This window comes from Cinclus cinclus, chromosome Z, assembly GCF_963662255.1.
Source record: "Cinclus cinclus chromosome Z, bCinCin1.1, whole genome shotgun sequence".
Lineage (NCBI taxonomy): Eukaryota > Metazoa > Chordata > Aves > Passeriformes > Cinclidae > Cinclus > Cinclus cinclus.
The window spans coordinates 64,258,129-64,402,307 of record NC_085084.1 but is presented as its reverse complement, the minus strand read 5'-3'; the positions used below and the strand labels follow the sequence as shown (position 1 = coordinate 64,402,307).

At 37.0% G+C, this 144,179-nt stretch overlaps 1 protein-coding gene across 2 annotated transcripts; it reads left to right on the top strand.

The window, feature by feature from the left end:
- The first annotated feature begins 28,624 nt into the window (after nt 1–28,624).
- ERBIN (erbb2 interacting protein) lies at nt 28,625–142,923 on the top strand. 2 transcript variants are annotated; one of them, XM_062513994.1, is made up of 27 exons: nt 28,625–28,699; nt 68,811–68,873; nt 80,972–81,169; nt 84,056–84,173; nt 97,353–97,431; nt 98,172–98,261; nt 102,817–102,873; nt 106,921–106,984; nt 108,547–108,621; nt 109,904–110,048; nt 110,530–110,602; nt 111,690–111,819; nt 112,161–112,276; nt 113,232–113,301; nt 114,481–114,580; nt 116,552–116,698; nt 117,263–117,429; nt 118,319–118,501; nt 120,692–120,806; nt 122,491–122,674; nt 123,449–124,970; nt 132,389–132,532; nt 133,349–133,471; nt 135,104–135,313; nt 136,389–136,481; nt 137,072–137,146; nt 139,787–142,923. In XM_062513994.1, the coding sequence occupies exons 3-27, from the start codon at nt 80,981–80,983 to the stop codon at nt 139,892–139,894; spliced, it is 4,377 nt and encodes a 1,458-aa protein (XP_062369978.1). In that variant the 5' UTR covers nt 28,625–28,699; nt 68,811–68,873; nt 80,972–80,980; the 3' UTR covers nt 139,895–142,923. The 2 variants fall into 2 exon arrangements, with proteins under 2 accessions (XP_062369978.1, XP_062369977.1); XM_062513993.1 differs by lacking the exons at nt 28,625–28,699; nt 68,811–68,873 and having other exon boundaries at nt 116,552–116,673; nt 117,259–117,429; nt 132,389–132,531; nt 133,339–133,471.
- The last annotated feature ends 1,256 nt before the right edge of the window (nt 142,924–144,179 follow it).

Genomic DNA, 144,179 nt, shown 5'->3' with positions numbered 1-144,179 from the left:
TTTAGTTATCAACAAAGATCCTAAAATACTAAAAATTATTATTGAAACATTTTTTTAGTGTTGCTAGCCCACACCTGTTACAAAAATTATGCTTCTCTAGATTACTTACTCATAATAACAAAGATGTTTCAGTTGCTGATACAGTTTTTCTGTACAACTTTAGTTAAAATAGAAAGTGGCATCAGAAGTATAAAAATACTGCTGACTTCATTAAAAAGAACTTTCCATTTGTGCAGAAGCGCTATATTAAGAGCACAGAATTTAACATAAAAATAAAAGATGAATTCAGGCATCAGCAGAATTAGAAGTCTCAGAAGCAAAACTTTAGATGCAAGAGAATAAATCTCTCAGTCATTTCCACTGCTGAATCTCACTGAGGATTTACCCCAGAGCTTAGCAGCTAACTTGTATATTTTACCTAATTTTGAGGCATTACTTACTTTATATTGGCTTTTTGTCTTTTGATATGTGCTAGGTATCTTCCGAGGAGAGATTTTAGCTAAGGAAGGTTATTCCCTTTGTTCTATAAAACAAAAAACTATTTATGAAATATTGCTGTATGTTATAAAATTTAAAAACAGCAAGATATCTTAGAAAAGAAATAATTTTCTTTCACAGACTTAATGAAGAATTACCTTCATTATAAAGGAAGTACAAGAGAATATAATTTTGTTCTTGGTATTTAATTAGATTTGGCTGTTACATGTTTTTATCAATAACTGGATGATACAATGAGGTTCAGACTAGTGATTTCTGAAACAGATCTGAAACTGTTTGAAAACTTTCTATATGTCACTTGAAAACTGATACCTCAGTGTAAGCAACAGCACACCTTGGAATAATACGTGATTTTTGGATGTATCTTTAATGCATAATAATATTTCTGTGCTGACTTTTAATCAGACTGTCATTAGAGAAACTTGGCTGTCCTACTTAGCAAATACAGGTTGAGTATAAAGGTTACAAGTCCCCTTTCCTCTTTTCCAAAGTCCTGGTTATGCCTTCTGCAGTTTCACCTCTGTGAACCCTCTGTGCTTGGTTGTGGCTACTTTCACCTTGAAATGTTTTATGCTTGTAAGTGCTTCTTTTATTCTAATGACAGAAAAGGAAGAAATTAATCTAAACAACTTGATTTTTCCCTAAGCACTAAGTATAACACCTATATGTGTAATCTGTGTTTATTAAAAGTATTTTATAGCTATAATTTTACATGTTAAAATATAGAGCTCAGTGTTTGTTATTTTAAATTATTTAGTTATTTAAGTTAACTTTTCAGAGAATGAGGAGCTACTGAGCTCAATGAGAGCCATTGTTGAAGGAGCTGAAAAATCTATGGTACTATGGTAACCTACCTAACAGCTAAAAATTTTTGTCCTCCCCTCACTGACCATTTTTTGTCTAAAGCATTTTACAGAACAAAAGATACAGAACTTCAGGATAACAAGGACTAGAATATCTGCTTCTACATGAAAAAATGTGAGACCTAGAGAATGCGAGGATTTTGGCAATTATTAAACATTTTTAGAGGTTTGAAAATGTAAACATGGATTCCTATCTCCCTATACTATTTATTTCGAGAAACAATATTTAAGTGTCATAAATAATTTCTTTCTGGGGTAAAAAATGAATAATGTTCAGCCAGAAAAGCAGAAGATTCTTGGAATTATTACAAGAGATTTGAATATGAATAGGGAGAGATCAGTAAAGTGACGATAAAATTTCTGTTTACTGGAAGAACTTTATAGGTGTAACTCTTCACCAGAAAACACAAATATGAATGCATTTTTTATTATATGCACAATAATGTAAAATTAAGGGTCAGTACCTCATATCTATCATATAAAGAGGCATATAAAGTACTAGAGCAATTTTCATATGTCAAAAGCAACAATATTCAAGGCTTTTTTGCTGATGTCACCCTAAGACAAACACACCAACATACGTTCAGGTCCATCCCTGCTTGAGCAGATGTTCTTATGATTAAAGATTAAAAATAAAATAAATTCTAACTCTTTTTAATTAATTACTTTTGGCACTGAATTTTCCTATAACAAAGAAGGTGAGCTTAGGTGAAGATAGTTGTGCCCCCCACCCCCCACCTTTCCTGAGCATTTCAGTCAGTAATGCCATTAGTTTCACTGATCTTAGGTGCTGGTGCTGTTGGGGCTGCCAGTGTGGGACTAGATTGTCAGTCTTGGGAGAAAAAGGAAATAAGTCGCTGACATGGAGAGAAGTGTTATTTGTTTTAGATATATTTCGTAAGGACATAATTATTTACCTACACCAGGAAACAAAGGGTACAAAATACACATTGGTTTTTATTATACATGCACAGTCCACTGAGACTTTATTTCTGCTAAAGGATATAAGGGATACTATCTTTTCTACAGAACAGATTAATGTGCATCAACTTACTGTAGCTCATAATCTACAGTTTGTGTCTTAGGTTTAAGATCTAGAAAAATTGTTCAGTTTGTTCCCTTGCAGATTGTTCCTTCTGCGATAATAACAGAGAGCTCCCTCATTTGCTGCCAGAAAACTCACCACTGAGGGCACAAGAAGGATAAGCTGCACTTCCGCAGTTCTGGTTTGTCTTGCTGTAGCCTGAGTAGGTTAGGCACTGTTTCTATAGGCTGCCCGACTTCAATTATGTGGTTGTGGCCTGAAGGGATAAAATGGCTCGTTTGCAATAGATCGTACCCTAAGCTGTGTGAAGTTAAAGCATTCCAGGGAGATTTCAGAGATTTTCAGCTATATACCTGCAGCAAGTTTTTACCAAACTGCATGTTCTCAGAGGTGTTTTTTCGGGGTAAATAAAAGTGTATGTTCATGAGGACAGCTGAAAGGACATTTCAAAACAAATTTTTTCTCTTCTATGTTTCAATCTTACTCTAATACATGGCTATCAGAATTCTTTGATTATTGAAATAATACGTATAATACCTTGCTTTGTTTTCAGAGCCAGTCAAAATAATTCAGCTGAAATTTTCCTCACCAAAATCAGCCTGGGGAATACATACAGCATAGAGAGCTTCAGCTCAAACTGTTACAGTTTGGCAAATTTAAAAGAAATTGCAACACATTATTATAATAGGAACTGTTGGGCAACCTAAATTGCAGGCAGGTCTACAAGTCCAAACTATAGTTTACCACATATAGAAAGTAACTTCTAATATAAGATGACAGTTCATAAACGTAGATAAGAGTTTCTTGGAATGGTTTATCAACATTTCTTTTCTTTAACATTTATTTCATCAGCTGTCTTTGTGTAATTTAGATTGTGGTCTGGTCTGTCCTTAAGGCTTGGCTGAAATATTAATGGAGTTTCTTTTTTTTTTTTAATTGAGATTCTTACAGACATATTCCTTTACATAAAGATAACATATTTTCTTACAGAATTGTCAGATTTAGAGTTTAGTTTTACTCTAATATGCACAAGATGTGTTTTCAGATGGCTTATGGATGGAAATGAATTTTTAGCAGGGGCTCAACAATACAGGTCTACTAAAAGCCAGTGGAGCTCTGTTAAATGAGCTTGTATTAATAGAATAATTGAACTATGACAGCCACCAAATATTTGAATGTCTCCTACAGTAACTTTTTTTATAGCTTTAAAAAGAGAAAATGTCCATGTGTAAGGGATAGATTTATTTCAGCCATCCTATTATTTACTCAATATGTATTGTACCACCTCTGTGTTCTCATTTAGACCTGAAATGTCGTATGTGGGAACAATTGCAAGGGAAAAGCAAGGCAGTTATTTCAAATAATGGTATATTCAAAGATTGGTACCAAAGCTAGAATTGTCAGTTACTGGTGAGAACTACTGACAAGGCTGCTGATGCAAGTGGAATGGGCTAGATATCCAGGTGGCTGCTTCTCTGTGCCTAACACTTGGAGATGTGGATAAAAGAAAGTCAGGCTGGCATGCAAATGTAAATGTCACAGACTAAGAAAGGAGCAAAGGGCAAGAGAGTAACTTGCCAAATGACAACGTGTATATGCTTCATTGGAAGATGTGTTGAAACTAAAAGCAAGATGACACTTGTGTGGGTAGTAATTGTAGGTGTAAATAAGAAGGTTACTGTAATCTTCAGCTTCAGCATTAGTTCTTCTTTGACAATGAAATCTGACATATTCTAACTTTTGAAAGTGGAAACATGAAAAGATATCACCAAGAGAATGAGCTAGAGTAAATGAAGTATTGGTAAGAAAACTGTTTATAAATAGGATGTAACTAACAGATTGAAGTTAAAATACTTATTGCTGTGGGACAATGGAGGAAGGGAATACAGCTTGATTGAAACACTTGTTTTGTTTCCAGATATATAATAAGATCTTTAATCTTATTTATCCTAGTGTAATGTAATACATCTAAAAACCTTCTCCAGTTGTCCCAGGGACACTGAACCATAACAGCGCTGGGTTGTCCAGTGTGATTAAAGAAAGGTAAAAATAGTTCTGTTCCTGCTGCCAAAAATCTTGCTGAGATTTATTGATGGAATTTGTGGTGCCAAGAATGCCATGCCAAGTGCTCTGCTGGAGGAAAGCAAGTAGCCTCACTTGAGTTGTTTTGTAGAATGGTTTCCCAAGTTGGTCACAGCACATAAGAAATAATTCTGAAATATGGTGGGTTTTTTTCTTTTTGGACTCCCTTGGTAATGTCCCTCTTCTACATATTTGTCTGATGGATGCATATTTTTAATTTCTTCTGCAGTTCTTCCTATTTAATAGGATAGATAGTTACACTGTTAATTAAAGCAAAGTTGTATGCTTTACTTGGTGCATGTAATCATGAATTTTCAATCACACATTTATTCTAGAGAAAGCTCTTTGACTTAGTTGTCTAGTTGTACATTATAAGGAGATCTATAGTTTAATGGTGTCTTTTCAAAAATCAGATTTTGGTTAGTCTTATCAGATTTGGGACTGTGTTTTAGTACCACCAATATAGTTGCTATATAGATTATTTACTTCAGACAAAAATGCTAAAAATATGAATAGTTACGCTTCTGTATTGCCATTGCATTACAAAGTATCACTGAAACTATGACTCTACCATGCTTCCATATGGAAGTTTTTAATAAGCAATTATGAAAGATTTCTATTCGCTGCTCACAGTATAAATATTTCTTCATGATACTGACATGTGAGTGCCTGTAAAAGATGAGTGCTCCACTCTGCTTTTCAAATGCACACACAAAGATTTCCCAGATACCTTTGAAGAGCCAGCTCACTTTTTCAGTGTAAGCAATAGTAATAGCCTTCCAGTCTCTCATACTATGTGCATGTATTTGTGCTATGACTTGAGAAATTACCCTTGTGGTTTTTCCTGTTGGTTTGGCTGAACTGAACAATGCTTTGGAGTGAGGCAGGATAGCAGGTGCCAGACGCATGATCCCACTCCCATTTTAGTAAGTAAGAATTTTACTACAGAAACTGAGGCTGGATAAGGCCTTTTGTGTGAAAAAAAAATCAGTCCTGGTAAGTAGCTTCTTATCCTATGGTTAAGAAAACAGCTTATAAAGATGCTGCATATCAGAAGTTATTTATAAATACAGGCTTTAATAATATGCAAGCCAGACATGCAAATCTGGATTTTTTTCAAATCTATATGAGAACATTTTAATCTGTGAGTTCACATGTCCTATACTTTAAACATCTCTATCACAAAAGAAGGTAGTGTGTCCTGAACAGAATGCTATGCAAATACTACTGCACTTTCCAGTGTGCTAAATGGAATGTTTAATGGCAGTTTGGGCAATCCTGAAGAGCTGTAGACTGTAGACAGTCCTGACACAGGCACAGATCCCATAGGGAAAAGAAAGGAGGTGGTCATGTAATTGAAGGCTATATCTTAAAGCACAGTCACCAATGGGTGTAATTATGGTTGAACATAATTATGCACCTCCTAACCTTATGTACCTTAATTATAGCACCTCCTAACTCTGCATGCTTGCCTTGAAACTCAGTCTGGTGTAACTGTGCTGGCCCACGAAACACACCTTGGTTGTATCAGCTGTGACCCTCTAACAGCTAAAGACAGTTACTTGACTAATGCAAGCAACAGTGGGTTTTCTCTGTCTATGTAACTTTTTAAAGTTAGTGAAGAAATTTGGCAGTAGACTGTGAAGAAAGTAAAGCTGTTACTGAGGGCTTTGGCTGCTTTGTTTTTCTGGGGAATGAGAGCTATTTGGGAGGGCTCTGGGTAGCAGCTGGGGAGCCTAGGAATCTTGGAAGCATCTTGAAGCATCTAGAGCAGACAGCGTGATTTTGGAAACTGTCCAGACTGTGTGTTGGAACAAAACATAGTGTCTAGCAGCTACAGTACCTCCTGACAGACTCACATGGCATGACAGTTCCCTCCACACGGGTGATCTTCCCCACTCTTGCCCCTATCTATTTCTCTTTCTGGGAAAAAACCTGAGTCTTGTCTGAAATGAACTATGGTAAAATGTGTCACATGCACAAATGTCTCAAGGGTGCTCTACTGTAAAGAAGCTGTCCAGCCTGTTAGGTCTATGTAGTCATGGGGAGAGAAGAGAAGGGTTCCACCCACAGCAATGTTTTGCCCTTAATGGAAGAACTTGGCCTAACTTCACACTTCACACTCATTTGAAAGTGTTTAACAGTAGTAGGCAGCGAGATGGACTATGACAAATCCATCTGGATGATAGAACCTTTTGTCTCAGTGGTATTTTGTTGAAGAATAACAGCAACTTTGGATCTCGGTGTCTTTACAAAAAACTCCTTCACTGAAGAAGTAGGAAAAATTACTTGACATCTTAAAAGGTCCCAAAAATCCAGATATATTAGAAACAGCTGTACAACAACAGCTTACAGCAATGCACTTCCCCCCACCCTGTACCCCCCTGTATTTAGCCAACAAAGTGAAAGTTCACTGTGCTACCTTACATCACTGTTGATGGGGATAGGAGGGACAAAGACACTTTATTTGCTCTGCTGTGTAGTGACCAGACTGTGCAATAACACTTAAGTAACCAGACACTCCAAAAGGGACAGACTGGGGGGTATGAACTCACTAACAAGAAGGACTTACACAAAAGACATCCCCAGGGACACAGCTTCATTTCACAGGTTCTGTCTGGAGCTTGGCTCTGCTGCCCAGCCCCACCCGAAGGTAGCCTGAAAGATCAGTATAGGATTAACAGAGGTAATTTTTTTTTAATAACAAATATATGTTTAGAGATTGCCAATATCCACTAGTATGCCAATAAATCTACAAAATTTTGCTTATCTTGCTCTAACTTTCTTCAGGGTGTTCATCAGTTCCTTCTGGAAGTGTCTTTTTCTACTAAATAGCCACAGCCAAAAACTTTCAGGCTGTATCCAGCCAAATGTTAATGTTGTTAGAAGCAGTGATAATTATGCAAGGAGTCACTTCACTGGTCACTGAAGGTGAGTTGTGTATTCAACCTGAATACAAGCAGGCTATTGTGGAAGAAGTGAGGAAGCATGAAATTGTACCAAACTCCAAAATTCACTTCTGATCCTCCGTAGTTTAAAATGTTGCTGGAAAAACGGAGACCTTTGAAGGCTTTTGCCATGTTGTAGAAACTGGTGCACACCACAGTGTACTAACTAATGCACTTACTGCCTGGATGAAAGATTCTTGCATAAGGACTGGGTAGCACTGCCCTGATGAGCATTTCTTTGTCAGTGTATTTTGTCCCGACAGTTGCAGTGTAATAAGAAATACTGTACTTAGGTTTCTCCACAAGTTTTCTTCCTCTCTGTGATCTCAGATTTTGTTCCTGTGACTTCTTTCCCTCCCCCTCTTCTGCAAATTTCATTGAGCCATCCTGGGAGCTTCTCTTCACGTTAGTGCCCTTTCTTTTGACGCTGAATTAATTAAGGATTAAACTGGAACAGTGACTCATAGCAAAGAAGCAGAGTTCCTTATTAGTAATAAGCAAAGAAGGCCACAGGAACCCACTGCTTCCCAGCTCCAACAGTGCCTTCCTTTTGTGTGTCATTCCCACATTGATCATGTTAATTGATGCCTCTTTAGACACTAATAGTTATATTGATGAGTCTGAATTGGTTGGTTTCACTATTTGGGAGCTTTTGGGGATGCAATCTCCAAAAAGGTGAAAGTGCTAATTATATTGGTAAGTACTTTAAAGCTTTAATTCTACTTTTGCCTGTGTCCATTCCCATGGTAACAGTAGCAGGTACAGCAGCATTCAGCAGAGCAGTACTTGGAGCTCTTGGCTATGTCAGCAGTGTCTGAGGTTGGAAGGACACTATACAAATTGTGCATACAGATGTTCCAAGATTCCATAGATTTCTTTTCCACAGACCTAACCTTAAAAAAAAAAAAGCCAAATTTTAGTTTATTTTTTTTATGAGTTATGTTTGCTTTTTAAAATCTTTGCTTTTACCCTTAGGTGAGCTGGCAGGTCTTCCAGAGGTTGGTCTGCAGCCAGAGTTCTCAGGGGAAATTCTGTCTGACTCAGCAACTGTCTTTTTTCCTGCAGCCTTCTGGGCTAAGAACAACAGCTTTGCCACTTCCTGACTCTTGGGCCTTGTCTACTAGGCAAATTTTGAGAAGGAAATTCCCACCAGAGCTTTGAGTGTGTCTGAAATTGTAAATGGACTGTATTTAGAATGGTTTATGTCACTGACTAACTAACTGACTAACAGTCAGTATTAAACTTAGGCTGCCATCAGCTACAGGAACCTCCTGGGTACTTCAGCTTTTAGTGTGTAATTGTGATGTTTCCTTGAATATTTTAAATGCAAATTATGAACATTTTCTTATGAGGTAGCACAGATTCCAGGCTGTGGTAGTTGACAATTCACTGTGCTCAGCAAAGCCAAGCATGACATTTCTGTGCCCTGGAGTGAAAGTTCTGAAGTGATCTGAGTGGAGTTGTGAGCAAGAGAAAATAGTAAGGTATCTTGCTTTTTGCGTCAGTGAGCTTCAGAGCTCAAAATCAGCTCCAACAAAAGAACTTCAACAATGCTCTTCAACAACTCAGTTCAAGAGAGAGTGTTTGGCTTTACAGACAGGTTCCTCCACAGGGTTTTTGAGATTACATCATAATTCAGTAAGGATTGTAAAGATTCTGTAATACAAATTCCAGCGATTCTGGAAGTATTAACAGCCAGAAATATTTTTTTCCTGGTACTAGCACTGGTACATTTTAAAAGAAAATTCTTTTTTAGCTAATAAATTTCTTTTTATTTTAGCTAAATAAAGTTTATTGAATTCTGAAATTCATACTAAATTTCACTTTTGAGCAAACCCACTGTTTACAGTGAAATTATGCCTATTCTGTTGACTTAAGAACAACAGGGAAATCAGAGATAATAATATATGGTGCCTTAAGATTTAAGGAAGAACTGCATGATCATAAACTTTGAAGATCAGTGCACTTTATTTACTTCTATCCAAATATAGTACCTTAAATATTTGCATTTGTTTTAGTTACTTCCTTTTATTCTTGGCATAGTTTTTATGATACAGACTCAGTTTTCTAATTTTATGTACCTTAAGTAAGTGAAAGTTAATATTTGGGCATGTTTTATCTTCCCTAATTTCAAGCAAGGAAAGACTAATTTAAGTTCATAAGACTTTTTCATGCTAAGAGATAACTTACACTGTTCTCTAGTTGGCAATGCACTTAATGTGCTAGCAAAGGAAGAAATTCCAAGTGGTGGATCTCCCTGAAGAAAGGAAAGGGAATGGAAAAAGAGAAGGAAAGGAAAAGTTGCTTTTGAGAAAAAAGGGTTTTTCATGGCTAACAAACTTGAGAGCGGGGGTACAAAAAAGGATTGTTGGCAATGACATTCATATAGTGCTGCTGTTAGTTTACTGACAAGTGTCATGGTTACTAATCACAACTACTCCCTATATTGGGGTGGTGGGCATGGTGGTGCTGGGTTCACAGTTGGACTCTGAACCTTAGTGATTCTGTTTTCCTTGAGTCCTACTTACACAAACAAACCATGTTATTGAGTATCAGAATTTGATAGTGTTTACACAAAAGCAATAGTGTGAGACATCTTGTGCCATCCTTTTGTCCTCATTTGGCTTATGATTATTTTAGATGTCCTCGTACCTGGGGTTAAAGGCCCATCATGCTTCTCATGTGTTTTCTGTGTGGTTGCACATTAGCTACAATTTGCTTTGTCATATGCAACATGTCTGTCTGACAAATATTCCAGCTCCATTGGAGTTGGAATAAAGCAGAGGAGGTATCTCATTCGCTTGTCTATGTCATAGTGCTTTAAAGACCACTTCTAGGAATAGAAACCTGGGAACACCAATAATCTCCTCTGCCTCTGAGCAGACAGCTATAGAGGCAGAGGAGTCTCCCAAAAAACTCGAGTCTTTTGCAGCTGTAAAACAAGCAGGCTAAATGAGATCATATGTTGTTTTGCATCCTGGCAGAGAGATGGCTATCATCCTAATTGTCCTCATGGAGGAATTTAGTAGGTGAACTGGGGATAGAATACTAATACATGTGTACAAATGAAATAGCAGAATTAAGGATGTTTACTCTAATTGGTTTACACAGAAGTAACAATGATCTGAAACTGCAAAACTGAAAGAAAAACAGTTCTGAATATCCAATAGCATACTCTGCTCATCTTCAATTGTATTCTGCAGAGCAGGCAAACAACTGGCATCTGGAAGTGGAGAATCTAACACAGCAAGCCTGCAGATGGCTGGGTCAGAGAAAAGGATGGTTGATCTGGTTTGTTGGACACTTATAATTTGCATGTTGGATATCTAATAATTTGACTACTTCATTCCAAGTACCATTTATATTTGATAGTAAAACCCTTATAAAGCAGAACTAGAGGAGACAGAAGGGGAAGAGCAGGAAGGAGAGCAGAGTGTGAATAGCAAATATGGATGCGCTTTAGAAGAGAGGAAAACCTGGAGAGGGTGGGAGAAAGTAAACCTGTACCATTTGCATGTGATGCAAAAGGATCAGACTGGTACTTTGGAGGACCATTTCTTTATGGTGGCATTCATGTTTAAGTCCACTTTTCAGAAACAAAATGAAAAATTCTCTCTGTTAGAATCCCATTCCAGCCAGGCTGCAGGTTGTTTCCCACTGAAATGTGCTTCCCATGTTTGGATTTGTTTTCATTTGCACCTTCAGTAATGAAGCCTTGGGCTGTGCTGTGCTGACAACAAAGCCATTCACCTGGGCTGCTCCTGACCTTGAGTTTGTCCCTATATACTTTTGTTTATTCCCTTAATGTGTCCTTGGCTATGTGGCTTTTTGCATTTTTTAGAGGAAGCTGTGCAACCACCTGTTCTTATTGGCAGGCTGAATTGGCAAAATGTTTCTCAAAGGCCTGAGGCTGACTTACAGGGAAGAAAACAACAAAACACAAGCATATTGTGCCCTTCACTACTCCTGAGCAATGAAGTGCAGCATCAGAAGCTTTTGTAAGGCAGGTGGCATGCCAAAGTCCATGCAGGGGCTGTGCTGACCCTGGGAGTTTTGAATGGCTAAAGAAAACATCTATGATGACTTTTGCTGTTCTTCTGGTAAGCTATTACCATAGTGTTTAGATGTCACGAGCCTGCAAGAGTAGAAACTTATCCGGTTTATCAAGCTGAACTGCCTTTTAAATTGATTTATCTCTTCTTGTTCCCCTGCCAGGTCTAAGCAGTTTGTGGTTTGCCTGGGGCCTTCAGCAGCAAGGAGAGGAGCAGCATGGCAGCTCCGCTGCTGGCCAGCAGTTGTGGGGGACTCACTCCTTAGATCCCAGAAGCAGAAGGTCCAGGTGTTTCAGTCCCTGTGCTGGTGACACGCTCCACTGGTCACTGCCACCAGAGAGCCCTGAGGACTGAGCACCGCTGCAGCCCTGCACTAGGTGACCCAGCTGCATCTGTCAGCCACATTTCCTACAGCGGCTTAGCAGATATTGCCACACAACCAACAACAGTTCAGTGACTTTGACAGGTTCCTCCCACTCTGCAGCACCTATGATTTGTATTAAAATGGTGTACCAAGTGCTGCAAATGCTAAACAAGGGAGGTTCCCTCTCACACATTGTATACCATCCAAAACTGGAGGGATTGCTGCACTCCTGCTACCCATGGTCTGGCAGACCAGGATAGAATTCAGAGCTTCCAAATCCCAGACTAGCAAATTAACAAGATTGAGAGAGATGTTTTGATAAAAACCCAAAACCAGTTACATTAAATTGCCTGGAACTGTAAGACATTTAGATTTTATGCTTAAGGAAGAAAACAACCTACCCACAACTCTGGTGGTAAAGTATAAAAGTGCCACTTTGATCGCACAGATATAAGCACATATCAGTTGCAGGGCTGTTTGAAAATTATACTGCTGACATGTCTTTTATTTTTAATAGCTCCTGTGACATTATGAATATTTTCATAATGAAAATAACTTGTTCCATGAAAGAACAGATGTCCTAGTACTTAAATATATGCTGCTGCCATGCCAAAGTCTTCTGTTTAATGGCATTAGAAACAGCAGTTTGTCCAACAGCTCTGCTAACATTCTAGATGCCACAGAGAGCCAGAACAGGTGGATCTCCCATAAAAAAGAGGTTTTATGGGCCAGGTTTTGTACAAAGTGCTGGGTGTATGCAGTTCCACAAAGCAACTTCCGGCATTGGGTACTGAGGCTGCTCTCCACATTTCTATTATAAACTGACATTTATGATATGTCTATATGAAGAGCTGTGTTACACCCAAGCAATATAGATGTAGCCAGACCAATGAAATGTCTAAGGGAAAGAAAAAGTCACAGACAAATGTTAAATACAAAATATATCTTTGTCACAGAAATCTGTAAATGCAAAGGTGACTTGAGCTGATCTCTCATGAAAATCCAACCACACATTTTCCCTAACTTCTCTTGCAGCAGAGGTGGACCTCTTCTATTCCTTCCTCCTCATGCCTTTTCCAACAAACCAATTCCCTTCTTCTTTACAATATTGCCACCTGAAGCATCTCTGTTTTTTGGGGTCTGCTGAGAATGAAGGAACAGAATGCCCCCTCTGTGACCAGATTCTTGCAGGTGTAACAACATAGCGGCAAATATAACCTGTGCATGTCTGTGAGTAGTGTGAGGATGCCCATGCCAGGCTGGATGGGGCCTTGAGCAACCTCATCTGGTGGGTGGCACCTCTACCCACAGCAGGGGAGTTGGAACTAGATAATCTTTAAGACCCCTTCCATTTGATCATGCCCGTCCTCCATTGGGCTCCTTCCCACACACTTTGATCCAACCATGGCAGCACTTCAGTGCAATGACTGAGTTGTCAGGAGATCCAGACTGTGCCTCTCCTCATGGCAGAACGTGGTGGATAGTCACTGTTAGCATTACACAGCAGTGTGCCTTCCTGGTTGCCTGGTGTGCATGTTGGGGACTCACATACCCATCAAGAGACTGCTTATGTACCCTATATGAAGGCAAAAACTATGTCCAGCCATGTCCCGTCTCATGGCTGGATGTGCACTCAGCACTTGGTGGGAGTTATGAAGGGTTTTATCATGTCAGCTTTAAATTCAGTACATACCATGGAAGGAGCTTTATCCATGTTTCCCTTCACTGTTCCCCTTAAAAGGCTCCACAGTCCTGAGCTGGTGTCAGAGTGCTTTATTTCAGCTCCAAACACCCGTTTTTTAGTACAATGATGGCTGTGCCCAGGAGCTGGTGGGGCTGCGTAGCCTGGCCTCGAGGAGAGAGAGGAGAAAACATCACATAATCAGAGATGTGTTTGCTTGAAACTTGTGTGTTAGGAATATGAGCAGTGGAAAAGCTGCCATTAACATGCTTGCAGAACTGAATCTGTCCTCCCATCAGTATTTATCACAAAGAGAATATCTGTGCTATCCACTAAAATAATAGTAACAACAACAACAAAATCAGCAAAAATAACAATAATATATCTTAGCCCAGTTCCATGAGACTTTATTGCTTTATCATTTAGTTTGTTAGTATGATCTGCATTTCCAGCAAAACTCAGGCAGTTTCCCTCATATTGAGGGAAAGCAGAGTTGTAACAATGGCAAATGGCCAACTCCCATATTACCATTTTCCTAATGCAAGGGACTTCCACTTTCCCACTGAAATCAATTTTTAATTGTTTAAAAATACCTTTTTATTGTATTATTCCATTATTTTTTCTTGATGTTTATAATTTGTAGGAAAATAATTCATAGGTGAATTGGAGATATGCGGTATCTAGACTGTCTTAGGAATGTTCATGCTCCAGGAACAGATTTTATATGTTTAGAAGTCAGCAGATTGCTGTACGTGTTGCGCAGCTGCAGAACATCAGCCTTCCCCTTGGGCTGTTTCACTCCTCTGCCACTGCCTGTTGGCCAGCAACAAGAGTAAATGTAACTTGTGTGCCGTGCTGCAGCCCACGCCTTCATCAGGGCCAAAGTGCAAACCTCACAGCCTGGGTCAGGAGCAGGCAGTGTATGTCTGTTCTTTCCTCACCTTGTGAGGCTGGAGGCCCTGCCTGCAGCAGCACTGGGTCTGTCCTGCCAGGACCCTGCTCCCACTCCATTACAGCAATACTGTCTAACCAGGGTACCAACAGCTGTCTTCTCTGGCTCTGGGGTCAAGAGGCCCCTCTTGCCACCACAGTGCCCTGTGTCTGAAGTGTGTCTGTACTGGAGGATTGGAAAAGTTTGTCTTTTTTTTCCATACGAGGTGTTTTAGTTTTGAAAACTAAATCAGCAGAGAACAGAGTATGCAGATTCTGCTACTGGAGCCAAGTCTTCGTGCTAAATTTTGTGATATAGCATATATACCTTCAAAGTCTTACCTTATTTTCCTCATTAAAGAATTATTTGCATGGGGAGGCTTTGATTCTACATGACTGAATAAACTTGGCATGAAATTTCTTTCCTTCTTTTCCAAACTAGTGTTATATATGGAATTGACACTGAGTTTTGAATTAGCCTGCACACTCATCTGACAATTCTGTATTATGTTTTGGCCTAAACATGCCTTAATGTCACTCTTTTTTTTTTTTCTTTCATTTCACTTGTTAAATACTTTTGCCTGGAAAATGCCACATGAACACTGGGGAGAAACACCTCAGTTATTTGAAAGATAAAAGTGGTTTGAAGTGGAAGATTTTTAGACCGGAACATGTATGCCAGGACCAAATTTCAGCAGGAATTTAATAAGATAGTATTTTAACTCTCAAATTGAAATTAGTTCATATACATTTCTGAAACTACTAACACATGGGTATACCAGCAGTTTTTCCAATAAAGATTGTTTAGCAACTGAGGTTAACAAGCAACAGGATTATTACCAATAAGAAGAACCCTAAAAATATATATTTACCATCTTAACTTTGAAAGATTGGCATCCTCCTGAGTATTTTAGAGCAACAAAACATCAGTGGACCTAAGAGTTACATGAACTTAACAGAATCTTACAGCCACTTCAGTTCAGACCATTTTAGTTGAATATTTAGTTGAATATCTGTTTATTTGATTTGCTGTTTGCTTATTGAGTGCTCATTTTTAGTGCACCCCTTCCATAAGATGTTTTTCTCCTCAAAAGCAAAAAGTACACTAGTGACATGTGTAAAATGGTTAGAACAGGGTTAGTGATCCTGTTTATCATTGTCTTTTGCTGGGTCTCTGTGGCCTCTGCTGAAGTCTGCAATCTTTTTCTATGTGGCTAAGTGAAGTATCATTGATGGAGGTAGTGGTGGAAACAATACAATCCCACTTAGCAATGCTATTCCTTAAAGCATTTCTAAAATGATGCATGAATGAATAAGGTATCAGATTTGGAACGGAACTGGGCTTGTTTATTGTAATAATAAAACTTGCTTTCCTGTGTTCTAAAGTTTTAGGACACAGGAAACTTTTGAAAGTTTTAGATATCAGATTACTTATAATTACAAAAAAACCCCAACCAAACAAAAAACCCTAAACCCCACCTAAACAAGAACAAAAAACCCTCCTTACTTGCTCTGCTTCCTTTCTTCAGCTGTCCAAAAAATGAATTTTTGTTCTTATATTACCTAAGTTGTATTAACGTTGATGCTGTAGAACTGTATTTTAGCCAGTGTGAAAAAAAATCTTTTAATTTCTTCAAGTAAAATATTGCTTAAATGGTAGATGCATTCAGAAAAATATTTTACTGGACAAAATAGTACTGGATCATGGGTAAAAAAATAAAAACAGATTGAAGGGAATTAAGTAATGTCATGGTGTGACACTGGCCAAACACCAGGCATCCAGGAAAGTAGTTAGTTTACTTTCTCTGGCTACAGTTGGGCAGAGGAAAGGGAAAAAATATGAACAAAGCACTCACGAGTTGAGATAAGGGTTGGGAGAAAAACACTCTTAAGGGCAAAACAGGTTCAAATTTAAAGGTATCAAGCAAATTTATTATTAACCAAGAGGGGGATAATGAGAAGTAAAATAAGTCTTTAAAACACCTTTTTCTCCCCAGCCCCTCCCTCTTTCCCACCAACAGTGCAGGCAGACAGGGCGTGGGGGTCTTGGTCAGTTCAGCACCTGAGATCATCTTCTGTTTGCTCAGGAAGATGAGTCTTTTCTCTGCTGTGCCGTGGGGTCCCTCCCACAGGCAAACATTCTTCCCAAAACTGTTGTGGTTTGGGTCACAAGTCCATAGCGTGCAGTCCTCTAAGCTTCTCTGCTTTGGAAACAAGGGCCCTCTCTGTCTATCTCTGGAAGCAGGGGCCCTTTCTTTCTATTTGGGTCTCCCACTAGATCACAGCTTACTCTGGCATCCATCCACTCCAGTGTGAGCACTTTTCCCACTACAGGGATCTCTGCTTCCCCTGTGGACTTGGTGCTTTACAGGGGGACAGTCTGTTTCACCATGGGCTGCAGAGGAATACTGGCTCTGATGCCTGAAGCACCTTCTCCCCTTCTTTTTCCACTGACCTTGGTATCACCATGTTCTTTTCCCTCACATATCTTCACTTCATCCTCCGATTAGAAGAAAAATTGCTGCTCATAGGTACCATTGCTAAGAAGTTCTACCAGTGCAAAGATTCCTGCAGGATCTCTTGGGGCTGAGAAGTTGATCTCTAGGATCTGCACTGTGGAGTCGCTCACCACGTTTTCACTGTTGGCCATGGCGCTGGCGCTGTTTGAGGCCTCTCCTCATGTGGGGTGCTGGGATGGAGAAGCCGCTGCCACCGCCCCTGCCCTTGTGCCTGCCTGCAGCACAGCTGGCTTGGAGCAGCCAGGCGGGCAGGGCTCGCCACAGGCCGCACCAAGATGGTGCTGTCCACGGCGCCTCACCTCCCCAGGAAAAAACTGCACGTGTGCTGTTTTGATTTTCTTTTTAAATATGTCATCACAAAGGTTTACCAGCCTCTCTAATTGGGCCAGCAGCATGTCCATCTTCAGAGATATCGGTGATTAGCTCTGTTGGACATGGTGGGAACTTGTGACAGCTTCTCACAGAGGCCACCTCTGTGGTCCCTCTTCGCTGCTACCAAAAAATCAAGGCCATGACAAATCGACACTACTTCTTTTAGTATATCAGTTAGCACCCCTAACACCTGAATGATTAGCCTGTATTTTACAGTCAAAATGCATGGCACAAGAGATCTCTAAGCAAATGTAACTATACTTTCATTGTATTACACTAAAAAAACCACATTCCTTCTCTGTTCCAGCCAAAAGAAAATCAGTGCCTTTTGATCTAAACATCCATTTTCAATAAGAGATCTAAACAAGACTCTCTTTTTTCAGCTGGTAATAGGATTTATAGTCTTACTCATTATTGCATAGACACCTACTACAGTAATTCTTAACTTAGTTTGAGGTCTAAGTCACCAGGAAATTCCCAGTACTAACAGATGCTGCTCAGAGTTGTCAGGGTTCTCAGAAGCACTGTTTAAATGAGAGAACCCAACATACCTTATCTGGAAAAATTCTTAATACTATAAAATATAAAATAATTGAAATTTCATGCTGCGTATATAAAACTTAGGTTAATGTTAGCTTAAAGCATGTTGATTTTGAGTTTTCTGGTGATATTTATAACAGGACATTTCTTTTGCAACTGAAAACATTTTTAACTGAGATTCTGGAAAATGTGAGCATCTTCTAATGATTTTACATTGGTCAGAGAGGGGCTACTGTATAACTTTTCCCATATGAAGCTATCTGCATTGAAGAGTTAGTTGCTTCTTAATGAATCTGCCATTTTTAGAACTTTTTTCAAGAACATTTTTAAGAGATAGAAGTGTAGCCTTGAAAGTATGTCTTCAATCTGTTGTATTTGCTGCCCTGGTAGCTTTGAAACTTCTGCCTTGGCCTCTCTTCCCCGTGCTGTCAAACTGCTGCAGGGCACTACCTGTTTTCTGTGATCACTTGATGTGTGTAAAACTATCTTTCACTTTTTGTAAAGTAAAAGCCTGTGCTGTAGATAAACAGAACATTGACCTCACATACCAGTATCATTAGAAATGCTGTATTTGTACTCAAACTAATTTTCATTCTATATATAGATAGGAGGTCTGTCTTGTATTTCTTTACTATGGGATATGCCATCTGGAAATAATGGTATGTATTGTAGAAAATAAAGAAAAGGGCTATAGGTTATAGGGACAGCTTATATTTAAGTGAGGTCAAATCAAGCTTATTTTATCAATGCTGTGTATATGTTATGTTATGCTAATGTTATGTTATGTTATGTTATGTTATGTTATGTTATGTTATGTTAACTGAAATCTGAAATCTACACAAAAATACCTTGGTGTGGGAGAGAGACTATTACTCCCCAAACAGCACAAATAATTAATTTTAACCTATGTTTCTGTTATGTAAATTGCCATCAATGGAAAGGGAAAAGTTAATAGATGACTGTAGACTGTTCCATGTAATTTTTAATTGCAGTGTGACTTGTCCACTCTCTTAGTATTTCTATCAGCAAAGTTTAATAAGTAGTGGTAAATGTCAAAGCAGAGAATTAATTAAAAATGGGTTTTACAATGATGTTGGCTATATAGCAGCCTTCTTCAAAAAGATACTGTGTAGGCTGCTGGGGGGTCTGTGGAGGTTGGATGCTTCGACCCGGGAAGCTGCCAACCTTCTGAGAGAGAGGGTCCCACAAGGGACAGCCTTCTAAAGGGGTCTTCTGGCAGGTCTGCCTGCTGGATAAACCTGACCTAGCTGTGACCATGGCCACAAGTGATCAGCTCTCAGTGAGACCAGCTCAGTGATTTCAGCTCTGCTTGCAAGGCTATCCCAGGCTGGCACAGGGACAGAGAGACAGGAGCATTGTGTGGTGATTCCACAGAGATTCCTTTATTATCCAGCAGCTGTGTGCAGAGGACCGGTGATGACAACTCTGTTGAAGAACTGGGGGAAAGCTGGGGTTTTTATGGGGGAAAGCAAGGGTGCTACCAAGGGGGAAAGACCATTGGGTTACAAAGGATTAACACGGGTACTAAGGCATGGTGGGCTCACTGAAGCCTTTGGGGATAGCTCACCATGATAAGGGAAGATGTGCCAACCTAAGGAGAATCTTTCCAGGAAGGCTGAGCTAAGCTAATCACAGCCCCTTCAAGGGACATCCCATTCAAGGGACATCTCCAGGGCAGGGCTCTGGGCAGAGCTGTGGTGGGCCCATTGGCCTCCATAATATTGTTCTTTGAAAATGGAAAGCTGCAATATAGATGAAAATGTTTCTTAAACAACAAATCAGACAAAAGAAACCAGAAACAAACAAAAACCAACAAAAACCAACGAAAGAGTATTTGCACAGTATTTTTTGTTTAAAACACCTACTGAATAGATGCCTCTCTCTATTTATATATGCAAAATATTTTCTCTGTTTAAAATTTATGTGATTTAGACAGTAAAGATCACATGAACTGAAACTAAATCTTTTATGATTCAGTAGTCAGTAAAGGAAAATGAAAAATGTACAAAACACTCAAAATTACAAACATATACTTACAAAATGTTTAATACTTCAGTTATTTAAAAGGTTGAGAGTTACATTAAAAAAATTGCGTGAAATATGATTCATTTGGATGCCTCAACATATTTAACACCTGACTAAATTATTTTAAGCATTAGGGAACAACTAAAATAATATCCCAATTAGGTTTTTTAACCTGGGCACTGGGTGAATGGTATATCTGAGTATATCTCATTAAGTATAAGCAAAATACCCTTAATTTAGATGGGCCATGTTTGCTGCCCTGTTGTACTGCCATAGTGGATTTTTCCTGCATCTGTGATGAGAATTGTCAAGTGGGATAAATTAGCAGAGTCCTAGGCAGGAAGGCAGTAGCTCATTATGCGTGCCTCATTTAATCAGTATCGGATGGGTATGTAGGCTTTGCCTTAGCAGTGAGTACATACTAAAACTGCATCACATGGAGATAATATGTTTCAATGTACACAGAAGTTAGTGTACTTTTCTGATTCAGTGTAAATAAGCCCTTAGGTAATGGATCTAGAGACAGGTGTAGCATCTTATTTCTGTTAGAAATATCAGTGAAGGCAATAAGCTTGCTCCTATGAAAAATATCTCTGCATTTGAAAAAGCAGATCCTTATATTTTAAATCTCTGTGACAGTGGCATGCCTGTTAAATTACCTGACTTTCTGGCACATTACTTACTTTTCCTAGGCATATGTGTGATTCACATAACCTTTGTGTCTCTATATTTTTATTGACATATATCATCTTAAAATGAAAGAGGAATTAAATCTATGCCATAAGTATTTCACACTGTAAGGGTGAATGCTTTCACTTCAATATTTGTGCATGTATGTATACTTACACATATGTACATACATATCTATCTGTCTATCTACATGACACATTGATTTATATACACATACATCTCATATTTTAGATTTAGGCTTTTGTGGATCAATTATGTGTGTGTCTTTATATATATACACAAAACTATTTGTTTTGTGATTGCATTAACACATAAAGACGTGGCTGAAGTAGAGGCAAAATAGCTTATATAGTGAAAGTAGGTATGTGATGGAAAAGAACACAACCATACCCTGGCAATTTCCCATTTTTTCATGCATCTTAAGAAAATGTCTGCATAGTTTTAAAATGCTGAACAGCCTGAACAAGAACATGGCCATTTACATTTGAGTGTCTTAAAAAGCAGTTAATGAATATTCACATCTTAGAGGATTTCTCTCCCAAAGGTCTCTTGGTTGTGCAGGGGCTTAATTCAAGATGGTTTCTGTCAAAGATAAAGAAAGAACTTGAAACCAGACCAATTGTTTCTCTCATTTAATACAATATTGATACACTTAAATTGGTGGTTTTCAGGTGAAGGTGCCTACTACTCATAACGAACTGTGGAAATCAGTAGGTGAGAGCAGCCAAAGCTTTAAAATGTTTTAAAACATATCCCACATGCTGGTAATGGCATCATGTTCATGAACTACTCATGGGAAAGTATTTTAAAGAACTGTGCCACTAAAGTGCCTTGCAAGGAGCAGGCCTTGCATTTGAATTAACCTCCCAAATACCACCTAGCAATCTAATAATGCAAAATGGAAGCCTGCATTGATAGAATATTCCTGTCTATTGTGTAATACTCAATGCTGGCATACATAAAAAAAATTGTTAGATAATTACAGCATTTACACTTCCTTGAAGACTTCTTCTTTCCCACATCTCTTTTTAAACAAGTATTAAACTCACAGTCCAAAGCAGATACCCCCCATATGTTTGTTATACTAACAAACACTCATTAGAATGAAGCCTTGCTGGCAGAGCCGAAGTAAACTTCATGAAAACTGACATTTTAAACATAATTGATATCAGTGACCAAAAGAATTAATTTCCATGGGTTTTCTTCATGCTCTTTAAAAAAAATGGGCTGTATTACACTGAGTATCGCACGTCCTCATGAGAATTGCTTCCACGGAACTCATCAACTGTTACTCACTACAATGAACTGACACAGATAACAGGTCACAGACAAAACAAAGCAAAGGTTAGGTGAATTATTTCATTAAAAAGTAGTCCATCCCTTGCACAGGGCAGGGACTAACAAGGGCCCACCAGGTCAAGTTTAAAAAATAATCCTGGGAACTAAATTCTTAATGAGGACAGTAGCAACATTTTTAAAGCTGACAGTTTTCTTGCTGATTCATCCTCTGTACATTCATGTTAGTAACTCTTTTCTCACCAGTGGTTTAATTGTTTAAAATAGTTATATTATACTAAAACCAATACATCCCACTTGTATTTAGTTTGGTTTTCCTCCTTCTCAGTTTTCATTAATGATGTCAGTCAAGTCAAAAACTGTTTTCTCCGTTTCTATCAGTTGATCTAACTAAAGGTATCACCTTTTCTACAAACCTTGTCTAATTTATATCCCACAGTGTCAAAATTCATTGAAGGTCTCTCTTGCTTGAGCTGTGTGTCTATTTAATCTGAATGTATGCTGTTTAATCACAACAGCTAGAAATATGTTCATGGAAATAGGTTGAGTTGATGCTGTCATGATGCTCAGATATAAACTCTGCTACATGGTTAAAGGCATGGTTAATAAGAAGCTATACATTTTCACTTTAGTTTAAGAAAGTAAAATATTTTAAATAATTTTTTCTAGAAAGACAAAATATTACACCACTAGACTAAAGAGCAATTTTCAAAGCACTTGGTAAAGCCAAGCTCTCTGTTGAGCACTTTTGCTCAATGCTTATTTGCCGGAATAGAAATGAGTTAATAGACAACTTTTTCACTTTTGTGGCCTGGAAAGTCACTATTTCCTCATTGATGTGGAATAATGCTGTAGAATATACCTGCCATGCAAGGATGTATAAAAATATCATTTGATGGAGGAAAACAGTAGATGAAATCTGTGAATTAAAACATTAAAAATGTGTTGTTTATATCTACCATGCCTTAGAATGTAGGACAGATATAACTGAAAAAATACCTATTTTAGATTTTAAAAAATACAACCATTCTTGTCAAAGGAAAATTTAAAATATGGATAATGTTTCTACAATGTTTTCAGTGATACTACTGATAAAGTGCAATTTTTAGTATTTTTTTTGTTCAAAATATTGAAGGGAAGGGATAAAACCCTTGAAAGAGGAGAACATTTTAGCACTTAGAACTATGTAATTGGCATTTACTGTGTGAGAAGAAAAAAGACAAAAAATAGGTAAAGGAGAACTGATGACTTCATAAAGAAGAGAAATGGGGAAGACAAAATTATTCTTTTTAAAATGAGCTTAAAATTGAATTTCCTATGTAATGAAAGAGATCTGCAATTGCTCTAAGAGATTCTGAAAAAAGTAATTATTTTCCCCAAAATGAAATAATATTTTACCACGAACTGTATTTTGCAGATGAAGAGCAATCAAAAGGATTTTTAAACTCTCCTAAAAATGTTCCATGGTGGCTTTTCTAGAAATCAAAAACTCTTTTCTTAAGGTACAATCTGTCAGTTTAGCTGGCCTAGAGACAGGATAGTTCATCTCACTGGACTGTTTGCATCTCTTTGCTTCAAAAGGATTTACCTTGTGATTTCAAATATGGTAGTCCGTAAGAAATTAAATTTGAAATATCATTGAACCAACACTGAAGCCAAGAATTCACACATTGTTAGCATTTATTTTTACATGACTGATATTATTCACAGGAAAAGACAAGGGAAAGGTAAAAAATTTATGTGTGCATACACACAACATTGCTGCTAAAGACTACTAAGAGATTTGTATTATCAGCTTCATTAGCACCTGGTATTAGTATTAGCACCTCAAAGAAAAATTTATTGTCAAAATAGAGGTAAGCCATAAAATGTAAAATAAATGCAATTCATCCTGCAATTAGAGAAGTCTGGTTTTATTTAATGATTGTGCCATGATTGGTCCTATAGAGCTACCATAACAGGTTTTCTGTAGAAAGGTATTCCAGGTCTGACTAGAAGTTGGTACAGCATTCCTTTAGGATTTCTATTTGGACACAAACATCCTCAACAGCATTAATTGTTACCTTTCAAGGATCCAAGAACTTAGCAAAGGCAGTCCTAAACTACCATTGGTGCATAGGCAACATACTGAGCACATGGCTTATTTTAGGCAATGTCGCAGTTGGCTCTTTCTGCCAGCTTCATGTTTTAACTCTTTGTCTTAACCTAGTCAGCAAAAGATTTTTGGTTATCATGTCAGTATCCTCACACAGTATGGCTTAATTGTCATGCCTTTGTCTTTGTTCTTGCCTGCACAAGATTTATGTGGTGGCATCAGCTGTTAAAACAGACCCTTAGGCTAAGAGTCTGCAGCATAGCTTAAAATCAGTGTTAAGGAGACTGTCCAGGAGCAAAGCAGTCCAAATCAGGCAAGAGTAAAAGTACCTTAACACACCTTTTTGTCTTTTCTCCTCCATATGAAATGCTCCTCTATGTCCCAAGTATTCCTCAGAATTCACCAGCTCTCCCATGCTAACCAAGGAACATAAATACAAACAAAAAGTCACAATAAAATGGTTAAAAATAACTCCAAAACATTCCTAACCATTTCTAGAACACAGCATATAAGAAACAGGTTGTGGTGCTACCAAGGTTTTCTCTTGGTACTTGCATAATATTACAAAACTTAGTCACACAATACATTTACATTCATCACTTTGATTTTACTATTTGAGAAACAATGCAACCAAATACAGAGAAAACTTATTTGTATGGTGAATTTACCCAGTGTATATTTGGGATTGTATTGAAGTTAGACTGAACAGAGGTTGTTTACTTATCTTCTCTTTAAATATTGAAGATACAGATTATACATTTAGAAGTTAAAGCAACACACTTCTAAGACTTAACTGACACTGAATTATAGCAATTTTGTGTTAATTTCACCAGCATAAATGTGATGTAATCCAGTTGTGAACCGCATAAATTCAGAAAATGTTACAGTAAGATATTTTGGCAAATTTAAATGATGGGATACTTAAAATAAACTTCAATATATACTTGTTAAAGAAAAAATTACTTATTGCCTCTTTGTGTCTTTCAGGTGGCTATTACTTCCACTAATTATTATTTAATATTTATATTGCAATCATGCCCAGAAGTCCTACTTCAAATCAAGTTGAAATCCACCGTTCAAGTCACTACCTGAGCATTTAATAAGCAGAAGTGCTTATACGAGAGGCCTTTCAATCTGTTTCTTGGAAAAGTGGATACAAGCAATCATAATGAACAACAGTATTAAGAATAGGGAAAAACAGCAATTAAACCCTATTACTCAGAAGAAACCATGTAGTAATTGTCCAGACCACTTAACTCCTGAAAGAGACAAACATTCAGGTGACTGTTTCACCAAATGTTCTTTCAATTTTATCTGCATGTTGCCACAGTATTTATTAATGCTTCTGTTGAAATATAAAAATAGAAATTAAAATGAGGGCAGTTTGGGCTTTATGTCCAGCATGAAACTGTGTATAAAGGATTAATTTAAACATTCAGATTCATAGTCTCACTTAGAAGACGCATTACGTAACTCTATATTTTGTACTTTGTGCACTTAATCTGTAATTATTTGGTAACTGGGATACCATCTCTGGGAATTAATATTGCTGGGGACTCTGCTGGAGCTGTAATCTAAATACTGTCTTGATATTTATAGCACTTTTACATCCCTAGGATAGCTCCTGGTATTTTCTTAATTTGTATAGATAGTTACATCTTGTCTGTCCAAAACGTCTTCAGTAGTTGTGCTCCAGCTAGCTGTAGTTCCAGCAGACTTTGGCTAGGGTTTTATTTTTGATAAAATATAAAATACAGTCTTGGCTAAAGCTGTAAACGAAACAGCATCTTACATTGCAACTAATGTTAACAACTATGTAAGATTCACCATCTGGATAACAGCTACTATAAATTCCCACACCCATCTCTTACTCTGCTGCATTTATAAATGCATTGGGGAATTTGCAGTAAAGATTTCCAAAGAATATTTTCACTCTCATTAAAAACGTTATGATACTCCACGTTAAAAAGTGCCTTGAAGAGTTCATGGTGGAGAGCATCAGTTGCAGAGAGCTGTTCACATTAATTATGATAAGGATACATTATTTGGTATTTGACAGGAATGATCAAGAGATTAAAAAAATTAGTAATTTTATTATAGCCCCACTGCAGGGCACCAGTGCACTGTAGTGAGAAATTCTAAATCTTTGTTGTCAGTGGGGGTAAAGGTCTCTTGCTTGGCCTTAGTCCAGATCTGACTCATTTGAAGAAAATGGCATTTCTGAACAAGAAGAAATAGAAATGATTTAATGTTTTGGGAAGTATCTGTATATGCACATTCACTTCTCTTTTTTATAAACTCTGATGACTATGTTTGATTTAGTTTAATTATTTAAATATAGGCATAGATGTAGTCCCCAAAGTGGGGCTGTATGCTCTGCAAAGATGGAGAAAATGAAAAAAAAAACAGTAAGTGAATATTATTATGCTAGAAGAAATGGATGCTTATTTTCTAATAAGCTGGATGGGAACTAGCTGGATGCTTGAACATACAATTCCCACATACAGGCAAGAAGTTTAAAATAACAGTATTGTTAAACACAGTGGACTTCCATAAAAATGGGATCATCTCTGTGCTTTGTTGCTAAAGATTAATCCCTTCCTGCAAAGCCCTCTAAGAAACTAGATGAAGCAAACAATGATCCTGAACAGGAAATACCAATTTGAGTTACTTTCAAGGGCTGGTAGGGGTGTAAAGTCCAATGCTCATATAACACAGCATTTCTTAGCATTTTGCCAATTTCTCAGTAAACAGATTATCATTATAAAACACTATTCCATCTTATTTGGTGGCAGTCCCAGTAGAGTAGCCAGGGATTAAATTAGTGTGAAAACAAAACTATCTCTGTCCTTAGGTTTGGTCTCTGCTGAGCACAATTAAGGAGCATAAGGTGAGCAGCATGTATAAATCTACCCTGCTGTCAGCTTCATGCGCTGTGCTGTGGCTGAGCAGAACTCCAGGCTCCAGGACTGTTAAAATGGCATATTGCATACACGATAGGTTGTCAAGTACCCATTTCAAACAATCCAGGAAATTAAACAGAAGCTTACTGCTACTGTTTGGGTCACAACTGTAGTACTGCCGTCCAAACCCAACCGGTACCAAAGCCGTGTGACCTACGCACTGCCTGCTTTTCAAACATGTATTTCTACATGACTCCGTCAGTCAACACGAATTTTCAGTACCATTGTATTGCACTGACAGCGTTGAAATACTTGGAAGAAGAGAAAGTACAGCAGTGTTCCAGGGTTTACGTGAAACATTGTGACACTATGTGCGGCATTAATTGTTGTTGTTTGCATCCAAGTTTAATGCAGCATACCCGAACACTAAAGCGTGGGTGGTGGCTGTCAGTTTTTCCCTTGGGTGTGTTCGTTCCTTCAGACCCTTGGTAACTCCGAGTCAGGCAGCACGAGGTGCGGGAGCAGGGCTGGGACGGCCACGAAGGCGCGGCGGCCAGCGCCTGATGGCGTCAGCCGGCGCCTCAGCGCTTTCTGCCGAGGGTGTGCAACCATTAAACTAGGAAGCAGAGATGCTAACGAGGAAACTTCTATCATTCAGGAGTGAATTTGCCTGTGCGCCTGACGCTCCGCGGCAGAAAACAAACCAGGATAAGCCTTCGGCGGGCAGCAGAGGGAGGAGCCATTTCGCGGCGGCGAGACACGGCCCCCGCCCTGCGCCGCTCCCCCCTGCCCCTGGCCCGCGCCCGCCCCAACTCCGCGCCAGCGCCCCAACCCCGCCCGCCTCGCCTCGCCCCGCTCCTGCACAGCCCGCCCCCGCCGCGCCGCATTGGCCGCAGCGCCCGTCCCTCACGGCCTTCCCTCTGCTCGGCCCCCCACCCGCCGCTGTCCGCCCGTCCCTCCTCCCGCCCGGCACAGCCAGTGCGGGCGCGCCCGCCGCGCCTGCCTGCTCCTGCTCCCGCCTGATCTCGCTCCCGCCTGCCCGCCTCCGCCAGGTCTCGGCCCGGGCCCAGCTCCCGCTCCGCCCCCCGTGCCGCTGCAGTGCCTCCCCCGCCTGGCCAGCGGTGCGCGGCGCCGGCAGCAGCAGGGGCGCGGCGGCTTCGCCCCGCGGCCACCTCCCCTTCCCCCCGCCGCGTGTCTGCCCGGCGCGTTCGTTCCCCCTCCCCACAGCTCCGTCGCCTCCCCGAGCGCCCCGCTGCCGAGGCCGGGGAGGGAGACGGGAGGCTGAAGCCGCGGGAGAAGGGGGAAGTGTGCGAGAGGAGGCGGGGAGCGAGGGCGGCGGCGGCGGGCAGGTGAGGCAGACGGCCATCCCGCTTCCCTTCAGCCCTAGGCGGTGGTGGCTTCGCTCGGGCAGCGCGACCCCGGGTGCAGAGCCGGGAGGGAGCGGCGGTGCCCGGGGGGCGGGCGGGCCGGCCCAGGCCGGGCCGCGCTGGGTGGTGGGGGGCGCTGCGGTGTCGCCGCCGGGTGGGGCCAGCGCGACGCGGGGCCGCCCGCGGGGCAGACCCCGGCGGGGGCCGGGAGGAGCCCGGCTGCTCTGGTGCCCTCTCCCTGTGCATACGAGCTCCCCCGTCCTCTGCGAAGGCTGCTAACATTCCTTATCCTTCTTGCCCCGTTCTCTGCTCTCCTCCTCCCTGAAGAAGAAAAGTCGATTGGATTTAACTTGGGGTCGGAAGAAACTCCTGCTTGCTGGATCTGGTTTAGACGCCCCGACAGCTAAGGTAAATAGGGAAGGCTTGGGATCAGCGGCAACAAAAACAACAGAAAAATCCTTCGTCTGGGAAGGGGGTGGAGAAAAAAGAAAGGAGTTCGTTTTATATCCTGTTTTTGGCCTTTATATTTTGTCTCTGTTTTCCGCCTTGGCCTGCACAGTTCAGCTGCTTATTGTGTTTCTCCCTGTCTCGCCTGAGCGTGTGAACCGAGGCGCTGGTTTCATGGAGGCAGGGAGAGAGTCTGTGAGACCGAAAGTTTTTAATCTCATCGGACACAGAAGTTTCTTTGTTCGGTCCGAGAAGGCATTGAGCTGAAGCTGCTCGACTGCGTAACCGCTGCTTCAGCTCCCTCCCTTGCAAAACGTTTGGTAACCCTGCGAGTACAATTAACTTACCGGGAAATGAGAAAGTTATGAAGGCGGTAATATCTTTCATATAATCGAAAGATCTTGAGGTTTCGTGATTATATCTACCTTGTTTTCTGGAATATCGATTAGTGGCTGGCCGGACTTCTTCGGGGTTGCTGTTAAGTTTCTCCATAAAAATATGCCCTCCTGTTCATCTGTAAATGTTCATCCGTAAACATCTTCGATTGTTGCAGTCACCCATATTCTTCCCCTTTACCCTTTCTGTTCTCAAAGTGATGAATTGGACTGCTTGTTTTCAGCTTGTATAGCGGAGTTCTGTCCTGCATTTTGATCCTTGCAAGGTTCATCTTAAGAACCTACATTTAAAACAAAATACAGAACAAAACCAAAGCAGATAGCTAGTTGCCTGACTTCTTTGAAGCGCATGCTATTGAAGCTGTTCATTTAGCCTTGTTTGGTTTTGATGATCACTTTCCCCTTTCTAACTTTTGAAGGAACTTCTTTCTGAAGCTGTTGAAGGGGAAACTAAATGTGAAGTTTTGGTGTAAAATTTTGTATCTCAGGTGCTTGTTATGCCAGCTAACTAGGTACATGTTTATTTCACTTGTGTCAAAGGCACAATTATAGGTTAGTCCTTTCGTGAAGGCAAGGAGTTTCTCATATTGTGAATGTTCAGAGTGAGGCAGAAGCCATAGCTCTGGAATGTTTGTTCCTATTTGTCAAGCTCAGAAGCAACATGTTGGTCAGGTAGTACGTGTATGCTTTGGTCTTGCCTGTGTCTGACATGTATTGGTATTTGGGAGTCTTGGATGAAGTAATTTCTGTGCAAAATTTTTAACACTCCTGCACAGGTGGTTCTTTAACATCATGGAGTAATTTAGTGCTTTAAGAAAAACTAATCAAACCCCATCCGTTTGATATATTTTAAGGAAAAAATGTTAACATATAAATGCCTGAAGTGGGTGCAGTGGCTGATAACAAATAAATGATTTGACTTGCAGTTTACAGACTTACCTTTCCAGGGAGCAGTAAGGGTTATTCTTAGGCATCAGAAAGATCTGGACAAAATAAATGGCAGTGAATTTTGCTTTCCTTATGTGGCTGATGCTTGGCAGAAAGTCTGAATAGAGTAATCCTTTTACAAAGAACCATCCCTTTCCAGAGCAGTGTTTCAGTCCCAATAATGACTTGAGATTCTTGAGGAGAGGGTAAGGAGTTGTAGCTGTGCATGACAGATTTAGTTGTAAACCAGCATGTTCATAATCAAGGCAGTTTTGTTTCTTTTCAGGCCTTCTGTATTTCTCATGATGCACTTGATATTTTTCAATGCCATGTAGAAGAATAGTTCCTTGTAGTGGAGGCACAACTTTTTACACTAGTGTTTTGTCACCATGGTAGCTATGGATAAGGCTCTTTTTAATGATGAAAGTGTAATTCAATACAGCTTACAGCTCATGATTATATCATTGAATGCCATTCATGCCATTAACATAGTTTGGGAGTAACATGAAGGGTTGTATTCTTTCTTGAGATCAATGATTGCAACTAAAAATCAGTCTGACATTGATATTCTAATTATGAACAAAATTATTTAACCTTACACATGGTATCTCATGTACTTGAAACAGCACTTTCATAACTATGTGTTGATGGCTTGGGGAAATGTTCTTTTGACCTGTCTGGTTCATACTCATGAATTAAGTTATGCTTGAGTAAACATCACTAATTTTATGAAGGTAGCTTGCAATCAAGGAGCTAGAAGTTGCAGTGTATGGCATACTGTGGAATGTGATTATCATTAAGATAATTATTATATTAGTAAAATATGAGTAGATGTGACTTATGCATAAGCTGCACAGTAGATAATGCTTAGTGTAAATGTAAAGCTCTGTAGGGTATCAATTTGCACATCATGTTCATATAGAGTGGATGAGGGGCTTTGTGGAGAAAATATTCATGATTGATAGTTTCTTAGTGTATTAAGATGGTGGTCCCAGAAAACAGTGTTACGATTTGTTCTTGGTGGAATTTGTTGAGAGTCTGTAGTCCCAGGCATTAAGAGCCATACTTTGAAGATCAAAGCTAAGGAAAGGCATGCACATGTCTAACATACATTATACCTCACATGTTAGCAGTAGGTTCTAGAAATAGAAGGGGATGGCAGAAAATTCCTCAACTTGGCTTTCCTGTAGGGCTGTAATGAATCACTGTCTGTCTGCTCTGCGTTCTTGTTTTGTTTTTGTCCTTCCTGCTCCTAAGCAGAAAGGAAAATCTTTTTGGGAGAATGTTATGTAAAGATCAAATAGTTGATACGTCATATCCTTCAGCAGATTCTCTCTATAGAGTAACCTGATCTGCTGAAGAAGTCCCTGACATTTAATCCACATAGAGGAATTAGAAATCTAACCTTTTCCAAATGAGTTACTAGTTGAGCTGGCAGAAGAGTTACTCATATGGATATGAAAATAGTAGACAGTATTCCTGTGTGAGCATGCAAGGATTCATAGTGACATTTGAAATAGATAGTTAAATGAAGATTATCTGAAAAATGAAGATTTATAAACATTGCTATTTTATCTGTCAGCTTTTGAGTAAGAACAACAATGTGTCAAAGGATACTTTTCATATCAGAATGAAAACATTAAAGATAGTTTGAGTAGTAAATAGTCTGTATTTATCCATGGATATAGGATTTTTTTGGGGATTTTTTTGGTTGCAAAAAGGTTACTTCACTAAAATACAGCTTTCACCTTCCACTAAATACAAAATTTGGGTGTTGAGTCAAATCTTAAAAATGTAAGATTTCAAAGTAATGATGCTGATTTAGGAGAGATTTATGTATATCCTGTCTAATTAAAATGGAAAAAATTGTTATGCTGGAATCAATAGCATTTTTCTTACACGGTAATCTCAGGATAATTGAGCTTTTTCTGCTGCCTTGTCTTCATTGTTGCCAGATGAAAAATCGTTTGCACCTGGTGGGCTAATACAATGCTTATTCTTCAAAAACCACTGGCCTATGGAACTGCACAATGCTTATTCGTTAGGAAGAACTGGAAAGCAACCAGCTCAATTGTGCCAACTTTTACCAGTTCCCAAGCAGTCAGCTATGACTTTGGGGGTGCTGACCACCAGGGACCACCAGAGAGACCCCCAGGACAGAAGAATGCATGTGGAAAGGGGAGGGAAAATATGTTAATGATTTTGGGAAAATGGTTATCATATGTATCTTTATTCCAGGAAATCAATGAATATGTATGTAAAATATGGTATATAAACAGGAACTTTCTCTGTACTCAGCATGCATGGTATTTTGGAGGAGATACTCTCCTGTGCATCCAGCCTCATAAAGAATGCCTGCTTCTTAATGCCACATTGGTGGTAAGAAATTTTTTATTTTTACTGATTTTTGGTAACAGTTTTGGTGAACCAGATGGGACCTAGTCCTGAATTCCAGTGGATCCAAAGGAACATCATTAGTCACCAGTTCTTTTTAAGATAATTGTTTCTCTGATGCTTAAATTTCAGTACAGGTGTTTGAATTATTATTCTTTGTACTTTCCATACAGGGGATATACAAAAGCCTGGTATTTCAACACTAGGTTGCAATTCCACTGTCAAAAATACACTGTAACTTCATATAATTGAGGACCTCTTCCTTTGGTCTAAATGAAGCCAAACAGAAGTGTACTTATGTTGGAGAACATCAGCATTGCAGCAGTCCTGCCTAGGGTAAAAAGTTAGAAGTTTAAAACTAGAAGTTTAAGTTAAAAAGTAGATTAGTTTATTTCTGTTCTTGGGAGGAATTTGTACATCCTTGACACTAAGCGATCGCTATGCATAGGAACAAACAGTGATGATTAAGCAGAGTCTGAAGACAAGCTGAACAGTCTTGGCTGCTGTGGAGGTCCTGGTAGTTGTAGTAATGTCAGAAAGTAACTGAGCCTTATGAGACTCAATCTTATTCGATGAGATGGTTTGTATAGGTTGGGGTATAGTTGTCTTACTGTGAGCTCATAGTCCTCAAGGGGCTATTTCTTGTGTCAGTTCTGGGGCTGGCTTTAGTAATGAAAGAAACTCAGAGGTGGTTTGAAGTATTAGTTGAAGTGAAACATTCATAATTTAAGTATTAATTTGGAGTGGGTGGTATTTTCTTGTAAAGTGGCCAGGGCTCTGTTCTCCTTGCTGGGGAAAACTCCAATCCTAATAAATAAATCAATTTAAAATATTTGAAGTTCTGGTATTGTGTTAAAGGTAGATGCAGAAGGTTGTAGTGTTTTTGTTTTTAAATCATGTGCTTTGAGTTTTACTGCTGTCCTTGGAGTCTTCTCACTAATTTTCAACTCTAAGTTGGCATGAGAAGTTCCTGCAACAACTGTATTAAGAGATTCCATCTTCTCAGACAGTTACGGAAGAAAAGTTTCATATTCTTCCTTTGTCCTCTGTCCTCTGATGTGGGGTATGTGATTCAGAAATTATTCTTCTGCATTCTTTGCCCTCCTTATCCTTGGAGTTTTTCAGTACATATCTTCCAAAATCTCCAAGTTTTAAGAAGCAGAAGTGAGGGCATAGGTGCTTTGAGCTACATCAGTGCATCTACAGAAACATCTGAAATGTGGTGCTGGATGATTGAATGTCATCCTCAGGTTTGGTCAGCCAGAATGACTGTAGACATAACTGTAAGTCTTCCATGGTAGAAAGTGTTTCCAGGCTTGTCTAGAAGACTTCTGATAGACTGCTAAGTTTTGACAGCTGCTTTTTCCTCATGTGGCTGTTGTCTTCCTGGCATTACTCTACTGGGAGGGGAGAAATAATAATTTAGAAAATCAAACCATTTGTCAGCAGTTTGATCCAAGTTACTGCAGGTCTTTTGTCTTACCAGTAACCCTGAAGATAGCATGGATTTTTATATTTGAAACCGGGTATCTGAGAACATTTACTATTGGGAATTACAGGGGATTTTTTTATCTGTGGAAAGATGTTGCTTAAAAATCTGCATGTGCTCATGCACGCTCATTAAAACAGCAAAAAGGTTGGCTGCAGTAGTATTTATGAGACTGAGACCTATATTTTCAGTAAAATTAAATTGAGAAGTATGTCGGCATAGCAGTCTAAATCTTTTGTGACTTAAATGCTTTGTAAACGCATGCTTTCCATATGCTACTTTTTTTTTTTATACTCAGTCGCTTTTTTATGCTACTGGGTGTGATATTTAGATGTTTAATTTACTTAGGTTCCACTTTGGCCTTTGAGGTGGGTCTACTTGAAGGAGGATCAGTGAATGTGCAGACAGCAGATAATGTTCACTGATCTCCTGCTGCTGGTATGTTAGCTTGCTGTGGCATGTTTGTCTGTGGTGGCCTGGAATGTGAGGTTGGTAGTTAGCTCCTTTTCAGAGAACATACTCATTTTGGGTTACTTCTGGTCACAAAATCATATGTGGTGCTAACCCTGCAGCTCTGTTGGTTATTTAATTTCTGAGCTTCTCTATATTTGTGGGGGATTGGCTGTAAAATTCATCACTGAGGGAGAAAATTCAAAGGTTCACTTCTTCCTGGTTTGTACCTATTCAGTCTTTATACCATTTATGTCCACTATGCTGTAGTAAACTTACACAGGGTGATTTATTCCAAGTAATTAATGAGTTCTTTAAACCTCTTAGAGGAGTTATAGGCAAAGGGAATTGAGTGTTTAGTGCTAGAAAACAGTATTTGGAAGAAACCTACAATTTTACTTGTGACTTCAGTCAGGTCACTCTTGTTGGTTCACAAATGGGTGTCAGGAAACTGTTAAAAACAAGGTAACATATTAAGGACTCTAAGTAAGAAGAGCTAAGACCGATGGAAATAGACATGTTTAGCTATCTTCTCAGAGTGTGACAAGGGGTTGGAACTCAGAATTTGTCAATCTGTCTCGCTCTGATCCTGAGGATAAGATCAGAACCACTGATATGGGGGAAGAAAAAAACCTTCAGAGCTTTACTATTTTGCTATAATATTGTTTATTTATAGTGCATCTCATTTGTGGTTTTTTTAGAAGAATTTTGTTTTCCTGAACAATGTTTTGTGAGGGTGTGGGCTTTCTGTGGGTGTTAGACAATCCTGTTGTTCCAGTATAGTATTTTTGATTTAGATGTTAAGGCTTTGGGTCTGGTAACAAATATTTGATCTAACTAAATGAAAATGTAAGTAATGCAAGTATTAGAAAAGCAAAATATACTTAATATAGATTTTAACAGACTTGGGGTTAATTTACTCTTTGATTTGTATTTATCTGAGTGAGTTCATAAATTTTTCAGGGAGCATTTATTTTGTTTTGCTTTACTGAAACAAAGCAGAAGAAATGCTGAGGATCCTGTCATTATTCTGTGGTTTTGCAATGCTGTTCTTACCAGAAAAAGACAGTAAAGCAGGCAGATATTTCTGTGTGATTTTTCTGTGGGAAGTTGTGGCATCTGTTGGAGATGCATTGTCAACATTTCAGATGGCCTGTAGTCTTTCATGACATCATTTATTGAATTGGTTTTGCAGCAGTGGGAGGTGATCTGTCAAGGGAAAGATCATGGCCTTGTCAATGGAGCAGGTTAGAAGCAAGTGTTACAGAGTAAGAGTGAAGCATGTCATTAATCAATATTTTTCTCTTACCCTCTTTCTTGCTTTGCTTCTCCCTTTACATAAACTTACCAGTGAGGAATCAATAAATTGTTCCTTAACCTTTACAAAACAGTACTTCCTCTCATTTGTTGTGTGAGTCCCTCCTTATTTCCACAAAATTTACATATATATTTGCTCATCTGTGTCTCACACATCTGTAGCTAATGCATCCTTCCACTGGTATTAAATCTTGACCAAATTTAAATTTCAGCTTCAGATCATAAAATATCTGCAGAGGGATAACTTCTCCTCAAAATCAGAATGTCACTAATTTTCCCCAGTCTTATATTAACTTAGTTTTAATCTTTGAGAAGTCTGAAGTATGCATTGGACAGTTCAAATTAATTGAAATCACAGTAATGAAATTCCTGCATTGTCTTCTTCAGTCACTTTTTCCTATTCTGAGAAAAGAGGGTGACATGTTAACAGCAAATCAGCATGGCACTGTCCCATTTTTACTTCAGTAGTGTCAAAGTAGTATTGAACCTCTATTTTTTTTCCTCATACTGGAAAGCACAGGGTGTCAGAAGTTAAATAATACTTTAAGTTGGGTTATTATTAAATCAACTTTGAATTCAGTTTTGAGGCTATAATTAGCATTTTGATGAGAAAGAAGACACTTTAGTTCATCTTAAATCTCCTGTGAGGTGAAAAACTTGTTTTTGGCTTCTAATAGTGAATTATTATCCCTGTTGAAAACAACACCTTTAAGAGAAAGTGTACTTAAACATAATTGTCGAAATTCTAACTTATTTGTGAAAGTTGTATTGTAGGCAGTACATTCTTATTCTTCCTTATCTAAAGAGGCAAAAATACTTTAGCTGCCATTCAAGAATAGCCTTCTGCTATTTTTTTTGTATCAGTTGCTTATGATATGCAAAATGCCTGGTAGAGGAAAATAAAAATAACAGAACAGTTCTCTTTTCCTTAATCATCATCCATTCACTTAGAGGAACACAATTCTAAGTAAAGGAAAAAATAATTCAGTACAAAAATACCAACTTAAATGTTTCATGACTGTTGGGAGTGAAAAGTGATTATAAGTTGGCAAAAATCAAACAGGCATTGTGAGAGAAAAGCAGAGTAAATAGAGGGCAAGAATAACAGTGCTTACCCACATGGAAGATGTGTAGAGTGCTGTAGCTAGAAAGAGTCCCAGCCAACACTGAGAGTACCAATCCTTCTGCATCACCATTGCAAACAACTAATTGGAAAGTATTGGGATCTATGTACAATTTGTAAAATTAATGTAAAGAAAAACAGTAGACAGTTGAATAGCTTTAGGGTTTCCTTTATATGTCCAGGACAGTAACTCTCAAAACTGCTGAGAATAATGTTGGGATAATGTCTAGCATAATTGTGGTATAAACTAGAGGGACTAGATCCTTAGAGCCTGGAAAATACAGCCTTTTTCTGTTTTGGTTTTTGAACTTTTGCTTTTTTTAAAAATAGTGACTACTCTGTACTGTAGCCATTCCTTATTGTAGTGAAAAAGGTGTATTAAAGTACACTATTTTTAAAGCTGCATTATGAATAAAGGCTTCTGCTTTTAGTACTGCATTTTATACTAAACATGTAAGAACAAAAACCAAACTGGCTTGTTGAAGTGGATAACACTTAGAAGACAGACCAGAAGTGTTCTTTGAAGGAGGAGGAATTATAAAGTAAAATTTAAGTCCACTTCTGTATACTATTTCTCTTCAAGTAGCAACTTGCATTAGGGCACTGCATAGTCTTTTTAGTGTTGGGGGTGCATGTTTATTTGTGGGGTTTGGTAGGATATATTTTTTTGAAATCTGCCAAATTCAAAATGGGCAGTGAATATACATACCCACATGTACTTCCTTTGAACTCTGATCTGTGAATGTGTTTCCATTTATTTTCCTGTTACCATAGATTTAATTATGTAACCTGTCTGGATTTGGTTTTTCTAGCAGTTACTAGGCCAGCAGGGTTTGAGTGTGGTTCTTCCTTTCCCTCCTGTATACCCAACATCTTACTTTGTATCTCAAGTGTTCTGCGTCTGCTGTGTTACTCCGACCTCTGTTTGATCCATCATTGCTTTAGGTAGAAATTCTGGAAATTGCATTCTTGAGGGAGAATGCATGTAAGGCAGGGCATCAGGGACTGTAGACCATAAAATTTAGTAAGCATTATAATAACGAGTCATCTTCTGGTAGGAAATAGTTTGTTTTTTTAAATTATTTTTCCCCCTTTCTGGGGTTTGGTGTTGCAGATCACCTGAATTTATCTGAAGACAAGTATGTGCAGAGTCTGATTAATAGATGAGGACTTTTCTTTTGTAGTGAACTACTGCATATTTACGGCAGTGCAGCTTGCCTGTCAAAAACCCGTGGTGTCTGCTGCAGATGGCTGCATAGTCTTAAGGAGTGGCTTCCTGGCTGCATTGTACATGAAGTGCCAAACACTGAGAGCAGTTTTGTTCTGGAATGCCAAAATACATTAAATCCATTCAGGAAGCAACATATGTCAAATGAATAAAAATACCATATTCATGTGAAACAGAATGTGGTAATTATGTTTTTCAAACCTATGTTATTTCCTGAGTTCAGGGCTTAAAAAGGGCTTTTTGTATTGAAGGTGGTATTAAATGCCAATTGCTAACTTACCCTATTAGCATTTTCACTACTGTTTGTTTCTCCATCCCCTATCTTTGTTTTACATATGCCATGGATGGAAGTTGAAACTGGGAGTCTATTAGGAAAACGATAATTATGTTTTCCTCCTTGGATATCTATTTTTTTTTTGGTTCACTGGAAGTTTCAGGTCGTGGGGTGTTTTGTTTTTTTTTTTTTTTTGTTTTTGGTTTTTTTTTTTTAAAGGCTTTTACTGAATGTGCTTCTTTATAGCACTGAGAGAAGTACGTTAATGCTTGATACTGCAGGTGGAAAACCATGGTTGATAAAAATAAACAGTGAAAGATTTTGCTTCTGCTCAGTGTCTTAATTCCAAAAAGTTCTCAAGACAAGGACTAAGAGCATTTACAGTCAATAGCTCCAAATATTGCAGGATTTTAGTTTATAAAGACATAGGCCCAAGGCCAAGCATTTTGTTGCTTATTATTCCATGTTGGCAAAGTAAGTGTTATTCAGTTTAATTTCTCCTGGTTAGAAGGCAAGGTATTAAAAAGTGCATAGACAGAAAAATACATGTATCTCTAAAAGCTGTAATTTAATGTGATTAGTTTCTAGCTAATATATTGCATAATTTTTACTGAGCTGAAATGATTTCAAAGCCTCTTTAAGCCAGGGGAATGAAGTATATATCTTTTTAAAACAATTTTGCTTGTTCTTTCTGAATGTAATTTTTCTCATTTTTTTTCTTTCTGTTCAATCCCTGTGATTAGAAATGGAGTTAAAAATTAACTGCAGTAAATTAACTCGCATAACATCCTAATTGCTGTTCAGTCTTTTGTAAGAAATGAGAGGTCCTTGAAAGAGAAGAGAGGCAAATATTTTACTTCCATAGCTGTGGAAGGCACGGATTTATTTAAAACAAGCATTTAATAATAAAGTAGCTTCATGTGAAGCAGAGTCTGTAGCAGAGGCCATAACTACTACATTTTTTTGGGGTGATTATAAGAGATCAGTTGTAGAGCAGGGTTGGAAACATGGTATGTTCCTGTCTCTTGAATTGGAAAAGGAGGTGCTGCTGTGTTGGTTTTCTGGTTTAAATTCCACTCCCTGAGATTTTTAGCTGTCCCATGGTAATGGTACCACCATTTAAAGGTTTGCTGGTCTGATGAGAGATGAAATCCTGGAGTTCCCTGTTTGTATCTTGGTCCAAGTCAGCTGGGTTATTGTCTGCTTTTGTATTTTTTCTGGCAGTCCAGCTGCATTCTCTGATTGTGATGTGTGTTAGTTTGATTGGTCTCAGCCTTCCTTGGGATAGTTATGAGAAAATCTAGAGACATATGTTCAGGTATACATGAGCTTTCCTCCTCCTCAGCTTTTTTTCTTCTTTGAAATGTGGTGTTTATCTTCATTCTAGTCACCAAATTTTGTGTTTCATGAAGGAGTAGCAGTCCTGCTAGTCACAGAGAGGTCTGACCTGTTCAGGCACAATTAATTCCAGTGTTTCAGCTTGTCTCCCAGCTATCAGTGGCTACAGGAGTGGTCTGTAGCTATTGAATTGTAGGAAGTACCAGTAGTACAAACAAAGAAATGGTTTCCCAGGTCTGTGTTTTCCTTTTGTTCATTAGTGTATCTGAAATGTACTTCAGGTGTACGGGCAAGTGTCTATGGGTGTCCCTCTCCCCCCTGCACCTTAGACCCGTCTTAATTCTATTGAGTCTGGCCTAGTTTGGTGATATTTTCAGTATGAAATGCCAAGTTAAATCTTACTTGCACTTTGGGCCTTGTCATCCTGAGTAGCATGAATTGATTTTCAAGCAGATTTGGAAATTGGTTCACACACCTGTGTTCACTACTATCATAGTGTTAATTGTCCAGAAAGCTTAAGCTTGATGAAAAATCTGGGTTTCACCTTTTGGAACATGTAAATGTTGCAGATTGCAGTGCACTTGCAAGAGTTATAACATGTTGTCTTTGCTCACTCTTCAGCCAATTGCAACTGTCATCAAAGCACTTGTTCCTGGTTTTAATAGATAAATAATGCTGTGGAATCTGCAGGAGTTCTTTTTCCTTCCTTGGCATTTATTCCAAAAGTTTTTCCAACGTTTTTCTATGATGTTGGTTGTAAATATGTATTTTATGTCTCTCCATTAAACAGTTGAGTTGTTTTATCTTTGGTTGTTTTGTTTCTTTTTAAGGTACTTTGTAACTTAATCTTACTCTGTGATTTAATTAGCCACTATGTATAACTGTTGTGACTTTTGAAAGAATATTGACTGTTAGGCTTTGTTTCATTCTTTCTTGTGTTTTTTTTCCTTAATATGTCCATTCTCCTTCATGTCTCAAAGACCTTGGTAATGTTGATTTGAGACCAGACCAGCAGACGGCATAATGAAGAATTCTCTTTAATGATTAAAAAAGCTTTTTCTATTTCTTCTTATCAAGATTTACTGTTAAGTCTGTTTTTGAGGTGCATCATGTGGGTTTCTCTAAGTTAATCAGTTAGTAGGAGGGGCTGTGGAAGAGGAATTTAGATGAGAAACTTGGGTGCAGTGTAGAGACTGGTTTCGTCCACACCAAGCATCTGAAGGTTAATAGAAAATGTCTTATTTCATGATTTAGCACAAATCATCTTTACTATCAAGACTGGAAATATGTTGCATTCTGCTCTAAGGCATGGGCATCACGGACTATAAAGTGGCAGCTTTCTGATCTCTAGGAAGCTTGAACTGCATTTTGTATATCTTCACTACATTTTAAGAACAGTGGGACATGTGAAAGATACATGAGATCAGTGGCACTGTTGTGTATATAAATACAAATTTTTATCAATCTAATCAGTGTATCTATTTATGGTTTGAATGATGGGTTGATAGTAATTGAATATTTTTATAATTTTTTTTACCTTAATATTAGGCAAAAGTGAACAACTGATACTTTCTGTCAGTAGTGCTTCTTTACTAAGCAGATGCTTGTATTGGTCACTTTGGAATTTATAAAGGGATTTTGCTTTGGTTAAAAGGAAGTAAGTGTATGTAAATTTTGAACTTACTGTGTTGGGGATGATGGTCTGTATACTTTTGTATGCTTTATTCTTATTCCCTCAAGTCTCTTGTAAATCTAAAGCGTTGCTTTGTAGGCAAGTAATTGACTTTTTGTTGCAAAAACATGCACAGTGCTTGCTGAGCAACACTGTCTTGAAGTTCAGACCACATCCTGTGAATATTTCTTTCAGTTTTGTAGAGTAAAACCTGCTGGTACAGTCAGTATCTGGACCAAGCTGTTCACTGCATTCACTGATCATCCTTGCTTCTCCTTGGCTGCCTGTAGATATTTATCATGATTAATTTTTTTTAAGATCCTCTCTCCTGCCCCCTCCACCAAAACTGTGAATGAAGGCGGACTAAATTATACATGTGACACACATGAATGAATTTTGCCATCTACATGTGCTACTGTGAGCATAAAATATGCTTGCATATGTTTTTTGATACATCTTTTTTGTACTAAAAGAAAAATACCAGTAATAATGAAGTTATCACCTTTACTTTAAAGGAGTTTTAATTTATAAAGCCTGTGGCTAAACGTATAGTCTTGCATTCTTCTGCATCTGCTCTGCATACTTCCTCTTTGCTTCCGGTGTGGTTCTCTGCATCAGAAAGAAGACAAGGTATTGAAGGTGGAGATGTGGTACTGAAGGTCAGTAAGTTGTTGAGCAAGCTGATCTAAATGAAAAAAATTTTCCCCAATGTCATGCAGTTTATGCTTTTTGAATCAGTTACTGATTGGATTTGCAGTGTGGTTATATAAACCCTAGCTGTAATAAAAGGCAGGTGTGAGGGAAAAGCAGGGATTACTCTTGTTTCAGCAGGGTCTAGTTTGGGTTTTGCATGATGGAGATGGACTTGCCTTTTGAGTTCCAGTTGAGGGTTTGAAATAGTCTTCCACTTACCCACAATAAATGTAAATGTTACTATTCATCATCAGTGATTTGATCCTTGATAATACATGAAAGTCAGAAAAGTCAGTTAAAAACTACTTACCCAGTTACATCTCCTTTTTGCCAGATTTATAGTCTAGCACCTCCCATCTCCTACTTTTTTTTGCCATAGGAAGATTGACTTTTAGACTTGAGACAGTAGGCTGGGATTTAATGTTTCCCTGTAAAATGGTATTGAATCACTGCAGGAGTGGGAAACAATAACCATAGAAAAGGAGAAGAAACAATGAAGAGCTTTTTTCCTGAAAGCTATGTTTCAGACTACTTGCTTTTGGGATTTACATATCCAGCCTCTTTAGTTTGTTGGGATTTCTGGTGGCATTGCATTTTTCATTATCTAGAGGAATCTCGTGGTTGAAATGTGTAGGTCAACAGTATTTGAATGTGGCATACTATTCCTTCAGATTAGACCTCCAGGCTAGTGTGAGTGGAGAACTGACAGGTGATGGGCAGGTGGTATGATTAGTAAGGAAGTTCGTATGTTACGTATTATGACAAAATAATACTAGATGAGAAACTAGGACTTAGAAATGTCTGTCACTTAGAGTGTGCAACACCTTTACAGTATTTTTCAATTTCAGATGAGCAGGGTAGAATCACCTTTATTCATGGAGGGATTGAAAGTGCAAGGTAATTTAGGGGGCAGAGGATGGAAGAATAGAGGACATTAAGCTTCATCATTCTTAAATCTTTTAGGAAGATTGCTGGCTGGTGAGAAGGTGCTGTGGGGCTGTAATGGAAAGCCATGTGTAGGGGCCTTGCTTGACTGTACTGCACTCAGGAAATGCAGGTGACTTCTGATCTTTCCCTCCTATTTCCAGAAGGGCCAAACTCCTGTATTAGAGAGGAGCTGGCACTCATGTGCATGACATGAACAGAAACAGCTGGTATTTGTGCTGTTGCCTACTTCTTAAGACTCTGATACTGTGTTTATATCTGCTTCTCTGGAGAGACTAGGGTGCAGTGATTTACTAAAGCACTAGTGATTTTAAAATGTATTTCTTGTTATCTGAGTTTAAGTTGCTCCCTGGAATGCACTTCTTAGAGTCATTGCGTGACAAAGGTTTAAATTGAGTTGTGAGGACTTCTTCCTTCTCCATGCACACCAGTGTTAGTAGCAATTACTTCTGAGATCTTAACTGTACATTGCCTGCTTACTGGAATACTGAGATGTCAAATGGATAGTTCTCAACACATCCTTAAGCAATTAAGCTATTTCTCATGACAGCAGTTGTCTATTTGTATGTCCTGCTCTTTGATCTGTAAAATAACTCCTTATCTTGTGGTTGATTGATAAGTATTTGATATGGCATTTCAGGGGAAATGGTATTTGCTCTAAGATAATTAGTTTTCCTGGGGTTCAAAGATGGAAAAAAGCTCAGAATATATTAAGTCCCAGATTTTCTTGAACATTGTAATGGGGAAGACAACTTATGTATTAGGCTTTTTCTTTCAAATTATGTAGTACAAGGATTAAGCTATGCAGGATTTAGAGATACTGAATTCTTCCTGAAGGTAGTTTCTAATTTATGATCTTCTGCATACTTGAGAGTAACTAGTATAATAATACTAATTTCCCTGGAAATTCACTGGAATTTTGAAAATGTGATGCAAAGGTGGTTTTTTAATTTTCCTTCCCTCATCCCCAGATTGAAAATATACTAGGATTTTCTCCTTAAATGCATTCCTAGTCTAGTTAGTTATTAAGATACCAAAGTGTCTGTTGACATTGCAAATGAGCACAGAAAAAGTTGCACTTTTTTTTTTGTTTCCTTCATTTGTTATTTCATTTTTGAGAGATGAAATCTATCTGTAATAAGAATCTAGAGTGTGGTAAATTGAAATTCACTCTGAACCTGAGGGTAAGTGTATTTTTTTTTATTGTACAGTTTCATGTTTACATTAATGCATCCCCCTCTAAGTGAATGTGTGACTGAAATATTATCAATTGCATTCACTTTTATAGTTTTTGTAGTTACCTTTCTCCTGCATTTTTTCCACTTAAAACACATCTTTTTTTTGATACTGCAGTTTTGGGATTTTGGGGAAGTGTTAGATTTTGAGGAACTGCTGGGTAGTTTCAGTGCATCTGGCATGTGTTAAAATGCTGTGCAGAAAAGGTCTGTGAAAAGTAACTATGTACTTTTACATTGGTTTTGCTGTGTGGTTCAAATACAAAGCTGAATGCTGCTTTTTAGGTTTATGTGCCTGTATTTATTTCCCTGTATCTTGAAATAAGTGGGGGGAAGGGGAGAGTGGGGAGAATATTTACAGATCCATAAAAATAATTACTTGTTCTCCCTCTGCTAAGATCATGTGTTTTCTGGTATCAGTCCTGACACTCTAATATGAACTCTGAGTATTGCATGCTGGAATAATAGCCAATAGTGAAGCTGAGCTCAGTGAGGTTGTTACGTACTGCTGGAGTGGGTTTCTTTCTACCTTCCTCCTTGAGTCATTAATCTAGAGAAGAACTTAGATCCAACATAGAATTTAGGTGTTGAAGTTGTGTACAAATCAGTCAGCTACTCGACATCAAGTACTTGAGCTCAGAAAGTATCTACAAGTTGATTCCCTCTCCTGCCCATCACCTGGCTTCCAATAACCAGATTGTCTTTTAACACACTTAATGATAGTAGTCAAGTGTGTTTAAGCACTTACTACTGTTTTTTTTTTAAGTGGAGTAGATACATATAAAAACAACATTTTGTAATATGGTTAACTAATTTTTATATATTACTGGTAATTATATGCATCCTCTGTTTGTCCAACTTAAAAGAAAAAAATATACAAAGTATTTCAGAAAGCAGTTGAGGAGAGATTTTTTTTCATGTCCAACTGTATTAATGTAGTTGTTAAAGGATTGATTTTGTATGTGCATTGCTAGAAATTATGCTAATATATTGATAAGTTCCTATTTTTCTTACTTGGCACTTTGGATTCAGCTAAACAATGCTAAAAAAATTAAATAGCATTTTAAAATTTGTTATTGTAGATGAAGAAAATGGAGGGGAAGAATCCTGTGGTACTAAATGATTTATTTTTCTTGTTCATTGTGAAAGAAAAATGTTAGATTTTATGCACAGATCTACTGGTGCAGTAAAACTGACTTAATACCTCAACTAATCTTTTTTACAGTATTAAAACTCAATTAGTAAAATATTTCTAAATTAATTTTGCTGCTTTAAGGGATCTTTTCCATTACTCCCTGGTATCATTATTTGCTCTTGTATTGCTAAGATAGTGGTGTGATGATGCTTCTTGGCTCTGGGTGGAAATTAAAGTAACATCTGGCACCTTTCTCCAGTAAGCTTAGCCAAAGCGATTGATATCCTTGGTTTATAATGTAACATTACCAGTCATTTTAGCATAGGCTCCAGGATACATTCTTGCAAACTCTGAACTACTTGATAGCAGTATTAACCACATCTAATTTTGTACAATACTTTAACAAAATTTCATACAGATAAGCAGACCCTGATCATTCATGTCATATATTGAAAAAATGGAGTAACAGTAGCAGGGGACTAGATACAGTAAAATGGAAAAAATATTCCATTTAAGTAATAATTTTTTCCAATGAAGCATGATTTTCACAAGTGTGATAGTGGAGTAAAATCCTAGTTGATTCTTCTCCTGATTGTCTTTGCAGCCACAAAAACTCCAACGTATTGTCTGCAAGCACAACAACACAAATCTGTCTAGTTCTGAAAAGTCCTGGTTGTTCATAGCTGTTCTGAAATAGGTTTATAACTCAATGTAGTATGGGTCCTTTTTTGTACAGTGACCTGCTTGTCAGGGGTTTGAGATGGATTGGCTTGTTGGTACTAATTAGGTAGTGTGTTTTAATTAAAAATTACAGGTCTCTGGTAATGAAAATGTCAGAAGTTGACCATAGCCTTAGTTCTACTCTCTAGATTGCCCTGTTGGGGGGAAAACTGGCATTAGGAGAAGCGTCAAAGGTCTTTTCTTCTAATGATGTGCAAAATTCTTATTTTCTTACTCCTCCTCAACTGTTTGGAGTCTACTTCACCACTGAGCACTTGTATCATGGATGCCAGGTAGTCAGAAACTTGAATAGGTAATCTGGAAGAGACAGCATATTCAACAGTCCATTCTTTATCTGTTAAGATGCCACGTATATCTCAATTTAAACTGAATCTTCTCTGGAAGATCACAAGATGAGAGAGAGGGAAGTTAGTCAGCTCTCTTTACTTAAGAGCTAAGAAAGCTCTTCCAGGCTTTATATCATAGACCATCAGTTCCTAAACAGCGTGTGTTATGAAGGGAGTTGCTGCCTAGATGCAAACTCAATTTGATGTGATACTTGCATTAGGATTTTCAGCCATGCAAGAATTTTGGCTGTAGGTGGGAAAGCAGTAGGAAAGTTTTAGAAGGAAAATTCCAGAGCCACCACTTTAATGGATAGCAGCCAAGGTTTTTTTATTCCTGAGAAAGCCAGGAAAGAAGTGCAGTCATCAGCCATGGCATCCTTCAGAGTTTCTAACTGGGGTGGCCATGACACTCTGGAGTGGTAGTAACAGCAATATTTTGGAAAAGGTAGCCAAGACCTGTTAAACAGATGTGTATTACTATGGATGCTTTAGGGTTTGTTACATCTCACACTGTTCTGGCAGTGGCAGAAACACTTATTTTCTTGACAGTTCTGTTGCTGCTGTTTGTCTTAGAAACTTTAGGAATCATGAAACTCCAGGAATCATGAAACTTGGTTTTTGTGACTGTATATTAAGAACTAATTAGGATCTGATCTCCTGAAGAATAGATTCTTTCAGGAAAGATTCCATTTATCAACACAGAAACTTAGATTTATTAGACCTTTTTTACTTTTGGGTGGGATGTATTAGCTCTTTAAAAAAAAAAAACAGATGAGAAACCATTCTTCTGTATTTTGGCAGTGTGTTTGAACTAGCTGCAACAAATGTCACCAAGATGAGGCCGTGGGTGTGTTCCACATGCATCTTAGATTTACTGCAGTATTCTGGCCTACTAGCCAGGACCATATATTAAAACTTTGTATTCTCAACATACAGAGTGTATGGCAGTACTGCACAAAAGCTCACCAGGCAGAGTAAGCTTCTGAGAAATAGATCCAATTTCTTGTTAGCAGCTATCTCCACTCTTGGTTGTGGCTGCAGACCTTCAGTAAAAGGTCGTGTTTAGCTAAATGAAAGGCAGCTGGCAGGTCCAGTTAAAATAATTGAAGCTTTTTTTAAAGACTCATCTGTTGCAGTGAGTTTTATTTCCCCATGAGGGCTGTGAGAGGTTTTGTGTCTGTATGTGGGTGGTATTGATTCTCTTTCAGTCTACATGCTTGAGATTCATCAGAACATTAAGGAGTGCTTTAAAGAGGAAGTCATTCAGCCAGGTCCTGCACATAACTTCTTGTTGGTTTTGGTTACATTTTGTGAATCTGATCATTGACTCCATTCATACAAATTACAGGGAGCTGTTCTGAACTCTAGCTTGCTAGTAGTGTACATGCTTTAGTTCTGGCTGCCGTGAAAGGAGGAGGCCATTACCAGGTCTACCTTTCCTGTGTTTTGACACACTGCTTTTTCTGCTTGCATGTTCAGATTTGACAAAGAGCAAAAATGAATGTTGGTAGAATGGTGGTTGTTGTGGTAAGCTACATATTACTGCTTCTGTGTTACCTGTGTTTGATTCTGGTGTAGAACAAAGTAAATGTGTGGTTTTGAAACTGTCTTAGTTTTGTGCAAGGCTGCTTACACCCATCATTTTGAAAATACTTCTTGATTCTCTTTCACAGATCCATGTGGATGGTTTAATAAACTGTTCAACGTCCTGGTGAATCTTTGGTCGCAGTTGAGAAACTGATTGAGGCTCCTATGGTGTAAATTGGCAGTGGTGGAGTGATTTGGGTAGGTGATTGTCCACATATGTTAAAGGAGATAAGGGGAAATAAATGTTTTGGCACACTTCTTTTTTCACTTACACTCTTAAGTGTGCTATTAATATGTTCTCCCACTCACACATGTAAGAATGACAAATTTTTAACTGCTGAATTTGTATTACGGTAGCTTGTAGGGATGATGCATAAGAAATGTGAATTGTGTTTGCTTTCTCTCAAGGGGTGCTAGGGGTATTCACTGTATTGTCACAGTGCATGATCTGTTTGTGTTTTAAAGGTGGTACAGCTCTGTGTGAGTACTTGTGTAGAGCCAGCCTGACTTCCATTGCTTCAGCTCTGTTTTTTTGCATTATTTGAATACTTTGAATTAACAACCCATTTTATTGTAATGTATTCAGGTAGCTTTATCCAGAAAGTAAAATTAATTTCAAACAAATTTCTGCCCTGAATAACTTATATGCTATTGTTCTACGTAGAGAAAGGATAGAGTGCTTTGGGTTGGTTTTATTTTTGTTTCGGGGGAGCCAGCTTTTTTTTTTTCCAGTTGCATGCATATGTTGTGATTCTTTATTCTTGTTATATTATTAGTGGCATGTTTAGGGTGGGCTAAGACTGAAGGGGTTTTTTTAAAACTTACTTTTAAGGTCATTATTTAGTAGCAGATTCACATAGATCCTCAGAAAGGAGTCATAGCGGAATACAGAAAAAATAACTAGAATTATGTGGCCTTTTTAACATCGTTCTTGTCTCTAATTGAAGTGCCATAAAAATCTTTGGTAGTTTATAGTATATAATGAAGTAGGATAATATAGTGTCTTAATCCAAATAAGGACAGTTGAGCAAACATTTTTTTATTATGCTCTCACCATTTTTTGCTCTGATTTAACTAGCCACAGAAGATGTTTGACTTTTGAGGTGGGAGATATTTTAATGGCAAAAATAGTGTTTTAAATGCTTAATAATTGCAGAAATCATGTGCTTGGAAATAAAGAAGTAATGATACTTAAATCAGGAAAGACTGTGAAAAGACAGTACCAAGTGTAGGAACTTTTTATTGAGAATGAGTTCATGGGCAAAGAGTGGGTTCTAATGACAAAAGTTAGATTTTGAGGAGCACATTCTTTTTTTGAGAGGAAAACCCTAAAAATATATATAAATACTAAAATATTAGAAGTACTTGATATTCTGTCTGAGGGCTTCACAATTATTGTTTCTGTAGATCCTTGTTTACAGAATTTTACAAAGTATCATGTTGCTCTGTTAAAATTCAGAAGTTTCTTTCATAGCTCTGACTAGAGTGGTATTGTGGAAAAAAATGAAACAGAAGAGGAACAATTTTATCATTTGGATGGGCTGGGACTTCTGAGGTGCTGCTCTTCTGCTTACTGCCAAACTAACCACAAAGTGGAGCGTTCAGGCAGCAGTGCACAGCTTGGATTTAGAGGAGGTTGTTTCTTTTTTATGCTACTAATACTGTTCAATAACATTGAATAACTGTAAGACAGTAGGCAAACACATATATTTGTATGTTGCTAATAATTTTGTTAAATTAGAACATTGTTTTATAGTCCTAGTTTCATTGTGAATATGCTTGTTTTTACTTGGAAACGCTTCAGTATTACTGGGGGTAATTCAAATTGTATGCTTAAATCTAGTTTATTTCTTGCTTTACAAGTTTGCTCTTAAGTCTAGTCCTCTTTTCACTCATGTTATATTAGCAACCTTGATTAATGAGTCTTTATTGGGAAAGAAAATTTCTACCCCATAAAAAGAGCAGGATTATGAAGCAAATGGTTTTTGATAAGCTTGTGACTGCACACATATTTTTAATAGCTGAATGGTAAAGAATGTTGTGATGAAATACTTACTAAAAACATTACTTTTGTAATGCCTATAGTAAGTGTTTTGCATGTTTTGTGATCATCTTGGGTAGATGCTTTTTAATGCCAATTTAGTGCATGTTCTCCAGCTTCTCAAAAGTTTTGTAACAAGTCAGTTTCTAGAAAAGTTGCTGTAATTTATCAAGCCCTAAATTCACAATGAGCACAATGTTAAATGCTTAGGTCCAATGTGAAGGTAATGTATCAACATGTATTTACAGGTAACGAAATACAACATGGAAATAGAGATGATAAACAAATTTTTATTTGAGACTAGTCAAAGAATATGAAAAAACCATGAGACTAAAAATTGGCAGAGTTTTTTTATTTTTAGTTTTTGTTAAACTTTTTGTCATCCTTACACTGCCTGATAGGTTAATTTGACAAGACTCTGTAAGAGTGAAAATTTCAGAGTATAGCAGCTTATTTTGCAGTATATTTGGAGTGTATTTGAGCTTCTGACAGTGCTTTAAGGATTTGGTTTTTCAAGCAGTTAAGAAAATTCTGATTTCATTGTCTTGCTATCAGGACTTCCACCTGAATAAAGAAAACTACATTGACTAAAAAGGGTCCCCTGTATCCCATCCCCTCAGTATTCTTGTGACTTCTTTATTTTGGACATGTTCCAAGAGTCTTACATAAGCTCTGGTTTGCATATTTAATCTGTGAGCCCTCTTCACTTGCTGATTCATTTCTCCTGTAGCAATAAATGCTGCCCCAAATCTCCCTATTCCTAGTTGTATTTGACAAGTTCTGGCGTGAAGTGCCTGCTCAAACATATCTCGGATGTTTCAGCTGTGAGGGTTAAACTAGTTACCATGAGATGTATTTTATCATGGCAATGCACTTGGGTAACTCATTGTTCTGTGAGCCCGATTGTTCCCTGTAGTTCTCCCTGCAGGAGAGGTTATGGACAAGCTGTCTCAATAACTGAAATGATTTTCAGACCCATAGGCACTCCTATTAACATATTCTAGACTGCTTTGTTGAATGTTGTTTTTGTTTAAGGACATATGAGGAATGGTAGTTAGTTTGTCCCTTCAAATATGTGCACTGCTAAGAGAGTCTAAATGAGATTAATTTATCATAGGGTTAACTTTTGTGATAAGCTTGATGGCTGTCCCATGGCCAGAATTGGGGTTTGTAAGGAAAACATCCTGTCTCCATAGAGGCAAATTTGTTTAATTCTAGGCAAAGGCTAGATGTTGGGGTACTCATGCTTGCTTTACATAAGCAGCATAAGTTCTTGAGTCTTGTTTTTCAATTTAGTAACTAGCAAATAAAATGCTTCTTAAACCGTGTCATAAATGTGTGGTGTTGTCAGAGGGGAACTGTTCAGAGAGTTCTTCTAAAGTATTCAAATAGCATGGCACATTCTGGTTTCCTCTTCCCTCTCTCCTTTTCCATCTGCATTGTTCCATGGAGATAGAATCAAGTGCAAGCTAATGTAGTCAAGTGAACTTTGTTTTCAACAGCTTTCTTGGAATGCCAACGCCTATTTCTTCAGTTAAGATATTGCTTCTGTGTCATTCACAGACTTCTCTGGCAATTTCCTCCTTTCCTTTTGTTTCTTCCCTCCCTAACCCCAGGATATTTTTTTCTTAATGATACAGTTGTATACATCATAATATGAAAGTATATTTTACTTCTAGTGGGAATAAATGATGGTGAGACAAACATGCCTGGTAGAATGGTTTACTTAGTGATGTCATAAGCAGCTGTGGGTAATTGTAATGGATGTACCATAGTTAGTTTTTATGCCAAAATACTTTACTTTATATGAAGATTGCACAAGTTTACAAATTTAGTTTCACAAGCTTACATAAAAAGTACAATTTTCTTCCAGTATCATTGCCTTCTCAGGAGGATCATACATACAGCAGTGGTGTGGATAGCTCTACAGATTGTTGTCTTAGAGAAGTCCACATCAGGGTGAGAAATGCTGGATTTCACTACATAAGACCAGGTAAATTTGAAGCTAGACCATCTGCATCAAGTTCAGTTCAAAGAAGCCTTGTACACAGAAAGCAAAAAGAATTAGTTGCTTTGATTAATAGGGAAGAATTATCATTGGAAGTGCTGTGTGCTTTGGAAATGCTATATTGTCATGATGATGTTATACTACAGATTAAATATCTGTGAAGATTTTTAGCCATCCAAGACAGACTGTCATTTTTGTATAAATGGACAAAAGGCACAGTGTTTGTGGAGGTCCAAGTGGTCTTTTGATACTTCTCTTGATAAGCAAATGTGGAAAAGATGATAAGAGTGAGTTAGCTGACTAGCTAAGTGGTGTAAAAGGAGTGGGTTTTCCTGTTACGGAGTGACAGCTTGATTTTAGGGTGAAAAGAGATTACAGATTTTCCTCAAGAAAAGATTTTAGGTAAACATCAGTTACAGAGAAGGGGCAAGTAGAGAAACTGTCAAAACATGTGCAGAAGGAAAACTACCCAACTTCTTTCTAATACCAATGCAAGATACTGGAAATACTGCTCATGAAGGACTTATGACTAATTCTAAGAATGTTTATTAAAGAAAAGGTGTTGGGTACTCGGTTTGAAGGAGAAAAGAAAATGCTTATCTGCATAATGTTACTGACCCTTAATAGAAAAATCATGTGTTTGATGGTTAAAATAGCTGCTTGCAATTTAGGAAGGGCAAAGTGAAGGAAAAGGACAATTCTGTTTTGATGAGAAGTGGAAAAGAATAATAACACTTATCAATTGGTTTTCTCCATGTCCACTGCAGAGATAGCTTGCTATGGACTATCCAAGTGCAGTCACATGCAGGATGACTAACTCCCTAAGTACAGGAAACTTAATTTTTATGTGCAGGTGGTCTTGTACTACTAATACTAAAGTGTTCATTAAAAAAGATGACGGATGCAGTATTTTTAGAAGTAATTATAAAAGGATTTGGAGTCACACCTATTATTGAAAGGAGCCAAATAACCAGTAGTGTATTTAAAACCTCTTTTTTTTTGATAAAGTATAAATGTCTGTGAATTGACTTTGATTATACGTAATAAATACAAAGTTTAATCAGCAGCATTCATTTGTTCCTTTTTATAAAGATCACTTGGAAGCCATTCAGTGAAATCATCTGTATAGAAATTCCTTTTCTACTCAGTTTTAAAGGGAAATCAGTTAAAGGATGTTTTACTAGATGCTTAGAAAACATTGAATCTAAAACAGGCTAATATAGTAGTGCATCTGTTAATTAAATCAAAGGGAAAAAGTTATAGCAATGATTTGTGAAGCTGAAGACTTTAGAAAGTAAAGGGTGGAGGGGGTCTACCTAAGATATCTAGGATGCTAATGTTAGGACCACTAAAGTGAGTGAGAATTAGATAAAATATACAAAAATATTCTTATTTTTAATAAATTTAACATATATGTTGGATTTACTTGGCAGAATAGGGACTTTTGTAATTGAGAAAGTTGAGAAGAACTTGATCAGATTCCTTGGTATTTATTTATTTAGCTTATTTAACAGACAAATGGTTCGAATTTTAAACTTTTTGAACAGTCAGAAAATTGTTTGATTGTAATCCTGTAATTAATAAGTTTTATTCTGGCTTTATGGTGGAGGATTAATATTTTCCCTAGAATATTGTGTAAAATGATGTTTTACTCTTGTGCTCCCTTTCTCTACCTCCCTTGAACTAGGTGTGTAAGTGAGAAAGGAGCACTGCTTATCTTCTGCTTACCTTTAACTGCTCTGTTTGAGGATAACAATCTGCTTGATTTGACTCTTGGCTAGATGGAGAAGCCTCTCTGGTCTTTTTTGTTAATACCAAGTTATGTAAAATTCAACCAAGAGGATGTTCTTGCTCAGTTTAGCTGTTTATATGATTTCTGTTTCAATCCTTCCTTTTTTGCTGAAACGCAGACTCAAGTAAAAAGTGTTCCAGAGTGATTCTAAATCTCTATTCACTGTTACAAATGTTGTAATTTATTTTGGAGCTGAATTACCTCCCCTCAAATCCAGAGGTTAAACTTTCTGAAAGTCTGGACCTTTTGTAGTAGGTCTCTTACGTGAAGGGACAGGAAAATTGTTGGAGGGCTCAAGTGCCTCTTCTATGATGACAGGTTCAGAGAGTTGGAATTCTTCAGCCTGGAAAAGAGAAGGCTCCAGAGAGACCTTACAGCACCTTTCAGTACCTGGAGGGAGCCTACAAGAAAGATGGAGAGTGCAAGAGTGCACACTATTTTTGCAAGAGTGCGTAGTGATAGGACAAGGGGGAGTGGCTTTAAACTGAAAGAGAGTAGGTTTAAATTGGATATTAGAAAGAAATTCTTCACTGTGAGGATTGTGAGGCACTGAACAGGTTGCCCAGAGGAGTGGTAATGCCCCATCCCAGACTAGGTCAGGCTTTGAGCAACCTGATCTACTGGAAAGTACCTTTGCCTGAGGCAAAATGATTGGAACTAATGATCTTTAAGGTCCATTTGGACACCAGCCATTCTATGATTCTGTGAGAGAGGGAAGGTAGTTTCTATAACTAGCTGAGATAATTGGAGCACAAGGGGAAAAAACTCACCTGTTTTCAGATATTGGTGAATATATTCAGATATGGAGTTGTGGGCTTGTTCTTCTCCCTGAATAAAAAAGTCAGGACTCAAAGTATTTCTTCTCTTGGATTTTGTGGGTTTTATTAAACTTAATTTGTGTTTTTGCTTACTATGATTTCGAACAATAAGGAAACAAACCAGTAGATATGTCTGCTTTAAATTTTCTTCTCAGAAAGTCTAAATGTTTATACCAGAATATCTGTACTATTTGGTTTTTATGCATATATTTGTAGAGGTGTAATATATGTAGTGCATTTTCATTCAGGATGGGTAAAATCAATTATTTTCCAAAGCATTATGATTACCCTTTGTGTAACCTAAAGGAGTTTCAGTAAACAAACTGGAATTGCCTCTCATGATTCAACACAAGTGTAGTATAGACAATAGATTGATTGTCCTTCAGAACAGGTTAGGGTGACTTAGTTCAGTAGAGGAGCACATCATGTGGGAGATGGTGATGGTAAACAACAGTTTGACGAGCAGTAGTATTTACACAACAGCAGCCTGATAGCTGTTGGGATTTTATTTTTAAGAATTGTTGTGAAGGCAAGAGACAAGAAAAATACGAAGGACTACACCGTGAATTAATTTTATATATCTACCTATGTGGGAATGCTGTCGAGAGTTGCTGTAAGAGTTAATGAAGCTAGATAGATGGTGGTGGAAGCCAACTTTATTGACTGAGGAGTCTCCCTTTTGATTATGAATAAGAAAATAGTTTGAAAAATTAATGAAAATGTGCTGTTTGCATCTTCAAAGGAAAAGGAGCAAAATAGGAGTGTTAAACCAGCAATACAGTTAAACAGTGTCCTAGAAATTATTTCTGTAGTTAGTATAAATTTGTGAGGCTGAGGTTTTGTTTTGGGTGTTTGGTTCTGGGGACAGGTGTGACTACAGGGATACAAAGGATGAAGAAGCAAGGAGAGTTGTAGGTCAGAGTAATGGACAGAGTACTGGTGATTTCTAGAAGTAAGCAAAGCATGTGGTAAAAACATTGTTGCTGATGGTTGAGTTCATGTTCTAGTTTTATATGCATTGAATTTAAGTAGACAATCCCTAGCTGTGCTTATCAGCATGAAAATTCATGTGAGATGGAAACATGTCAGGAATACTGGTATTAGAAAGGCAGGGGAAGCAACTTGGAGTATGAAAAAAACATGTTGAAACAGAAGAAACAGCAGAAGAGTGGAGAGGAATGGGCTGATCAACAGCAGAAGAAATCACAATGGAAAGATAAGGAAGCAAGAGAGGTGACTCTTTAGAGGCCCTCACCATTACTGAGGACTTTCTCACTGTAAAGATCACCTGTAGACCTGTACTTGGGTCTCTGAGAAGTCTTGAACTGATAAGAGATTAGCAACCCAACCCAGTTTTTCTTTTCCCCTTTTTATATATTGATCCTTTTCCTTGTTTTCGTTTTTATTCCCATACCTCTGAAAGACTCAAATTTAGACTTGGGATCAAGGCTCCTCATTTTCAAGCATGTGAACTGTAGTTTTCTTTACATGCATTTAAAACAAACAGCAACCATAGGAGATAAAGATTTGGTAAAGGTACATTTGGTATCTGTAGGGTGCGATTATCCAGGCATTTTTACTTCTAGCAAGATCTGAGTTTGAGGCTTATGGGTCTTAAACTAGTGAGTGGGTGTTATATAAATTGGTTAAGCTCTGTCTCTTAGTATTTGATATTTCATATTTAGATGCTGGCCTGCCAGTCTAATTAAAGCTGTTGAAAATGTTTGTTTCTTTTTAAATGAGGTGCTAATAACACCACTGCTGTCTAATTGCTAATGCTCATTCTGGTCACTGTTTTTATGTGCTATACTGTTAGCATTTATTCTCAGCCCAGTCTCTTATTATTGTGAGCACCAGAAAAGATGACCTTATGTTTAAAATAAAAAATGTGCATTATTTTTTGGATTTCAGTAATTTTTGGGAAAACTGTACTGTGTGCATTGTTATAGAGTACATTAAAACTGTTGAGTGATTTTGTCCGTAATTTTGTCTGCCTAGGTTCTAATCCCTTAATGGTATTAAAATGAAAGCTGGTATGTAGAATGAAATAAATCCATTAATCTCACTACTGATCTTTAGTACTGAGGCTTTTTCCATACTGGAAAATGTTCTATTGCTTTTTCAACAGAGCTGACTGGCATGTTAGGTATCAACCTGTTGGAAAAGGTTGATTTTTCTTATCTTTTTTAGTTACTGTGTCTTACTGCTAGACAGAATATTGCATAGAGGTGTCTAATGCAGTTTTTCTCCTAAAAAATAGAATCCAGTAATCTGCAGATAAACAAGTGACCTGCTTTATTTCTAGGAGAGCTTTAAATACAGACTTAATTGAGTTGTCCAGACCTTATACTAGCTTGTTGGAGATCTGGAAGATGCAGAAAAAAAGTAATTTTAAATTAAACAGATGTTAGGTTGATTTTAAAGCTCATATCTTATTGTTTTTGTCTTTACTTAGACCTGAGAATGGACCAGTATCTAGAAGCCAGAAACCCCTAAGAACGTCCATTGTTTGGCTATCAGATCTAATAATGCATTTCACTTATTACTGGAAGACCTTTTGAACTGTAATGGGCAGCTCCAGTAAAAAGGAATTTATAAGATGTATGGATATAATCTTCAAATGCATTTTAGGGCATGCATTTTGGTAGTGCTCCTATCAGTAAATGAAGGGCATATTCCTTCAGGCAGTATATTTTTACGTGACAACCGTGTGAAGAATGAGAAATTGGGAATGAGGAGAAACCTACTGATTTGCAGACTACACACAAACAGCCATTTCTGTATGTGATGCTGTGTTGGTTTAAATTAAATATAATAATAAAAGGGCAAGAAGTGAGACAAACCAACCCTCGCTGCAATCTCATTATTGGAGGGAATATAACAAATTCATATCCTGCTCCTTTCCAGAGACTGCCATACACACATGATTTTTAAGTCTTTTTTCTTCAGATAGAGAAGCTATGTCCTCACTGATTACTTCAAGTTCAATCATCAGGGGGAATTTTTTTTAGACAGGAGCAACTAGGACTATTTTCAGTCAGTTAAATTCAGCATATTAATTTCCTTAAATTGTCTTGTGAGCTGGGGATTAATTACCTTGTAGCTCTACAGTTTCAAATAACAGAATTTTTTATTACCTTTTGTATTTTAGTTTTATTTTAGTTCAGGTAGCTTACAGGGCTGGATTGTTTTGGGTGTTAGAGGGGAATTGTTACCCTGTTACATAGCAAAAATCCAGGGGGGGATTCCATAGCTTCTTTTCATCTGGGAAACTAATCACCTCTAACAGTATTTGCAGAATATAAGTTAGCTTCAACAAACGAGTTGGGTAGCTTTAAATTATATGATAAAAAGTGACAGTTGTGTTCCATCATAGATTCTCAGGCAGGCAGTGAGATCTGACAGTAAGCCAAGGCTTAGTGTTTAGAAATTGGCTGAAACCATGAGATTAGGCAGTAGCATTAGTCGTTTCGAGAGTAATGTGATAATGTCATGGAGTTACAGATCGTACCTCAGCGACAGATGGTGCATGCCCGTGTGAAGTGTAGTAGGGTAAAAATACTTCTTGGTTTGATATTTTATGTGTTTAGTCACAATCAGTAGCTGTTGTAGCTAGTTAAAAATTTAATATCGATTCAAAGAGGAAACACCAGCTTCCAGGAAAACACCTGTTCAGTTGTCTAAAGCTTACAAAAAGAAGTTTAGATACTGGATGTTTGCCTTCAGGGTATATCCCTACTTCAGATCAGTGTGTTTTTTAAAAATCATATCTGTGATTCTACATTGTTGCTGCTTGACTATATAATTTCTGTTTTCATTTTAGAAATGTATTATTCCTCATGGTGTTTTTGTTACTTTTTATAGACAACACTGACTTTCGAGTTAATGTGTGCAGTAATTGACAGCTGAAGCTATAACAAGTATCTGTCAGACAAGCAATAGCACACAAATATTTTTGTTTCATTTTGCATGTTAAGACCACAGCTGAAGTAATTTCCTTTGTGTCTATGAGTATTTAGCAATTTTACAAGCATGTTTTCAGATTACTGATTGTATTTGTAATCAAACTGGTCAGTGATGTCTCCTAATTCAGTTTTGTAAAGCAGTGAGGAGCAAAGTAAATGCAGAAGGAAGTAAAAGGTTCATAATAGCAATTATTAATTGGAAAGTTATGAGTCTACATATGTGGGGGGGGAAATGACATCTAAAAATAGCTTTAAGTGTTGCTTGACTAGCACTGCTCACCTCTGCCCTGAAAGGAAAGAGGACTCAGGAATTTACATACCCTAACAATAACTTGGCTGGTAGTGTGAGATCTATAATTAAGTATACAGTTATATACAACAGCAACTGTTTGCTGTTAGTTTCTTCTCTTTTTGAGACAATTTAAATATGAAATCTCCATTATGCTATAAAATTATGTTTCTGAACTACGTGAAATGTAGAAGATTCCAATTCCTAATATCAATTTCATACATAACATATTAAGACAACTTAGATCTTACTAGTTGTAAGAATTCAGAATTTTATGCATAATTTGATAATTTCAAATATAAAGCCTCAGCTGTTTAACAGTTCAAACTGTGTTGCGTATCTCAAGTAGCCGTAAAAGGCCAAGGGCACAAAATGAATTCAAACATTTGATGCTACAAACATTCTCAGAATTGGTAAAATTTGTAGTCTGAATTCTGTCATGAATATCTATGTTTTGATAGTTTGAAACAGCTCGAGGGTTGGTTGTGTGTGTAAGCTGTGTCGTAACTGGCAGATACAGGAGGTGTATCTGACTGTCTAGGTTTTAAATTGAGAGAAATATACCATCTGTATTGATCTTACTGTTGAGGTGTAAACAGTAGGTGGTTCATCTGGAGTGCAGAAAATGTATACTCAAATGTTGTCCAAGAGGACTTGAACATTAAGTCATTATCTTTCAGGACAAGAATACACAGTCTGTGACAGTCTTGGGTTCATTCAGATGGAGGACTTATCCTAGGATTTATCTGATGAAGTTTCACATGTTATTGGATAATTGAGTATACAGGTTTTTATTACCTGTGCTTTCTCTTTCTCTTATGCTTGGACACACTTGCTTTAGTATCTAGATCACTCTTTTTTCCCTCATATTAAGTAGTTAACATGTTATCTGTTAGTGAGTCAGCATCTACCTAAGGCAGAATTTAGAGAAGTGGTGTTTGCACACAAAATTGTGGGTGGTGACTGCCACCAGCATTTTATACGTGCCCATGGTTTGTATAAGACTTGGTGCCATATTTCTGAAGTATTGCACAAATAAAATTAGACATGACCCTCCCTAAAGTATTTCGGTATTTAATAAAAATGTGGATGTGAAGAAGTGGGGGAGGAAAAAGAGTTTATCTGATGAATGGCAGTAGGGAAAAAGAAATAAAGACCATGATAATAGCACAATACAAGTTAACCACCTACTTAGTTTTGATCAAGTATCTTTTCTTGAAGCAGCGTTTTAGATTCTGGTGTTGTTTAGTGTGCATGTATGACTGACTTCTGTGGTTTTAGTTATAAATATTAATAACCAATTCAATTGGTATATTCTGTCTTATGTATTCTTGTTCTCTTAGTCACTTGTTTTCCAAATTTTCCACATTCCTTATTTTTCCCATCATCAGTCTCTCTTGTTCTGCAGTGAAAAAAGGCTCAAGTTCTGACCACATTTGCTGTGGCTAGCAACAATAGGACTGAAAAACTTCGACCTTTTGGAGTGGTCATTGTCTAGGATCCATGTGCTTGTGGGAAACTGAAGAATGAAGGGTTGAGAAGGAACAGGGCAACACAGGAGCAAAGGATGACCAGATCTAAATAGCTTTCTCTTGGATGTGTAATCTTTCTTGTAATACTGAGTGCTTCTATCACATTGTTTGTGGTGCTAATTGGCCTTCTGATGTCACATAGGTATGTTCAGTTCTCTCAAAATTTATGTCAGTTCTGTAGTAGGAGTGGAAATCTTTGAAATGGCTGAAGCTTGTGAAAGTTCTAGTTTGAAAAAAAACCACCTTTTTTTCTTTTTAATTCCCATATTTCATCAAGTTGGATTCTTTCTGTTACCACCAACAACAGAGCTGCTTCAGGGTGAAATGGACCTCAGTATGTAGCTTGGCATAGCTGCTCACTTTTAGTCACTGAGATAGTGTGGCTGTTACTGTAAAAAAAAGTAGTTTGGTAAAGAATTGTGACACTGCACAGGGTACAGATTGTTGCTAATCTGAAATGTGTTGGTTCTGTGCCTAGGAATGATCTGTGTGGCCAATATAAGTGGTCTACAAAACCACCTCCAGTAGTTTTCTGTTGTGCATGGTGTGTTTTTTGATTTTTTTATTAAGTTCAGGTACTGCTATATTGAATATTTCAAAGACAAGAATCAATTGTTATAAAAAGATCACTAAACTTGTTTATTTTGTGTTAAGACAAGTGTATCTTGAATACAGTGTTCAAGGATGCCATGAATAGTAATGTTTTAAAGCCTTCCTAAAATTCTTAAATTTTAGCATTAGGTTGGGAGTAGAAAACAATTGCTTTGTTTTCTACCCTGGTTTGTGGTTACTTGAGCTAATATGATGTCATCAAGGAATAGAAACAGTAAACATTAGCAGTGCCTTAAGCAGAATGATTAGGAACAGCATACTGTAACAGTTTAATCTTACCATTCTGGAAAGCAGCCTTGTTTTATAGATTTTAATAAATTGTAGGTCTGTGAAAACCGACTGTACTTTCCTGTAATGCAGGATTAATATAAACTATGTTCATTCTGCAAATAAATTTTCCTGATACCTTTTTTTAATGTGGACAGGAACATTTTATATTATGCATTCATGTATGACTGAATCAATACGTGATTATTAAATTGTTTTGGTAAGCTTGTAAAATGACTACATAAGATAGTAATTACATTGACTAGAAATTTTGTTACATTGGAGGCACAGAAATGTACCACTATGGTTAACAAAAACCACTAGATCTCAGCTTTCTTCCCTGGAAATGTTTCCTAAAAATGTTTCCTAGTGTTTCCAATGGATCTGCTTCCTTTTTTACAAACTGACATTGACTTTAACTCAAAAGGAGAGTTTGACTATAGCATCTAATATTGGTTTGCTCTGATGTAGTAAGCTGGGTGATAGGTTCGACCACATGATCTGGAGAGGTGCCTAAGAACCTCCATCATTCTGCAGTTCTCAGTGCTTGGGGAAAGGAAGTAAAATAGTGTTATATCCTACTGCTCCTCCGGAAAATATGGGGTTTAAAGGCAATTAAAAGTCACAATGTGATTCTTACCTGCAACAGCTGTGCCTTCTGAGGGTGTTGTAGATCTGACTATTTAGGCTTAACAACATGGTGTTTTGTTCTTTATATTGTAGAATAACTTTTCAAAGTGTATGTGCTTAGGCTAGTGCTTCAGGAAACGGGCATCTTGATTTGTAAATGATTTCTTGCAGTTTGATGAGATCTGAAACTCGTCCAATTTGGTGCATGTGCACTATAGCTGTTTTTCACTCGTGAAATCAAATGCAGACACACTGCATTTCTGCACTAACTGTACTGTTATAAAAGGGGGTTTTGAACACCAGGCCATTTTCCTAGGTCTAGGTATGTTTGTTTTGTTGCAAAATCACAATTTGCACTCTGAACACTTAGACAAAGTTTTTGTAGCTGTATTCACAGAGGTGGAAATGCTGCCTTTAAAAAAATTGAGATCACAGGTGCCATCTTCATTTATGCCTTGGAGACCCTTTTTTGACCAGCTTCCCCAAGGAAAAGTAGTCAACCACAAAATCCAGCAGCTCTGATTTACCTGGGTGTGCAAGGGTATGAATGTGTTTCCTTAACTTGTGCAAAAGTGCTGTTGTGGTATTGCAAGTAACAAAATTTCACATCGGTGCACTCTAGGCAGTCCATTAAGTTTTAAGATAATTAAAAAAACTCTAATAGAACTGTAGGTAATTTGGCAGAACAGTGAAACTCTTAATATTAAAATAGAAGTCATATGGCAAGTTAGCCAGTCCAGGGACCTATCATAATGCTTTTGCATTCCATATGTTGGTAAGCATACCCATAGCCCTTGGCAGAACACTTTTGAACTGTATGTCCCCTGCAGTACACCAGCAGGTTATTCTGGGGCATTCTGGAAGCAAATGTAAACCTTTGTGTGCCTGCTTAGAATGTGTGATCAGCTGTCCTCTTCCTGCATTAAAGGATTCTGGTTGTCAGCAGCTGTGACAGCATTGGTGCTAGGAGGTAACAAATCCTCAAGTAGGTCAGTCTCATGCTGCTTGAGGTAATGTTTCATTATTAACCTCTTAGACTTGGTCACACAGAATCAGTAGAAAGATAGTTCTGCTCCCTGAAACTTGCTGAAGATTTCCGTCAGTGAGGCAGTTCAATGTTTCTTTGCTTCACTCTAATTGTCTGTCTTTGGTCCAGATACTGAAACAACAAGAAACAGTGGGACATGTGCTTCCAGGAAAAGCAAGATGTATTATTGTTCTTGAGGATGGTCTCTGGATCCTTTGTGTCTCCCTGGTCATTCTCTCTTATCCTTCCTTGTTCCCCAGTCTGGGAATCTGAGGTGAACTAAGCTGTCTGTGGTCTGCAAGCCTTTCTACTTTGTGCAAAATATGTTTAATTTCAAAAGATACACTGTCCAGAGATAAATATTTTCTCAGCTGTGTTTATCTTTTGCTTCCTCAATCACAATCATATGTTGTTTTGTTTGTTCAAGTTAGCTCACTGTAAGGAACACATTTCCCTCTGGTATGGCAGGTTGTGAATTAGAATCTTGCCAATAAACACTTACACAGTAAAACTTATCATTGTCTATGAAAGTATTATTATTATGAAATGAAGCACATCTTCATGTACTCCCCTGATACATAAAAAAAAAAATCTGGTTATGGGTATCCTTTGGCAGGCAAGGTCTTCTTGTACAGTGATACCAATGGTGCCTACACTTGCTCTTCCTCAGTCTGCTTTGGAATCCCTCATCTTCCTTGTCCCCATTCCAAGGGGCAAAAAAACAACTGATCTCCTAGCCTGTAAATTATTCTTAGTTTACCAGACAGATTTTAGTGGTTCAGTATGGGATCTTTCTGCTTAATATGAGTCTTTAGTATGTATAATTTTGATCAGTCTAAAGCCTTTTTAGCTAAATGTACTTTCCTGCTGAATATGAATGGATGCTTAAGGACAAGCTCAGATAATCTGGATTCTGCAATACTGTCCTGGAGTTATTTAAATAAATATTTTGCTGGTTTTTACTGTTTTCATTTAAAATGGAGGATGGTTATTGAGGGGTGAAGGCTGCCTGAAATATCTTTGAAGCAAGCAGTTTTTAATATACTTACTCCAACCCTTCCTGAAATGAAGAGCATGTTGTGGTTTACCCACCCTCTCTTGCTCTCTCTCTTGCTCTCTCTCTCTCTCTCTCTGTCTTTTGTTTATTTTGTTTTTGTTTCCTCAAACAGTTTGGAGAAAGTAACAACTGCTGGAGCCTCATTCATTGTACTGAAATGTAACCCTGATCTGTTGCGTGAGTTTGTTACATGTTCTGGGTACATCAGTATTCTTTCAAAGTTGACTTCCAAAAGCAATTGAAAGAATTCTGAGGATTGGAGGTGAACTGTAACCCCATTGTAGAAGGCAGCCACATTTGTCAGACATGACTTCCCCTTAGTGAAGACATGCTGGATGTCACAAATCACTTCCTTGTTTTCTCCGTGCCTTAGCAGAGTTTTCAGGAGGATCTGCTCAATGTTCGTAATGGACAGTTGAGACCTGACTGACTCATAAATTCCATGGGTCTTTATTTTCCTTTTTAAAGATGGTGGTTATGTGTCCTTTGTCCAGTCAATAGAACTTCCACAACTACTCAAGTATGATAGGTAGTGGCTTATCTACTTCCTCTGTCAGTTCCTTCAGGATCTATGGATGTACCTCATCAGGTCCCATGGACTTGTGAACCTTCATGTTCACTTAGATGGTCTCATACCTGATCTTCTTCTATGGCAGGTAGTTAGTTCTTCATTCTTCTGCTCCCTGCCTTTGCCTTCTGCAGCTCTGGTGAGGTGCCTGGAGAACTTGCTGATGAAGACTGAGACAAAAAAGGATTTGAGTGCTTTGGCCTTCTCCCAGGTAACCAGTTTTCCCATTTCTTTGGAGAGGACCCACATTTTCACAGTCTTATTTTTATCACCCATGTGCCCATATTCACATTCTCCTTCTGTGGACACTTCCAAGGATAGGGCGTCCACAACTTCTTTGGGCAGTCTGTTTCAGTACCTCATCACTCTAATGGGTGGTTTCTGAATTTCTAGTACTGAATACAGTACTCCTGGTGGGGTGTTACAAGAGCACAGGAGAGGGGCAGAATCACCTTCCTCGGCTGCTGTTTTGATACAGATCAGGATACAGTTGGCTTTCTTGGCTGTGAGCACACACTGTTGTCCAGCTTTTTATCCAGGAAAACCCTCAAGAACTCCCTCTTGACAGGGCTGTTATCACTGAGTTTTCCTCCCAGTCTGTGTTCATGTGTGGGATTGCCTCGACCCAAGTGCAGCACCTTGCATTTGGCCTTGTTGAACTTCGATGTTCTTGTGGACCTGCTTCTGAAGTTTGTCCAATTCCCTCTGTATGGCAAAGCTTTTCTTGTTTTCCTTGATGCCCCTGGCCAGACTTAATATTACCAGTGGTCTAGTTTCCTAATCTGATCTCTGACTGCTCAAACAGTCACTGTTTCACTGTTTTTCTTAGGCTTTCTGTCCTTGTTTTCACTGTCTGTAGGCTAAAGCCAGTTGTAGAGTTGGAACCAAAAGACTTTAGTGGAACGAGAAGTAGGTGCTCACTCAACTCAGTTGTGAGCAAGCCCTGGAGTACAGTGATTGGAATGGCTGCTCTGGGTCAGACCAGCAGTCCATCTGCCAAAAATTGTCTAGTAGCGTTAGAGTTTTAATTAAGAAAGAGTAAGAACAGGACGAATATGTAAGATAGTTCCCCCAAGTCTCTCTCCATAAAACTGAGTGTTAGAGCTTTTTGAGTAGAGAAACATACTGAGACTCAGTCTGATGTGATTGGTATAATGTGCTGGAGTATGGTTAAATAAGATTTCATTAGTATTTTTGCCTTGAGGGTAAGTTACCACTAGTCATTTAAAGCACCTGTTACCACTTCTGCAAAACAACTAGAAGAGTGGTGGTCTGAACTAGCTGAGGTCTTTGTGGTGTTGCAGCCTTAGGAGGAAGGGAGCACGCAAGATTTGTAGATACTCATTGGTTGATAGGAATGAGAAGTCAGATGATCCACAAAAGCTTATGAAGTTTTATTAGTAAATTACACACTTGGCTTGGAAATTGGTATGTTAGTACCCTGGCCTCTTATATAAGCATGTGGCCCTGGATTTTGGATGAAGGGGTGGGGTGTGAGGGAAGAAAGAGAGATAAATTAAAAGAGGAGGACGAAGAAAGGGAAGGAGGAAGGGAAGAAAGAGATGACCAGTCCTGGCTGCAACTTCAGTTCAGCTGATAGCATATCCCAGGGCCACTGCCTGGGTTTAGATCAGGGTACAGACTAATAGATAGCTTTCCCTGCCCTGGAGATAAGTGTCACTTTCTGTGTAAATTACTTGCCACTCACAGTCCAGGTTCTTGTGGAAATGGGTCAGAGGGATTTGGGTCTTTGGTCTTGCTCTCCCCATACAGTCCATGCCTACTTCTCCACCTCATTTTTCTGTTTGTGCTGTACTGAGCTGTGCTTATCTCCAGGAGGTAGATCAAAGACCTTTGTCCCAGAAAAGTGCAGTCCTACCTCAGTATGGCCCCTTGTCCAGTCACATCTTGTTCTTTCTCACACTGTGTTATTGCCAACAGTCCTTGGTTGGTGCCATGGCCACCCTGCTATTGGTGTTTGAGGCAAACACATAAGCTTCTTGTCTTCTAGACTTCTGTGGTTCTGGTGCATGGTTAGTTTAAACTCCTCTAAATATTGCCATTTGCTTTCTTAGGGAGATTGTTGTGCTTTCCTGCAAGCTATGTGGTGATAGGAGGTTTCTGCTTCTGGAAACTCAGCAGTGCTTACAGTTGTAGTTATAGCACATTCTTAGCTGTCGTCTTTTGATTGAGGCTTAAGGTTATGTGACTATATGTCACAGTTTCAACTGACATTACAGAAACATCAGTTGCACTGAGTTTGTTGCTTTTGTTTGATTTTTGTAACTGATGTCTCTTGTTCAGAGACTTGTGTAGCTGCTAAATTTGTAAAGCAGCCTGACCTGAAATACTTAGGTAATGTTGTGTATTCTTCCCCTCATGCACACACTTGCTGTATTATTGCCTCTGGATGTTTGAGGTTGGATGAATTCCTTTTGCTTGGTTTGGAAGTCTGCAAACAGTTCAAATGGTAATGACTCCCTACCACTGGATTTTATCCTTTTAGGTATTTCAACAGAGGCAGCCAAACAGGTGTCAGGAAATGATGCAAGAGTAATCTTTTTGTTTTTTGTTATAGGGCTAGTTATTTCTTTGATAGTTCTTCTACTGTGAATGCTTTGCCTGTGGACTTGACCTTCGGTCTTTATCTTTCAGAGGCACAATCACCTGACTGTCTCTTTGTCAGATCCAGCTCTGCACTGATGTGTTCTCTGGATGAATTCTGTTTATCCTAGCAAAACTATTGCAGACCTACTTGTCTTCTTTTGGGGAGTTTGTGTACAGTGTCCCTGAAATAACTTTTGTAGAGATCCCACAGTTTTCAGTAGGAGCAAAGTGCTGTGGGAAAGCATGCAGCCATGGCAATTTGACTGACTCTTCTAAGAGCCCCAGTTTCAGAATCAGGTTTGATTGTTGATGTCTTTCTTGATCTTTTTAATTGTCTTGAGTGGTTCTGCTCTGCATTTCTGAGGCTGGCTAAACTAATAGAGATTTTTATTTTTTTTTTTAGTAGAGAACTTGAAGAGCTTGTGACTTTGATATTACTTTTACCCCTTGCTAGTTGCATGTCTTGTGTGTCCTTCTATTGAAAAAAAACCTGACAGATATGTGCAGTGTAGTGCATTGGAGTTCATTCAGTATGAATGCAGAAGCTGAAACCAGTGACTCCCAGATGAGGAATAGGACATGTGATGTGCAAAAGTTGATTGTACTGCAATCCTGCTGTGGCAGTGCTGACGTCTGTGGGAATTCATTGTGCTGTTTTTTTACCCCAAAAGAAGGAACTTGCTTTTTTCCTGGAACAACTTGATTTTAAATCTCTCTCAGGATCTATTTATTTATTATATGGTGGCCTAATTCTGCTGTTATTGGAAAGAAATGAAATATAGTTCAATTTATAGGCAAATCCTTTGAATGAAGCCACTACTTATGATCCTCACAATTTAAATTATTTTCTAGATACTGAAAATTTGACAGATTATACTTTGCTTGATTTAGCTTCTTAACTACTCTCACAACTTTGTGCTTGGTTAGATGATCTGTCTGACTACAGTGACATTTAATCCCTCTGAAGACATGTTCTACTTCTGCCTTTGTTGCAGGGAAAAGTAATCCTTCCCATCAGTCCAGTCACTAATTTTGTGTATGTTCAGTCAAAAACACTGGATGCTTTCATTTGGTTATAATTGTTCCACTTCAGTGAAGTTAGTATCAGAGATCTGTTAAGGCTTATAAAAAGTGCTGCAACTTTCTAAAAACTTCCTAAAGTTAACAATGCAAAAGTTTATTTTGTTCATCTTTGGTTAATTTTTGATGTATGTTTTTCTTGGAATTCTTCAGAACTGTGTGCAAGAGAAGTCTGTGTGACACTTAATATTTTAATATAGCAACTATAAAGGGAGTAAAAATGAAAAAAACTTTGTAGACAGAGTGCTGTAAAATAAAAACAGGATAAAAAGCAGTGTTTTGTACACAGAACATTGTTCTCCTTTAAAAGAATATATGCAGTTTTGCTGTCTTGGAAATCTTTCAAGTACTCTGGAATATTCAAGCTGTTGTGCACATAAATGTAAAGCTTTTGTTTTAACAAAACCAAAACTACGAAAGCAAAAAAACTACCCAAAACAATAAAATAGTAGTTTGTTCTTACCAAGTAGTGACAGGGTTGACTAAAATTTGTCCCTTTGTCTCAAACAGAATGTTGACGTTGAAATTGAAAGCTCAGGGAAGAAGCAGCAGGGAGAAGAGAGTAACACAGTGGTAAGTACATTATTTTTCTTTCCTCCAGACCAACTGCCTAATGTGTTAAAATAGAAACCCTCTTACTTATTCATATTCTGTTATAATTGCTTTGAATTATAATTGAAAGCACTTGAATTTTATTCTGCATCACATCTCATGTTACTTTGAAGGCAGTGTTTTTTAGTTCTGAATATCTGTTGAAGACCCAAGGGGTCTTACAAATTATAAGGGGGTCTTAAATTATATATATTTACATGTATTTGTGTGCATATATAGAAAGGGTGATATACAGAAAAGGAAAATAATTCTGTTTTAAAGCTTAGTGCCCAATAGAAAGTGTTTTGGCTTGAGAACTTTTAGAATACCGAGTTTTGTAAATTTTTTTCAGTTCTAGAAATGATAAGCATATTTTTTTGAAAATTTGGATAAAAGGTACTTGAAAAAAATGCTAAAAGTTTTTGTTGAGCCTCTTATTGTCCTTTTTGGTTTGCTACTCTAAGGCCTAGACATACATCTTATAATACACTTTCTCTCTTACTGGTATTTAACATTTTTTTAGCTAGAGACCATGTATAAAAATGTGAAAAGTGTTAACAAGACAAAGTTTGATTTGCTTTTGAAGCTCTGTGGAAAAGCAACACATGCTCAGAATTGGTTTTTTTCTCTATTAAATGATGGCAGTGCAGGTGGCACTAACTTGCTTTTGCCTCATATTGTAAGGGTTTGTAGAGGCAAGTTTTTTTCATGAAAAAAAGTGTACCAAACAGAATATTTAGCCATCAGAAGGTCTATATGAATTCCTGTAGAGGAACTGTTACTGCTTAGTCCCCCTCCTGCCCCAGAAAAAGAACCCCAACAACATATGACAGCAGCTTCCATCTGCTCTGATTTTATTAATAGCGCTGCTCAGATTGTGGAAATGCTAATAACTATTGACTCCTCTATTACTTTAATTTTGAGACTACAAAATAGTGGTTCAAAGGATACAAAACCTTCCGCATATTTTATCTGGTATTTCTATAAACAGCATATGCTTAAATAGAGAGAAGCATGTGCACATGTTTGTGTTTCCTAACCTTTTATGTAACCTACAATGCTGTAGGCTTTGTGTGCTTTGGGCATCCTCCACTGAGCTAATAATCCGCAGTGTTGCTGCACTGCCTCAGCTGAGCCTCCTGCACCATAACGTTTGTTGCTTCCTATGGGCAAATGGCTAACAATGCCTCTTGCCTTCACTTCCACTGTGCTCGTTCATCACTTTTGACTTTGGTGGTATAACTAGAGGAATTAAGACAGTATCTCTTCCCTTCTGATGGAGTAGATGTTGACTTGTATGCAATACAAAACATTTTCTCATACAGTTGTAATTCCTCAAAAACCTACACCTGAAGCATAAGCTGTTTATTATAGTTTTTTACCTCTGCCAGAAGCTTGCAGTTATTTAGTTTGGTTGCTCTGTGTATTTAATTTTCATTGTTTTCTTTGTATAGAAAGTCAGGAATTTGTTTCCATAGATGTCCTTCGTGGTAGCAGTGAAAGAAAATGAAGTTACTTGATGTATAAATTAGTGGATTTGGAAAGCAAAGCAGTTCTGAAGTAGCTTGATTCCAGTTAGCTGTATCAAATAGCTGTGATAACTAGATATATAGTAGTTGTGATTATTTCCACTGCATATTTAAAAAAAATATGGCTAGTGGGGATGGAGTGTACTTCAGTATCCTGTTGGGATAAATATTCCGTATTTCTGGCTATGTGTTAATTTAAAAATGAGAAAAATTAAATCAAAACATTGTCAATTCCATAATGTAAAGGAATTTTTTAGCCATCTGAAAACATCAGTGTTGAAATACTGAGATATCAGTGTCATGGCTTTTAAAGAAGCTTAGGTTGTTGCATATTCCATGAAGATTTGTGGGACTCCTGCAAGTCTCTTTAAGACTTCAGTCTGCCATTGTAAAAATCACTGGTTTATATGGTGCTTTTTGATGTAAGGAAGAGAAGTGGATTAGATTCAAACACAGTAGTTTGAAAAATAAATTTAATCCTCCCTCTTAAGGTTTTCGTAGTAACACGACAAATACGCACCCAAAGAATATGCAATCAAGTGAAACATCAGAAATGAAGCTCAGATCTGATGCTAATCTCAGCAGGGTTGTTAATGGTATCCAATTAGAAACCATTCTTTAGAGGAAGTGTTACACTGACACTTACTTGGATAGATTTACTGTCCAGATGGAAGTTATTTTCTAGAGCTGTCTCAGAAAAAGAGCAAAAGAAGTGTGAGAACATACTTGCAGCTACCTGGGCTGCAAATGTGTTATGACAGTGTGTGTACTGCTGTGTATTGTTAAATGTCATTAGGAAAAGTCAATAAAATATTTTTAAAAGCATAAAAAGTAGAGTTGCTTGGTTATCTGATCATTCTAAAATTTAATTTTTTTCCTGTAAATTTAATCTATAATTTTCTCTTTCTTTTTTTGTTAGTTTTTTCTTTTTTCTTTCTTTTTTTTTTTTTTGTAAGGATATTGCTAGAGAAAGATCTTGCCTTAAATTCACAGAATCACAGAAGAGTTAACAGTTGTAAGGGACCTCTGAAGATCATCTCATCCAAGGCAGGGTCACCTAGAGCAGGTGACAAAGGAACAAGTGTGTCTGGGTTTTGAATGTATCCAGAGAGGGAGACTCCGTGACCTCCTTGGGCAACCTGTTCTAGTACTCTGCCACCTTCAACATAAAGTTCTTCTTCCTCATTTTGAGGTGAATCCCCTCTCAGTCTTCTCTTCTTTAGACTAAACAGGCCCAGCTGTCTCAGTCTGTCCTCATAAGAGAGATGCTCCAGACCCCTCATCATCTTTGTGACCCTTCACTGGACCCTCTCCAGGAGCTCCTTGTCTCTCTTGTCTTGAGGAGCCCAGAACTGGGCACAGCTCCCTTGACCTGCTGGCCACACTCTTCCCAGTGCAGCCCAGGATCCCACTGGGCCTCCTGGCCACAAGGACTCACTGCTGGCTCGTTGTCACCTTGAGATCCACCAAGACTCCCAGGTCCTTCTCCACAGAGCTGCTCTTCAGTGGGGCAGCCCCAGCCTGTGCTGGTACTTGGGGTTATTCCTCCCCAGCTGCAGGACCTCATCCTTGCCCTTGTTGAAACTCATTAGGGTTCTGCCTGTCCAGCTCTCCAGCCTACCAAGGTCCAGCCAAAAGGCAGCAGAGCCTTCAGGTGTATCAGCCACTCCCCCAGTCTGTGTCATCAGCAAACCTGCTGAGGGTACCCTGGATCCCTTCATCCAGGCCAGTGATAAACAAGTTGAGTGAGACTGGACCCAGTATTGATCCCTGGGGAACAGCACTGACTACTGGATTCTACTGCCCTGATCCTGACCCTCTGAGCTCTGCCATTCAGCCAGTCCTTGGTCCACCCCACTGTCCATTCATCTAAACCATGTTTCCTGTGCTTAGCTGTGAGGATGTTTTGGGAGATGGTGCCCAAAGCCTTGCTGAAGGGGAGGCAGACAACATCCACTGCTCTGCCCTCATCTAGCCATCCTGCCCTGCCATCACAGAAGGCTGTCAGATTGGTCAAGCATGATTTCCTCTTGGGGAATCCCTGCTGACTACTGCCAATGACCTTCTTCCACATGCTTGGTGATGGCCTCCAGAATGTTCTGTTCCATCACCTTTCCAGGGATGGAGGTGACTGACTGGTAGTTTCCAGGATCCTTCATCCTGTTTTTGAAGGTGAGACTAATTTTGTCTTTTGTGCAGTCATAGGGCACCGCTCCATGGTTTTTCAAGGATGATGGAGAGTGGCTTAGCAACATCATCTGCTAGCTCCCTCAGCACATGTATGTACATCCCATCAAAGCCCATGGATTTATGAATGCTAAGCCTGTCTAGCTGAATCCTCAACGACCAGGGGAAGGTCTTCCTTTCTCCAGTCTTCCTCTCCTTGCCCCAATGTCTGGGATTTCTGAGGGCTGGCCTCAGCAGTGAACACTGAAAGAAAGAATGCATTCAGTAATTCTGCCTTCTCTCTGTCCTACTTCACCAGGACACCCATTTGATTCAGCAGTGATCCCCACATGTTACCTAGTATTTCTTTTGCTGAGGATGTACTCATAGAATCCCTGCTTGTTGTCCTTGATATTCCTTTACAGACTCAACTGGAAGTGGGTTTTGGCCTTCCTTGTCACCTCCTTGCATTCTGTGACAGTGTTCCTATCATCTTCTCATGTGGCCTGTCTCTTTTTCCCCATTCCATAAATTTAATTCTTTTGTTTGAGCTTTGTTAGAAACTCCCTGCTCATCCATAAAGGGTTTGCTTAATTTCTGGTTCATGGGAATGCACTGGTCTTGAGCTTGGAGGAAGTGATATGTGTGAATATTAACCAGCATTTTGGAACCCCCTTCTCCTCCAGAGCCCTAAACCATGAGATTCTGCTAAGCAGGTCTTTGAGAGGCTGAAGTTAGCTCTCTGGAAGTTTAGGGTTCTAGTCCTGATTGCTGCTTTACCTCATCTACACAGGGTCTAGAGTTCTACCATCTCATGGTTGCTACTACCAAGGCTGCCCCCAGCCTTCACATTCTCAATCTTTCCTGGCTTGTTTGTACAAGGTCCAGCAATACATATTTCCTTGTTGGCTCTTTTACCATTTACATCAGAAATTTGTTGTCAGTGATCTGCAGGTATTTCTTGGATTGTGTGTTGGGTCGTGTTGTCTCTCTCCAAAAAATACTAGGGTGATGGAATTACGGATGTATGCTCCCATATACATCTGACTTACTGATGTCTTGGTCTAGGCATACAAGGATATCCTAGAAGGATACTGCATTTCAGTTAAAGGCTGCACTTGAAATAGAATATTCTGTTACATAGTTTATTTGCCAGAGATTTTTTCTTCTCAGTTTAAAAATAATACTTCTGTTCCATTTTGACAGTCATTCTGTCATTTTGTTGTTGTTATGCTTTTATCATGATAAGACCAAGTACTGCTGACTGCTTTATTGCAGAAAAGAAATAGAGATGATAATTCTAAAGAGTTCTTTTGATATGTGTATTGTGGGTTTTACTAGTCAAAATTAACTTTTGAAGTTTGTTTTAGTGTAGGCAGTTTAGATAAACTTTTCAGCTAAAAGGTATCTGTTACAACACATACCTAGTTAGAGATTTAGTTCCAGTAAAACAAGAAAATGCTCTTGTTGAACAAAGAAAATGTTACTGATAGAGGTAACACTACAGCAACTACAACAAGTAAAGAGTTTTTATAATATGGTTTGATGAGAAGCTTCACATTCTAATTGTCTAAAGGATTTCTGTTTATGTTAAATCAAAGGAAAATGGAAGTGGCAAATTGAAGCCTGGTTAGAATTTATTTATAGAAGGCAAAAGAGAGATAATTTAAGCAAATTTCTCCAGAATTCACACCTGACATTGCTTTTCTGAATTATCTGAACTAATTGAAATTATCTTGCCGCCCTGGCCCTAGGACATGGGTGGATGTTTTGGGGTGGTTTCTTATAGTCATTTTAATAGAGGCACTGAGAACTTGCAATGTAGTTAACTCCAAGAAAAGCTTTTAACTCAATATTTTGACAAGCTAGGAGTAGAGAATGGCTGGTTTTGGTTACATTCTGGTATGCTGGATCAGTAAAAAAAGACCTGATTTCTGTGCTCTCTGTTCCCTTAGTTTTCCCAAAAAAATTTAGCAAGCATCCTTAATATTTTTTTCATTTAACAATTGACTATTCACTGTATTTACTAACATATTCTTCCTCCTGTTGTTACCATTCACTATTGTTGTTTCAAAAGTAATGTCTTTTATTTCTTTTTCTCTGAATACCGTCTGTGAGTAAGCACAGTGTGTTTTTTGGTGTTCCTTGCATCCATCGGGGCACACAGCCATGGATGCAGCTGAGCATTGTTTTTATGCCAGAACCAGGAAGCCTTGGTCTATAGCTTCATATTAAAATGGTGTCCATTTTATTTCCAACCACTTTATCACCTCAACCAGAGAATGCCAGTGATAGTTTAAAAAGGAAAGTTTATTCACTGTGCAGGCTGTCTTTGCATGTTTCACGTCCTTGCCACTGGCCATCAGGTTTGAGCCATCCTTTCCTTTCCCAAAGATGACAAGAAAAAGGATTAAAGAGAATCACAATTTCAAGCTAGGGTGTGCAAAATGGTGATTGCAGTTTGTTATTTTAAGAGTTCACCTTTCCTGCCCAAGAGGACTGGATTGATCTTAGGGGAAGTCTGTACCAAGCCTTAGTGCCACCCCCTATACACTTCCCCCTCTCCCCCATAATTTCCTGATGAGTAAGTGGTGCCAAGTACTTTGAGTTTAAAGAGTGAATAATCCTGTTCTCCATTTACTGTAAAAACCTAGGATGTACTTGAAGTACTATGTTGTTTATAGTTTTCCCAAATTAATGAGAATGAGTGCTGTTTTTAACTGGAAGATGTTCATGTAAATTGTGCTGTTACTTTTCATAATATAACATCTCTCGTTAAGAAACCACAAATGCTATGTTTTGGTGTCTTCTGTGGTGCTTGTTGCTGCTTTAGGCTGAGAAAAGCTCTTACAGGTGTTTTCATAATTCTTTGTTTTGACATGAAAATACTGAGGCTTCTGTCAGTTGGCCAATTAAGCCTGTATTAGTCAGGCAGCATGTTAGGTTACATACTCCCCCACACAATCTTTCCCTTTTCTGTGCTTACATTTGCTCAGGTCCATAATTCTGCACTAGTTTGTAGACAGTGAGGTGGACAAAAAAGTACTTCACTGTGTATTTTGTGTGCCTAGTTCATCTTACCTTTCTGTATAGACATCTGATAGCTGGTTTCATTTTCAGCTGCTGCTGATGTAACATCTTTTTACAAGGCCTGGGAGGGGGAAGCAGTGCCTTCTCCACTGTGAGCGATCCCATCCTGTTAGCATCAGACAGGAAATCTAAGGGACAAATGATACAGTGAAACTATTGCTGCTTTCAAAAGAAATTAACATAGACTGAGGACAAAATTTCTGTGATCTTAAGCTCTACTTGAGGTTAAGCTGAAAATGTCCCATGGGGTTCTGGCAGGTCTACAGATGCTGTTGGACTGCCAGGTACTTGGGTGAGCAGAGTATGCAGGAAATCATCAGAGTTCAAGGGAAGAGTGTTGGTTTGCTGAATGATGCTAGTCTCTTCTGGATTAAATTTTAATGTATATCCAAGCTTGCTGTTGATCTTGTTTTCTTTCATTGGTCTTCAAACCAATGCTTTTCTTTTCAGCTTCATTTTACAATAATTTACATTATTGTGTTCTGTTTAGTTTTACTGTTTATGGTTTGTATTGGGTGTAGATGGCAAGGATTTTGTAGCTCGGTATGATGTCCCACCTGGACATCAGGTGGTAGGACCCAAGATGTTGTTGATGCCTTTCAAAAGGAATAACTAAAATTAGAGGGTCCACAAAAGCTTATGAAGTTTTGTTAGTTAATTAAACATGGCATGGAAATTGGTGTGTTGGTCCTACAGCTCCTAATGTATGTACACAGCAGTAGATTTTGGATAAAGGGATAGGGTGGAAGGGAGGAGACAAAGAGAGAGACTAATTAAAGATGGAGAGAGAGAGAGAGTAAGAGAGGGAGCTAGTCTTGGCTCATGTATTGATCTAGCCAGTAGGGTCCCAAGGGTACCCATGCACCTGGGCTTGGTTTTGGGTGTTTTTTTAATAGATAAGCTTTCACTGCCCTGGGGATGTGTCACACTTTCTATTTGTTTACCACTCACAATCCATTCTTCCAGATCCTTGTGGAAATGGGTCAGAGGACTTTTGGTCTTTGGTGGTCTTGTTCCCCCCATACAGTCTGTGCCTGCTTCTCCACCTCATTTCTCTGTTTGTGCTGTTCTCTACCAGGAGGTAGATCAAAGACCTTTGTCCCAGAAAGGTGCTGTCCTACCTCGGTATGGCCCCTTGTCCAGTCACATCTTGTTCTTTTTCACACTGTGTTATTGCCAACAGTCCTTGGCTGTTATTACCTACAGTCCTTGGTTGGTGCCACTTGCTATTGGTGTTTCAGACAAACACATTAGCTCTTATCTTCTGGGATCCTGCAGGGGGTCTGCAGGTGTGACTTTACCATATGCAGAAGCTGCCTGAAGCTGCCCCCAGGCTGGATGGAACTAATTCCAGCTGTTTCCAAGACGGACCCACTACTGGGCAAAGTTGAGTCAGTCAGCAATCTTGGTAGCACCTCTGTGATAACATATTTAAGGAAGCATTAAAAACAACTATACAGTAGCCAGGGAAAAGTGAGACTATGAGACAAATAGGACCAGTGAAGAAGGGGGTGAAGGTGTTCCAGGAACTAGAACAGAGATTTCCCTGCAGACTACTGTTCAAGGTGGAGTAGATACACATCTGCAGCCTGTGCAGAGTGATGGTTTTAGCTTCCTAATCCTTCAAGAAGTGAAAAAGCCACAAAACAACTCAAGAACTATATAAAAGTCATAATTTTCTTGTTGACTGTGAACCTCAGGTAAACTTGTGTCAAGGTTCTAATGATTTAGTGAACAAGGGAGTTTTATTTGTGTTTCAGATTTTTTCTTTTTTTTTTTTTTTCTTTGACATCTTTCTTATATCTGCCTCATAAAGAATTGGACTTGTTAAATGGTGGAGAAAAATAAGCCATCACAATGTTGTAAGTCTGCAAGACAATTTTGCATTCTTGGATTTGGTTTTTCGGGTTGTCTGATGTTGTGGTATATTAGGAAATCAAGATTTTTCTGTCTCCTAGACTAGCCTGTTTTATGGGAAGGAAAAAATTACTATCCTGTGTGTCCCTTTCAATATTCTATGTATTTCCTCAAACTAACATGGAGAAGTTCCTATTTGAGCAAAATAAGAAAAGCATATGTTGTGTTTGAAATTGCATTTTCCTGTCCTTCATAGTTCTAGTAGTGGATTCTCTTGTGTATTTTCTGATTCCTTTCATCCATTAACATTAAGTTTTACTGCTTGGGCAACTGACCACAAGATGGGCAGACAAAGACAGATAAGGAGTGTGTATGTCTGACATTTGCTTTATAAAACATATATTATAGAGGAGTGGTGGTGTGGAATGCTTCCCACCACTATCCTGACCATTTTCCTAGTATTGGCAGCCATCTTTATTGTAGAACATTAATGTTAAACAGTTCTTCCTGTATGTGTAGAAGTAAAATTTGAACTAACATAAAACCATTTTGAATTAAATTACATTGCAGTTTCCTGTCTTCACTTAAATGAAGCTTTCTTGTTTCATTCTGGATTTTGAAGAATTACAATTAGATATATGCCCAGGTTGATCAAACCAGTGCTTTGGGGTATGGTTGTTTATTTGATACTTAAACAGGTGTTTTAATTATTTGGGCTTAAGATGTGGTCTGTGAATTTAGGTACTTAAAGGGACTGAAGGAGACATGACCCTGCACTGTGATATTGTGTAGGTATTTGTTGCTAAATCTGTTTACAGTGCTGTGGATGCATGTGATATTTTTACCAGATCTTTCTCCCCGCACACCTTCCAAAGTTCAAGATCTCTCTTACAAAAAAAAAAGGAATAAGTTAGGAGAACTAGGTATGTGTTGGTTTTGCGTTGTGTAGGCTTTGAGTTTTGATGCCTCAGAAAATGCAGATGAGTATGACTCCATGTGAAAAGAACAGCCACTAAAGAAGAGGGGGCAAACAGAGTAATGAATGTGTCTTCTGAGGAATTTGAATGACAAGTAGTATCTTTTTTCATTATTTATACGAAGCATGTTGTAAACTTTTTAATATTCTGCTTTCAAAATATAGTTCTCAGAAGTTGAAATGACTGGACAAAGTGAACTTATTGATGGCTGCAGCTGGTGGGATATAGGTGTGCCTTTCCCTGCCAGACTTCTGGTAATCAATTCACATGTATAATCTCTGCTTCCAGTGCTTGTTTCCATGACGTGTGTTCTTCTGTTTATACTCCTGTTTAAAGAGACTGCTGTTGATGCTTCTTTCAGAAGTATTGTTTTTCCACAGCTTTGCCATTCTCTGAACTACTAGCAAAATGAGACAAAATTTATTTTTTGTCAAAGGCTTCTTGTTTTCAGATGTTGGCCAGGGAATTCAACTTTTGTTTTCATGTGCAGCATCAGAGGCTTGGAGAAGGCATGGGTAACTTTGACCCAGTGAGCACATCAGCTTCCATAGCATCTTTGGCATCTGTCTGTGGTTGGCTGGAGAATATAATTCTTGAGCCTGTTCCTGTGAAAGAGGCAGGAGGAGGCTATGTATCTGTTTTGCTGACTTTCCCAATTTGTGGAAATCCCCAGTGTGAAATTTGCAGTCTCCAAACTCTTTGTATTGCATTACAGTTAAATTTTTTAGATCACTTCTTGTTTGAATAATATGGCTGTTGTTTTTTGGGAAATAGTGTGTTCTGATAATCAAGATTATAACAAAATTCTAACAATGTGAAAGCATTGTTAAAAAATGAGGTTTTGAAATTCCACTATTCTAATGAAGAGTTTTCTTCCATTTCTTTAATGGATGGATGTAAAATCTGGCTGTTCACAGCCTGTGTGATAAATTCTATTTCTGGGTAATGAAAACACTAAAGTATAGCAGTCTCTTGATCTGTTGCCATATGAATTATACCTACTGTGAAGTATTTGGCAAACTAAGCTGCACATAGAGGAAAATCCAAGAGCATTACTTGTTTTTCTGTCTTAGTGAGAAAAGTGGTCTTGCTTGTGACTTTATATAGTACTGTGGGCATGTTATTTCATTTTCTCCCTGTATTACTAGCATACTGTCTGAAAGTTGCGGTCTGCTAATTGTTTCTAAAAAACTTTTTTTTGGCACTTGGAGGAGAAAGTTTCCTGTCTCTAGTCCAGAAGCTGAAATATAATTTCAGCAGTTCAAAAATAAAAAAAAAAAAGGAGATTAAAAAAGGCATATTTTCGTTTGGAGTGTTGGCAGTTTGATTGAGAAAATAAATACTTGGTGCTCTTTTGGTGAAGTATGTATTTTTGGGCCAATTTCCTGAGGAAATGAAGCTGACATGATCATATTGTAGGTCTGCATATGTTGGTCCTTCTTGCAAAAATGAGTCTGTCTTCTAATTTCAGATAAACTTGAAACCTGAGGTGGCATTCTGAAGATTTTTTGAAAATCAGTTGCTAATTAGAGGAAGAGATCTAAACGTGTGCTGTTCTTAAGGAGAAAAGAGGCAGGAACATGGCTGGTGTATGCTGTCAGTGATTAGCTAGTCAGCACCATTTAGGTTTGCCTTCTCAGGCTGAATAGAGATAATATAGAAGTCATGGAGAATAGAGGCAACTGTTGTAACCTTGAGTTCAAGGGAAGAAAGGTACATTCCCATAGCAAGGTCTTGTTTCCTTGTTCCAGAGTATGCAGCAAGATAATGTTGAAGTTTTCCAAAGGTAACAAAATTGCAAGAGGTCATGTTATAGTCTCTGCACTTGGTAACCTTTCTGTTTAAACTGCAGATAGAACAGTTGGTAGAAACTGGTTCTTTTTATTGTATTCTGTCACTAAATGAGGGATTTGAAATTAAGGTATATGAATTTATATATACAAAAAACCCTGACTAGATTTCCTATAGCTACATTTTTATTCTCTGTAGAGGTTGGATTTTATTGTGCTAAACAAAAAATATCCCACTGACCTTTTTAAGGGTGGGACAAGCTGTGTTGTAAAGACACAACTGACTGTTCAGAAATGCCCATTTCAAATTCCTCTGATTCACTGCAATGTAGGACTGTTAGTTGGTGACAAGTCATAGGCTAAACTTTGGCTTAATCTTCTGGTATCTGTAGGTGTGTTAACCCCATTTAATGCCATCAGAGTTCTGTTATATTTTAAATAAAATAAGTACATGCTCCTTACCATGTCTCATGTGTATGCAGATATATATGCAGGGGTGTGTGTGTGTGTAAATACATATATATATGTATATATGTATGTATGTATATATGTGTATATATATGCACACTACTTCTTTTCAGTAATTAGCAGCCAATGGAAGTTTGAGGAACTGTGCACGACCATTTCTGAGGGTGTCTTGGTTTTTAAATTGACCAATTTCCCTTCTACAGTGCCTGAAAATGACAACAAAGCGGAATTTGTTTTTGCGGCTGGTGCCATGCCGCTGTCTGCGTGGAGAGGAGGAAACTGTGACTACACTTGATTATTCTCACTGCAGCCTGGAACAGGTGCCTAAGGAGATTTTTACTTTTGAAAAGACCTTGGAAGAACTGTATTTAGATGCTAACCAGATTGAAGAGCTTCCGAAGGTATGTTGGATGATTTTTGTTTTAGATACGCTTATTACATCTTTACTTCACCAACATTGTAGAAGATAATGGTGTCTAGCTGTCTAGCTACAGCTTTTGGGCCATAGTTTGCCATGAAGCAGCCTTGCTAGGCTGAAAGTTTATGCATTCCAGCTGGACTATTTTGTTGCATGAATTGGAATGAAATTGCTCAAGCAATAGATCCAGCTCAAGAGAGTTACAAAGCAGAAAAGACTGACTAATAAATCTATTTCTGTGCACTGAGAAGTGGGTAGGCTACCACTTGCCTTGGTCTAGTCTACAGTTTAATTATCCATGTGATTAGAAAGATTACTTGAATATTTATCTTTTGTTCTGTTTTGGAATTTTTTGTTCTTAGCTGCAGGTACATGTAATAACCTACACTTGCTTCAAGTTAATGTGTTTTTTGTATTAGAATAAGTCATACTTAAAGGCTTATTTCTGAGAAACTAAAGAAGTTTTCAGCCTTTAAGTAATATTGGTCATTAGTTTTTACAACCGTTTCATTTTTCAAAAGAAAACACCTCCACATATAAATTTAAATACAGCAAAGAACACAAGCAGGTACATTGGGGTAGTGAAGATGTAATCAAGGTGATTTTTATTCATTTGACCAAAATTTTGGTAATTTAACTTTCACAGAAGAACTGTAGGGGAAGGCCTGTAATACTTGGAATGATCCTAGCCATTATGGAGCCAGAGTTTCAAGCTGTGTATTTCTTTTCCATTTTACTTGGTCTTCCAACTCTGAAAAAGGCTTTTAATTAAGTAATTTCAAATATGAAGAGTGTGATACTTACCAGGCTCTCTCATTTTCTGAAACCCTGTTAAGACTTTTCCACTCTCAGCTTTCCTCTTTGCCCCAGTAGTGTTTTGTGATCTGGCCTTTGTATGCCACAATACAACTCCTTTGGGGCTGCTTGTCAACCTTATCGATGAAATGACCCATCAGTGTGGCTATTGGATTTTTTTAATTGCTCTGAATCTTGTCAGAATTCCAGCTTATTTCAAAAATCAGTTCTTACAGCATAGTTCCTTAATTTAGCTGACTTGTTGAGGGCACACTATGAGCAGACTGGGGAGAAAGGTTGTGGTAGAGAAGGAATTGATTTTGCATTAAATGTTGGTGCATAGTCTGAGCTTCAAAACTGACTGGGCATTTGAAATTATTTCATCCTCCTCCATCCTTTGTTAAATCACATCTGAAAAAGTACCCTGTTTGCTCCAAGTGCCGCAGTGTGCATTTGAGCTGAAAAGCTCAAACTGTAACAGTTTCACTTTTCTGTCTTACTCCTAGTGTTTGGAAGAAATGTGAAATCTGTAGTAAGATAGTCTTTAACTACGTGGCTTCCTGCATTTACTGCTAGTAATTATGAATATGTAAACGCTAAAAAAGAGCAACAAACAGAACAAGTGCAAAGTTAACATGATCCTTCCTTCCCTTTTTCCTTTAGGGATCTTGCAATTTTTTGCGCTGCATGTGACTTGACCTGAGTTGTCAGAGAAATTTAGAATGATTCCAAGAGTTTAGATTATTGCTTTCCAAGGAAGGAGTTTAAGTATATATTTTTGAAATAGGGAATCACTCTAAAACACATGAGCTCATCAGAGCATCCTAAGTGAATTGTAACTCTTCAAAGCCTCAAAGATAAATGAGTTTTAACAAACATTTCTGAAGAATTGGAAATAGTGGTAGACAAGTTAAAGTCATTCCTTTAACTGTTCATCTTGTTAATTCATGTTTGCTTTTGTTCTGGGGTGGTATATGCAAATTTTACAGGAATGGGGCTTGTCCAGTCTCTGGTTCAAATAATGGCCTTGTAGTTGAGGGAGACACGAAATTTTGGTCAAACTGAGCCCATTGGTATGATAGTGAGTGGGATAAGTTTTTTTTTTTTTAGTCAGTGAACGCTTCCTGTTCTTTTATGATCTTTTCTCAGCATACCAAAAGTCAAGATATTTACGAATGATCTTATCTAAAATTGTCATGAAAGGAATACTCATGAATTGCTCAGCTGAATATTTTCAACTGTTTTCTTAGAGATATTTATTTACTATGTGTGAGTTTCCTGCATATCTATTGAGGTTTTTTTCTTCCATTTCATTAAGATTATTAGCCCTACTTTGTCAATTTGTAAAGCTTTTGAGGAAGAATCTCTAGGTACCCTGCATTTAAGAAGAGACCTGGCTCTGAGCTAGTATTTGGAGGATACTAAGGATGGTAATACATGTATACAGAAGAGATTAGTTGGTTTTCTGTACCTCTAACTTGAACTTCGACTAATTTCAATTCTTTCACTAGTTCAATTTTTTTCACTAGTTTTCAAGTTTCTTTCAACTGTTTTGGATTTTTTTCGTAGTTAAGGTAGGAAGCAAGAATGGGAAAAAGTATTGGAAGACACAACAAAATGAAATTTACACTTTTAGAGGAGGTGAATACTACTGAAATCCTGTGTTCCAGAACAGTTTGATATTAAAAGATGTGTCTATCAATTTTTCTTTTCTTTCTGGAATAAACTCTGCTTACCTCTGTGGCGCCACATGGCATGTCTTTTATAGAAAATACTTTGCAATGTTTGCAGGTCCATATGTAACTACAGGACACAGTTTCTGAGATCCTGGAAGGAATCTGTAGGAATTATTAAGCATAGCTGCTGCCTTGTGTCCATGTACAGTTTCTTGCTTTCTTAAACATTGTAATATGAGTTAATTTTCAGTGAAACTAGTTTAAAATTTTTCGTAGTCAAAAACTCAAAATAATCTGCTCTTCAGGCCAGGAGGTCAGAAGTTTAAAGAGGTTAAAAAAAAAGCTATATAGAGAAAACAGAGAGAAAATCATATTCACTTTTTTCTTTGTTTCAATAGCAACTTTTTAACTGTCAGTCTCTACACAAGCTGAGTTTGCCAGACAATGATCTAACCACATTGCCAGCATCCATTGCAAATCTCATTAATCTCAGGGAACTGGATGTCAGCAAGAATGGTAAGTCACTTTGCTTATTGTATTGAGCTAACAAAAAGGCAAATCACTACTGACTGTACAAAGACACTTCTGAAACTATAATTTCTAGAGGCTATACAGCTAGTAATTTTAAAATTAGTACTCTCAATTCCTGCTTACAATAAAAAGATGCTCTTTTATGATCTGGTTGTGATATTTAATTGTATCCCTTACATTGGTTTGTAGACAACACTGTCTGGCATTTTATATTATCTCAGAATACGTAAGTTCAAATGCTAGTAACTTTTGTCGTCTGTCATTATACTGAAGAGAGTTTGCACAAGAACTTGTAAATTTTGCTCGATTTTATTGGTGTAATTTTTTTCATATTGGTTGAATATTGGTTGAATATTGGTTTTGGTTTATTTTAATAAGCTGATGTAATATTGTGGAATAGTAGGACATGGCTTTGCTCTCCTGCTCTGTGGATGATACGTGGATGATTTACGTGATCATGTGTTGGTTCACTTGTCTGACTTGTTAAAAATCTACCATTCCATGTGGGTCAGATTTTTATAAGTTAATGTTGTCAGCCAGGTACATGGGGTTTTTACTAATGGTGCTGCTTTGGTAAGATGGCAGATGTGTGCAATTATGAGGAAATTGAAATAACATTGTCATCAAACTTAGCTGTGTGACATATTTGAGAGAAAAGTTGAATCATGCGAATTGAGAAGAGTAGAAGAGTTTTGTCTTACTAATTTAAAGTTAAGTAAGAGGATACCTCATTGAAATAATACTTGAAAATAAGAATTCCATAAATACTAATGTATAAATATTTTGTCGTTCAATTTGTTTTATTCGGGGTGCTAAGTAATTATGACTCCATGACAACAAGTTCTGCTTTACTAAAAAGGCATTCCAGTTGTTGAGGTGTTGGTATTTTCCTTGGTTGTTTGTTGCAGCCCAATCTGTACTTAAACTGTTACTGTATTATGTACGTGTAATGAACACATAATTTAGTGTGATAAATTGACCTGGTTGTTGCTGATCTGTTCCTGGTACAAGTGGATTGATAGTCTTAAAGAACACTGGCCTTAAACTGTCACAATAACACACAAGAGAGAAAGAATCATCTTTTTGTCCTGGACTGAACTGTTGGAAGTATTAACTGTTTGAAACACAAATTTTCAATGCAGAAGACTTAAAACCAGCAAAAGGGCATTTGAGTGCTGCTGTTGGCAAATTCCCTAGCTCATGTACAGAAATCAGCAGCTGAAGCCAGGGAGCTACTTGTCTGTCTAAAATGTCATGGCTCTGAACTAAGCCTACAGAGTTCAGTGCTGAAAGAGCACTTGTTCTTCTGATGATATGATATGCTATCACAGTAAACTATGAGTCAGTTTTGTAGAGGCTGGGGTTTTTTTAACACCATTCAGAGAAATGGCGGGGGATACAAGCTTATTTAAACTATTATCATGTGCCTGGTGTCAAACTTATCACAATTTGGATAGCTTCTCTGACTAGTGTTACGCACAAGAAATAGTTCTGAGGTCACCAGCTTGTTTACTGGGGACATCTTGTCTTCCAGTAGTTCTAAAGCCTCTATTAAATTAAAAATACCAAATTAGAGTTCCTGTTTGTTACTGCTGGGCGAAGTAAGAAATAGTGCTCTCTATTTTGTAATAATTTGGTATTATATGAGACCTCATTTGTTGGCATAAGTGCCTTTCCCTTTCTCTTTAGCTCTCTGCTGTTGCAACCATGGAAGATTTTTCTGTTAACAACTGCAAGTCTCCTCCATTGTGTGTGTTTTTCTCTTTGCAAGAATTTACTGCTCATTTTCTCATTGTTCTGATGAGTGTCTTTAATAGGGAAAAATAGGAGGTATTTCACTACTTTTCTAAGAGTATCAAAATGTGAAATTCTTCCTTTTTCTTTTATATCTCAAAAGAATAGAATATTGAAGCAGTGGACTTGTATGGAAATAATTGCTTTCCTTTAGTTTATAAAAAAAAATAATTAGTTGAGATTAGACCCCAAAAGTGCAGGATGATGAGAGATGGAGAATTCTAAAATAATTCAGTGGTTTTCAGTTTCCTGTGGTTGTGGCAAGTGAATGGTGGTAGTTCCTCTATTTTTCTTGGAGTATTGATATACCATTAAGTGTTTCCTTATGAGATGGATTGGGCTAAATCATGAAGCACAGATGCCTTGATATCAAATATGAATTTATTGTTAAAGATTGTATTTTTAGAAGGATAATTAAACCTTAGTTTTCAAATACCAGTACACATGAAATATGATAGGACTTTCACGTAAAATATTTGAGCTGTTTCTGGCATAGACATAATCAAATGTATTGACCAAAGTATTTAATATTCTAAAGAGCTGATAGGAAAATTAAAAACTAAGCTTCAAATTTAAAATGTTTCCAAATTACCTAATGAATTACAGTCTGGCTCACAGAGTGATCCTGGTCATATGGGAGACCATCCTGTTGTCCAAGTAGAATTATATGCATATGTATGTGTGTGCTTAATATTTGATGTTTAGATGAAAGATCAAAATTGCAGAATTTTTTCGAAGTAGCAGATTCTTTACATGAAAGGTGTTAGTCCAAGAATTCAATCTTTGTGGTGCTTTAATAGCACATGAAAAATCTTACCCTTTTAATTTCTTGCTTAAATACACACAATAAATAAAACTCTATAACAGAGACACAGCAGATGTGCAGATGCTGATACTTAAGAATATTTAATAATCTTTTATCAGAACGAGGATTCATCTAATCTAGCGTCCTGTCTCCAACAGTGACTAAAAGTAGAAGAAGCCTAGGGAAAATTTAGAAAAATACAGGAGGCCGGGAGCCATGCATGTTTCCCTGTGTGTTCCCAGAGTGCAGCACCTTCTCTTCTTTGGCCCCCTTGAGTCAGACAGGGTGATTTTGTTTTATTTACAAATCTTCATTTGACTACTTCTCTGTCAGTTTATCTACTGTTCAAAGTGATGTCGGTTCTGAGACATGCTGAGTTAGAGCACAAGCCTTTAGTGGCTGTGAGTTGAGGAGCACACTGAAGTCTTTGTACAGGAGTGTGGTCTGAAATGTATTATCCATGGCTGCTGAAGTGGTCATGGCATGAGTGTAGCCTAAAAATACCAAATTGCTGCTCTATGTGCAGCAAGCATAGGCTAGAGTTAGTCTTAACTTTGCTTTCATTGTTGGTAGTAGTCAATAAATTCTGTAGCTTTTTGGTAGTGAAGACATCCACTGTCCTTTTATGACATTTTAACCCAATTCCCAAGGCTACTGTGAACCTTTAATATCAGAAGTGTTTTGTTGCTTCTTTCCAGATACACCTCAGTTTTGAAATTTATAGCTGAAGCTAAAGATTTGTGCTATCCTAGTTACAAAGATGAAATGATACTTGAACAAATGGTTCAATAAATAAACTGCATTCCTATACAAGAAATTACATCCTGCACTATACAAAGCATTGAGAGATGCCTTTTGTCCCAACCCTATATATAACCTGATGGGTTACATCTTAAAGAGAATTTGCAGCATTCAGAGTATGAGATCAGTGTAGAAAAAATAATTTAATTAATGTTATATTTATGAGGCTAAAGGAAATAAAAACACTTTTAATCCTGTATGGCAAATTTATTTAGGTATTGACAACTGTACAGGAAAAAAAACCCACCCTCCAAAAAACCCGTGCGACACCGCTCTTCACCCCTAAATCAGTGTCTTTCAGGGTTAAACTATAGGGAGCAATCATTTAACAACCATTTCCTTGTGACTTTGGCATGCCAGCCTCAGCATACATCTAGGGCAATGTGAAATGCTGTCAAGGAAATATTTTTGCTTCTTCAAGAAGGGAAAAGCATTTATGTGCAGTGTCTGATGACATATCTAAATGTAGAGAAAAGTTACCTTTACAGGTTACTAGAATAAAGTGGTTTGAAAGGCTGAAACATAGGATGAGAGGTGACTGCCAGGAAAATCAGGCTTTCTTGGAAGCTTGGGAAATTCGCTTTAAATTGCTTGTCTGTGGGGTTAGTCTAGTGGGAAACAGTGAAATGAACTAGTTTTCCTTACATGCAGGTAGTGAAAGAAAAATATTTAATTTTTAAGTTCTATATTATTCAAGCCTTTGGAGGATTAAACAGCAAGATGAGATAATTACTACCAAGACCAAGATTAACCTGGGGCATTGGAAATAACAGTACCTTCAACAGTCTCTTGGATATTTCTTTCACAGTGATGTTAATGGAAATTTACTCATGTCAGTTTGTTTATCTGTATTACAAGCAATCTTTATGGAAAAATAGACAAACTAAAATGAAGAAAAACACTCCCCTCCCCTCACCCCTCTGCCTCCAGGTATATCTGCCTATAAAGTTATTCCAGTACTTTTAAAGAATTTTTGTTAACAGATGCAAATTTAGATCAAATATGTTTTCTTCAGTGTTCTAAAATAATCTGTTGATTTGGCAAGCTATTTTTATATGCTCTGTGCCATAAGTTGTGGAATTGGAGAATGAGAACTCAAGAAACTATCCAATTTTGTGTTGCCCATCTGGTATATTTAGGAATATGGCTTTTCCAAGGAAGTGAGAATTGTTCATAGTAACAGAGGGAGACAGATCCCAAGTTGTATTTTCTGCAGGAAGAAGTAAGACAGGAAGATCCTGAATACAAAATAACGTGCTGTAAATTTCCTGTTTCTCTGCTTACATTGACAGAGATGCCAGGACCCGGATTTTTAAATCATCCATGATAGTGAAATAAAAGATAATTGATTTGCTGCAGAGTTCTGAGTTAGCTCTGTGACACTGTATCACTATATAGATATTATAAATATGCTCTAAATGTTAGCAGCCCTTCTATTTTAAGTCTTTTTTCAAGTGTTTGTAGTACTTAAATACATTGTATTATTGAAGGTACTAAAAAGAATGTCTATTCACAATACAATGATCTCTGCGTGTAAGAGAGGATGTGAATTGAATGAAATTTCAATGCAGATAAGATTTTGAATGTGAAATTTGAGTGTATGTGTCTGAAATTCTCAAGTAAGTTCATTAAAAATGTCTGGACTCAAAGTGAATGTTTGTAACACAAGAAAAGGTATCGTAAAAGTAATTATGGGGCTTGTAGATGTGGATTTACATGTAAAGACAGGATAAAATAGGATTGTAGAATAAAATGATTGTTTTGGAAGGGACTTAAGGATCATTTAATTTCAACTCCTTGACAGAAGCAGGGACATTTTTCAGTAGACCAGGTTGCTCAGAGTCCCATCCAACCCCACCTTAAATATTTCCAGGGGAGGAAGCATCCACAGCTTCTCTGAGCAGCCAGTTTTCACCACCCTCACAGTAAAGACTTTCTTCCTAGCATCAAATCTAAATGTAGACCCATCCACCCCATGTCCTGTCGCTACTTGCTCTTTTAAAAGTTCCTTCTCCACCTTTCTTGGATGGCCCTTCAGGTACTGGAATGCCACAACTAGGTCACCCTGAAAATGACTATACAAATTCAGTACAATTATCTTCTTCTGGATCTTAACTACCTATCCTAGATTCTTCTAAATCCAGAACATCATACCTATTTTTAGGGGTGGATTGGTAGCACAGGGAACATTCTTTATCCTGCTCTAAGCTGAGATAACAGAGAGAGTCTGTTGAACACTCAGTTCTCCCTTGCCTTGTGAATTAGCTGATCCTACTTGCTTGGGTTGGATGTTAACTTACCTTCAGCTCCCAAGGATTTAAGAGAGTGATATCACCCTGCCTTTGTGAGAGCTTAATACTAGCATCAGTGGCCTGCTCTGATTCCCAGATGGTACAGTGCCTAGTGAGTGTTCTATGCAAGGAAGCTGGTCTACCATGGCACTCAGCTCTGGGTTCTAGCACAGCTCCCAGATTCTGGCGTTCCCTGCAGCTGAGGGTTTGGATGGCTCTCTGAGACTTGAGGAGGTCTGTCTGTGCTTAGGCACCTACCTGAGGAGGCTGTGGCCTCTCTGCTTGGGTTTCATGCTCAGCACAGCCGTTGCAATGTGTAGACACCCATTTTGTTGCCGAAAAGGTTTGCTACATGTTGACCACTCAGTAGGATGGAGTGGCTCCTCCTCTGTGCCCTTCCTCATGAACTGCCATGCAAGACCCCTGCACCACTTCCTTCTGAAGCCACGTGTCCTGTTCCTCACACTCCCAGTCACTCACACTCACTGGACCCATTTAAGACCTATTTATGTTTGCTTGCCTTTAGCTATTTATTCCTTTCTCCACTGCAGAGCTGCTCTCTCTCACTTGACAGAACTGCTGGGACTTGGCAATTTCCTGGCAGTCCTGATAAGTCTCTCAGCTGTCACTCAGTTTTCCCTGACTCCAGGAGCCTCCTGCGCAGCTCGAACCTAGTGCTTAGCCCACCCAGAACTTACTGTAGCTACTGGTGGTGTCACTGCTGTCACTATGCACCTCGCCAGTTCACCAAAGGAGAAACTTGAATCTTTTTTTTGTATCAGGGTATGCTTTGAGTGACAGTTGTCATGTAGCAGCAAAAAGTGACTGGACACACATCACAGATTTTGCAGTCTGGGTTAGTAGGGGACAGGGCAGGGAAAAGCAAAGCAGCTTCCAGTGGTTTTGTGCATCTCTGGGTACTTGACAGCATTCCATCCATGAATTAGACAGGATTGAAAACCATGTAACCTTGGAATTTGTCCAAAACAGCATTATAGCCACAACTGTTGTCAACAACTCTCCTAGTGCTCCACATTTTGCAATTTTATTCTGCCCTGGCATGTTTTGCTTTATGCAAATTAGTGTGTCAGGCAAGTCTTCAAGAATTACTGGCTGAATTACTCAAGAATTACTGGCTATTCTTTTTTTTTTCCACAGGACAGGTATTGAGAAACCTGTCTTGCTACTCGTATTCCTTCTTGTTTACATTATGTAAGAGACATATGAGTAGAACAGGCCTACAGAGACCTTATTTTAAAAACTGGAGAATTATTTGAGGAGGAATGCTTGGAAGACTCTTACGTGTTTGCTGTAATGTCTTAGCTGTGTTAGTACATGTGTGTAAAAGCAATAAAAAGCCCAAAACTGTAATTGGAAAGGTGTTAGTGCTGTCATACAGGTGACCCTTGCATCTCAGATAAGCCTGAGATGCTGGTGGGTCTGAAATCAGCTGCAGCAAGGAAAGAATATGGGAAAGCAAATGAATGTTCAAAAAATAAGGGTGTTTAGGTTCTAATACACTGCTTACTTTGAATAATGAAAAGCACTGGTTGTAGTTCAGAAGGTATGCAGCTTTCCCACATTAAGGTAAAATACATAAATATGTAAGAATATGGACTGTGGCTAGTACTACAAGTTTTCAGTTTAAAATCTCAGATTTTGCAAACAGATTTTTCATATTCTTTGGGAGATTTGTGGCATATATTCTTAAAATATTTTTCTGTGTTAAATCCATATGGGCTTGAAGGATAGTTATAGCAGAGGCCTGAGGGGAAGAACAAACAACAGCTTCTCTTTTTGTGTGAAGCTGCTTGCCCAGAAGTTAGACCCAGTATAAACAGACTAGCTGAGGGAAGAAACTAGGTAATTTGTATTCATGAAGACTGAACCTATATGTTTGCCTCTGTGTTCTCGACTTGCAAAGGTGCAGAGTGGAGTATGTGCACAGCAGGCTGTAGCTTCATGTATTTTGCTCCAAGAGAGCTTTTCAGTGTACCTGTTGTTTGGAGAGAATTTTTTTCCCCCTCACATTGTCTACAGATATAGAAATCTCACTGCAGACTCCTTTGGGAACATCACCTATATGGCTTCTAGAGGTCTCACATGTGTTAGTGGTTTTCTTGCTCTGCATTTGAAGGATGGAAACAATACTTTTTCCTTGCTCCTATTTAATCTTATTTGTATTTTTCTCTATGTAAGAAGAGGTGTAACTCTCTTTGAATAGTACTACAGATAAGTAGGGTCTGCCACTTCTGTATAGCAGTGGTGGTTTCTACAACTGATGTCTGGACATGCTAGTTTTAGCATTTGTTTCTGAATTAAGGTATGACCACAGCATGAGCCGCAGTGCAAGCCCCCATCTACATTAGGGCTGAAGCAGGAGCATACAGGGCTGTCAACACTGAGATCCATTGCAGTCAAGGATTTTGCCAGCCGTGGATCTGACTTGCACAATTTTCTGTAGATATGGAATTGCCAGTATGTAAGTGGGGAAAAATGTTATCTGATGAAGAGATAACATTTCAATTTTTCTCCTGCTCTGCACGTTACACTGGCCCTAGTGATAGGAGAGGATTGTGCTATGTGGGGGAGGAGATGAGTGCAATTTAAGATGGTGAGGGGGACCCCAATTATACTTACAGCCTTAATCCAGGCAGAAGGACTTTTGAACACACTTCCTGTGACAGGCCATGCAAAAACAAAACAAAAACAAAACAAACAAACAAAAAACAAACAAACAAAAAGCATCATTGCTCTCCAAACAGTTAGCAGTTAGGTGAAATTCTGTATTTCAGTCATGTTATGTGATCAAGAACTTAGGTTGATTACCTCCAGATTTGTGTCTGTTGACCCGAAATCCCTGCATGACCTTTTTTGGTATGTCCTCTGGACATGTGCCACAGCTGGTCTTGGATTGTAATTGAATACCGCAAGTTTGGTGATGAGGTTTTGCCAAGCAGAGATCTGAATGATGAATGCTTTCTGCTTTTGGTGAAAACCTGACAAGAATTTTAAATTCCTCTACCTTTCTGCCAAATTTTCTTAAACATTCTTTCAGGGTTTTTTGTTTGGTTGGTTTGTTTGTTGTGTTTGTTTGTTTTTAACTTTTGTTTGTTCTTTTTGTTTGTTGTTTTGGTGGTTCGTTTTTGGGTTTTTTGGGGGGGGGGTTTATCGTGAGGGGGGTTTGTGTGATTTTTTGTTCAGTGGGTGTTTTTTGTTTGCTTTTGGTTTTTTTATTAGTTTGTCTTTTGGTTTTTTGTTTGTTTGTTTGAGGTTTTTTTATTTGTTTGGGGAAGTGGGTAGTTGTTGAGGGGGTTGGTGCTCTTTTTGATAGAAACTGGCCAGTGAGTTTAAAAGTGCTTGAAATCTGGGATGACGGGGAAGAAGGAACAGACAAGTAAGTGCTAAAAGCTATTACATAAATCTTACTCTTGTGGTAAACTACCCTAAAAAAAAGTTTGCTCCCAGTTAAAGATGGTTAAAGATGATCATCAAATTGTGTTTTCTCCTACTGTGCTCTGCAGATGTTCACAACCACAGGCATGATGGTTTGTATTTTTTTGGAAAACAGTGAGTGTAATCTATAAACCAACTGAACACTGAAATGTGTTTGGAATAGTGATTGTTACCACATAATGTATGAAATTAATGATCTGTTGAAGAACCTGTTCATATAATGCTTTTCAATGAAAGTCGAATAAGGCTGCAACAGACCAGGTGATCTGTCACACTGTCTTCTATGATCCATGAGTATCGGTGTACAGAGAAAGCAGTAAAAACCCCAAAAGAAAAATAGGATTTAGAAAGGAATGTGGATCTCAATTTGCGGTACTCATCTAAGGAGAGGCTCATGGAAGGATTAAGTTGGCTGTCAAATGGGTTCATTAGCAGAGTGTTAAAAATGAGTTAATAAATATGTGGTCACAGAATCCCTTGAGATTTGCTGAGCTTCCTTAGTGGGGAAGAAGATTCAGAACATTGAGGATAGATGAAAAGCAGAAAAACAAGGAAAAATTCCTCTTAGAAAAGCACTCTTTACAGCCCTGTTTTCCTTCACATATCTTTTCCTCATGTCTCTCTGCCTTCTTATTGATTCTTCTTTCCGCTTGCTTTTTGAATTTTTCTTAGTGGGAGAAAGGAAAGAACACTAGTCCAACAATAACTGCAGGTTTCTAGCATGCAGGAGGAGTATAGCTGAGGAAAAGGGAGCGGTCAGAACATTGTTATATTCCTAGTCAGTAAATGCAACTTCCTATCATGTGGTAGAGATTAGCAGTCTCCTGGTAATTTTTTTCCCCTAGTTTCTCAATGTGTATTAAAAATAATAGGTGTATTTCATGCTGTCATTCTCAATATGGTACTCTTTTGAATGATGGCCATTTATCTGTACTGAAGTACTGAGGGAGGTTGGTTAAGATGGTATGTACCATAAGGATTCTGGCTTGAACAAAAAGCAAAATTTAGTTCCCAGGCTCCCTCATTGTTAGGTTTCTTGTATCAGTTGAATTTCTTTTGTTAATTTGTTGTTAAAACTGTTGCTGCCTCTTGCCCAAGGCATAGTCAAACAGGGGACTACTGTAGTGTTCTCTGATTATGTATAAAAGCATGCTGATTTAACATGTCTGTATTTGGATAGCTAATATTTTATTTGGCTGTTCTTTTGAGAGTAAGTTTACACTGACATTCTCCCCTCTCACAGATGTGCTATGTGTTTTGGGTTTTAGGTAGTTATCACAAATTTAAGCTTTTTGTGCTTCCATGAGTTCATGACACAGACAGTGGAAACTAATATTAATACTGCAAACATAAGGTTTTATATGTTGGACTAGAACAATCTTTCATCCAAGGACCAAGCCAAGGCCAGTAGTGAAACCATCTCTCAGAAAAAGTAAGCTTAGAGAATCTCTCAGTATTATTCAAACAGCAAAACTAAGGGCACAGAATAAGTCTGTGATAGCTCAGCCTCCAAAGAAGAGCTTAGCAGTGGTTTACTCTAGTTAATGTAAATGCTTATTTTAAGAAGGTAAATTTGTATCCTCAGCAGTAAAGTGGTCTTGATTTATTTTTCAGACACCAGAAGGTCACTTCATACAAATAATTTGTAACTTTGTTTCTGCAGGCTCAGGGTATTTTGTCATGTTAGATGCTTTCCATGTATGGATATTCTTTTTGCTGAAAAAGGTTTATTGCTACAACTGGAATTAAGATCATGCATAGTTAAGTTTCTTGGAAGTGTGTTTCTCTTTGCACTGAGAGTATATGACAGCAATAGGTAACGTACAGTTCTAGTCTGTCTTCGGTAGTTTCCAAATCTTTCTTGGACTTGAAAATAATATTAGTGCTTTATAGAAATGAAACTTTATAACATTATAAATAATTGCCCTTTTAGTTTCAATTTTGTAATGAAATGAATTAAATTAATATCACATTGCCATCCTCTGCTTTGACTCCACTCTCAGACCCAGTAAACTTCACATGGCTGAACTCACACACAGAAACATGCACTCACACACACACATATATATTATTATACATTGTGTATTATATAATATATATTCCATATTACATATGGAATATATATTATATAAATATAATGTATTCTATATTATATAATATATGTATAATCTATTAAGATCTATATTTTTATTTACACCCATGACTATGCATGTTACTCATGAAGTGTCAGGAGTGTTGGCCTGTGTTACCACTGATGGTTCTCTCTTTTTCCTGGTCCCTTCTGCTTTAGTGTTCAACAAGGTATCTCCTTAAAATGTCCATGATACTTAGATGAATTTAACCTGGATTAACTTTGGAATGTCATGGTTTTTTCTTGCCTTTCACCTTTCAGTAACAGAGTACAATACCTGCTATCAATCAAAAGTAATAGTTTCAACAGTAGTATGACAAGCAAGTTCCTGCCAAGAAAGACCTAAAAGTCTAGTTTGAAAGAAATGGTGTCACTACTTTAGTTGAACTTATGGAAAAGTCTGTATAGTGGCTTTGCCACTCATTAACACCAATTGCTTAAAGTTTATATTTTGTCACTGCTTTTCTTGTCTACTGCCATCTCTTAAGTCCTGGTATATCAGGTCAGTCTTGTTACTGCAGAAACATAGACTCAAACTTTAAGCTCACATCAAAATATTCTGCAATTTCTTAGGTAAGTGAAAACATTACTTAGCAGTTGATGCTTTACCACATGTTCTCAGAACAGATACATGAAGTTCCACCTGCCAACCTGAAGAAGTGATGCTGCTCTTGTCTTTCTCTTCACATCTGGACTGTTAATGTTGTTTCAAGCAGCATGAAATTTTGTGCTCTCACTGATCTACAAACAAGTGTTCACAGAGTATAATTCCTTCTTAGTGGTCTTGTTCCCTGGGTTCAGTTGCACTTTCCACATACCTAATAAAGCACTCACAAATACAATTACATGCGTTAACTCAAAGACAAAGAACTAAAGTTTTGTATTGTTAAAAAAAAATTAAACTAGCTTTATTTACTAGCATATGGGGTTTTTGTTGCTGCAAACAGTGTATTTTTAATCTGACTAGAAAAATACCAGTATAATGGTTGTTGTATTTAGGACCAATATATATAAAATGAAGACACCTGTCCCGGGGTATAAGAACATGTTGCAAAAGCAGCACAGTTGTGATAGCAGTGGTTTTAATTTCTTTTCATGGTATGTATAGTAAAGAGGGAGGTAAAGCATGGTGGAATGATTCAATACTGATTTCCTTCCATGTGGTGGATGTGTCATATTCAAGACCTGCTTTATCAGCTTCTGACAAATACAGATTTGTATTTCTGGAATGCAGCTCCACTCTGGAATTTTTAGGGATAACCTTGGGGAAAAAAGGAGGTTGCTTATTGTTTTCATTTTCAAACGTAAGTGTGCCTGGGGCGTTTTTTGTCCTCCTCTCAAATGATCTAGAAGCTAAGAGCAAGCATACATCACATTTTGGGATGGGTATCTGGCAGTTCAGTACAGTGAAGCTGTAAAAATATTTTAATATTTGAAGCCTTACCATTTCACCTGGATGTTATACAAGCCATGGATTTGATAAACAGATCCTGTTGGAAACTTCATGCTACCAAGTATTTGCCTTTTTTAAAAAAAAATCATACTGGGACTGAGGTTCTCATCTTGAGTACATTCCAAAGCACAAGTGCTTCAATATTTGGCAATAAGTAATGGGAATTAGTGTACTGTGTGTTTGTAGCTTGGTAAGCTTCCTGCTAACCTGAAACATGAAAAGCTTTAGGAATACTATAGTAAAAAAATGATACTGCGTAAAAGTATTTCTTTAATGAAAACTGTATGCAAAATGAGATATCAGAAAAACAGTTCACTAGTTGCTAAATGAATCAAAGTTTTTATGGCTAGTGGTTTCATGTGCATAATTTTTGCTCATGTGGTGGAGTCTAATAATTAAAGGCTGTTTTTCAACCTCTTTCTGTGTCTTGCAGGCATACAGGAGTTTCCAGAAAATATAAAAAACTGTAAAGTCTTGACAATTGTTGAGGCAAGCGTAAATCCAATTTCAAAGTAAGTTTGTAAATTTTTTGTTGCTTTATATGTCATGCAAATACTGACTCTCAAATTTGCCCCAAGACACGTGTCAGCCCTTGGAGGTGAGAGCAGAGTTCCCTTAGAAATACCTTCATTAACCTTGTTGCACTGTGATCCAGTATAGCTATCTCATTAAAGTACTTTGCCAAAGTTAATAGGCTATGTGGACTATCCTTCATTATACCATGTAGCTTTTTCAGCTTGTTAAAATCCATCACTTTTCTGTGACTGTAGAGAAATATGCAAAGAGTTTTCTGTATAACAAAAATTAATTATGGTTTAATATGCATTTTATATATATTTTCTATAGTGACAAAATTATTTTGCCAGAAATCTCCACTGCCAGAGATACAACATATCTCTTCTGAGGAAAAAAAAGGTGTTGTGTATTTTTAATTTATCCTGTTGCTTCTAATTAATGCCTTCTTCATGTTACATCTCAGGAGATCACAAGTTCACAGCAAGACTACATTTATTTGTAGTTTTTATTGCTTGTAGACATGGTTCTCAATACTTGATATGATTTTGAAATTCATCTTACAGAAAACAACCTAAATTCACTAGTGTGACTTAAAAAAAATTCACCCCCTTAATTTATCAATATGTAGGTAATCGTATTTCAGTACTTCAGTAATATACTATTGCTTAAGAAAATATGACTTAATGCCCTGAATATAATTGAAACTAAGGTGATATGTTATTTTACTTCTATATAGGCTGCCAGATGGATTTTCTCAACTCTTAAACCTAACACAGTTGTACCTGAATGATGCTTTTCTTGAGTTTTTGCCAGCCAATTTTGGAAGGTAAGCTGAACATGAGACTTAATACCTATATTTAGTTTTAAGTTTCTTCAGAGAAGTTTATTCTGGTTCTGAAGCAAAGTGGTTATTGAAGAAAGGGAATAAGTACGCATTATGAATTCACCATAGTTACAGGGGGAAAAAAGTCCTGAATCTCTACCAGGAGCTTTTAATTTTGACTTCTGAAGGACAGACAGAATGTTTATAAAGGGCATAAAACTCATTTGCATTCTTGTTTCTTTTCCAACACTAGTCTGGTAAGTAAGGAAAACCAGTATTTTTGAAGTTTGTGTTGCTTGTCATGTAATAATTGGAGTGAAGTCAGTAATGACAGCTGTAATTCCACTTGTCCTGCCATCCTGGGTGTACAAATTACTTCATGCACAACTATAACTCTCAAATCCTTTATTATCAGGAATATTTCTGAAAAACCTGGCGTATTTGTGGTATACTGACTATGCAAAACTGTTACATGTCATAATATTAGTACAAGATAAATACTAATCTGCTACCTGTGTAAAATAGATTACATCTTGAGAGCAAAACTGAAAGGGCAATACTCATGAAAGGAAAACTCCTGGATGAGCATAGGTCATGCTGTCCTTATCACACTACTTTTAGCCATTTCTGCAGTTTTCCCCTCTCCATTCTTATTTTATGCTCTCTTTTCCTAAATTGTCACTTTCCTGATCCATCCAGAAAACATCCACTTTGCTGGATCCACTTTGCTGGATCCAACCAGCAAACATCTCTTTCAGAAAATACAGCTATCAGTTAAGCAATCATGTTGCTTAGTGAAAAAATTGCCTGAGGCAGTATAGTTATATTTAGGTCAGCACAGTTTGCCAGAGATTAGCACAGCCCCCAGATAATGCTGCAGCAGTTGGGCAGATCAGGAGATGAGCAATAAGGAACATAAGCACAGGTGCTCTCCACTAGTGACTTGTTAGTTTATTAGTCATCTGTGATCAGACCTGTTGGCTTGCTCTTCTCTGTTACTGGTCATTCCCTGATGAATTTTTAGGAACACCAGATCTGGTACACATTCAGCTATCAAAACAGCTGCTTATGATGCAGGTTGAAGAATATCTGGCATATTCATAATCTTGTTGGAATTCTAATGATTCTGTGCTTCTTCTGTTCTGTTTTTTAATAGTCTAACCAAATGGCAAGATTTTCATAGTAAAAGCAGGCACTACAGATGAACTTGAAGACTTCAGGTTAACAGCTGATCTTTTGAGTAGTTTATCTTACACGTAATACACATTAAAAATTCTCATAATTTTTTCTTTGTCGATGTCAGCTTCTATAATGCTTAATGGTTAGTGAAATGGTGAAGTCATTAATTACTAGCATAATAAGAATAAATCAGTTACTGAAGACAACTTAAAAGCCAATTTTCCATTTTAATGTTGATAGTTACAAACTCTGCCTTGTTCGTTAAAATCTAATGACTTGCAGCATCCTGTTGTATACCTAAGAGAATGAATTTGAAGTATTCATGTATGTAAGTTTACCTGCTAAAACAGTGTTGCATAGAATACACAGTGTTCTATAGGAAGGCAATGTTTATATCTAATAAATTGGAAAAAAAATTAACATTAAAGTACTATTACAAGGTAAGGTTCAGACCCCTTTGACATTGAATATTTCTCCTCTCTAAGTGATGAGACTGCTCTGCCATCCCACAATTTTACACCTAGGTATAAATACTTTCTTAGTGCAAAGTTGGTTATCTTCTGCTTGAGAATATGGAAATACTTCTTTTATAAACAAATAAAAAACTTAGAAACTTTTGAAATATTTAATCTCATAAATTACAAGCTTTCAGTTTCTTTCAGTTTGGTGCAGGTTTTTCTTTTTAATATGGCCTTATAGCTATTACATTTTGCTATTTAGGAGTGTATGAAGTAACTGAGTTCTGTTGCCTGCTCTTACTGGCAACTGTTGTCAATAATAATGACTCCTAAAAACTAAGCCAGTACATATTAACACCTGACGAAGTTTTTTTTGCTCTGTGTGTCAGGTCAGAAAACCTGGTTTCTTATGTATCTTTCTTGCTGAGTGTTTATTGTTTCTACAGTTTAATTGCTGTCATTCTCATGAGTGTTGTCTCCCATTCTCTCACCTGCTGTATATTTGTTTACATTTTTTTACAGGTGGTATTGTTTAAAAAATCAGATTTAGGAAGGATATTGATCATCTGGAAAATTGTTCATGTAGACATTTTGTTTTATTGAAAAGTTGTGCTGCATTTTAAAAGCAGGCTAAGATGGTTATGATTAAAGAACAATATTGATAAAATAATGTTTTAAATAGCTTTAAAAAATATTTTAAAAATTTAAACTATTACAGAACGTACTTCTAGTTGAATAATACTTGTTACAGCTTTGTGCATTGGTGATGTGCAGATAGTTCTATGGTGATGGGTTTTTCAAGTTCAGAAATTAAATATTTCTATACAAGTAGGACAGATCTTTGCCACAGAATGGCTTAGGTGACATATATTCTGCCACTATGAATTCCATTTTTCCTTTAATATAGGTGAATTAGTTCTCTATTTCTTTTCCAAATTAAATGCCACTTCTTCAGGTCCCGTATGGCAGTTCAGGTGCTCAGTTTGGATGGATGCTGCATGCTTAGCACCAGCAACTGAAAGAATAGCTAGACTTAGTACTCGATGTGCATTATTATTTTAAACTTGAATTAGCTATTCAGTATTTCTATCCAGTATTTCTCATCGATTACTGGATGAAAATGACATGTTTAAACACAGCCTGTATCTCCCAGCATGGAGAGGTTGAGAATGTTTTCTTAGTAGCTTCTATGAAGCTCTACACATAAGAAATTTGATATTTATATCTTCAGTCTCTTAGGGCTAGCTGAGGAAAGATTAGAACAGAAAACAAGGTGACAAAGCTATGAGCATTCCTGTCACCAAAGGCAATCTTTAAGTTCACAGAATTAGCTTGTTATGGGTGTCATACAGTCAGTTTTGGCTAAAGTCAGCAAAATGTGGGTGTACATATTTATAGGTTAGCATATGAAGAGAGATTTGCTACCACTGCATTCAGCGGAAGTTGACTGCATACGTGAGTTGTGAAGAAAAAACTACAAACTGTGTAGCTATCTTCCTCGTCATCAAAGCTAAACACCAGCTAAAGGCTAATGCAGTGCTTGATTTAGAAATCAAAGCCCAGAATGTTCATTCACGTCTGAGGGTTCTTATAGTTTTGTTACATACTACATTGTTGTCTTTGGGTCCTGGTAGGGTAGGATGCCTAGGAGGTCTTTCCCACTTGTGTTCTAGACAAACAGCAGTGCTATTACAATGAATTGGGTTTTTATTAGGGTATTCTCTCACTACTGCTAGGGTGCTGGGGTTTTGGGTTTTTTTAGAAGTTGGAGGGAGGAGGGTTCCCTCCAGCAGTTGCTGCCAGATGGTGAGTGCTGTTTGCAATGCTGGGCTGCACTGACTTCTGTCTTTCAAGGTGACTCTTACATTCTTAGGTTATTTGTGGGCATGGCAGATTGCTGCTTTCAAACTCATCCAAAAATGAGTGAATGTCTAGAGGAAAAATAAATACTGTTTTCAACTTTCTATTTCTGCACAAAGGATAGTTCTTACCACTTAATTAAAATGAAGATTTTTGTCTCTGCCCTAACAACACTCTAGTTAAGCACCTTTAGGAAAGACTGGTCTACTCTAAGGTCCTTTTGAAGTCAGAGACCTTAATTCCCTATTTGGTGTTGTGTGAGTGCTGTCAGTGGGTCACACATAGAACTCTTGTCATTACAATCCTATCTGTATTTAAACTAAATAATTTTGTTAATTCTTTTAAACAAAGGGAGCTTTGTAATTTCTCTCCTGATACAAAAAATTTTGCTGGCAATGGCACGTTGCTTGAGTGTAAAGATTGCTTGGAACTTAACCTTGGCTAAGCAGTTGAGTTGGGATTTAGAAGTTATTTGTCTTGCAACCAAGGATTTACTGGAAAAACGGTCAAACCACCTTATAACAGGAATATCAAAATGAATTCAGAATCTGACTAGAAAGAGAATATGTAAGGAAATCCAAGATTAATTTAAAGGAGTCAGGTATTTGTTAGATAAGGCTTTTTGTATTAAACTCTTTGATGCATTGCCAGTAGTAGAAATTGAACGTCTTTAATTGTGCAAAGTGATCCTACCTTTCTGCTACTTCCTGTGTACTTTTCATTAAAACGATAATATGTTCCTGTTATTAATCCAATGAAATGCTTCAAAATTTTTCGGATCAAGGAAGACAAATGTATTCAAACAGGACAGAAAAGCAGGCAAGATTTACTTTCTTTGTTGGTTTACCAAAATCAAACTCCAGCCAATGAATTTAAAATAACATGCAAATTTTGCACAAAATTTAACCTTAATTTTATGGGGAAAAATGTCAAATATCCAGATTCTTTTTCTTTTGATTCTGTAGTATAGGTAAGTTCAGAGATTGCTTTTGTTATTAAATTTTGATATTTTGTTATTAAATACAGAATGTTGTGGTAATTTGTTTGCCTTTCTGTTACAGATTAACTAAACTTCAGATATTGGAACTTAGAGAAAACCAGTTAAAAATATTGCCAAAGTAAGTATAGTACAGTTCTAGAAATTCCTACCACATTAGTTTTAACATTAATCCAGTTGTACCTCTCCTAAAATCTAGCATTTTTTTAGTCCGTGCCTTGCAATTCTCACTTACTTCATCAAACAAGACCAGGCTGATGGTGATGCAGTTCCTGTTGTTTCTGTGAGCAAGAGCAATGCTCAGAATTTTCCGTCTGGGACTCTGGAGTTCCAAGCAGATTAACAAAGATATAAAAGGTCAATGAAGAAAGAAACAGATCCCGAAGATGGGATGTAAATAGCCACCTGCAGAGTCATGAATATGTTTGGTATACTGTGAAAGTAATTTTTCACTGGCAGCAGAAATTGGTAGAGTTCCTGGTTTTGGTGGATGTAAGAAATTTTGGTGGAGGAGGGTCTAACAGTTGAATATTCACTCTGTCCAACTCCTCCACAGCTAGGAGGCTCTTGCATGCAGTAGGCTGAAGTAGAAATTGCCAGTTCTTCAAATACAACAGCCAGTTTTTTTAGTGACGGTAGCTAATTATATGCCTAAGACATGATCAAGGGTTATGTTCTATTGGGATTCCCTTTTTAAGTGCCTAGATACTGTACTGAGGAGTCTGCTGTATAAACAAGCCAGAAATCATATCTGGAATGATATGTGTAGTATCAGAAAGTGTGAATTTACATCTTCAAAGTGTGAAGCGTTCTGTGGTATAAATACTCTCAATTCTTTTCAGCTCTCTCTGCTATCACTAGTTTTCAGCAAGAAAAAAAATCAGAGGACATGTAATTTAGAGTGGTAGCTCTCTAAATTAAGTTACTCCCAACTGAAGAACAGTAGCTATAATTAAAACTTCCAGCTGATACCAATTTTGTTTATAAGATCACTCTGACCTTAATTGCCATAATTAACATTAACAGCATGAATTACATTAAATATTTCTAAAAATGAGACAATAATTCATGCTTTAATGTGTTTAAGTCAAACATATCCTCTGTTGAAGGTGCTGGTAAGATTTTTGTTGACCTTAGTGTTTTCAGAGTTCTAGTCTTGATTGAAAACTAAACAGCAACTGTCATGAAGAAGTCCTCTGTTTCACTTCCATAATAGCTCCTAGCTTTATTATTCTATTCTGGTACTCTTACAGAAGATGCTATACAGCTTTAAAAAGTGTAGAAAATTCAAAGCAGATTTTTGATGTTAATAAGTTATAGCAGTAGGTCCTAATATTTTTACTATAGAATACCAATATTTTTTCTTGTTTTCCTGTGACTCTCATCTTTCTAATATTCTATTTGTAATTAGAAATGTATTTGGATAAATTCTACAGCATCAAACTAGCCCTCTCTGAGTAAAACATGCACATAATTTTTGACATTTAAGTATGAAGTACTTGAAAGAGTGTTAATTAAAATGGGTAATCAATGCCAACACACTACATCAATGTTGCATTATGCCAAACTTTATGCATATCAAACTTCATATGTATCATTTTGTTTGGAGCTTATCCACAGCCAGAAACTGGAAGTGGCAGCATTATAATGCAAAACATCTGGATAAAACTGTTTCTGAAAGGAAACAAAAATGAGACAGAAACTATTTTAGAGGCATTTTTCTGATAGGTGAATTGGGAAGATGATCCAGTAAAAATACAGTACTTTTAAATTTTTTTTATTTATTTAAGCTTCTGTGGCCCAATTGTCAATAAAAAGAGTAAGCGTTTTAGAAAGAAGCAAGTTATTGAGGGTATAATTACAGTGATTCAGGTCCCAGTCTTGCCATCACACTCATCCCCCTTGAGTTGTATGCCACTTAACATCAACTGTGGTGTTTAACCTTAGTGAAGCTGTCTGTCTACAACATCAGAATTAGAGGCATAATTTAGGCTATCTGATCCTTTAGTATTGAGTTGAATTGATGCCAAGTTCAATAATATGAATTATGAAAGAGGCTTTCAGTTTATGGGAGGGATTACACAGTGCCATGTCACAGATGAAAATAGGTGTAATTCCATGATCTAGTTAATGTTTGCTTCAACATCATGTGGCATTGAATTTTCCTGCTACCATAAATTATTGGAAGCCTTTTTTGTATTGTGTCTGAAGGTATTTCTCTCCAAACAATACAGGAAAGTGAGGAGATATTAGTCCTAGAATATCTGAAATATTTTGAAATATCTATTATGCAAACAGCAGTGAAAGGAGACCCTCATCTTGCAAACACGTTTGTGTATATTTTGTAGTTGAGTGGATGTGTTTGCTAGATCAGTCATTTTGGCAAGGGGAATAAAGGGCTCCAAATCAATAAAGTTATCTTGTTATCCTGTCATCTTTATATAACATTGGTTTGCATAGTCTATGCAAATGGTCTATGAAGTTTCAAAAGCTACAGAATGCTATGTTAGATCCTTTTAAAGGAGTTCTTCAGCAGTGCTTCTGGGAAACTTTTTGGGGCAAATTTGTTCGGAACATATAACACTAAAATTGGTGTTGACGTGGTCTCACAAAGCTTTGGGAGATCTATCTTCTGCAGGATTTCAGAGGGACTCAGATACGTTTAGTTAGAAATTGAAAAAGAACATTATCTTGCTGATAATCATCCTGATTGTTAGCTTCAAGCAGTGAGGGAACTTGTTTCTTAGAGTCTTCTGAAAGTAGTCTTCATGTTTCATTGTTTTTCTTCTTTCTTTCTCTAGGACAGGTTGCTAGAGGCTTTCCTTCAAAGCCTATGTTTACTATTTCTACAGTGCAAAAAATGCTTCTGCTTCTTTTGTCTTGGTCTTGTCTTCACCTGCTTAAGCTAAATTCCTAGTTTGTTCCCAGCTTAATTACTCCAGTGTCATGAAAATCAAATTTCTAAACAGATGTTGAGTCTTCTTCTTGGAGATTATTTAATTAATAATATTAATAATTGCATTAAATTACTTTCAGTAAATATGATATTTTCCAATATATTTTTTTAAGTGTATGTTCAGAGCAACTGTGGATCTTACTGCATTTGAAGAAAAACTGAATCGTTGAATAGCTGCATAGAGCATCTTATGGACATGCAGTTATTTCTCGAAGAACCTAGTGTGATATTCTGACAATATACAAAACTCTACCATTTAGGACCTCTGATATTTAATTTGTCCAGAATTTTACAGTATGTACGCTGCTGCAGTTTATATAGGGAATGTTTAGATACTACTAATAATTTTGTGAAAATCTATTAATAAATAAATACATGAATATGATTTCATATGAGGGATTCACAGTCTCTTAAAAATACTTCGAGGTAGAACTGCTGTTGACTGTGGAGGTGCTGTGAAGTACCCATTGTGTTGACCACCATATGCAGTGGTAGATAATCTCTGTGGAGTCCCCATGGTGAATTTACATAGAGGAAAAATGTTTCCAAAGCACAGCTTGAAGTAATGGATTTTACTTTTATTTCAGACATTGATTTAATATTTGCCATAAGTTAGGTTCAGGAGTATTGATGTGTCGCAAAAGCCGACTTAGTAATCTTAATTTAATGAATGACTGTAGAAATAATTAGGGTTCCAAACCCCATCACATCGATGCAACTTAGCAGCCTAGAGAGGTAAAGAGGTGGTATTGGATGCTGTGATTGAACAGTGCTCTTCTCTGTTTTAGCTGGTTGCTTGGCAGTAGTCTTTCTTTGAGAAGAAAACATGTAGTTAACCAGCCTTTGACTGCTGAAGGGACATACTGTAACTGTATGTAAAAAGTGAACCACTCAGAAAGAAGAGATGAGCCACTGCATTACTCTTTATCATGAAGATTTCTTTACTGGTCTTTAGTTTTTGCAAGCTCATCTTGCAGGTTCAAGCGTGTTGCAGTGTGCTTACTCTTTGTGTGACACTCAGCAATGTGCAGGATCAGTAATATGTGCCTGGTTGACCAGCATGTGAAAAATTTATCTGTAATTAGATATCATTCCAGCTACAGAATAACATCATTACTTCATACTGATTGCTAGATTTTTGTAAATCTGTGAGATTTAATATAGCTAGCATTTTCTTAGACCTAATTCTTTATTAATCCCCTTCCTGTGCAGAACCATGTCCAGATTGACTCAGTTGGAGAGACTGGACTTAGGAAGTAACGAATTCACAGAAGTGGTGAGTTTTGCCTTAGTAAAAGAGCTCTGCATATTTTATAAATCTTACCCTTTGATCAGTTTTTAACAAATATGAAAATATGAACATCATCTTAGTTCTGCTGCTAAGAGTTATATATACCTTACAACTACTTTATGGAGCCTGTTACAAAAATTGTGTGTGTGTGATCTTATCAATGACAGTATGCTTCTACTGCATTTAAAAATAACACTGTTATATAGTGTGGTTACTGTACTGGTAAATAATTAATAGTAATATGTGTTTGAATTATAAACATAATGGTTTGGCTTAGAATAACTTCTAAACACTTACTGATTATCATGTATTGAATGTTACAATTTTGTGCATAACCTGCTTTTATTATTGTGCACAAACTGTTTAGATCCAAGGGTTATTAAATTGGAATGTTGTTCAAAGCAGTATTTATGGTTGAGGTGCTCTGATTTTTCCTTCAGCATGTATTGAGTTGTTTCCTGTTTGTGGTCTCACAGGCAAATATATCTTGTATTTGAGTCACACAACATCTCTCTGCTTTTTTTACAAGTACTTTCTTGAAATAGAAGTATAATGAAACTGCTGACCAGCAACACAGTAGAGTCAAGCCTTTGTGTGTCACTAGTAGAATATGCAGAAATGAACACTTGCCTAGTGATATGGTTTGGAAAATAGGGGAGAGTATTTAAGGAATTTTACATTATTATGCTTAAACATCTAGCCCTTACCATGACTGCCATATTCACATAATAGGGTAGATATTTGTGTGGGAGTCTAAAACTAATGCTTAAATTACAATTTCATCTTGGAAAATGAGTTGGGAGTCAGGACTGCAACTTAAGCAGAAATCATGTCTATTCACTGTATAACAAAACTTAGCATTTATCTGAACTTGGCTGTACTTAAGGTGCTGTAGTATTAGTAGTATGTAGTATCTCTTTTGTATTGCTTTCTCAGGAGGGAAGTTTAAATAGGAAGGCACATGCAGTGTGGATGTTTATCAAGAAGGGGTCTTTCCCTGATAAACAAGACACTTTTAACAATTAGTTATATTGGAAACATAGTCCTGCACTTCATTTTATGTATGGGGTGGTTTGCTTGTATCATGGAGATGCACCCTTTGTTGATAGAAAAATGAAATTTGTTTTGATTTTCCCCCAAACCAAAAAATCGCTGGTATTTTTGAAAAACAAGTCTTCTGAATTGATGAAGTTTAAAGGTTTTTAGACTTCCTCCATCAAAATTGTGCATGTAACATGTACTTATGGTTTTCAGTAGTGCCTACTGAAAAGTAATGCTTTCTGTAAAAGACAGCAAACCAACAGAAAGCCTTTGTCTGAAGATGATTTAGTGCTGTGGTTAGGTTCTTGAAAGTTTTTGTATATCTGGTATATATTTTAATTTCAAAAGTTAATTATCTGGGTTTCCTTTGATAACCCAGTGAAAAAATAGGTATAACAGCTACAGTAAAACATCAATAAAGTTGCAATAGAGAAATCATTGGAGTTGTTTTTGCCGTTCACTGGGGTTTTTTCATAAATTTTTTTAAAAATGGCTTGCCATTACAGCCTGAAGTACTTGAACAACTGAGTGGATTAAAGGAATTTTGGATGGATGGTAATAGATTAACACTTATTCCTGGGGTAAGTTCTTTTGCTGTATTAAACATAGAGTATTTTAAATTACATGGGTACTTTCTTTGTCATGGATCATGTATGTTGAAGTTATGTGATTTTAGTGTTACTTAAAGCAAAAAGGCTAAATGGAACTCGAATGCTTAACTAGTCCACTTAGAAATTATCACTGATCATGAGAGCTGCATTCACAGTTTTTTGTGTGGATTTTTTTTTTTATTTTTATTTATTGAAAGTTACATATTTCTCATCAAAAACGATGTTGCAATTCAGGAAAACTAGTAAAAATCTTAAATCAAATTTAGGTTTGAATGGCCCTTCCAAAAAGGGATTATTCTATGTTAGACAGCAAGCAGGAATATATGGGATAAATATGTTGTGTGGATTTTTACTGGTCACAGCTGTGAAACAAGCAGTGCCAATTCTGGTGCTGTGTAAACAGGGAGCATAGCCAGTTCCTGAGAAAACAGTCTGTTGACTTACATGTCTCTGGACTTACATGTTGTCCAGGCTGCCCTATTATTATAGTACTTGAGAACCTTTGCTTGAGTTGTAGCAAACTAATAAACGAGTATTTGAAATTTGAAAAGCAGCTGGCTTCTTTTTAACCTTAAAATCACAAGCAGTCATGTGAAATGTGGCCTTCCTGACTGATCAGTAGTCTTTGCTACTGTTTTTCCATCAGCTAGTTCTCAAACACTTGAGTGGTTTGATTGCAAAATACAAGCTGAACTGTGTTTAACAGTAAAATAAAACTGTATTTCTGAAAATGAAGATTTTAGTAGAGTAGTATGCATGAATTTTAAGCTTATGCTTGATTCTTATGGAATGGTAACACAAGCTTATTATTTGCCTTTATATTTTGCCTTGTTTCTTTCAGTATAGTACAATTAGGGTTTCAATGTTTTTGACGATACAGTTTTACACAAAAGGCAAAAATGAGCATTAAAATTCTACTGGAGCATAATGATGTCCTCACATTATGTGTCTCTGAAGTCGGTTCTAAAGCTTCAATTACTTGATTCACAATAACTGAATCAAACTGTTGAATGTGTAGAAGACTGACTTTAGGGATATGCAGAGCTACTGTGGGGTGTCTGTGTGTGCAAAAGTATCAGCTGTGCTTATCTACACAAAATACTTCATTTGAAAGTTTTTTGTATTTTGCATAAAGTTGTATTTCATACTCTAATTCTTTTCCTCTGGCATTACGCTTGAGAGGCCAAATCTGCTGGATTTTTTTGTTTTGAACTTGCACTTTCTAGAACACATTATTTTCTCTTAATTTTAGTTTATAGGCACTTTGAAACAACTGACGTACTTGGATGTTTCTAAAAACAACATTGAAGTAGTCGAAGAAGGTATTTCAGGTTGTGAAAGCCTGCAAGACCTACTGTTATCCAGTAATTCACTTCAGCAACTGCCAGAGTCTATTGGTTTGTATTTGAAGTTAATTAATGTTTTTAAAAGCCTGTAGTTCAGACCCAGAGCACTTGAAAATGCAAAAATTACATTCTAGATCTGTTTCAGTTGAGTAAAATGCCAGTAACACGTAAATACAGTAAAGCTGTAATACGTGGATAAACAATAACTTGCAAGTGTTTTGAAGCATTCTTTACTTTATACAGTAGTTTGTAAATGGATGAAAAACTGCTGTCTCTATGAAAGTAAAAAAGATTTCTTTTACTCCCTGCCTCCACCCACCTACCCAAATGGTTGGCACATTGTAAACTGGCAAACAAGTTCTGTAGGCTCATATCTTTATTTCCTTAAGAATACAGCACTATAGGCATGCCAGAGAATAGAGATGTGGTTGCTTGCCCATAATGTTGGGGTTTTTCCCCCTCTTAATTTAAAAGTTAAAACTCAGCTTAATGAAGTCAAATGTCCATTTTGATTTACTCCTTCCTATTACAGGTTCTCTGAAAAAGGTGACAACACTTAAAATTGATGAGAACCAGTTAATTTATTTGCCCGACTCCATAGGAGGGTAGGTATTTCACCAAAATAAGTTGAATTGCCTTTCTGAACACTTTTTCTTTAACAGTGGCTTCTCTTTCAGAGTTTTTTATAACTACTTGATTTAATGTCTTCTACATGTTAATGTCCTAATACAATTTCAAGCGTTTTCATATCTTAGTTTGCTTTGCAGCATGTGTGTTCCTATTACTTAATAGCAAAGGGCCTATGTTCATTACATAATGCAGCCTCCAATCTATAAAGCAAAAAATTGAGTGTGACAGAAAACAAGACACTTAAAGAGTCAGCTAGCTTCCTGAAACTTTTTTTTGACAGTAACATGGCTGTGGTAGATATTGCAAATGATTGACCAATCTCAAAAATCTTGTAAAAAGTATACATGAATATATATTTATCTTTATATATGTGTGTGTATATATATGTATATATAAATATATATGTGTGTGTATATATATATATATGTGGAGAATTTCCAGCTGCCCATCAGCAAATTTTTAAGATATATATTTTGGTGTTCAGCAATTTAATTTAAAACTTGGAAATAACAGCAAAAATAATTGGCTCACAATTAAGTGCTGTACAAATGTACAATGTCATCCAATTTTTTTCATATCTTTTAATTAATATAGGTTATCTTTTGTTGTTAGAGTTTAGAAAGTACTGCCAGTTTCTTGGGTTCATGGTCTCTAACTCTTGAAATGCTTTACATGTTCAAAAACTGCACTCTGATTTTATTATAGTCTGCCCCCTTCTGAATGTTCTTAATGCCTTACATTGGGATGTTGTCATGTACTACACAAGCATTCAGTGTTGCTGGCCTCACTGTTTTCATTGTGAGGACAGTGTAAAGAGGATTTAAAAAAAATAAGCAAGCTCAAAACAGAACCAGAAAACCTGCAATCAACTAACAGGAAAATGCATCCACCCTAAAACACATTTTAGGCCATCAGTAAAGGAGTCTACTTGGATTTTAATTCCTTACGGTCTATTTTTAACTACATTTGAAATAATTATAGTGATATTAATTTCATTTAAACTTCAGATGTTCGTTTAATGTTAATTAATCTGTATAGAGGAGTTACGTTTTTCTTTTTCAGGTTAATATCAGTAGAAGAACTGGACTGTAGTTTCAATGAGATTGAAACATTGCCTTCATCTGTTGGTCAGCTCTCGAATATAAGAACATTTGCTGCAGATCATAACTTTTTAACTCAGTTGCCATCAGAGGTATCTATTTAAAGTCTACAAAATTAGTATTTTAATGTGTTTATATAGTCTGTGCAACTTGTGAACAGCTAGTTACTAATTCTTGAGAGGATTTTTTTGTGTATGTTTTCAAAGGAGGTTGTATACAAATACACAAGTTAATAAATAATGAAATTTGATTTTTTTTTTAAGCAACAAGTAGGAATTCATTGCTATATATTGAAACTATAAGGTTACTATGTAAGAATAAACTAATAAACTGTCAGGACAAAATAGCCTCAGTACTAATTGTTGTAAAAATTTTCATATTTATGTTTTGAAGATGAATTAATTCATTGTGGGGCTTTTTTTTTTTTTTTTAGATTGGAAACTGGAAACATGTAACAGTGTTGTTTCTGCATTCTAATAAGCTTGAATTTCTCCCTGAAGAAATGGGTGATATGCAGAAATTAAAAGTCATCAATCTGAGTGATAATAGGTTTGTGAATGCTTTTGAAGTAGAAGTTGTATAAATGCAACAATGATGTAGAGGGATTGTTATGAATACATTATGGCTATCTTTCCTTATCTCACACACTGCTCAGAAGCCGAGATGTATTTTATGAATTATTGTCATATTCTGGATCTTGCAGTTCCGTTATATTAGGCTGTCTTTATTTTAATGAGTTGGCAAGTGCACTGGAGTGCAGCTTCACTACATTTGTTTTTTTCTAGGGAATTACTTTGGTTATTTGCATAAAACTTTTGACTCTTACTTAAAGATTAATAGCTTCCTGAATTGCATGTGGAGCACCCAACAGTATCATAGGATACTGTGTTCTGTGAAAGGGGGAAAAGAGTTGTGTTTTAGTAGGGATGGTCATTAAAATTAGACAAAATGTTTAGCTTTGGGGAATTGTTGGTTTATTGAGTTGAAGTATACTGGGAGAGAGAAGTCTAACAGAACTCCTGTTCTGTCAGTCCAGCTTCTCTGTCATCTGTGGCTTGATTTATCCATTAATGTCAAGAGCACCCATTATCCAGGACAGCCCCTTCCCCATACATGTGTTTTTGAGAAAAAAATCTGATCTTCAGATGTTGCATTTATTTCCTGAATTGGCATAAATTGTGATAAAAAAATGAGGATTCAGATTTATTAACTGGTGTTAATTGTCTGGCATTCAAGTCACCCAGTTGAGTTAAAATTCAAGTTACAATGTCACTTATTTATTTTAAGCTACTTGCTAAACTGGACAGATATAAGTTTTTCTTGTTTGTTTGGGTTATTTTAAATTTGAATTTAAATTACATGCTGTAGCCTTTTAGTTCTCAGTATTTATTAAGTTAACTTCATATGGAAATATATTTTAAAATATTTTACAGGCTAATGCAGGATTATTTAAAGTCTTAACAGTATGGCTAAATGTACTTCCATAAATTCTTGTAATTTACAGACTGAAGAATTTACCCTTTACCTTTACAAAACTGCAACAACTCACTGCTATGTGGCTATCAGACAATCAGGTAAGATTTTTTTAGTATTGAAAATAAAAGAATATTGACTTCATTCCTAATGGGATTGACAAGGACAGAGCCATCTGTTAAATAGAGGCCTAGTACTGTGTACATCAATAATTTCTTGACATTACTCTGTCAAGTCTCCTGAAGTAACCAATACTGAGCTTACCTGTCTCTGGATACTCATGATCCTGCAGTACTGTGCTGTGAGGAAATACAATTTAACAGATGTTGGAAAGCTTTTTGCTCATTAGCTCTTGTTTTTGTTGTCTTTTCTCTGGGTTTGTAGCGATTTTTTGTTTGTTTGTTGTTGTTGGTTGGTTGGTTTTTGTGGTTTTTTTTTGTTTGTTTTGTCATGTTTTTGTTTGTTGTTGTGGCTTTGGGGTTTTCTGTTGTTTTGTTGTTGTCAGTTTTCTTTGTTCAGGCTAATTTATACAGGAGAGCTAGTGCTTGATAAGCTTGAACTTCAAGGTGTAGCCTGCTGTTTCTTTCACAGCTGTAACAGTGGGGAAACAGCATGCCTGGTTTTAAGTTAGATTTCTTGACACACCTTTGAACTGTGTGACTGTTCAACTTTGAACAAGCAGTTACTTTGTTAAGCAATAACTCATGTGCTTGTATTTTTCCTTTTTATTAAAGTCTGTGGTATATTGCTGATTTTCTGAATGGCATTAAGGTGTACAGGGCCTCAGAAATCCACTAGCCTCAGATGTGCACTTCTACTAAATCAGGAATTTCAAGAATCCTCTGCCCTTCCCTGTAAGGGGTTGAGGATGTTCAATCTGGTGTCAAAAGGAAAAAAAAACAGGAGTACACAATCTTTCTCTTGGTATGACTGTCTGCAGCTTTTAATAGCTAAATGTGTCTATGCAATTCTGATCAGTGTGCTTTGGGACTGTAGTAAGTACCAATAAGAAACTGGGCTACTTTTTGGCTATCAAGTGTTTTCTTTTCACAAAAGCTGTTGGTGAGTTTGTCCTCAGTCAAAAAGCCTGTCATCAGTCAAATACAGACATGTTAATATCTTCATTTTGTGAAAATCATTCAGAGGAGAAATGGTTTAATTCAAGGAAAAGCAGTCTTCAAGGTCATGGGACAGGCATGACCTGTGATATTTAGACATATTTACTTTATATATATATATGTATGTTCTCATAACATAACCTTCTTTAATTTGCTTTCTAGTCTAAACCACTTATCCCTCTTCAAAAAGAAGCTGACCCTGACACACAGAAAACAGTACTTACTAATTACATGTTCCCTCAGCAACCAAGGACTGAGGAGGGTAAGGAATTTCTGAAATTACCTGTCACAGTGGTCACTTTTGAAAATAATAATGGGAAGACTTCCTGCCAGTATGATTTTCACTAAATTATGCTTAAATACAAGTTTAGAGTATACTTGAAAGAGATTGAGTTGTGTCTGATGAATGAGAACACTAACTTAATGAGATTTAGATGTTGGTAAATTCTAGATGAAACTATTTCAGTGAATAAGGTGAGGAATGGACAGGAACATGTTCTGCAGTGATTGCCACTCCCAGCATGACACCCTTATTCCTTCCAACAGAGCCTAATGATATGGAGTGAAATTCTTTTAAGCATTGGCTTCAAACTAACTGTTTTAGCAAAATGTTTCCTCCATTACCAAATATGTATTTTTTGAAAAGTACATAGCATTCTCTGGTTTATTTTGAAATTTAAACAAGTCAGTCCAGAAAAAGCATGTTGCTCACATGTAGTTTGAACTGTTTTTATTAAAGGTTAGGCACAACATTTTAAGCTCTTGCCAGAAGGTTATTTCTGTACAGTTGTAAAATAGTTAAGGAAACAAGTGACGTTACAGTAGCAAGCCCAACAGGAGTTATGGAAAGAGAGTTGAATAACTTTTTTTTCCACTTTCTTTCCCTTTCAAGGAAAAGGGAAAAGCTTGTTCTGCTTTAGCAGAAATGAAGGGGGGAGTGCAATATATTAATGGAAATAATTGAAAACTGACAAGTTGCAACATTTCTTGTTCCATGGCACAGGTGTCTAGTACACTGACAGAAGAGTAATCAAAAATATAAGCAAAAGCAGTAAACTGTGCATCACTTTTGGCCTTCTAATTTGCAATACCTCTGGTAGGATGTGAGAATTAAGAGTTTCAATGAACTTCAAGACTGTTCCTGAAAGTGTTCTCTCCGTTGGAACTCAGTTTTTCTCAGGTTCTGGCTTTTCTGTAGACAGGAATGGACTGATTGTGTAAGCTGACAGAATGCCTGTCTGAATAAAGGAAGGATTAAGATTCCATAGAGTTATTAAGTTGGCTTTTGGTCAGGAAGTCTTAGTAATAGTGATAGTGAAGTTTATTATAATATTTTCAGATGGGTGAAAATTTTTAAGTTTGCCCAATAAATGCAGAGTAACGAATATTCCATTTCACTTACTAAGCCCTATAATTAAATATTTTTCTATGTCAGGTATAGAAGAGGTTAATATGAACAGTCTTGGTATTGCTAATAAGGGATATATATATATATATATATATATATATACACACACACACATATTTTCTGGGTGGTAGTGGCAAATTTATTAGAGTATTTATCCTGCTAAGAGTAGAACCTGGCTGATGTAACACCAAGACATGCTAAAATAAGAGCCGTTGGATACCTCCAAGTTTTTTTTTTTAATCTCTTGTAAAATTAAGCAAGAGATACTGAATAACTGCTGCAGAATCATACAGATTAACTCAATCTTCAGTTTTAGATGCTTACACTGCTTTAGGATTAGTAAGAATGCAGGTTTTTCTCACTAAGTCATTCTTAGTTTTCACTTTTAAATTTTCATTAAATGAAATCAGATGAATGTTCTTACCTCTGTTTAATGATATTAAGCACTGATAATAGGCTATATAAATCTATACAAGTATAATTCATGTGTGTATATATATATTCACAAACACACTATTTAGTATTTATTTATAGAATAAAACCACTTAAGAGTTCTGCTAAAAATTTTCAAGTGTGAATGTTAAGACTAGTGTGCAGCTGAGTATACAATTTTCTTTTTAAAGACAGGGATTTGCTCATACAAAAGTACAGCCAAATTCCTAAAGCAGTGGCATTGCATCTAATCTTTAATTAATAGTGCTGTTTATCTTTTAAAAATAATAAATAAAAAAACACACCAATTCCATCCAGGAGAAGGAAAGAGTCTATTTTCTTCTGCATAGTGTAGCCTATTCTTATAAGAATTTATTTGGGTTTTTTTCCCAGTTATGTTCATATCTGATAATGAAAGTTTCAATCCATCTCTGTGGGAGGAACAGAGGAAACAGCGTGCTCAGGTGGCATTTGAGTGTGACGAAGACAAAGATGAGAGAGAGGCACCACCTCGGGTTGGTATTTATTTTTGCATGCTGGGTGCTTCCCTCACTGTTACTTCCACCCGTAATCTCAACCTTTTCCTTACTTTCATTATGGGTTTCACTCTGCTGAATAAATCAAGTCATCAGTTTAGAGTATTTAGCAGGATGAAACACTATGATTTGGATTTTTTTGTTTTATTTGCTTTTAGTTTGGGCATTATTTGGCCAGATCATTTTCAGCAGGGCACAAGAGGAGAACTCAATCTGATACATGGCAATGTAGGGCCTAACTAGGATCCTACCTGACTAATGGTGCTATGGACAACAAGTGGGGAAACCATGGTAAATCCTGATTTTATTTTAAGTGAATTACAGTTGGCTTAATCCTTGCTTGGAATCATTGGGCATGTTGGGAAAAGGGAGTGAGAGTGATCCATCATCTTGCCTGCTTGTATAAGCTTGTGTCTGCCTCAGTGCAAGCAGGCAGAGTTGACTAAGAAGGTGGGGATTCTAGAGTATTCAGTGGTTTGGCCTAATTAATTATTTGTTTTATAGCTTATATTTTAGTTCTGATGTTTAAATAAACGAAGAACCTTATTGCTTTTTGTTTTACAGGAAGGCAATCTGAAGAGATACCCAACTCCATATCCTGATGAACTGAAGAACATGGTCAAAACAGTCCAGACAATTGTACATAGACTAAAGGATGAAGAATCTACTGAAGATGCTGCCAAGGAGTCAAAACGAGAAGTCCAGACAGTTTCTGTAAAAGATGTGGGGGTAAAGGTTAGAGATAGCCTTATCTTCTGGTTTTGAAAGAAATTCCTAAGACTAATGCGTCATTGATTCCTGTTAATTCTCTTCTCCCTCCCCACTGACACTTTAGCAAGAAAAATGGTTAGACTACACAATCTAGAATCTAAATGGTTAGATTCTAGAATATAGCAGTTAGATTCTAATGGTTAGATTCTAGAATCTAAATGGTTAGATTACAGAAGTTTACTGCTTCCCCACCTAAGGTGGTCTGTAATAAATGTCTGGTTTGCAGTAGCAGTCTTCCTCCTGCACTAAGAACAAGAAAAGTGACCTAATTCTCAGGCAAATACAAACTGTGGATGTGCTAAGGAGCTGCCTTCTTTGGTTTCTGGAGGATGGCATCTTTGTCATCTTCTGATCCTCTTTTATCTGCCAGACTTCAAAATAAAGTTTGAATAATCTCTAAGGCTTTTACTGCTCGTGACTGAAGATTTTGTGTAGTAACAAGCAGTAATAGCAGGCTGGCAAAAGTGTCCCAAGTCTCTAAGAGCTTGATGCAGCATGATAAAAGATAGGGCTACTTTTTGGTGCTCACAGAGAATCATTGTAGATATTGGTCTGTTTGATTTTTTTTGTTTGTTTGTTTTTTTTGTTTTTTTTTTTGTTTGTTTGACTGGAAATATAATAGTACATATTGACACCAGTAAGGATGAGTCAAACTGATTAACACAGAGTAGGGTCTGTACTTTAGTTATCTATAGTGTTTTCTTAGCATTTCATATCTGGTGGATTTTGTTTTTTATAATTACAGAGCTCAGATTTTTCCATTCCATATTTTCCCAAGATATATAATGATGGCTTTATATGTTGCTAAAAACATTTCAGCCTGCTTTCTCTGCTAATATTCATAATTTTGTAGACCTCAGAAACTGGTTCAATAAAGAACAAAGCTGATGAGAGAAAGCAATATTCAGCAGGAAGCTCTGTGCAGAAGCCTAGTGAACCAGAAGCTGAGCACAGCACTGCAAATTCACAGATGACTGCACTTGTTAAAACCCTGCAGAACACGAAAACAATTGTCAACCATGAAGACGTGCTTGAGGTATGGCATTGCAATGTGCATTATAGCAGTCAGAAATTGTGCTGGTCTTGTTTGTATTGAATTTGTTCTTCTGGGAAATGAAAATTTTTATTGACAATCGAAGAAAATTGCCCTCCATAAATGTTGTAAATTCAGATGGTTTTCAATATTTTCTCCTTCAGATTTTGTTAAGTAAAAGTTGAAACAGCTGTTAAAAAGTTACAAAAATAATAAAAGATGCATGCATTTAAAGAAAAGTGATGCAAACTCAGTTAAGGGATGAGATATACTGTGAAAAGTGTACAAACACTTTGGTACAATTCTTCAGTTGTTTCACTGTCAGTACTTCATTAAATAATCACTTTTAATTGTTGCTGAAATGAGAAAATGTCAGATTGGTGGTAGCAGTAAAAAGTTTCTGTATACAAGTGAGTATATACATGCATTTCAAATGAAAAGTGGAAGATGGGTTTAAAAATATTTATTCCTTTGTGTTTGCTAGTGAGCTGTCAGGAATGTTACTTGAAATATACTTACATCTTACTGTGAAGGATTTTAAACTTCTGAACTTTGCATCTCTTTGTCAAACACCATGTATTAATTTATTTAGAAAGTTTGAAATTTATGACAAATTTTGGAAATTGTCATTTAATCAGTTCCCAGTCACAACTTGTAAAATACTTTTTTCATAGTTTCTCAAGTGATTTTTTATTTTTGCCCATGTTGTGTAAGATCTGGATTGTGACTATATCATACAGTGAAAAGTCTTGAGTGACAGGCCATTGTGACTGTCACTGGCTACTTCCCCGCTAGTGTGTTCCTGCTTCTACATTCTTTGTGAAAATACTGGTATTGACATTTTTTCTTTTAATTTTAAAATGTGATTTCAGCCGATCATGATAGTTGTCTAATGATAGTGATAGTAATGCTTTGCAGCTTTGTAGTAAGCTTACTTGTAGTATGTGCAGGAGTCAGGTACAGTGAAGTTCTTGTTTCTGTGTATTTCCTTATTTCCTGCTGGTAACAATACTGCAGAATCCAGATAGCTAAGCTTTGCCTGTATGTAAGCTTTTCATTTGAGCACTGATTACACTTGTATGTCATACCCGAGAGGGAGGGAATGTGGTAGATGCAGTGAAAAGATAGGTTGGTTGTATTATAGAGAAAAGCCGATTTTCATTTTTTATTTTTAGTTAGACTATTGCAGCTTGTTTGCCGCATATCAGCCAAATTTGTCCTTCCTGCAGTCGTAAGAACTGGTCAGGTAATTGGTATCATGGCAAGGTGGTGCTTCAGTAGGTTCCATGCATTAAGTGTTCCAAAACAGGAAGGAAAAGTGAATATTGGCAGACTATTTTTGCAGTTTGCAACATGGATTTTGTAGCAGGAAGCATGTTTATTAGAAAGAAATGTCTGCTTTGAGGAAAGGTTTGCTGAGGGTTTGTTTCTTCAAAATTTTACTGAAAACATTTGGGTTTTGAAGATAAATGAATACAGGGGTAGCAGTAGGATACTGAAACAGTTGCATGGCTGCTCTTGCAGCAGCTTTGTCTGTTAATCTCTCTCATAAGTGCACAGAGTTCCATCTTTTGGTTCAGAACTAGTGATTACTAGCTTAAATGTATTCAGCATTGCTTTATTTCTCTTCCATTGCTCTTGAAGTTAAATAACTTCTTTTCTTTTGGAATTTACCCTTAGCAAGCTACCCTTACTCTGTTTCTGTTAGATAGATTAGGCAAGCCAAGCTCCCTCAGTCTTTACTCATAGCATACCCCTCTCTATTCTTAGGATTGTCTCAGTCATGGCTAATTTATGGCAGTTTCAGTTTGAGCTCTTTTCTTCAAAACCAGTACCTGGCTCGTCAATCTGTGGTGTTTGCTGGTTCAGTGATCACTTTGTGACTTGGACTCAACTGGATGCTCTCTCCCATGGTGGAATAAAGGCTTCATCTGCTTGCTTCAAGTAGTTTTTTGCAGTTAAAGTTACCTGAGTGTCATCCCATAGAGTTCAGCAGTGACAGTGCAAGTTTGCAAATGCTACTTCTGAAACATAATTCAATTGACATGCACTACAAAGTTGTTTTGCTTTGCCCATGTTACGTGGCTCATTTATAACCCCTTTATTGTTCAGTGGGTGCTAGTTTAGGTCGCATTTATTACCTTTGAGCTGCTCTTCAAAATGGACAGCATAAAGTTGTTTTTCCTTTAGCAGGAGTCAGAAGAACTGTCCTCTGATGAAGAGATGAAAATGGCAGAAATGCGACCACCACTGATAGAAACCTCCATAAACCAACCAAAAGTGGTAGCCCTAAGCAACAGCAAAAAAGGTAATATACCATAAAAAGCATTTGAAGTGTTTTGTGACTTGGATAATTTCTTGGCTCAAAGTGGCTTTTTTTTCAAATTAAATTAAGTAGGCTTAATTTGTATGTTAGAAAATATCTTCCTAGTTAAGCAATGAAAGCAGGAAAACATTGCAAATATTTGAGTGCATGCTGGAGGAACCTGTGTTGATATCCTCATTTTCTTAATTCTTGTCATTTTAAATCAGACAGGAAGAGAAGGGATGTGTATTTTGTGGGGTTTTGAGCTTGAACACACTCTTGATATTCCTAAGAAAAGGACTGCAGAAAGTAATATTTGTATTGGAAACACTCTGTAACTCCCCCTTCACCCAGATTTTGTGAATTCTTGTTGTGATATGCAGCTGCTATAACTTTTGCTATAGGCAGTAGTATCACTTATTTAAATTTCTCTACAGAAGCTGTGCTCTCTTCTTTCTCCAGAATGATTTTACTCTTCTATTTTTCTTTGCTCTTCTAGCATAAAAATTCTGATCATCCTTTTTTGCTAACGTTTATATTCTCTGAAATATAAGTTTGGTCTGGGTAACCATTTCCTTAGAGTGAGAAATGGCCTAGGATTCAGAGAAAACATGATTGAGAAAGAGGATAGCAGATAATATTTTGCTTTATATGATATCCAAGTCCAGTATATCCAGCACAAAAGGCTTTTCTGGACATTAGATGTAAAAAGGTGAGATTTGGTGAAGAGAACCACATAGTGGAAGCAGGAAGTCTGTTGAAGATCCCATACAGATGAAAAGGTGGATGTTTATCAATGCTGTCCTTGGATTTTTATGTCTGACTAAAGAACCAGGTCAAAATTTCTTTCTTGTCTCTGAAGACAGACATTAGTTCCACAAAATGTATGCGTTTGGTACCTGTAACTGGCTTGAAGCAAAAATTTAAATGTATTTGTTTCTACACTCATGTCAGAATCACGGCTGGCTTGAATTTCCCCAGAGAAATTATTTTTATACGGATGTAGTATGTAAGTATGCATACGTTACGCAAGAATCAATGTGCACCAGGGGTAAATTACTCTGAAAATGTTGTCCTAAGGGAACTGCAAAACATGGGAATGCATTGAATTCAAAATCTGCAAAAAGAAGATTTTTCATTGCTGATGTTTTACTTTACTAAAAAGCTATACAGAGCTTATCCAGTCATCTAGATGGTTCCAGAGTACTTGGTCTAGTAAATAGCTTTAATAATGACAGAATGTTCAAAATCATGAGTGGTGTACCCTTTCAAAATACTGCATGTGAAGCAGTGTGCTTCATTTTCTTAGGGGGCAATAGACTCATGTAATTGACAATTTTGATATCCTTACAGTAACAAAAGTATGATTTAATAGGTATTTTTAGGAAGTATTCACTGATATAGCACTTGTGTATCACTAGGAAAATGGGAATAAAACAAGAATTTACATTTAACTAACAGATACGGGCAGTTTGCATTAAGCCAAATGTTTTACAAATAGGAACTATTTCCAACAGTATTTTGTAAGTTTAAATGAACTTTGCAGAGGTGTTAATTTACGTTTTAGTTTCTGGTATTAAAAATTACTGAAGAACAAGAGACAGTTTCTAAATACTATACATACACATATGAAATAGCTATTAATAAGATCTGTGTGTCTAACTAAATTGGCAAATTTTTATTTCAGATGATTCAAAAGATACTGATTCCTTATCAGATGAAGCTACCCACAATAGTAATCAGAATAACAGCAACTGTTCCTCTCCTTCTCGAATGTCAGATTCTGTTTCTTTGAATACGGACAGTAGCCAAGATATTTCTGTCTGTTCTCCTGACAAAGAAACTCATGCTGGTGTTTTATCAAAAATCAGGTTTGTAAGATACTGTGGACCACTAAGAAAATACATTAGAAAAATATTAATTAATGTTTTATATGGTGTTTCTTCCTTTAATTAATTTATTTGTCATTCATTAAATTTCAGTGTTATATAATAAGGTTAATGATGTTCTCTTAAGGTTAATAATGTTCTCAAAAAAACTTTCAGAGTAACTTTAGTATACAATATATGTTTCTCATTTCTCTTAATAGGGTGTAATAATTTTAACTTTCTAAGTTTTTATCCCTATAAAATACATCAGTATAACATTTTAAAAGCTCTGTGTTTTTATTTGCTTAATTTTAAAAATAATTTGATTGTTAACATGACTATTAAAATTTCTTGAAAACCTACAAAGAATAGAATTACAGGTTGTGAACTCTTCTGGGGAGTTTTAGTTAAAAAGTACAATTTTGCTTAAAAACTGCTAATACAAGCAAGAAAATTTTCCAAAATGGAAATTAAAAGAAATTAATAAAAAAAGTTACTGGCACTTCGTACTTCTTGACACTTTCAAACTGTTTTTAATTATTTTTGTGGAGTTAAACAAACTTCTGAAACCACGTGACATAAAAACATTTCCCAAATGAGCTCTCTATGTAACATATTTCTTCAATATAAAATAGCAAATTATAAATATGTTTCTTTGTCCTGTTTTGTATGCACAGCATGGTTGCATATTAATGGTATTTTTTTTCTAAAAGCATTCTTAAGAGAAATGCATTCACTCTTAGGAGAATTTCTTTAAGAGCCATCTTTTTTTTCCAGGCGAGAAGATGAAAATTTGAATAATCTTTTGCAGAATGGAGGAGAATTGAGTATTACAATGGAAGAAAAACTGAATATGCAAGAGAAGGTTACAAATTTGTCTGAATATGAATTGAGCATTGAAGAAAGACTAGGCCTGGTAGGAAAAGGTGTTGATCTAAGCACTCCAATGGAGGAGTCTCACAAATTAGACCAAATAAACATGAATATCAATAAACTGGTTAGTGAAGAGGCAGTGCCAGTTCCTGTAGAAAAGTTGGAAACACAAAAAATGGTTTCAGTAATGGGCTTTTTGAATAACAACACAAAAGAAGAAAGTGAGCACTTGGAAAATGGAAATAAATATAGTATAAATAAAGTAAACGGACATGCTGAGGAAACAGTACAGTCTCCCATTAAAGACAAACTAGCAAAAAGCACTACAATTGATGGGGATTCTGCTGAGCTGTCTATTTCTAGAAGCACTGAAGATTTGTCCCCCCAGAGAAGCGGTCCTGTGATGAAATCTCACAGCATCACAAGTATGGACAGTGGTGGGCTGAAAATCTATGATACTGTAAATGAGAATGGATCTCAACAGCCAAACTCAGTGGTAAAATCAGGCTCTGATACTGCAGATGGAAAAAACATAGTCCGAAGTAAATCTGCTACTCTTCTGTATGATCAGCCTTTACAGGTTTTCCCTGGGTCATCGTCATCATCTGATTTAGTATCTTCTACAAAAACGGTGTTCAAGTTTGACTCAAATCACAATCCTGAAGGTGCTAATATAGGGAGGGGATCAGTGACAGGCGGTGCACAGATGCTCTGTGCTCCCCAATATAATATTCAATACAGCAGCAGTGCAGCAGCAAAAGATGCCTTGTGGCCCCAGAAACAAAACACCCAAGTAGAACAAGGCACTTTACCTCCTTCACGTCTGCTTAGGTCTGACAGTACAGAAACTCCCAGTTATGTAAAGCATTCTGGCAACATGAATTTCTCCAATCATAACAATGTTCGGGCCAGCGCTGTGTACAGCACTCACCAGCGGATGGCTGGGAGACATGCAGATCTGTGGGCTGTTCCACCAGGTGACAGATTGCTCACAGGAGCAACCAGGCACACTCTTCAAAGGCAAAGCAGTGTATCTTCTACAGCTTCCATAAATGTTGGGGATAGCGGACCTTCAAGACGAGCCCAAGTTCCTGAAGGGGACTACTTAACATACAGAGATGTGCATTCAGTGGGAAGAGCTACAGCAGTAGTGTCAGGACAGCAGAGGCCTCTCTCTGCCCGAACATACAGCATTGATGGTCCCAGTGCGACTCGGCCGCAGAGCGCGCGGCCGGCGGTGAGCGAAATACCAGAAAGAACTATGTCAGTCAGTGACTTCAATTACTCACGGACTAGCCCCTCAAAGAGATCCAGCCCAAGGGTTAACTCCGAGCACTCGTTATTAGACCCTGCAGGAAAAACTAAAGTCCCTCATGACTGGAGGGAACAGGTGCTGCGACATATTGAGGCTAAAAAGCTAGAAAAGGTAAAAACAATAATTCTGGTTTTTTTTTTTTACTTTTCTGTTACTATTGAAAATCTAATTTTGATCCTGCTTTAACAAGGATAAATGTGTTTGTGATGAATATCTGAGAAACACTGAGATGGTAGACTGTAAATTAACTTTTCCCCCAAAGGAGAAAAAAGGCACTGTTGTTTTTACATCATGCTTGCCAGCCAAGCTGAATTACTTTTGAATACATTAAATAATGTTATACAAACCTGCTGGACTGCAAGTCCAGGTCTTTTAAGTTAGGCAATTTTTATTGTAGCTTTGTATTCCCAGTTTACTAAAATATTCCCTCACACTTCTTGATCTTTCTGCGTTTTTTCACCCTATTTCTTTTCTTTAAGAACAAGCAAAAAGGAAATCAGTAAAATCTATTCAGAAGTATGGGTCTGCAGCTTTAGTTGCTGAAGAATTCAAAAGCCATAATTATCATGTATTTGCCTCCAAGCTAGTTATCTTTTGAAGTTGGGTATCTGACAGATTGTTGAATGAATATTTATTGCTTGCTGTGAGATGAGAACACTTAAAAATCTTGTTCATCTCAGAAAAATCACAGTAGGTTTTGATATAAGTAGAGATGATGAACAGGATTCTTCATGTACTGTAAATGCCATCAAGAATTTGAGCTGATAAGTAGAGCTGAACAATTATATATCTTCAAAGAATTTGAGTAGAGCCTGGAAGAGCATAATCTGTGCTGTCCAGCTAACCCAGTTGAAAATATCATCACTAAAAATGGCTTGAATGTCATTAGCCAGGTCATGTTTCTTTGGAAAGGAATTGAGTAAAGTATCCAAATGACATTTTGATTATGCCAGCTAGATGGATTTTATTTTTTAGTTTCTTGTCTAAGAACATAGCTTGCATTGTAATTAATATGGTAAATACTTGAGTATCTGTGATGGCTAGAGAAATTTAATTGGAGATGATTGGAGAAATTACTTTTAATTCTGATTTTTCTTCAGAAATCGCAGTATTTGGAGGGATGGGTTTGCTTTTTTGTTTTTTGGGGGATTTTTTTGGTGGGATTTTTGTTTAAAGTTGCATAAATTCTGGTGACAGAAGGGGACGGGTTTAATTTTTTATAAAAAACTGCACAACTGCTGTACATATTCTTCTGATCCTGCAACAGAAAGTGTCTTAGGGTAGTACTGTGCTATCATGTGAGGACCCCTGTCCCACAAGAGGGTCACTAACCTCACCATGTTCCAACTCCAACAGAATGTGTTTTTCCCTCATGTTCCATTCTCCTGGATGGATATATCAAATCTTACATGAAATGACATGAGAAGCAAAAATACCAGCAGTCCTCCCTGAGTAGAGGGAAGCAGAACTGCAGTGCACTGCAAATGCAGTTTGTTTATAGCTTGTTCACTGGCACAGTAGGAACAGTGTTTAATGCAGCAGTGATATCTGTTTGGGTCTGGAGCAGTGTAGCCATCTGTGCTGAAATGGCCATTGACTATCTGACTTGATTCCCTTTATATTTGACAATACTTTTCATTATGCTCTATATGTAAACTTTAATTTTTCTTACTAGACTGATGTGGAATAGCTGCTATTGAGATTTTAGCTGTGCATTTATTTTAACAGATCTTTTATGTCTGTTTTTTATGTTTGTTTTGTTCTGGCCTTGAAGTGTTTTAAAGTAGCCTTTACTTAACAATCTGACACTTATTTATGGGTTTAAAAGTGAATGTGTATATTGAATTGTCTACTTTATGTTCTTTAGGATATAACCAACTTAAAAAGAAAAATCTGAATTGTGAAAAATGTAGATATGATCCTGTATGTCAGCTGGCAGATATGATAATGTGGAAATTCTAGGAATTAACTGAATATTTCTTAGTTCTTTTAAAATAATGGCTTTGATATTTTGGTTTGTAATTAAAAATTTGCCAAATGGTGAGGGTGCTTTATCTATAAAGCAGATTTCTGAAATGTTTTGAAATCTGAAAAAAAAAAAATCCAGTAATTAACAGAACTCATTTAAAGAACATGCTCATTTACAGAACTTATGTAAGGAACATTTATTGGAAATTACTTTGACAAAGCTTTCATGGATTTAAAATGGCACTTCTTTTTAAAACATATGATACAATGCTGAAAAAAACCACATATACAAAATAAAGCATTGTTATGAGTATTTAATACCTATTTTCTTGACCGATATAGGTTAATATATTACTTTTGCTGTGACTCTACTGTTACTGAACTTAATCATGTTTATAATTTCTGTCTTTATAGATAGAAATGCTTATTAGGCAGGAGGGTGTAGTGGGCTTTTGGGGATTGGTTTTGTTGGTTGCTGGTTTGTTTGGTTGGTTTCTTTTTTCTTTCCCTAAGCTCCTGAAATATATGTTGATGGTGTTTTAATAACATCTAGTAAATTAAGAGAGAGGAAGGAATAAACCCACTCAAATTTGTCCAGCAGTGTCTGCATGTTGGACAAATTGGAGAAACTAATTCCTTATTTCTTAACCCTTTTTACCTGATATAGGTGGGAAAAACTTTCAGTTTAATTTGCATAAGCAAGGATACAGATGAGTTTTAAGTCTAGCAAAAATTATGAACAATGGGTTCCAACCAAATGGCCAAGATTTGTAATACCATTAATGTGCTGTAAGGGTCCTGGTTTGGGCCGTTCACTTAGGAGTTGGCCTTGGCAATCTTTGTGTGTCCCTTTGAACTCAGAACATGGTGTGTTTCTGTGAAATGTAGAGAATAACTGAAATTACCCATCTGGGTGAATGAAGGTGAAAATGGTTCATGAGAACATTTGTAAATAGAAATTCTGCATATATTAGAAGAAATAATTTGCTTACCTGATGCAAAGCATATTTTATTGGGGGATACAAGAGCTTTTTTAAATGTCAAACTGCTCTCTAGTGGTTGTATGCATAAGATGTCGGAAGGCATGCAGTCAATTCAGCCCCACCCCCAACCTCATAAATTTAGTGCACAATGAGTTTTTAAAACAGTCATATTTTTCAGCATATTTTCTTTTTGAGTGTGACATAGCCACGTAACTACCTAGTATGTTACAACATATTCTTGTAGTATTCTTGTTGGCTTTTGTTTAGTAATTGAGAAACTAAAATACTGCCTGTGTAAAAACACACATCTTAATGTGTGGTAGAGGAACTTCTCATCCATAAATTGCAATAAGAAATACCTGCAACAGTTACCTGCAAATACCTATTACATGACTTTGCTGAGCATACAAAATTAGCTACTGAGCCTGATTGTCCTTCCCTTGCATATGTATATTTTCCTTTTTTTGTTGCAGATCACATGGGAGTTCATTAGATATGTGTTTGCTTTCAATTCTAATTCATGTGAAATTAAGTTCTCTGGTTCTCTTTATCTACTGTTTATCTAAAATGCAGAGCTTTCAGAGAAGGGATCATAGTTGAATTCCTACCTTTTATTCTTAGAGTTGTCAGTCTGCAATACCTTATTAAAAGAAAACTGTCTTGTTTCAGTACTGACGTAGAATTGCAGTTCTAATCACAGTTTGAAACTTTTTCTTCAACACTTTTTTTATGCTACATACTTAACTTGCAAAAATATTTTAATTTATATGGCCTTAGATTTTCTCCCTAGTTTTAATTTGCTTTAACTAGAACTTGCTTCAGTGTGTCAAAGACAGTGACTTCAGTGGGTCTATGCATACATAAAAAAAATGCTTAAAGTGTTTATAAGATCATAACCTGAAGAATATTTTTGCATAGTTACATATCCTGATAAATTACAGGAGTGCTATGTATTTAGTACTTGTTAGTTTTACCATTTTGATTTCAGTTATATTTATTACTTTTTTTTTCTCTTTTCAAATGGACTTCTGAACCATCAGTGTATTTTAATGATATTTTGAGGAGTTCAGAAGTCAAACCACTACACTTTAAAAGGAAAAAAATTCTTGTGCATTTGGTATGTAAACAGCGAAAGTTCTCAATCTGCAAACATTTTCTGACAATAGAATTTAAATTATGTGTAGTTTTTTTCATATGTAGCATATCAATAGGAAGAGTTTGTTATGTCTGTCATGTGGAGAGTGGGAATGAAAACTGAAGGGATTTCTAGACACTTAATGTTGTCTCAAAGGATGAATTACATCCACCTTTACCCTGCAATTGATTCTAGGTAGTGTTAAATCAATAAATAAAAAAAGACTATTACTTAGGCTTAGCAGTAGCTAAGTTACCAGTTAAGGCTATTTCAAGATAAGTAGAATGTAGAGTCATGTTCCCTGCAGATAGTGGAATTATTATTTCCTCTTCTGTGCCCAAATTTCAGGGATTGTCATGATAGACTCCAACCAGTCTTAAAATTACAGTATTATTCCATATCAATTCTCCTAAATAAATTCCACTACTCATTTTCTTGCACCTAAGTAAATACATTAAGGCATTTCAATTTTCAAATCACATCCTTTTGGACTCTGGAATGTTAATTCTTTTATAAACTGTGAAAGGGGGAATATGTTCTGGCTTTTATCATTTAAATAAGTAAACCCCAGAATTATGCTACTAGCTGTGTGTATCTGAACTGATTTCATTAGAGGCTGATTTGACTACAGATTGGAATGATTATAATGAACATACTGATTATTACTTTTTACGTAACAACTTTTTCTTTATGTATTGTAGTTCCTAATATGGACTATTGATGGCTGAATAACTGATTCCTAGTAAAATATATTAAATTATATAAAATATATTAAATATATGGTAAAAATATACTGAGATGTGACATGTATATTTCTTCGTGTATATAACTAAGTAACTGAAGTAATTCTTCTTAAGCCTCAAATATTTCAATTATTATTTTGCAGGGCATTATGCCTTAAGACACAGTAGCAAACCAGGTGACTAATGGAGTTGGTACTTAGAACTAGCAGTCATACTTCGTATGAAATTTAGATCATGAATTTATTCCATTTTTAATTTATTCAATTTTTAATAATTTGGAGTGGAAATCAGGGGGCTAATGGCATCTGCATATTCACATTTCAGAAGATGTGTCCTCTGATACAGCAGTCTTAAGGAATTTTTCTACGAAATGTGCAACCTTGATCATTCTCACATTGAGAAACAAACAGGAATGCTGTTTGCACTCCAAATGCATGTTTCTCTCTAAACAACTAAAAATCAGTAGAGGACAAATATTCTTTTCTTGTCTCTAGGAATCTTGCATTCAACTAAAACTTTCTTAACAAGGCCATGTAATTTTCAGTAGTATTTATTTTGTACTGTTGGTACAGCTTTAGGGTTTCTTCTAGAGTTGAGGTGCTGTGCTCATGTAGAAAAGGAGAGTAACAGTGTTCTCAACTCTTCCCTACATTAACTGCACAATCATTTCTTGTACTGTCAGAAACAGTCTCTTCCAAGAAAGAAGATTTTTAAACCCTTCAGAGTTTATACTTCTCAGATTATTTAGTCATTGTGGGACTCACTTAACTGAGATCTCAGTTCCTGATGTACAAATTCATACCTCTGTAAATTTTAGGAAAGTTCTCCTTCTTTATTGCAGATCTTAGATTTTAAATCCAAATTTGCATTGTCACATATCTCTTTTGTTACATAGATTGTCGCTATTTATCAACCATCTGTTCAGTTCTGTCTGAGAATGAATACAGTAGATCTAGGGGTCTGTACAGTAGGATGGTCTGCTAGAGACACTTTGAAGAAAGAACTTTTTAGTCCCACCATGCATTCCTTCTATTTTTATTGGTCTTTTTCCACTTAGTGGAGATGGAGTGATATAGGAGCCTCTGAGAGCTTCCTGTAAGGAGACTTCAGGGAGTTGCCTGTAATGATGGAGCAAGAAGACCACCTGGTTATTTACAGACACTGGTATGAGAAGAGTAGTAAGAAGATACTTTGAGTCACTAAGAAGCTAAGAAATATTGGCTTTGGTATTTTTGCCTGGGTGTTTGGCCTGAGATTTAGAGGAGCAGTACACTCAGATTGAATGTCTAGTGAATGTAGATTTAAATGCTAAAAAGAGTCTTCCCAAGAAAGGGAAAACATCTGCAGACTTGCCTGGAAGCTTGAAAAATCCATTGGCTAGAAAACAGGGAAGGTGTAAAGGAGAAATGTGAAGAATGCTTACTATGTCATTTGAGACAGAGGTTGTCCAAGAACTTTGGCCAAGTTAAAACCAGTATTGTCAGTAAATGCTCTTTTACAAGGGAGTTTCCAATGACTCTGCTACCATAGCATCTGGGGAATATGAGTACACAGAGGCATATGGCTTTGATTATTAAACTAGTTTTAGTATCACAAGATGAATAGGATGGAAGAAAGACCAGATGTTTGCCTAAGGACTAGTGACTATTTTAAGAATCAGATTAGTATACATAGTCAATAGGCAAGTGCCAAAATGTATTTATTAATGTAAGAACTGTTAGAGTATCTTAGTCAAACCATACCTATTTTGAACATTCCTTTCTTTAACTCAGAAAAATTAAAGGCTTTAAGGAAAACAACTTTGAATTTTGGGGGGTTTGATGCTTTGTGGTGTATCTTTTACCGACAATATTTTCTTCATGAGAATGTCACATTTTCAAGATAGCTTTGTTTTATTTATCAGGTGGCCCATGGAAGATTTTCTGTTTCTTCCTTTGCACTGTCTTTTTATTTTGTTTTGTTCTTACAAAAGACCATGTTGGCAAGATGGTATTGTCTCTTGCTTTCATTTTGTTATCCTTGCCAATATTGCAGGGGTAAGGTTTGCAAGATAATGAAGCTCAAACCCAAACTGCTGTCACATCTGTCCTTGAGGTCACATTACCTGCTTGATTGCTTACACTAGCACAGGGGTAGTCTCAGTTTTGTTCAACCCTCTTCCTTTAAATGAGGCTTGTTCACATTCCTGAGTGAAGTATTACTGGAATGCACTGTGGATATTATCAGCATGGTTATAGCAAGAAAATTCAGTCAGTCAAATCTCTGTGTAAATTTTTATTTATACTTTACTGGTAGTGGGATGGGGGGATGAGACAAAATAGTAAGGGGTAATTAGAGAGATTTCCAAAGGTGTAATGACTGCCAGCTTCTCTTCCTATAACATATTTGGTATGTTGCAAATATAATGGAAACCTGAAAATTTTGATAAGCACCTTTGTTGTCTTTTCAAAGACACATGAATATTTCAATTACTTTATTTACATGTAATTCTGCATGTGAACTGCTGATTGCATGCTGATTTACAGTAAATAAAAGTAAATAGGGTCACAGAGTCATGTTTATACATCACAGTGGTACTGTTCTTGCATGGTTTTTATCTTGCATGATGATGGAATATGTTTGTATTACATGTATAACATGTCTTGTGGTTTATGCATGCTGCACTAATCTCTGTGTTAAATCTGTCCCCTCTTTATTCAGAGCATGCTGTCTCGGTCCTTTAATTCCAATTATGCTGCAGTTAGCAGCTTTCACTATGGCAGCTCTAGGGATCTGCATGGCAGCCAGGGTAGTGTTGCCTTGAGTGTTGCAGACGGAAGAGGTTCTGGTGTGCACATTGTTCGAGTGAGTACCTACAGGAGGCTATTGCAATATATATATATATCTATAGAGGGGGAAAGAATAAACTGTAAGGGGGTCTTAAATTGATAAAGTTATCCTTTTACATATGCACAATGCTTTAATAAAAAGAATATCATTTATATGCTTAAATTTAGTTTAGGCATTAAGTATTTTGCCTTCACTTCATATGTTGTAAACTTATTGCAGGGCTTTTCAGTTCAATGTCATGAAGTGGAGTTCTCTAACTGGCTTTGTGTAGATGGTTCATGTAAAATTGTCTGGTTTCACTGTACCTTTGTGTTCAAAAGATTGCCATTCTGAATTTAATCTAGGCTGATAAGGTTTCAACAAAATCTGACTATTCTTCTTGCTCCCCCAAAACAAATTCTGATGATATAAACTGTACTGTAAGATACTTTAGAAATTCAAGAAAATTTATAGTTAGAAAGTATGGGGAAACGAGTTTTTAAATGAGCACCCTGAGTGATGTTACAGCATCTACAGTGAGCAGGATAAAGTCAACAGAAGACTCCTTGAATCCTTTAATAGTTAGTTCCTAGGATTTGTTCATTGATTTACTGCTGAAAAAAGACACCTCTGTAGCTGCAAGATTTGTAAATGTCCATCAATATTTTATGGGAGTGTGGTGTCTTGGTTAGTGAGATTTTCTGCATAAATAATGTCCTAGTTAATCAAAAAACATAAAGAAGCATAAACCCCTTAAAATATTTTATCCTGAGTTTCTTTTGAGAATTTTTTCGTTTTAATTATATGAAGATAGTTGTCTTTACTGCTTCATTCTGTTTAAAACATCCCCAGGCTTCTGCTCCAGGAGACCAATGCCAGGATGAAGTATTCCTTTCGGGACAGCAGAATTACTCATCTGCCACACTTAGTCTCAAAGATGTTCCTCCAGACAGCATCAAAAAAACAGCTGTGCAGGTAATTATTTGCATGACAACATGGATAGGACATGATTGGCTGTTATTTGTAAGGCTGTATTTTTTATTAGCAGTAGAAACTTATATTGGGATAGCAGTTGGAACTAGGGCCTTTTTAAAATGTAATACGTAGGCTTCAAAGTTGACATAAATGAAAAGCATCCTCTTTTTGGAAGACAAAATAGTTGTCTATATGAAGGAAGATAGTTCTTACTCTTCTTCAGTAGGTGCTTTGAAAGAAGAAATTTGAAGCCAAACAAGTACTTGCAAGTGAAAACTGGAATATGGCAGATTACTTTGGAAAAGTAATATGAAGCTGATTAAACCTTTTAAAGAACAAACTTGAAATCTGTTATGATGAAATTGTGATAATAAATAAGATTTAGTAGGAGTCACTCTGTATGTGTCTCTAAGCACCATCTCTGGAGGTGGATCTTACTACCAAAAAACTAATGTATTCTTGTAAATTATTATGATGCAGAAGTTGATTTTATTCTTACACCTTCTTTAATTTCAGTTGCATTTCTACAGACAGTGGGTATATCCACTTGCATAGCTGTGGATACATTTTACCTATATAAACTCTACCTCTGACAACAAGAAAAGTTTTATTGTCATTCTTCAAGTTTTCAGAAAAGGCAATGGAAAATTGTGTAAATTAAATGCATATGATTTGTAAATAATCTGAAATGTATAATATATACACATTGAAATTTGCACACTTCAGTTACTTGTAAATACTGAGAGAGTATTTTAATATCCTTGTATCCTGTAACTAATGTGATAATGGTGGGAGGCCAATCTGTAACTCAAACCTATAGCATTTGGAATCATACAGAATCAGTCAATAATTAGGGTGGATAGGAACATGAGATATGCACGGGTGTAAAAAGGTTGCCCATCTCAACACAGCTTCACTAAGGAAATGTTGCCACCTCCAGCATCATTGCTGGTGACACGGTTGGAATGTGCTGTATGTCAACAGTTGTGTACCCCACTGCTGCTTGTCATCATTATACCTATCAATCAATTACATATACATTAACAAAGGAGTAACATTTGTTGGAAATACTACAGTTTTGATATTAAAACCTTGAGCTTGGATGTGAACTTGCTCAGGGAGTTTTCTTGTGAAGTGGTCACCATAACATGTTTGGGGAACATGTAGTCTGCCAACTGGAGGTGAGTGGAGGGGGGGTGAGATTTTTGTTCCAACCCTTTGTTGGAAATGGTTACAAAGTCTCTGAATTTTTTGCAAGAAAAGTGCACATTGTAATGGTATCAATCAAGAGTCAATACCATCAGTTGCACTGCTAGAAAATAATATTTGGGAAAACTCAGTGAAAAAACAAGTGCTAAAAGCAAAGGCTGTATAATTTGTGCTAATAAACTAGTACTCAAAAGTTTTTGTTTTTCAAATTGTTCTGTAGGTCAGAGCTGATAGTTATAAGCAAAATATAATATATATAATTTTATTTATATAATATATATAATTTTACTCCAGAAGAGTAGTTCTAGTAATGTTGGGGGAAATTAAGAGCAGCCACATATGAGAAGTATTGAATTAATAAAGTAAGAATTGGGGATTGCTGCTTATAAAATGTTTGACCCTGAATATTCATGTTTTTCTCAGATGCCTTTAACAAATGGGCAAATGTGCCAGCCTCAGAGACTTCCAGCAAACTACAGCCAAGTCCATCATCTCCCTCCTCAATCATCAGTCGCAAGACATCCATCTAGAGAGCAATTAATTGATTATCTGATGTTGAAAGTTGCCCACCAACCTCCCTATACGCAGTCCCAGTGCTCTCCCAGACAAAGCCATGACCTGGCAAAGCAAGAGGTAAGAGTAAAGTCTATCTGACAGATATGACGCATGTCAGTCAGAGACAATTAATTGTTACATTGTTTTCATTTATTATCATTTCTCTGTAAATGGTGACAGTAACAGTCTAGAGATTTATCTCCAGCAAAAGAAGTTATCTCAGAGCAATTCTACTCCTCAAATCATGCATTCTTTCCAGTTTTGAGAGAAATTTGGTAGAATTTTAACTGAACATACCAACCAAAACCATTAATTTGCATATTTTTACTGAGCTAAAAATTAATTTCTCAACTTCATGATTTTGCTAGTGACTGAAGAAAATGCAGAGTCACAGTGCAGCATAGAGTACTTTGCATCTGAAATGGTTAAAAATCTGCAAGTGCAGAAATGTGTATCCATAAGCAAAAATCCATAAAAATGAGCAATCTGATGCATGCCTGATAATTATCAGTTTTATTTATGATAGACAGATCTGTATATAAGAAACTCTTATACCATTTAATGAATGAATAAGTACCATCTTAGTCTTTCATTGTGGCAGCCTTCTTTCTATATTGTTAGGATTTTTTTGAGAAAATCTTGATAACTACATTTTCATTCTGTGCCAGAATGAGAATGTCCACTTCCTGTGTAAAATAAGGTTTTTTTATTCAACTCTTCTAGCCATAGAAAGAGGACAGAGTCTTGGCTATATAGAATTTGCAGTGAAAGTAGGAATGATGTTTGATTTACAAAATTTATCTATAGGTAGCAGAGAAATAGGAAGAACAGATTCTTCCACATCAGCTTGTGTATTTGCTGGGGGCATTAAAGTAACCTACATAATATCAAAATATCTCTGAATTTAAAGTCCATGTGAATTATGATTATAATAGTAGTGGCATTGGAGTAAAACTTCGGTACAATGATACATAATGTTGTTGTGTGAAATCTTGTTCTGCATTAATATTATGAGATACAATACACTCTTGACCTGCTTTTAATTTTTTTTTAAAGCTTTTATTCACCTGAATTCCTTAGTAATAATTTCATTACAGTAGCTTTGAATGTAGATTTTCAGGCAATTAATCTAACTCTGGTTGTAATTACATAGATTCGAGTAAGAGTTGACAAGGATCCAGAACTTGGATTTAGTATATCAGGAGGAGTTGGGGGTAGAGGAAATCCATTCAGACCAGATGATGATGTAAGTATTCTATGGTAATGCTGCTTGAAAGCCTTCTGATCTACATTTCACATGTTCAGCAATGGGGGAAAAGAAAGAATATATATTTCCAAACCACTGCTTCAGGACTGGAAGGGAGAAGATTGGACAAATGATGTGGAAAATCAAGGTTGTAGGTGGTCACTGTGGTTGCATGACAGTATAGACGATTATTCCAGATGAGTGGTTTTTGCACAGTTCTAGTTATCAATTAGCAAATTTGAGATTATGAATTGTATAGTGTACAACTAGGAATCCTTCTATAAAAGAGACAGTGATTTAGCCTATAGCTCTTATCTCTGGTGGTTGATAATTCATCTTGACATATATATCTGCCAAATGAAACCAAGTCAGATGACAATTTTCCCCTCAGTAACCCTTTAAAGATAATTCTGGATTTTTAACATCAGAAAAAGAAAGCAGTCTCAAAAGCCAGACACCTGTAGAATAGTACTGCATTTTCTTCTGCTTAGGAAGGAAAATTGAAAAAAGGTTTTGAATTACATCTGTTTGATTCTATCCTGTTATTCATAAATAAGTTGTCAAAAATATTTCCACCTCTGTTTTTCAAGGGCATATTTGTAACCAGAGTGCAGCCAGATGGACCAGCATCTAAGCTGTTACAGCCAGGGGATAAAATAATTCAGGTATTGTAATGACTTAATTAACTAGCCTGTGTAATATACTGGTTTGTTTTCAGTTTGCACCTAAGAGCAAAATGTTTAGATCGATTACCTACCTTTTCCTGATTTATTCTTAAATTCTGGGATGAAGCTTTTCATTTTCTGCCATCTAATGTGCCAATAAGTGACTCAGACTGAAGCACAGTGGATCATTTTTTTTTAAATTCTGAACATTTTTCACACTGAAGACAAAAAAAAGTGACAAAACATATCACTTGAAATGTAACATGAGCATTTCATTAGGCTATACTGTCATTCAGTTACTGCATTTGTGGTCATTCACATGCAGTGTTGTGAGCAGTGTGTTGTCTGAACATGAGCAGTGGCCCCTGACAGCCACTCTCCACAGCTGCACTCTCCTGTTACATCCCTCTCTGATCTGCAGCTCCTGCAGCCTGTGCTGCCTCTGCCCCACTGGCAGGCCAGACTTGCACGAGCACTGGCCAGAGTTGCCCCTTTGCTGGCTGGTGCCTGGCTGGTCACAGTCCATTTGCTGCTGGCCAGCTCAAGCATTTCAGGAGCTATGGCTTCTGGACTGCAAGCTGTGTTGCTCCTTTCTCTAGGAAGTCTGTGCCTATCAGACCTTTTCTGTATCAGATCTGTTTGAAGTGGTCTAATGAGCTCATAAGCTATTGGGGGGGGGGGGGGGGGTCAGGGAAATGAACAGTATGTTAATAGTGCCTTACTTTCTTAACCATATATGGACTAGTGGGACACTTGAACATTGTTCTAGCTACCTATAAATTGCATAGCTTGTTAAAAATAATGATTTACCATATCATTAAAATGTTGATGGAGTCAACTCTGCTGCATTTCAGTTTTCTAAAAACAGAACAAACAAAAAGCCCAAAACCAAACCCCCCCACCCCCTCTAGTACCTCGATTAAATCACAACATCCTGTGAAACATATTGGAAAACAAAACCAAATTGAAAACTCAACCTAATTCTTCAAATTAAAGATAAAGCCAAAAGGCACACAAGAAAACTGAACTGAGACTAAGTTGTTCCAAGTAAAAGATCCTTGTTCTTGAGCACGATAAATAATCTGTGCATGTTTCTCCTCACTGGAATGAGAGAGGTCCTTGTCCTCTTACTGATACAGGGATGATAGTAACCCAACACCCAGGATTACCAACACATACAGGAACAGGAAACCTGTTACACCTTTGAAAAAACTGTTAGGGCATTTGTTATGTATTTGTAAACTGGAACATACCTGAAAGGTAATTTCTGTCATAATGGTTTATTCCTATCTTTATAAATGCCATGCAGACAAATCAAATTCCTTCATGAAGTCTTTTTTCATGTTGGCACTGCTTGGGTTTTGCTTATTGTTTAATAAGGATTTCAGTTTGAAAAAGAGCTGAAGGACAAGTTGCATTGCCATGCTTTAAGACAACGAGAAGCCATTTTATTTCTCATAACAAAGAGTGTATTTTATGTAACAGCATATTCTTTTCAGATGTGATAATCCCAGTGATGTAATGACAGTCCCACTGTTTTGCTGCCACTGAGACTCCCGTGGATTTTTTTAATGAATACCATCTCCTCCAAAATGCCTTTGCTATGCTTGATTTTGCAATGTTCTCTGTAAAAAATTTGATAGGCATGCATATTATAATGCATGTCTAATACATATGTCTAGTAAAAATGTTGTACATGACTAGTGACTAGATGATTGAAAGTAAGATTTAAGACTAGGCTAGGACATTCTGTACAAATTATGACTTGGAAGGGTTGTTCCCACTTTTGCTGATTGAACAGTCTACATAAATCTCCCTCTGCAACTCTAGGAAGATTTGAAAACCCCTGGTTTTCTAGACAAGGATTCAGCTGGTAGCAACAGTGAGTGTTCAATGATGGGATAAGAACTGTAGCTTTCAAAATGTCACAGCTAAGGCACAGAGAGCACATCCAGTTCTCTGTCACCACAGAAGTAGCTCAGGGAAAAAGGTGAGATACACAGCTGGAAGCTGTAACAGTTTAAATGGACAAATTTGTTCTGCAACATTTTGCTGACCAGGTTGAGAATGATCTTGCACTAGTACACTCTGAGAAGCTGAGCCACAGTCATGTTTTCCCTGTCTTTTGTAGGCCACTTGGGCCTGTTTTTGTTTGCTAAGACAAACTTGTCCAAGAATAACAATATTGTTTACAGTCATACACAGCTACAAATTGGGGATTATCTCAGAGTCTAACACAAAAAAATGGCTCCCAGTGTCATTAACGTTTTTGTCACAGGACTCAATAGTTTTAATTTATCACAGATGCCATTTCTAATACTCTTTTACTTAAAATATCATGTGCAATTTGTAGTATATTTGGGTTTTTTTGTTGTGTATTACAGCTGATGAATTAGATGTCTGATTTGTTAATTTAAACTTAAGTTTTCTTGTGGTTATTTGAAATATTCTTCCAAGGCTGATAAGGTAGTTTAGTTTTTTGTAGAATGCAAGTACAAATTCAAGCAATCTGCAGTGTTTTATTCTTCACATTCATACAGAAACCTTAAGGTTTAAATAAATTTACATGAAATAATGAAATATTTTTTATTAACAAGGAATAAAACACTGTAATACTCAATTTCAAATAATTCTTTTTAGGCTAACGGATACAGCTTCATCAATATTGATCATGGACAAGCAGTATCGTTGCTAAAGACTTTTCAAAATGCAGTGGAACTCATCATTGTGCGAGAAGTTTCTTCATAAGTACCGTGGATTGTGGGGATAAACCAACAGAATTCATTGAAGGATTATGGGGAAACTGAATATTTTGCATATTTTTATACATTAAAAGAACTCAAAAAGAATTATGATCAAAATTTGTACAGGAAATACTGAACTTGTGGTTAAAGGGGGAAAAACCACTGTAGAGAACATACAGGAATTAATTTTGGAAATGCATATGGTGAATAAAATTGTTTTTAAGCATTATAGCAATCTAAGGATCACTCCTCCAAGAACAAACCTGTGTTGTTTTTTTTGTACAGATGGTAGGTTTATTTTTGGATAATTCATACACATACTAAACTTTGTGCAAGGCTTTGAGAAGCCTCGGTTGTAGCCAATGGACAGATGGCAGGGCTATCTGTCCTGTAGCTGTTTATTGCCTTTATTTTTATTCACCAGATATTAATGTGTTACGCTGAACCACTTCTGTAGATACGAACGGGGATATGAAGTGTTGGCTTTGCTATGTGCACATTGTATAGATGAATGGGTAGATGGAAGGTGGTGCTGGTTGGACAGAATAAAGGTCAGGTGAAACAATTATCTGCTATCTAAATCTGGAATAGAGAGAGAAGAAAAAGTGTTTAGTTCTGGAGTGTACGTCTACCAATAGTAAATGCAATAAAAGCTTATGGTGTTTTTTTTAGGAAGACTGTAACTACAAATTTGTGATATTATACAGGATTTGTTCTTAATGTAGTCATTGAATATTCATTTGCCACATGTGCTTCATGTTTAGTTGTTTTCTTGCATACATAATTGTTTCAACTGTACTGTGGAATTGTGCCCAGAGATTTTTCTCTGCTATGGAAATCCCCAATTTTGTGGAAATGGTGATAATTTTATCTTTATAAAAAAAGAATCCATTTTAAGCTGACAGATTTTAAAAATGAAACTGAAATGGCCAGTTTTTAAGATTGTTGCCTGTAATATAAATTTAAACATACATGAATTATGCAGGAAAGGCTATGAAAGACATCTTGATTTTGTTTGGCCTTTGCATTGCCTTGTAAATCAAAAAGGAAACCATACACATGGAGCTAGGTAACCAAAGCAAGTTTGTGAAACTTGGAGCAGTGATGGAGAATGTCTGTGGTGAGAGCAAAGGGGGAGGGTGAACTTAAAACCCACTGTTCATAATGAGGTTTCTTAAAGGGCTGTTCCTACAGGTAACATTAAATGTGAACTAGACACTTCAGAGTCATTAAAGGGTTTCTAATTGCATTAATGTAAAACTGATTTACCACAGGCTGCCTTTGTTCCTTATTACTGTATAAAAGGTTCAATTATGCTTCTATTAATTTTGTTTACCAGAAACATTATCTTTCTCCTTTGTAATTGAATAGAGACTGCATAGTCTGCAGTGATAATTCATACACGGTTGTTATGGACCAGGGAAAAGTGCCATAGAAGACCGATAACTGTTTTTAATCAGGGCTAATAATTAGCCTGTCATTGGAGCAATATTCAATTATTGCAGTTCATTTTTAATTACGTACAAGTTGGTAGTTTGAGACAGGTATAAGCGCTTTTTTCAACCCAAAAATTAAATGCTTTTAATAGCTAGCAAAAACACCAGCCTCCTTCAGTTTTGGAACAATGAGCTGGAAGAGAAAGGAATTATACATAGCTAGCAGTAATAAACAGGCAGTACTTTTTTAATAAGTGAACTCCAATATTATTGCACTTCTTTCAAAGATGTTAACTATTGCTTATTGTACTGTGTATAGTTCTAATAATTTTAATTGAAACCCTTTAACAACTCTTTGTATATTTTAATTCTTTTTAGTTGATTTTCAGTAATATTTGCATAGAAAATGATTTTTTGGATATATTAGCAGAAATGTGCTGTATTTTGATAAAATTCACTTATTTTCTGTGTGCTGTTAATCTTAAAAAATGAGAAACATAGCTATATAATGGCAGGCTTCAGTGTTTAGTTGTTATGTAGTTTCTATTTTTTTATTGAATATGCAAAATGTTCACATCACATGTTCATTACTTTTAATCATGTTATTTTTATCACACACTGCCTTTTAATGGGGATACATACAGACAAGTCCTAACTGACCTTGGTCTTCTATAAAACCTGTATCTTTGAGAAGGGAAGAGTCCAAAAAGCAGAACTGATTCTTTACTGATCTTGGACTGACTTTGTATACATTTTGCAGTACATTTAAATATATCACCGAGAAATTAAACTGTATTGTATTTTGCTTTAATGGTAACAGAAGTTTTAAATGTTGTTGTGTCACTTAATTTTCAGATTTATGTATCACAGAAAAATTCTACCAAAAAACTGTTCAGCTGGTAGAACTATATAAGTAGAGATTTATAGCAAGAAGTTTAGTACTTCTTGTGGAAATACTTGGCCAAAGCTTGTCTTCCGTCAGTTAGCAAATTAATTGTCTAATAAAACATGGATTATGCTGATTTTACTCACTAAATGTTTGAGTTTTCAGTGAATTGAAATGTGTTTGTTTTGTCAGTGTCAGTGTGTGAAGGTAAACATGTCAGACTAAATGATTTTGTGGGGAGTGGGAAAAAGGTGTCTCCTGAACTAGTCCAGCCAGGATTCAATAGGAGGAGAGAAGATATCAGCACTTTTCATTTTGAATGCATTGTAAACTACATTTTGAATAGAATAAAATCCATCAGCAGCCTGAGTTACTCAGCATGACAGTGAATTGATGCAAACTGTGTTAATTCTTTCTATTCTTAATAGTTCATTAAAGAATCAGTTCAACTGATGTAATGAAAAGATGAAGTCTCCCACGTATTTATTATGTAAATATTTTTTTTAGTTTCTTTTTCAATGAGTTTTTAAAAAGTGTAAATACTTGAAAGCATTATATGAACGCAGACATAGCAATAAGCAACACACAGAATCAAACATTCATTACTATTTTGGTTTTGTTTAGAATTATTCCCCTGTCAACAGCTATGTAATGTTTCTATTGATCAGCATTTACTCAACATTCCAAATTTTTGTATATAATAAGACTATTTCTGAGGTAAGACATGGAGAATAGATAATAAAATAATGCTCTTTAAAGCTGTGTGAAATGGACTTATTTAAGCTTAGGAAATTCTCCATAAAACTATTATATTTATCTACAGTTTCTGTAGACCTCAGCATTCAATCAATGTACATTAGTGAAGTCCAATTTGTGTTCCTGCCTCTGTGCATCTCAGTGCCTATTGGTCTGTTTTAAGTGATTTCATTGTAAGACTGGGTTCTTCACAACAAAGAAATGTTTTTGTGAATAACCCCATGTAGTTGGTTGACCTTGCCTTGATGCCAGGTTCTCACCAAGCTGCTCTCACTTCCCCTTTCCCAGCTGCACAGGAGAGAAAATAAGATGGAAAACAACTTGCAGGTTTAAATAAGGCAGTTTACTAAAGCAAATGAGAAAGTTTACACACACAAACAAAAACAAAATACATTATTTTATTTTCTACTTCTTATCAACAGGTGATGTCCAGCCACTTCTAGGAAGCAGGGCATCAGCACAGGTAGTGGTTGCTCTGGAAGGCAAACACTAAAAAACAAATGCCACACCTTCATCCTCCTCTTCTTAGCTTTTATATCTTAGCTGACATGATATGGTATGAAACAGACCCCCGCTTTGGTCTGTTGTGTCCCTTTCCATGATCTTCTCACCCCCAGCCTATTGATGGGGGGGACAGAATGTTGGGAAGACAGTGCTGGTGTTGTGCCAGTGCCGTACAGCAGAACCTGAACACTGCTGTGTTATCAACACCTCTGTAGCTCCCAGTGCAAAGCACAGCACAGTGAGGGCTGCTGTAAGGAAAATTAACTTCATCTCAGCCAGACCCAATGTATCCCAGTCTTGCAATGAAATCACACAGGGCAGTGAGTGGCTTGTCACAAAGAGAGGACTTTAGTTGCAAGTTTAGTAGTTTTGATAGGCAGAGAGAGAAGCCTCGGCCAATGAGTAGGGTTAAAATTAAGAGTATGCTGAAAGCACTCTGAAGACGTGTACAAGGGTCATGTTGTAAAGAAATTAAATGGCTAGGCATAGAATTTCACAGGAGACCTAGATTAGGTGTTATACCCAGTTTTCTTGGAAATCACAAAATAATGTAGTAATACAAATAGTTTGATTGTTTTTTCCTTGTAGATGTGGATCTGATATACCACTATCACAATGTTCTACTTCCTCTATACAGAAAACTGATTCTCACCATTAACAGGTTATGGCCCTGATGACCCTGGAGTACTGGACCCCTATTTAGGTTT

Excerpts from the sequence above, each read along its gene's own strand:
- ERBIN (XM_062513994.1), top strand. The coding sequence starts at position 80,981 with ATGACAACAAAGCGGAATTTGTTTTTGCGGCTGGTGCCATGCCGCTGT. Across the intron at positions 98,262-102,816 it reads TTGCCAGCCAATTTTGGAAG|ATTAACTAAACTTCAGATAT; the intron begins GTAAGCTGAACA and ends TTTCTGTTACAG. Across the intron at positions 133,472-135,103 it reads TCAAAAAAACAGCTGTGCAG|ATGCCTTTAACAAATGGGCA; the intron begins GTAATTATTTGC and ends TGTTTTTCTCAG.